Source organism: Furipterus horrens, unplaced genomic scaffold (assembly GCF_987537825.1).
Source record: "Furipterus horrens unplaced genomic scaffold, mFurHor1.1.pri manual_scaffold_5, whole genome shotgun sequence".
Lineage (NCBI taxonomy): Eukaryota > Metazoa > Chordata > Mammalia > Chiroptera > Furipteridae > Furipterus > Furipterus horrens.
Genome location: NW_028327175.1, coordinates 141,916,552 through 142,060,730, shown reverse-complemented (window position 1 = coordinate 142,060,730; position 144,179 = coordinate 141,916,552). Strand labels below are relative to the sequence as shown.

The following is a 144,179-nucleotide window of genomic DNA, read 5'->3' as shown; positions in this document are numbered from 1 at the left end:
ACATACAATTTCTCCCAGAAACAGATAGAGAAGCCAAGATGACAAAATGTATTTACTATGAGCTCTCTTGACTGTAGAAGAAGCTAAGCCTGGCGTGATGTAGAAGAGACCAGATTTGGGTTGAGTAACACACGGACTCTGAAAAGTTCCTTCCAGGTTCTGACTCTCAGATTCCTTAGGCCAGCAACTGGGTTATGTATGGGCTGTAGTCAGGACACTGAACATGGGGTAAAATATGCTTGTTTGAGTGACTGGCGATAATATATTTGCATCAAAGCACTGGTGATCAAGAGATCCAGGAAAACATTTAGACTGCTCTCTTGATGAACCTTCTCTCCTCCCAATCCATTCGTCTCTTGTTTCAAAAGCTCTTTTTGCATGTTACTGTTGGTGGAGGCTCATCATGACATGCAGGTCGTTTGAGGACTGAATGAGCCATCTCTTTTCAGTGGTACAGCATAGAGGGCAAGAGCACGTGCTCTGGACTCAGAGTTGAATCTACTTGTTATAAAACCTTAGGAAGTTACTTTCATTTATTAATTCAGTCAATAAATATATATTGAATATATATTATGTGCAAGGCACTATTTTAAATGTTCAAAATAAAGCAGCAGTTAAGACTAACAATGTCTCTGGCTTCATGACATTTATATACTATGTCTCTATTTTCTCACCTATAAAATGGATATTTTAATAATTCATAGCTTAGAGGATTTTTCTGAGGTTAAATAATACATTATGTATATAAATATCAGCACAGTACAAGAACTCAACAAATGTTAAGTCTTATTGATAATACTATTCAACCTAGTCTACTTAGAAATATACCAAAAGAACTTCTAATTTTTATGTTGCTTGTTTGATTTTATCTGAATATATTTTATAGTAGCCATTTCAATAGAAAATTATTAAACATGAAATTTAATGTTTTATATATTATGTTTAAAATATTAAATAGAAAAACATAAATAGCGAAACTTTCCATATTTATCTGTGGGTATTTTATGTCTCAAAGGAGAAGATAATAAAAAATGTTCTATTTTTCAATTACCATCATCTATATTTCAATGAGTGTCTCAGAAACTGTTAAAAAGAGAGGGAGAGAGAGAGAGAAAGAGAGAGGGGGGTTGAGAGAGAGAGAGAGAAATATGCAAAACAATTCCCTAAGGAGATTTATGATGTGACCACATTAGTGAGTTGAATTCCCCATAAGCTTTTAAATCTGGTTTGAACCTAATATTGACTCTTAGTTTATTATTCTGACTCTTAGGGGACCATACTCAGGAATTTTGGAAGTGACAGAGGAAGAAGCTAAGCATGGGAGAAAAAAAGAGCTATCTGACAAAGAAGGCAGTGACTTAGCTCGTGCTAAGAAATACGGCACTTTCTTAGGCATACATTCAGCCCACAAACTCAGTTGACTACACAAAGCAGTGTGATGATTCAACATGGAAGATTCTATACATCTTCATAGGACTGAGGTCCCTCAGAACTTAACCCCAGGGCAGGGAAGTAAAATTGCTATAGCCACTCTGAAAAATTGTTTGGAAGTTACTTACTAAAATTGTACCTATGATTATTTTATGAGCAAGAAATTCTACTCTTAGGTATAAACTGGACCAAAATATAAATACCACAGACAAACAAATGTTCAAGCAGCATTATTTGCAATAGATAGAAGTCAACCCACATTCCATCAACTGTAGAATGGATAAATTTGATACATTAATATAATGTAATACAATACAACAATAAAAATAAACAGACTATTATTACCTGCAAAAATATGGATAAATTGTGCAAACATAATGTTGTGCAAAGATGTCAGACACAAACAGGTATATACTCATGATTCCATTTTTATGAAGTTCAAAAGAGCAAACTCATATATTATACTTTATGATGGTAGAATCAGAGTAGTGCTTATTTCTGGAGAGCAGGAGGGGATAGTAATTAGGAATGAACTTGAGAGAGTTTCTGGGGTATCACAATGTTTTATTTCTTGGTATGGATTACAATTTCACAACTATATTCACTTTAGGATAGTTAACTGAGTTTATGATCTGCTCATGTTCCTCTATATATGCTAACCTTTAACATATATTCACCACACACACACACACACACTTACACACACACACACACATAAACACACAGGTCAAGGCTTCTCCAGGGTGAATGGACTTAAATCCCTAACAAATATGACTTTTTAGGAGCCCCTTTCCCAGAGTTGTTTCTTCACTCCCACCGTCTCGCCATCTTAGAGTCTTGCCCTTTTCATCGCTATTCTGGGTCATGGTAATTGAGTCCTATCTTTGATTATTGCAGGCCTTTGACACAAAGCACATGCCTCATCCCAGCCCTGAGTTATCTATAGCCCCATGGAAAACCACCTTATTTAAGAAATGTGATTTTTAATCATCTAGAATTTGGCAACATCTTCTTTTCCTGGAAGAATTCTGGTGTGCCTTGACTTTCCCTCCTATCAACAGACACACATAAGAAAACACACACACACACAAAACAATCCCAACTCATCCAATGAAGTTAGAAGAAAGCTGAAGTATAATTACCACTTAGAGTGCCATCTGCTGTATTACTTTGCCAACTGCCTCTAACATCTCGGCTAAGAGCCATAGAATTTAAAGCCTTTCCCTGAGGGTTATTATAGACCTCTCTCTTTGGTTCTAATCTTTGATAAAGTCCTAAGAATTCCTGTTATGTATCAATTTGAGAAATACAGAAAACTACTGGTGCAATGGACATTTGTCCATGTTTTTGCCCGTGGTCCTCAATAAATGTTTGGAGGCTTTCCCACTATAGATGCTGTGAAAAATCAAATATTGGATTTCCCAGACTTCTTTTCACCTCAAACAGGGGCACATGCCTGAGGGTCCACCAATTAGGAGCACCTGCCACCTGAGCTTAGAATTGGAGGTCCAGGAGAGAAAAAAGTCTGAGACTGCCAATTACATTCTAATGACTTGTGTCCAGTTTTTATGAACAACAGTGGGAACCATTTTAGCAGCTGAAGGTCTGAGATTTTTGCCCTACTTGCAAGCTAACAAGTTCACCTCCCACAGGTTCATGGATGCTGGTAGAAGACACTAAAACCTTGGGTCAAAGACAAAGAACTTTATTACTCACGGCACATCAAGTTGCATGACATCAGCATATGCACTAGTTCTCCTTGTTCCTAATACTCATGGGACAATGAAGATGAGCCCAGATAGCTGCCTAAACACACAGTGGTTGTGTTACAGGAGAGGAACTTTTCATGGCCTGTTGGTGGAAGGGTAAGTCAGGGCACACCAAAATTCTTCCAGGAAAAGAAAAGAGATATTGTTATATCCCGGTTTTTTTCTATCGTATTTGTCTGGATCTTTTATAGCGGGCAGTAAGCATATCTGTCTTTTGCTCTAGAGGGAAATACATGTCTACCTCCTAAGGCTTCTCTGCTCTGCAAATAATACTTGAAAGATAATCTGGAACAAAGCCAATCAGTGCTTCTGCTTTCAAGACACGCAGAAATGTAAGATATCAGTGGAGAATTATCTCCTAATACAGTGTCTAATGACCAGCATTGATGAAATTGGAGGCATTAGTTGCAGTGTCTCAATGAAACAATTTACCAGCCCAGTTCTGCAGTGTTATTTCCAGCATTGACTGTGGCTGCATTTTCTCCAAACATAATTCTTGGACTTCTCTGGAGTTACTCGCCCATATTTTCTGTTTGGTTTCTCTCACTCACACCTATTAATCCAGACTTCACTGGAAAATGTCTATAAATGCCCATTCCTTGTTCTTTATTATTGGTCTGTTTAGTCTTTTAGATGTTGGGTACATCATCTGCTTCCTCATCCGTCAAAGCCAGTTGTAAGATCTCTCCTGGGTTGTCTTAAAGAAAAAGAAATCATTTATTTATTTAAAATTTATTTTTAAAGTATATTTTATTGATTATGTTGCTACAGTAGTCCCAATTTTTTTCCACTTTGCTCCCCTCTTCCCTCCAGCAATCCCACCCCACCTTAGTTCATGTCCATGGGTCATGCATATAAGTTCTTTGGCTTCACCCTTTCCTATATTATTCTTAACATCCCCCTGTCTGTTTTGTACCAACTGATTATTCTTCTTAGTCCCTGCACCATTTCCCCGTTTCTCCCCCTCTCCCCTCCTAGCTGATAACTCTCCAAATGATCCCCATACCTATGATTCTGTTCCTATTCTGGTTTGCTTAGTTGGATTTTGTTTTTATTTTTTTAGATTCAGTTGTTGATAGTTATGAGTTTGTTGTCATTTTAGTGTTTATGGCTTTGATCTTCTTTTTCTTAAGTAAGTCCCTTTGACATTTCATATAATAATGGCTTGGTGATGATGAACTCCTTTAGCTTCACCTTGTCTGAGAAGCACTTCATCTGCCCTTCCATTCCAAATGATAGCTTTGCTGGATAGAGTAATCCTGGTTGCAGGTTGCCTTTCATCACATTGAATACTGCTTGCCTGTCCCTTCCTGCCTGCAAAGTGTCCTCTGAGAAATCAGCTGATGGTCCTATAGGCACCCCCCTGTAGGCAACTCTCTGCCTCTCTCTTGCTGCCCCCAGGACTCTGTCTTTAACTTTCACCTTTGACATCTCAGTCATGATGTGTTCTGGTGTGGTCCCCTCTGGGTCCAGCTCGCCCAGGACTCTCCATGCTTCCTGGACCTGTATGTCCATCTCCTTCACAAAATTTGGGAAGTTTTTCTCATTTTTTTCAATTCTTACTTCCTCATTCTGCGCTGATTGACTGTTTTTTCTTCCTTATGTTCCAAATCAGTGATTTGAACCCCAGTTTCCTTCCTTTCACCATTGGTTTTGTGTGGATATTCCTCCATTTCACTTAGCATAGCCTTCACTTCTTCTCTTATGTGTTTGCTGTACTCAAGCATATCTGTCAAGCCTATGAGCATCTTTATCACCAGTGTTTTGAATTCTGCATCTGTTAGATTGTCTATCTCCTCGTCACTTAGTTCTCCCACTGGAACCTTGATCTGTTCCCCCTTTTGGGCCATATTTCTCTGTCTCCTCATTCTGACAGGCTCCTCTGCTTGTTTGTCTCCCTGTCCCAGGTAGAGCTGTTGCACCTGTTATGTTGTAAGGGGTGGAGCCTTAGGGATTCATCAATACAGGGCAACCTGTTTCACCACGTTGTGGTGCTGTATGTGGGGGAGAGGTCCAAGAGGGAACAATGCCACTAGCCCAGCAGTCGCCTATTTTCCAGGCACCTCTCCCACTTCCACACCGGACTGGCGCCCCTCTAGTTGCTGCCCTGACTGTCATTCCCAGAGTGGATGTGTTTGTGGATGTTCTAGGACGGTGGGGCCCTTTAAACAAGTTGACTGTGCTGAGACCAGCAGTTTATGCCTCCACCCTAACCCCCACTGGTATGCATAGTCAGAAGCAATGAGGCTTGATTTTCCCCGGTGTTGGGACTGTGAACTGTGAGGTCCGGAGAGGAGCTGGGAACACTCCCCATGTGTCCCCCCTGACTTTTTGAAACATGTGACTGTGCTTTCCACTGGCCTGCTGCTGCTGCCACAGCTGCCACCACCACAGCATGTCCTCTCCACCCCAGCTCTGCCCCTCCTACCTGTCTGGATGAGTATTTCTTCTTTACATCTTTGTTTGCTGGACTTCCATGTAGTTCGATTTTCTGGAACTTCTGGTTGTTTCTAGTTCTGAGGTAGTTGTATTCCTTCTTAGTTGTGGAGGGAGACATAGCGTGTCTGTCTACACCTCCATCTTGGCCAGAAGTCTCTGAAAAAGGAATCTTATCAGAGGTAAAATCCTCAGATAATATAGTTTCTGATAGTGTTAAATTCTGAGCCTGCAAGTAGCTAGAGCCATGAAGATTTTGTCTTAATCAGAGATTTTTTTTTTTTAATATAGGTTCACAAAGACCATTGATGAGTGTAATCATTTGTTGATTGCTTACTCCAGAACCACACTTCCTATGGTAGGTTTTCACAGTTCTTGAATGATAGAATTTTTGTTCATTGCTTGTTGGATAATGACCTGAATTTTAATGTTTCTTGGTTAGCATACACTTTTATTGCTGAGAATTATTTTTTAAATGTTATGCTTCAAGGATTTCCTCTGAAAGAGTTCATAATTTAATATTGACTTTTTTATCCAAAAGTATTAATTATAGTTTTTGTATTTTCTGATAGTAAAACAAATTTCCAAGATGGATTTTATCTGCATTAACTTCTTTCTAAGATTAGTTACTTTGATTATATTTAAACTTTACATTTCAAGTCAATTAAATATGTTGTTCTTAATTTAAAGAACTGTAGACTGCCAGAGTGGAAAAGGGGACATGGAGGTCATCTTCTGGTTTAGTGCTCAATTTTAAGAGGAGTGAATCCATTATACATTCCAATACTCTTTCTGTTTCTTTTAAAAATCTACTGTTTGTTAGATTTTATTTGAAACAATGAAGTAATACTTGCTTATTTTTTAAATTTTATTTTTAATATAAAATTTTTATATTTAGAATTAGCCAGCTGGACTCAGTTTAGTGATCCCAATTTTGTTGGCAACATCCAAAACATCATAGCCTAGAGCCAGTCAGCATATGCCTTCCTCTCCATCAGGCCTGATCAGGGTGTTGACCTTGGCCACATCAATGTCATAGAGCTTCTTCACAGCCTATTTGATCTGGTGCTTTCTGGCCTTGACATCTACAATGAACACAAGTGTATTGTTTTCTTCTATCTTCTGCATGGCTAACTCGGTAGTCAGGGGGAACTTGATAATAGCATAGTGGTCAAGCTTGATTCTCCTGGGAGTGCTCTTCCGAGGTTATTTAAGCTGCTTTGGAGCCACAGTGTCTTAGGCCTCAGGAAGGTGGGACCATGTGGATCTTCTTTGTTTTGTGGCTGTGGACACCTTTTTAGCAATGCTTTCTTTGCCTTTGCTTTGCCTTCAGCTTTGGGAGAGGCAGAGTCTTCCTTCTTCTCTTTGGGTGCCTTCTTTGCTTTGGGTACCATCTTCATGAAAAGGGCACTTACTTATTTTTTAACTTGGAAAATAAGGGAACCTATTTTTAAAAAGTTATCCAGAGATAATTCACTATGGTGGGGGAGGAAGAAACTTTCCTCTACTCTCAATGTTCTTTTGGCTAGTGTAATAATCAAATAGACATGAGCAGATTAAGCAAGAGAAAATGATCAAGTCTAATTATATATATGGGAACCCCACATACATGAGAGGTTCAGAGACAGAGGAGGAAACTGAAGTCTATATTACATTCTGAGCTAAGGATGAGATAAGGTGCCTTAAGGCTTCAGAAGGTAATTGCAGGGAGAGCACATCTTCAGTAATTATTTGTTGCCCTGGCATATAAATAAGTACAAAGTCATTTCTGTTGATAACTCTTATCATGTACCTCTAGTTTAAATGATTCTAGATAGTTAAGGGGGGAGGCAGAAGTTTCTCTAGAGCCCGCAGTCTCGGTAGCCTTTAGCTCAAAATAATCAGCATACCACCGAAGCACATCTTAGGGTGGTTCATTCTGAACCCCCACACTGTCACTGTCTACGTGCATTTTCCTCAAGCACTTTATTTCTTGCTGTGTGTATATTTTCACCTACTTTAAATTAAAATGTATATTTCACTTACAACTTGGTTATTTTTCCACTTAGCTGCATATAATTTTTTTTCTTAAAGTGCCAGTGTTTCTAAAGATGTTCTTCCTTCTTCCCAGAATGGTGAGGAAAGTTAGCAGTTTTGTGAAGCAGTATTCCGACATTAAGTTGCTTTCAAATTTATTTCTCTTCTTTATATACATAGTCTATTGTTAAAATAATTCTTTTCCTAAAAGTCATTTTGAATTGAAGGGTATTCTTAGGTTTGGATGGGATGGTAGGGAGTTTTGGTTTCGTTTCGTTTCGGCAGCCGTCCGTCTCGAGAGACGATGGTGTAGCTTCTTAAGAGTCTATCTGCACCGCCGAGAATGGCTGTGCAGTCCGACTCGGGAGTGACACGGTATCTGTCTCCTCCCATGTTGAATCGACATCTTGCGATGACGCTGGAGTGTCCTCTCCAGTGAAGCTGAAGCTACAGAGCCTGGGCAGGGTGATATGGAGGGTCTGCTGTTGCCCATGCAGCAGACCCCCCCTCTCTTCGCAGCTGAAGGGTCCAAGGGAAAGACGGAGTCAATACAGCTTGGCTTCAGGTGCGCCGCAGGAGTTGCCGGTGTTGACTACAACGTCAAACCGCCTTAGGGACTCCGGCTCCAGATTTTCTGTCGGGGTTTACTCCCTTAGCCTTTCCCTGAAGAGGTATGCCGCAAGGCAGCGGAGGTTTTTTGGAATCAGAGTTTTCCTTCTCTGATGTGCCCTGACTGGAAGATCGAACCAGCGACTCTTAGCTCGCAGGCCGACGCTCAATCCACTGAGCCAAACCAGCCAGGGTATGGTAGGGAGTAGAGCTATGATAAAACGCAATGTTAAAGTTATGTGTCCTGATGGATGTAAGTGAAGACTGGGATGGTTCTTTCTAGACCAATGTGGTCACTAATATGCCCTGGAACAGTATGACCCCCGAGAAAAGAAAAGAATATGCAAATTCCTTCTGGAAAATTGGACAGCCATGCAAGATCAGGATGAGAGCTGTCATTGAAAATCATAATCAAGACAAGCTCAATAACATTAATAATAATAATAATAATGTTATATATTATTGGCTGAATGTTTTTCTATATGCCAGGAACCATACCTTAAATGTATTGTCTTATTTAATCACCACACAAACATTAAGGTAGATATTATTATCATTACTATGCTAGAGATCTGGAAATTGAGGTATAGAGAGGTTCAGTAAGTTGTTTACGGGCAAAGAGCTTGTAAGTGATGCCCCCAGGATTCTGTAGCATCTACATCAGTTTTAGGAATTTAGATGTCACCCAGTGTCAAGCTGTTGAGCTGACATAGTTAGAAGTAAAATTATATTGTAGAAATATGTTGAAAGATGTGGGAAAATATTTACTGTACAATAAAAAGAAATGGATGATTAAGAGCATGTATACTCTAAAACTGATTTGGTAAAATAAATATATAGTGATATATAAAGTGTGTTTGCGTGTGTGTTTGAATATATAGATGACTCTAAGAGCAAATATGCCAAGGCATTGGTTCTTCCTGTGTTTAAGATCACAGATGACTTTCATTTCCTTTTTGAGATCTTTATTTTAGGTACTCTGGTTTTATAATAATAAGCAAACAGTTGGCTGTTTGCCCCAAAATGTTGGTTGGGTAATTGGTTAAAGGGTGTATTTGAATTCTCCTAACAAACAAAACGAATAGGGTAGTATACACATATGCATATCGTCGGCAGCCGTCCATCTGGAGAGACGATGGTGTAGCTTCTTCAGAGTCTATCTGCACCGCCAAGAATGGCTGTGCAGTCCGACTCGGGAGTGACATGGTATCTGTCTCCTCCCGTGTTGAATTGACATCTTGCGATGACGCTGGAGTGTCCTCTCCAGTGAAGCTGAAGCTACAGAGCCTGGGCAGGGTAATATGGAGGGTCTGCTGTTGCCCATGCAGCAGACCCCCCCTCTCTTCGCAGCTGAAGGGTCCAAGGGAAAGACGGAGTCAATACAGCTTGGCTTCAGGTGCGCCGCAGGAGTTGCCGGTGTTGACTACAACGTCAAACCGCCTTAGGGACTCCGGCTCCGGATTTTCTGTCGGGGTTTACTCCCTTAGCCTTTCCCCTGAAGAGGTATGCCGCAAGGCAGCGGAGGTTTTTTGGAGTCAGAGTTTTCCTTCTCTGATGTACCCTGACTGGAAGATCGAACCAGCGACACTTAGCTCGCAGGCCGACGCTCAATCCACTGAGCTAAACCAGCCAGGGCACATATGCATATAGAGACATTTATTATGAGGGTTTGGCTCACATGAATATGGAGACTGAGAAGCCCCATGATCTGCCATCTGCAAGCTACAGTCCCAGGAAAGCTCAGGTGTAGTTCTAGTCTAAGCCCAAAGGCCGGAGAGCCAGCAGTGTCTATGTCTGAGAGCAGGAGAAGACGGACATCCCAGGTTAAGCAGAAAGCAAATTCTTCCTTCTTTCACCTTTTTCTTCTATTTAACTCTCAACAACATGGATAATGCCCACTTATAGTTGGGCATTGTGAGAGTGATTATCTCTATTTAGTCTAACAATTCAAATGCTAATCTCTTCCAGAACCATCCTCACAGGTATCCAGATGTAATGTTTTACTGTCTGTCCATCCCTAAACCCAGTCAACCTGACACATAAAATTAAGCATCATAAAATGTACCCTACAAAACCTGGGGTGAGAGGGTAAGAATGCTTGTATCGTCACAAAGGTGATGCGCAAAGGGGATGTGGACACCAACTGTTTCTAAGCCAAGCCTCAGGGTCTCATCCTCAATTTATCTTAGATTCTCTCCTCTGAAGACTTACTACAGGGCCTTAGCTTTTATAAAGCTCTCAGAACAATCAGGTCTGTCTCTTAAAACAAAGGCTTTAGCCCAGCACCTCCCATGCCCACCCTGAAGCATCAGATATTATCTCTACCCTTTATTGATAGATGGGTTTTTTTTTTCCCTTACAGTGAGCAGAAAGACCAAACACAAAAGCAAAAACAAACAAACAAACAAACCAAAAACAGCAACAAATTCCATTTTGGACATAAACCCAGACTTTCACCACTTTATATCCAGATGCTTGCCGCAGGTCCTCTCCTTTCCAAATCATCTTGAAAACAGTGGTCCAATTTCCCTTTCAAACTTGTGTGTTAGTAAGAGGTGAGATGTATTTATTTGATAACTTAAATTTTTTTATTATTATACAAGCAATATATGTGCTTTTCAGCGAAATTGGAAAAACAGATAAATGATACAATTACAAAAATTATTGGAGAAGAAGAAAATAAAGATCAGACCTAAATCCATCCCCCATCGTTCAAGAGCTACCAGAATTCAGATCATTCTGTAGGCACTGATAGAATGCTAGAGTAAGTTATTTCCATTGCAATAACTTCCTTAGGCCAAATCAATACAGATTTTCATCAAGCTAAATCAGATCTTAATGAAACATCTGCTGTCAAATGAATTTTGTCTCCTTAGTCTAGTCCGCATCGCAAATGTCTCTTTTTGACTCTAACATCAGGGCTAAAAGAGTAACCAAATGCTTACAAGTGGAGCAAATCATTTTCTAGGAAAATTAGCTTGGACCTTTGCATGCTAATAGTCTATAAGTATGTAGACAGACTCGGCTTCCACCCTCCCCCTCTGCAAACCCACTTCCCAACACACACAGAGCTTCTTATTACTGTGTAGATGATGAACTGGCAGGATAGCTCCGGAATCTCTCTCCATTTTACTGGCCCCATCTAACTGACTGGCTAACGGGAAATCACTTCACTACTAGGGGTAATGATGACTATTAAGGGCCTCCAGGGTGCCGATCATCATCATGCTAAGCACTTTAGTAGGCCAACTCAATAAATACTTACAAACTTCCTTTCAAGTATTATTATTCCTGTTCTATAAATGAGGAAACGAAAATTCAGAGACATTAATTTGCTGGCTCCAAAGTCCCACAGCTGCAAAGTGGCAGAACTAAGATTCAAACCCAGGTCTTGCTGACTCCAAAGCCTATTCTCTTAACCGTTGTATACTAAAGAGCCTCCTTTTCTGTGGACATGGCTCATGTTTATAGTTCTAATAATCCAAGTACAGAAGAAAATGTTGGACCAAGATATTGTACAGGATCATCCACTCATATCTTAACTCCCTAAAGATCCCACCCTGAGACCTAAAAGTCAATTCTCTGGGGCCACCATTCCTGCTTGGTTGAGTAAACATGTCTGTTAAATTTTTATATTTGGAAGACAGCTTTTATCTCCCAGAAGCACCTCTACCTGATAGGACTTTAAATAAGAAACTTCATTATGGGATGCATACCATATATTTTTGACTCTGTACTTTTCTTTTCATTCTTTCCTCCTGCCACAGATGATTATTGGTGATAAGAATACATGTTCATATATGTTCTCAGTCTTCTACTTTTTCTTTGAGCTTGGAGAGGTAGAAGGAGGCAGTGAGAGACTTCTTGCTTGCTAGGTTAATTCCTGGTCTCCCTTTTCTTGAAGAGAATCTGAAAATGTGAGAATAAGTCATTGGAAAGAGTCTAGGAAACTATTTAGACATACATAATAAAGAGAAAGGGCTTGGAGTAGAAGAGTAACATCTAAAGTCTGGATGCCTAGTGGGTATTTCTTTGGATGCAGAAGTGTGCTAAGAAAAAAAGAGTTAGAAAGTGGCAGAGCATGAAGCAAATTTGGTCCTTTTCCTTCTGAAAATGAATCTTCAGGCCTGCATCACTGAGCCCATCCTGCCTGTCTCCTTCTGCGTCTTACTCTCTTTGCTGTCCCTTCCCATATTCCACAGTCCTCCATCTCTTTCTTTCTACCAGGTCCCTTTCTCTGCCTCCTCCCTGGAGGAAGAAGCTCCTAGGCCCTGATGACACCCTAATAGCCAATCTGGTTCTTGCTTTCCTGTGGGAGAACTGACCTGTGGTCAGTGTTCCATTCCTTTCCCAACAGCCACTCGCTTCCCTATAACCTGGTTATGTGCCCACGCCATGACCAGTGACTGTACACGGTAAAGTCAATCTACCTCCTTTTAAGCTTTGTTCTTGCTGTCTCTGCAGCATGTGGCCCCATTCATCATCCCTTCCTTCTTGAGGTCCTCTCCTCTCCATGGTTCAGAGACCCAGCTCTTACCACAGTTGCATTGCTCCCTTTTCCCATAGCACCTACCTCATTGGATTGTGTGGACTAAGCGAGAAGATACAGGCAAATTACTCAGCACTGTTCCTGGAACAGGTGTGAGTCAATAAAGCTTACCAGTTTTATAATTAATATTATCCACACTCAGTCACACCTGGCTCACTACTAAGATCATTCTTTCCTGGTTTCTCTCCTTCTGCTGCCCCAATACACATTGACATTTGTTGAGGTTCAGTCTTTGGTTCCTAGACCTCTCCCATTCACTCTCTGTGAGACTTTCAACCATCCTCTGGGTTTTACTTACAACAGCTCCAAAGATGACCCCCAAATCTACACCTCAAGGTTAATTTCTCAGGATTACTGGCCATTCCCACTTTGCTATCCTATATTCATATCAAATACATTGCCATCTTACTATTGACTGTTATATATTGCTTCTTTTTTTTTTTTTTTAATTCCTAGAAAAAATAACACCTTTCTTTTTGTTGTCCAGGCTCAAAAACCTGCTTGCACCCTTTCCTGTCCTAGACATAGTGCTAGATGCTTTATAGATACAATTTCATTTAATCATCATAAGAGTTCTATTTTATTTACTCAAAAGAAACTGAGGCTTAGAGAAATTAATCAACTTGCTTTTGAAGTCCAATCTGTCCAACTAAGAGTACCTATATTTTGTTTTCAACTACCCTGTTACTAAATATCCAACTTTCACAAATTCACTTATCCATTTATGATATATAACAGAATAACAGAGGCTCGTTTGTTTCTAGGTTTCATTTGAGTTTCACTTTAATTGTGACCCTTGTTGTCATGTGTTTTGCAGATTTTCAGTCTTTCCCCTTCCATTCCTTTCTGTGTACCACTTCTAGAAACACAATCCTTCGTCCTTTAGCCTAAAATATGGTCTTCTTATTTCACAGGGTTGTTAAGAGAGCCAGCTGACAATGCCCAGGAATGTATTAAGGTAAAATCTAATAACAACAGGCACTGGCAAGCTAATCAGGTTTCCTGACTGTATTGGAACAGATATAAGACTTAACTATGGTATAGTTTTCAATGACCTTCACTACCACTTTCAAGATCTCAGTTTCTTCTTCTGAGAAGTAAGGAGGTTAGACTAAATAATATCAGTGGTAGATAATCTGCTTTTAAAGCTTGAATACTCTGATTGTTCAGAATGTATCCCATTTTCCACCTCAAGTTATGGTAAGGATTCCTCTGATTGAAAAAACTATTAAGTCAGAGAAAGGCAATATCAATAGCCTCTTAGAATATTTCCTTTCTCTGTTTGAAGTGGGGTGTCTTCTGTGTCTATTTGAGTCTCTGAAAACATAAGTAATGTATTAATGCAGAGTGATCTATGATGGCAAAACTTAATCAGAGAAACTGAATAAATCAATGTGTACAATGACAGATTTATGATTATTTTGTCCCTTGGAATACAAAGAATCTTTTATACTTAGAGACCTGTATGAAGTGATGGTCATTCAAGGTCTATTTTGTACTTACTTTCAAATGGCAAATAACTTGCTATGAATTGAATTGGCCCCCAACTCCCACTCCACAGATTCATATGTTGACCTCTAACACTCAATATGATTGTATGTGCAGACAGGATTTTTAGGGGTAACTGAGGTTAAATTATAACCTCTTCCTTATAAGAAAAGGAAGAGAGAGATATCTTTCTCCTTCCCTCTGTCCCATGTGAGTACACCATGAGAAGGTGGTTGTCTGCAACCAGAAGAGAGCTCTCAACAGGACTTGAATCAGCCAGAACCTTGATTGTGGACTTCCAGTTTCCAGAACTGTGAGAAAAAAAATTCTGTTGTTTAAGCCACCAGTTCGTGGTATTTGTTTTATGGCAGTCTGAGCAGATTAAGACATAAGCATTATCTACATTATGAGCTTCCAGCAGCAAATACCTAAATATATATTTAGCAATTTGCTATTTTTACTCTATGTCCTTGGAAAAGGTCATGTTTTTGCTTATACAGCCATAGATAAATTTAAGAGTTGTATTTTAAGATAGTATTATTCACTCCAGTAAAAACTTCAGTGGGCACATTTTCCATAAACAAACAATAGATTCTTTTTTCTGCTGACCAAACAAATTTTAAATTGCAATAACCGATATGATGTCATCTTGTATGTTTTGTACTTTCTCTTTTAAAAGAAAGCTGCTCAAATCTACTGAATAGCTATTAAATAATAGCCAAAGCCTACCGAGGAAGGATTTCTATTGCATTAAAGAAACCTCCGGGGAAATGCATCTGTCACAAGATCTGTTCTGACACTGAGGGTCCCTTGCTGTTCCTTCCACTAGCCCTCCACTTTTCTGTCCTTCAAAACACATCCTTTGTATCTGTAAATAAGCCAACAGAAAAAAAACTAACACCCCTAACGCTACAGGCGCACCTTGGAGATAGCGCACGTTTAGTTCCAGACCACTGCAATAAATTGACTATCACAATAAAGCGAGTTACACAAATATTTTGGGTTCCTAATTCATATAAAAGTTATATTTACACTATATTGTAGTCTATTAAGTGTGCACTAGTATTATGTCTATAAAAGCCATGTACATGCCTTAGTTAAAAATACTTTATTGAAAAAAACACGTTAGCCATCATCTGAGCCTTAAGTGAGTTGTTGCCTTGATGATGAAAATGCAGTGCCTGTGAAGCGCAGTAAAGTGAAGCGCAGTAGAACAAGAAATAGCTGTATAAATATTTGTTCCACACTCACCAATTAGCGTCTTATGTACCTAAATCCAAGAGATCAAATAATATCAGCTGAAGAGAGAATTTATGTTTTCATCAAATGTCTGCCTGAATATTGAAATGTTTAATAAGTAGTATATTCTGTATCTGCAAAGCACATTACAATTTTCAAAATGCTGTAATACTCATTAGCTTTATAAATACCTTAAAAATGATCTAGAGCTGTTATCCACATGTTTTCAGTGGAAAAACTAGGGTCAAGGGAAAGAGACCCAGGCCAGTTTCTAAATGATAGGAGAGGATGAGTTTCCAGGGATTCTGAAACTCAAGTGTTCTGGCTGTGGTAACAAAATGGACATGAAATTCTCCAGGCCTAAAGTAACTAACAGGAAGAGGGCACCAAAACAAATCACATGAGTGGAAAAAGTCAATGTGCCTGGAGTTTCCATTTTGAAGCGCTTGTTTCCTGCACTTAGTGACACAGGCCAGTTGCCATAGTTACGATGTAATTCCTCAGATAAGATATAGGTGATTCAGAGTTTATAATCTCCTTAGTAGCATAGACCAGTGGTTTTCAATCATTTTGACCTCAGGATTTCTTTACACTTTCAATAATGATCATAAACACAATTGAGGACTCTAGCATGCTTTTCGTTTATGTGGGGGTAGTATTTGTAAAGAAAACAGAACTTACAAATATTTTATGAATTTATTAAAAATAAACTAATTTACATTGTATCATGTTTTTATTACAATAAAATTGTATTTCCAAAACACAACACGAATTGGCATTGTTTTATATTTTTATAACTTTATTGCACCTGCCTTAATAAAGATGCCTGGATTTTCCCCTCTGTGTCTGTGTTCTAGCTGTGGTGATATCATACCTGTAGCTCTGGAAAACTCCATGAGAGAATGAGGGTAAAAAAATCAAATAATGGGTTTGTGTGTTTATGAAAATATTTTTGACCTTGCAGACTGTTCAAAAAGATTTCAAGGGTTGCTGAATGATAATTTGAGAAGCTTTGATATAAACAATAATGAAACCTAGAATTTTAAGAATATAATTTCTGAGGTACATGGGATTTTTTTTTAATTTTTATTTTTAGAGAGGGGGGAAGGGAGGGAGAAAGAGTGAGAGAAACATTGATGTGCAAGAGATACCTCAATCAGTTGCCTCTTGCATGCCCCCAACCGCAGACCTGGCATATAACCCAGGCAGGCACGTGTCCTGGGTGGTAATTGAACCAGCGACCTTGGGTGTGCAGGCCAGCACTCAATCCACTGAGCTACACCAGCCAGGACTGAGGTACATGTTTTTAAGTACATAATAATTTCTGAGATGAGCCTTTCTCCTAATAGAATCAATTGGGTATTTCAGTTCTTATCTTTCTCTTGACATTAAAAATGAGGCCAGAGCCAGGAAATTCTAAATCTGTGAAAAAAAGAACAAGGACTGCAGCTCAACTGGTCTCAGAAGGGACAACCAACAGCTTTAAGGGATACCCCACCAACAATCCAGGCCAAGAATCCACATCCAGCAAGAGAATGCTTTACTCTTCCCTCAGAAGGAATGGAGACCAGAAATCTGATGTTTATCACCAAGAAAGGCAGAATTTCATTCAGCACATCTCCCAGATTGTCAGGGTGCTGACTGAGGATGAATATGAGGCACCCCAAAATAGAAGATGTGATTGCCTGGCTCGAGGAGGTAGTGGAGTATAATGTCATTGCAGGTAAATACCAGCGTGGTATGACAGTGCTGATAACATTCCAGGATCTGGTAGAACCAAAAAAGCTGGATGCTGACATTCTCCAGCGGGCCATGACCATAACTGGTGTGTGCAACTGCGCCAAGCTTTTTTTGTGGTATCAGACAACATTATGGATCCATCCCTTACCCGACAAAGGGCGGATCTGCCGGTATCAGAAGTCAGGCATAGGTTTGGATACCATCAATGATGCTATGCTTCTGCAAGCCTGTATCTACCGACTGCTGAAACTCTACTGTCAGGAGCAGCCCTACTACCTGAACCTGACTGAGCTCTTCCTGCAGAGTTCTTATCAGACTGAGATTGGACAGGCCCTGGACCTCATCACAGCCCTGCAAGGCAATGTGTATCGTGGCAGATTCACTGAAAAGAGATACAAATCTATTGTCAAGTATAAGATGGCTTTCTTCTCCTACCTTCCTGTAGCTGCTGTCATGTGTATGGCGGGCATTGTCGGGGAGAAGGAACATGCTATTGACAAGAAGATCCTGCTGGAGATGCGAGAGCTCTTACAGATTCACGATGATTATCTTGACCTTTTTGGGGACTCCAGTGTGACAGGCAAGATTGGCACTGACATCCAGGACAACAAATGCAGATAGCTGGTGTTTCAGTGTCTGCAATGGGCCTCTTTGGAACAGCGACAGATCCTGCTGAATTCTGGATAGAAAGAGGCTGAGAAGGTGGCCTGGGTGAAGGTGCTTTGTGAGGAACTGAATCTGCAGGTATGTTTATGCAAGTATGAGGAAGACAGTTACAGCCACCACATGGGTCTCATCAAGCAGTGCTCATCACCCCAGTCCCCAGCCATCTTCTTGAGGCTAGCACACAAACATTTACGAGTGGAAAAAGTGACCTAGAGGGAGGAGATGCCCTCATTAACTACAGTAAATCCTCAAAACAAACAAACAAACAAACAAACACATATTAAAAAGAGAAGGGAATCTCAGTTAGGGTGGTCCTTGTAGCAACCACCACTTTATGTGCAAATGCCAAACCATTACAGGAGTACATGGATGTAATTTTGGTTTCCTGGTTAATGTGAATTCACTCTGCATACTTGCTCTTTGTACTGTCAGTTTCAACAAATGAGATTCAACTAGGACGTGGACAGATTGAGAAATTAGAGGCTATTTCTAACTCTAGGACTTCTGAGTGACTCAGAGAAAGTGGCAGTCCCCTCTTTGGTGTCCCATCAGAGTCAAGAAGGAATCCTTGTCTTGAACACCAACAACCCTGTGCTCTTCCACCTCCTCAGAACAGATCTATCTCTGATGTTGGGAGACAGAAACAAGTCTGAGTGCTGACTCCATGTTACTCACCCAGTGAGAAAAGTATTTATATTTTGCCACCAGTTACAGCTGGGAAATACTCAAATGTAGTATTACTTAATAAGTAATTTAGAATGTAATATCCTGTTTCCATATATATGGCATCAGCTAAGCAAATGAGATGGAGTCACAATCCCTTAACTCATCCGTCTAGTTTGTGAAATATTGTGACCTCTTTTTTTTTCCTTCCTCCCTCTTTCTTCCTACCTTTATTCTTTCCTCAAATATTTATTATGTACCTGTTATGAATGAGGTACTGTGATACATACAACTTCAAACTTTTTGGCTATCAGTTGTTTATTTTCAATTATTAAATATTCTTTTTCCTAAATAAGAGGCAACCATGCCTATTAAGGAAAATTTAAATTACAGTAAAATATAAAGAAGGCAATTATAATTCCCCATATTAATCTCTAGGGAATAATTTTTAATAAAGTCTCCTATATTTGTTTAACAGTGTATCATAAGCAGCTTTAATGTTATTTAAAACTCATCATAAACATAACTTTAATGTCCTAAATTGGTGATAAATATTTCAATGAAGAAACCTTATTTCTCATTACAGATTCCCATAAGAAAAATTGTTTCCTGGGAGTGGAATTATTTTATACTTGTGAAAAAAGAGTGTGTACATTTTACAGCTTCTGATAACATACTGACATTTTCTGTCCTGCAGTTTACCAAAATACCCACCCCATGAAGGGACTCATTTCACTGTGATGGGCAGCAGAACTTGCCACCCAAAAATATTTCTTTAGGAACATTGATTATTTTAGGCTGGTTATTTTTAAGAAACAAGAGGACTCAGAAGATATCTTTGACCCCACCCCCCACCCCCCGCCTAAAAACTTCAGATAGAAAATTTTGCTTCAGGAAGGGAACCTTAGCATACTCACCTAAGCATATACGAGTTAAGTGTGGTAGACAATGAGAAGCTAAGCAGAGTCTGTCTATTACATTCCCCTTTGTGTTCCATTGTTTCCGGGTGGCCTGACAAAACATTTTTCATCATGTTTGCTCTTTCTCACCTATCTATAAATTGCCTACTTTCTCTGTGAAGTCCCAGATCCCTGTCTCCATTTCCTTAGTCCAAAATGGCATATATACCTCAACTGCCCAGTGTGTCCTCAGATAACATATTCTTAGGGAACCTCTGTGTGGGCATACATAATAAATTAGCTCATTTTCTCCTGTTAATCTGTTGTATGTTAATTTGATTATTAATTCAGCCAGAAGAACTTAGACAGGTAGAAGAAAAATTATTTTTCCTCCTCCACAGCATCATCCTCCCCAATATTAAGGGCAATGCTTATTTATATGCAATCTTTGCTAATGTGATTGGTAAGGACAAAAAATTCTATCTTTAAGAAAATTGCATTTTGGGTAAATATCGAAATAGAATCTTGATAAGCACAAGTAAAATTATAGAACATTTAAAAATCTTTAGAAGTTGTATAAATATACTTGTGCCCGCTTTCCATTAATTCAGTGAATAAAATGGAGGCAGAGCTTGGACCATCCTAAAAGCTACTACATCAGATTTCTTGGTAACTGAAAACCTATTTTGGTTAACTTAACCAGAAGGAAAATGTCTTGCAAGGCCATCCGGTAGCATGCCAAAGAGACAGGAAGCCTGGATAATCAGGGTCATCAAACAGGCAAGGTAGCTTCTTAACTCGAATCAGAACAGGTCACACCACCCAGTCACTTAGGACACTTACCCAATGGCATTGCCATTGGATACTCCTACCTCTCACCTCTGGCATTGCTGTCTATGGACACAAAAGCCACTTCACAGATAATGGAATTATTCTTCTTCAATGAATCACAGACTCCAGATGCAAGACCTGGATTGGTTGAACTTAAGTCACATGACGGTTCCTAGCTGCTAGGGGTGGAGACTGTGAGTATTGGGCCATCTTGTGCAAATTAATCAGATTATAAATGAGGTTTTTGTAAAAACAAATGATAAAGATTTATTCAAAAGTCTTAGGTTTTGCAAACAGAAATACAACTAGGCAATACCCAAAGAAGAAAGGAAAGCTTAGGGTTCTTATAATAAAAAGCACATTTTACATTTATTTTTAACTTTAAATTTTTTTGTATTAGTTTTATGTATACAGCATAGTGGTCAGACAGTTATGCACTTCACAACTGTCTCCCACCCACCTCGATATTTTCAGTACCCACCTGGCACCATACCTAGTTATTATAATATTACTATGTTCTCTATGCTGTACTTCACATCCGCATGACTGCTCTGTAACTACCAATCTGTACTTCTTAGTCCCTTCACCTTTTTCATCCAGATCCCCAAACCCCCTTCCCTCTGGCAACCATCAGTCTGTTCTCTGTATCTATGAGTCTCTTTCAATTTTGCTTGTTTGTTTATTTTGTTCTTTAGATTCCACTTATGAGTGGTATCATATTGTATTTACCTTTCTCTGACTTATTCCACTTAGCATAATACGCTCTATGTCCATCCATGCTGTCACAAATGATGTGATTTCATTTTTTATGGTCAAGTAATATTCCATTATATATATATGTACCATTAATTTTTTTTTAATTACTTGTCTATTGGTGGTCACTTGGGTCGCTTCCATATCTTGTCTATTGTAAATAATACTGCAATGAACAGAGGGGTATATATATTCTGTTGAATTAGTGTTTTAGGTTTCTTCAAATGTATACCCAGAAGTGGAATTTCGGCGTCATAAGATGGTCCATTTTCAATTTTTTGAAGACCCTTAATACTGTTTTTCATAGAGGCTGCACCAATCTGAATTTCTATGACAAGTGCATGGGATTCCCCTTTCTCCACATCATCGCCAACATGTGTTTTTGATTTATTGATAATAGCCATTCTCACAGGTATGAAGTGATACTTCATTTTGGTATTAATTTGTGTTTCTCTGATAATTAGTGACATTGAACATATTTCTGTATGCCTATTGACCATCCTCTTCGGAGAAGCGTCTATTCAGGTCCTTTGCCCATTTTTAAAAAAGATTTTATGTATTTACTTTTAGAGGAGAAGGGAGGGAGAAAGAGAAGGAGAGACACATCAATGTGAGAGAGAAATATTGATCTGTTGCCTCTCATATACACCCTGACTGGGAGCCAAACTCACAACCCAGACATGTGCCCTAACCAGGAATCTAACCAGTGAACTTTCAGTTTGTAGAATGATGCTCAACCAACTGGACCAAATCAATAAGGGATCTTTGCCCATTTTTTAATCGGAATGTTTATTTTTTTGGTGTTGACTTGTCTGTGTTCTTTATAAATTTTGAATATTAACCCCTTATTAAATGTATCACTGCTGAATATCTTCTTCCATTAAGTAGGTCATCTTTTTGTTTTGTTGATGATTTCCTTTGCTGTGCAAAAACATTTTAGTTTGATGTAGTCTCATTTGTTTACTTATTCTTTTGTTTTCCTTGCCCAAGGAGATAGAAATATATATATATATATATATATATATATATATGCATATATATATATATATATATATATATGCATATATATACACTTATATAAAATAAAACCTCCAGACAATATACATATACATATATATAAATATATTATATATAATATAAATACACATTGATGCTGGACTGGAAAGTTCAAAACTTTAAATTCCCAGACTAGTTAAAACAGGAATAGAATTATTTCTTCACACATCAACTTACTTGATTTAGTAATTTAGCAGCTTGATTACAGTGACTCCATCTTATTTCTTTACTCTGTTTCTCAGATTTTAGGCAGCAAGACCATGATCAGTTACCACTATAAATACCTATGTGGAATTCCTTGTTTCATAATACTTTTTAGTAATCTGGGTAACCTTCTTAATTATCACTGAATTTAGATTGACTAGGTCATGCGATTATCTAGTTCAGAACTGCAAACACAAACGTTCACCATCTTCTCAAATGTCATTGGGGCGGGGCATAGAGCAGTGCTGGGGACTGTGGAAAACTGAAAATTATCTTCCCAGTCCAAAGGGGACACCTACTCCTTGGCTTCGGCTGATAGTTGCTAGAACCTACCATGGACCAAAGGTTGCTATTATTCTATCTTTTCAGAGCATGCCAAAAGTCAGAATTTTTGTGAAATTTTCTGACTTTAAAATTTAGAACTGAATTCAAAATTAGAAAAAACGATGACACCATTGCTCCTTAAAAACTAAAGCAGGAGACAAGGCCTGTAAAGTTGGAATGCCTGAGGCTAAACGGAGCAGTTGGTGGCAGAGCCAGGGCCCGAAGTTTGATCTTAAAGGGTAAATCAGATGAGGAAAAACTGATACACTGTACTCCCTGCCCTGTTCTGCAGTCACTTTTCTTACTTGCAGGTTACCTCCCAATGGAGTAAAGAAAAAAATGGTACAGATACATACAAACTCTGGAAAGGTGAAAAAGTGCCTGTTTCATCCAGCAGCAGCAATGTTTGTAAAATATTTCTAAATTAATAGAATCTTCCCAGCCAATAAGAGGAGCTTTTGGTGTCAAATCAGATTTTAAATCTTAACTTCTACTGTATCTTCGTCAGGGGTAAAATAAGAGTACCATGTATAAGGCTGTGGAGAGGATGAAATAAGGTTTCACGTTTTGAGTGTCTGGCACAGTACCAGGACCATACTAAAGACACTGTACATGATAATTATAATATAATAATATCCAGATGATATTATAATAGTTTGCATTACCCGTGGGGGATGAAGTGGGGATGGGGGGAAAGAGGATTAAAGAATTTTATGGTGGGGGTAGGTTATGGATAAATCTCAACATGGAGTTCCTAACAGGAGGTGTAAGTGGAATTTCCCCCCAATCCCCATTTTGCTCCGGCTCCAGTAGAGTTCATGGTCAAATCCATCTGCATCACAGGTGTGTACACTGCAGTCCTAAAAGGCACCCACTCCTGTCTACTTCGGCAAAACTGATGGTAGAGCAAAATGGGAGTCCGGGTGAATCGGGGCTGAGGAGGGGCGTGCCGGGTTTCAGACGAGAAAGTCGCACCCATTCATTTCACTCTTGCTCTAGGCCCACCGCAGAGACTTGCTTTTCTACCTGCGAGGTTTTTTCTGCACGATGCGAGAGGCCGCAGCAGCGGAAGAGGGGGCGGAGGCAGAGGCGGAGGCGGCACCCAGGGGCCGGGGCGGGGGAGGCCGGGACCATCGCAGTGACAATTCCTTTTCCTGCAGCGGCGGCAGCGGGATCACTGCACCAGGCTCAGGGTCGGCCGGCCTGCGCGTGGGTCTGCGAGGACGCTGATCGCCCCCGGCGCTGCGGAGCCACGGCAGCCAAGGGGACAAGAACCACGCACACAGCTGGAGCGAGTGGAGCTCGCAAAGCTCCCTCGGCCCACGGTGACAGGGAGGAGGTACGGCCGAGCCGAGGGAGCCGGCACCTCTGCGCTGGGTGCCGTAGCACCCGGCTGCAGTGCCTTCTAGCAAAAGCCAGAGCGGCCCCCGCTGCTGCGGCCAGACGGAAGCCAAGGCCACACGGCAGGCGTGGGGGCAGCCGGTGCGGCAGCCGTCCCACGCGGGGACCCGACACTGGGGCTTGCTGGTGAGTAGGCGCGCGCGCGCGTGTATGTGAGTGTGAGCGCGCCCTGGCACAGGCGAGTGTGCACGCCGGTCCGTGTACACTGTGGCCTGGCGCGCCGCCCGTCCCTCTTCCGCCGGCGGCGTCGGGTCTCGGGTTTGTTACGCGGGAATGGAATGCCCTTTGCAGGCTCACTTCCTCACTTCTAGTGCCCTGATCCGCCTCCTGCGATGCCTCTGAGCAGCCCCCGCCGGCCCCCAGCAGTCCATTTCACCTTGATGGGGAAGGCAGGAAGGTGTGGCTCTTGGTGTCGGGGCTGGACTCTAGAAGTGACCTACACGCGTGTTTCTGGTTCCAACTTAGAGATGGTGTCAGCATTGAAAGCGACCACCGCTCTGTCTTTGGAGGTGCGTGGTTTGGAGAAGGGAGGGACCAGGGTTATAAAAACGCAGCTTTACCTCTATAGGATAAGTGGCATGCCTCTCTAGAGGATGTTTACTTTTGTGCCGTTTATGAGCAACTCTTAAGACATTTTCCCTCACCTGAATAATTTAAGCCTTAACCAAATGTCTTTAATGGAATGCACGAAGTGTAATGTCACTAGAACAAAATTTTCCAGTACTGTCTAAAACGCACACTGCTGATATCCAAGAGCTTAAGATCGTATAATTACTGAAATTTTTAAATTACAAAACCTATTTAATTTTATAAACTGTTACCCCAATAAATTTAATTAAAAAAAAAACTTTAAAAATACTTACGTAATAATTCAAGAAACAGAACCTGATGTAGAGGATTGAGGGGAAAAAAAGAATCTTAAGTGTTTGAGTGGATGGGGCTTGGGTGGCTTTCTGGAAATCAGTGTTTGGTAATAAGTAAAATAGACACCTTTCAAATTAAGCTCCAGTGAGCACACTGCTTTCCAAACATGCTGCTAGTCACTGAGAAGAACATGAAGCCCTAGGTTTTAGGGAGTTTCCAAAGTTCTCATATCAGTAAGGTGCTGATTTGTGATTTCATGATTTAAAGCACTGTCAATATCAGATTTGTTCCAGCAGATAAATTACACCTGGATTTTTGACTTCCTGTGTGAAGTTTTCGGTGGTTGTTTTCTGTGATAATTTTATAGAGATTAAGCCACTGGGTTGTTTTTTTTTTTTTTTCCCCAGACCCTGTTGCAGTGGACAATCTTATGTTTGTGGGATGGATACTCAATGGAATTTTAAAAATGTACTCTATAGCTGCATTATAGTAGGCATTTTGTAGCTATAAATAGATTTTCTTTTTTAATTCAAGTTAATGTCTTTGAGAAATGGACTCCTCCTGTTTACCATTACTCCAGTACAGCTTCTTCATTCAAAGGCACGGAATGTTATTGGAATCTACCTGGAAAATTAACTGGCTGCTGCTTTTTTGTTCAAGTACATATCCAGCACATTGTTGGCCACTTGGGAATCTCAGTTGGAATTTATGTTACAGCTGATTCTTGGGAATTTTAAAAAGAAAGTTATTTTATTTTATTCTCTTGTAAAACAAACCCCATTGAAATGATCAGGCAGAGAATCCTAGTCATTTACCCATGTCGTGGTCTTCAGTGAGAGGCTTGGAGAGAGAAATTGAGGGGAGCCATGTCCCCGAGGTTGTCTTCAGCAGAGAGGTTTGCTCTGGAGAGGAGACTGTCTCTGGGATTGACTCCTGAGAAGCACAGATGAAAAATAGTAGAAGGGTGCTATGACTTCCATTTTTTTTTTTTTAAATATATTTTATTGATTATGCTGTTACAGTAGTTCCAATTTTTTCCCCTTTACTCCCCTCCACCCAGTATCTCCCTCCCCCAGCATCCCCCCCCAAGTCCATACGACTTCCATTTTTTGTTAATAATAGTTACCTCTATTTATTTTCATCACCTAGGATTTAACTATACCAGTCTGATCATATTCTTCCTTCAGTGACTCTTCCCAATCCTACTTACAGCATCAATCCAGAAAGTGAGGATGCTTTTCACAGAGAAGAAAAGTCTGGTAATTCTTGCTCAAAATATAAGGGGTAGAAGAAATACATAGTTGCTGCCTAGGAAATGCCAAGCGCCTTCCTGGAGGCTACATTTACAAATTAGACACATTGTAATCCACTAGATTTATGATTTTGTGTAAGGTCAGCATTTTTTTCTCAACCCTGTGAAAAATTTATAAGTAACTTGAAATGATACAAGAAATGACTCATAGTCATTCCTGAAAATATTAGAGTCAGCTTTCTGTCCCTTTGGGCTAATGGATCACAGATGCTCAATAAATACTTGTTAAATGAAAAACAATTCCAGAATGTCTTTACTTCCCAACTTAACTGCGTCACATCTAGTATTGATTATTCTTAGTCATAACTTTATATGAATCACCAAACCTTTCATCAGATTGAAGCCCACTGGTATATTCAGCTAAGTAAGATCAATTTCTTCCACGAAGAAACAATAAGTCCCTTTGAAATAAAACAAAAACAGACAAAAGTACTTTACTGGTATCTGTTGACTAGCTTATTCCAACTCTATGAACATATGAATTGTCCAGCAAGCTATGTGAGTGTCCATTCAGAAATCCTGAGTTGACATTAGAATATTCAACTCAGGAATAATCTGGATGTACCTTTTGTCAGAAATCATTTGCATTTCTAAGCAAATCAAATGAACTTCTAGTACAATCCAGCATCTCATGCTAAATGGAAAAACCAATTAAACCTTTCGCAAATGGCTAAGTCATCAAAACACGTGATGTTTGATTTTCTTTCTAAATTTTAAATTAAATTCATGTTATGTTTGTCCATCGATGTGGCTGGCTTAGAGATTAATTCAGACTGATGGTTACTTAGTAACTTGCATTTATTAAAAGCAGCACCTTTATATAAGCATCAGTAATTCATATGTTTTAATCATCTCTAGTTGGCGTTTCCAAGTCCTTTTGGAAATGGTTGCATTGTATGATCTTGAATATTAAGGGTGCTATGACTTCCATTTTTTGTTTTTTTGTTTTTTTAACAGTTCTGACTTTCCATACCCAGTCATAAAAAGTTTACTCTATGATTCAGAACTTAATTGAAGACTAAAGATTAGAAACCTGTCTTAAGTTTGCCTGGATATTAACATTATCATGCATATTAATAATGCAAATTTTCTTTTTGACATTCTGTTTATGTCCTCAAGTCAAGCTTGTTCTATTCTGAATAAAAATCAAATGAGATCTTTAAACATCTAAGGATTTTTTCTAATGGGCTATGTCCAAAATAAATGAAATAAAAAATGGCTTATCACTGTTTTAAAGTACTACAGACACTGATATCCTCTACATAATGAAACTTGATTAGTAGGTTCGTGAACAAGAGTTAAATGAGAGTACCTTTCATGTCCTGTTAAGGCCCTTGAAAGCCAGGGAGTGGAATTTTGATTCAATAAGATAGCTGATTTGAGGTAGGTTCCCTGAAAGGATTAAGTAATGAAAGCATCTTTTTGGAAGAACACTTTGGCAATTAAGTGAGGAGTGGATTAGTACAAGGAGGGAGTGGAGGTGGTAATCTGGAGTCAGATAATGATAGCCTGATTTTTAATCCAAATGCTGAAATGGAGAAGGGAAAACTTAAGACAGTCAGACATCAGAATTCTTTGTTTCATGTGGAATAGGGCACAAGTGTAATTATTCACATATTTTATATCCATGGAACATCACTCATTGATCACAACATTCTTTTCTGCTATGTCTTGGTGTAACCTCCATATCTTGCCAACATTTGACTGATATTTAGTAATAAGACTTAGTTATTGAACATGTGCCATATGCTAGGCACTGTACAGAGCCTTACCACATGTTGTGTCAAGGATGATGGCATAGTTAGGAACATGAATTCTTTTTGCCATTTACTAGTTGTGTGTCTTTGGGCAAGTCACTAACATCTCTGAGCCTCCATTTCCTTATCTTTCAACTGGGATAATAATTTCTATGATAAGGCTTGGGGGAGGGTTAAATGAATAAGTAAGTATAAGTGAGAAGCGATTAGAAGTGTCTGGCAAAAAGTTAAGTGCTATATGCATTTGTTGTCATTATTATTAATTTATAAAACAACTTTATGTAATAAACACCATTGTACGGATTGAAAAATTGAGGTACAGAGATGCTAGGTAAATTGCTCAGGGTCATATGCTGGCAGGTGATAGAGCTGGGAGTCAGACCCAGACAATCTGACTCCCAGGCCTGCTTTCCTAGCTCGTATCGTTATATATCCCTGTCTCCTGTACTGCATGCCAGGCGCTAGACTCTCGGCCTCATGCAGATGCAGGGGTCTCATCATTTCCCTTGTAGAATATGCCATCTCCAATGTAGAATTCTACCCCAGATTGTTGAGTAATAATTTTGCTATTTTTACTTGATGCTTTGGTATTTTTAAGTGGTATTTCTCATTAAGGAGTGTTCCAATTTCTGTTACTACATTTGCTTTAAAAATCAGTCATTTTTTGTTTTTGTCTAACAGTTGATACATATTCATTTATAACATCTCTCCTTATACCCAGTGGTTCTTTGCTGGAGGCAGGGAGGATATGTCTCCTTAATATAATGTATAATATATAGTTCATATTATATGTTATATAAATAATGTATAATGTAGCATGTAATTATATAATATATTATACATATTCTATATGGTGTAGATGTTATGTACATTATATTAGATATACACTATGTACTTCTGTATACATTATATTGTCATAGGTATACACTATATAATATACATATATAATATATACTATATAGTACATTATGTTAGGAAGACAGTTACATTATATGTAAATTATATATAAAGAATCACTGGGTGTAATGAGAGATGTTATAAATGAGTATGTGCACATTAAATTATCAGGCAGGTATCCACACTCCTAGAATCTTTTATATGACTGATGGTGGAGTTATGACATTTTATAACTTTTTATTTAGAATATTTTATAAAGTAACTGCAGAGTAAATTTTAGCTGTTCTTTGACTTGCTGAAGTAATTATATCTAATTGTAAGAGGTCAGATTTTAATTTTAAGTGGGAAGACTGCTACAGCAGCTGAAAATACAGAATTCTTAATTCCCCCAGAGCTTCTTTTTATTTTTTACTTTTTTGATTTTAGAAAGAGAGGAAGGTGGAGAGAGAGAGGAAAAGAAACACCAATTTGTTGTTCCACTTATTTATGTGTTCATTGGTTGATTCTTGTGTGTGCTCTGACCAGGATTAAACCTACCACCTTGGCATATTGGGATGATGGTCTAATCAATTGAGCTACCTGGCCAGGGCTCCTAGAGCTTCTTTAGGATAGAATATGCCATCACTGATTTTAATATTTTAACATTACATTAGTCTTTTTATAATTTCTTGTTCTCATTAATAACTTTCAGAAATCTGTAACTAGTATTTTTTTCCTAAGGAGGCAAAAACTTTTCTTAGTCTTATGTCAAGTTCATAGGTAAAGCATGACTATTTAGTTGAAAAATTTTTAAATATCATCTTTAAACCTATAGTGTGCATCCTTTAATTTACCCTTTTGTGTAAATTACACCTCATTATTTAACTAAGGTTCAATTCCTTTTAAAGGAAATGTTTTTTAATTTAGTGAGTTTAAAGTTGATTAAGGATGATAGAATTTGAGTTTTGATGAATTCGGTGTTCTGTTTTTTTACACTTTTGCTACACTTATGTTTCAGTGGCATTACAGTGACTGAACCACAGATTCAGTAAGGGTACATCTAAGAAATAACTGCCCCCAGGAACACATCATGAATTATTCATTTTGCTTGTTTGATTTGATGATGGTTTGGGTGAATTTGGAAACAGGAAGCCAATGAGGACTCGTTTTTTAACCCACCCTGGCTCCTGGTGAATACTACTTACCTATGTTACCTTTTCCTGTGTTCAGAGAAAAACTCCAGAGTGGGTCCCTTTGGAGAGTGTTTCATTTCAAACTTGAATGGCTGGAGCAATTGTGTACCTTTTAATTAAAGATGGTAGGAAGGCCACAATCAGGAATGATGATCTTGGTTAAATTCAGCTCAGCTATGGACCCTGTGTTTGTATTTATCTTGTTGCTGGAGCCCTATTTTTTAACTCTGGAAATATGCATTTCAACCACTGAGAAGAAATAGAGGGAGCCTTTGAGGCTTCTGCATTCATACTTCAGTCTTCTGGTGGATTGACTCAAGTTCTTCTCTCAATCTGTTTTGTCCTTGAAATGCTGGTTTGTAAACTGGTTCACGAGATAAGTTTTCTTTGAAAGGAGGGACAATGGACATTGTGGATGGAACACGATTAGAAAAGAGAGGGCTGGAGTAGGTCCTTCATATTTTTGTGGTTTTGTTCAGTGGGGCAGAAAAACTGTTTATGGAATGAATATAGTACTTTAAGAAAAATAAATAAAAAGATGAAAATCAGCTGGTATCATTAGTGGGTGTGGAACTTCGTTTTCCCAATTAATAAGTAATTCAGCAAATTAAAATGTAGGTTTTAAAGTGAATGTAAATGACCATCACATCCTTGTGACATAAAGGTTATTTTTCTTTGGCAAGTAAAATGTTATTTAAAAACTTGGAAAGGTAACTAGGGCAATGCGACTCAGACCGGTCTCCAGAAACCAAACATCTTCCATCCCACTGCCAGTGACTTTTATTCAATAAATTCGGGTGGGGCCTGGGAGCCTTCATTTTGACAGCCTTCTTGAGGGATTTTGATGCAGGTGGTCAATTAAACCACACTGAGAAAAACATACTTAAAAGCCGAATCTAATTTTATATTCAGATTTGTGTTTCTATGTTTATGTTTTCTGCATTTTTCCTCCTGATTTTCATAGACATTTTTATGTAATGACGTACACATCAAGGCCGCCTTGGAGTTTCTATAATGGCATTCTGTACTTGTTTCATTTTCTTACTAACACCTGCTTTTTTAAAAAAAAAAATTTATTTATTTATTGTTTTGTTTATTTATTTATTTATTTGTAGAGAGAGAGGAAAGGAGAAAGAGAGGGGGAGAAACATCACTGTGTGGTTGCCTCTCACTCGCGCCCCCAACTGGGGACCTGATGTGCAACCTAGCCATGTGTCCTGACTGGGAATCAACACCTGCTTTTTGATGGATGGATTCAGACAACCACAGGGCTGGCGGAAATTTTTAGAGAGAGTGTTGCACCCTTCTGAATGGCAGGTGCTGAGACAGGGCAGAGAGGGTCTGATCAGAAAAGGAAGTAGGGGAAGACGTGGGGAAGGCAGTGGGAAATGAAGTCTTAATAATGCACAAGAAGTGAAAAGGGATCAGATCTCTGGCTCTGAGGGGCTGGCGAAGGTGTTTAGACTTCTTCTGGTAGGCACTAGGTTATTAGTGTGCATATTTATTTTATTTTTTTATTTATTGACTTGAGAGAGAGAGAGAGAGAGAGAGAGAAACATCTATTTGTTGTTCCATTTATTTGTACGTTCATTGGTTGCGTCTTGTTATGTGCCCTGATAAGGGCTTGAAGACACAACTTTGGCATATCGGGTACCATTGTGCTTTTTTTTTTTTAATCCTCACCAGAAGATATGTTTTTTATTGATTTTAGGAGAGGAAGTGGGAGAGCAAGAGAGAGAAAAAAAAAAAAAAAAAACATTAATGTGAGAGAGAAGCATTGATGGGTTGCCTCTTGTATATTCCTGGACCCTGACCTGCAGTTGAACCACAACCTAGATACATGTGCATGCCCTTACTGGAAATCAAACCTGCAACCTTTCTGGTGTACAAGATGACGCTCCAACCAAGCCACTCCATCAGGGCACCAGTATGCATTTTGACTAACCTGATGCAAACAAGCGTTACATCTGAGCTAGGGACATACATTACCTGGTCTAGATCAGAGGATTAAGGAACAAGTGGGCAAAGCCAAACTGGTTTGTCACCATAAAGGCTGGAGGGAGCAAGGGTGAGCAGTCGGGGGCCTTGAATTTGGTAGGACTGACTTTGAAGGGTTTATGCAGCAGGGTTTATGCAGGGTTCTCTGGCTCTCTGTTCCAGGTCTGTAGTCACTAAATTTCTATTTCTAGTCACTGTGTGTATGGTGTGTGACACTAAGGCCACCCAGCTCAGGTATCAGGCCAGACCGGCCCCTCTGGGTTTAGAAACTCCTTGGATAACTACTACAACTATGACTACGTTAATAATATTGCAAAGCAAGGAGAACACAGTTATTCTCACTTTAGACTGGAGAAACTCAGTAATTTTATCAAAATTCACACATCTGGAAACTCAGATGTGACAGAGCTAGAATTCAAATCTGGAGCTACCTACTCAAAACTTAAAGGCTTGAAAAAAGCATAATTTGTCTGATTATGAAGGGATAGACACTTGTAACAAATTGTACAGAAATAAGTGAATTGATGTGAAATCTTTCATGATTCCATTCTGAAGAAAACAGCTGAGAAAAATTCAGTATATGTTGTTCAGACTATTTTCTTGCAAGTACCAACACACATTAAATACTTATGTATTATAGCATTACAGGGATGGAATCATGTTTTATGTTATTATTCTACAACTTGCTTTATTATTATTATTTTTTCTCTTAATGCTGTATCTTGAACTCTTTCCTGGTTCAGTGCATGTAGATCAAGTCCTTCCTCAAGGCTTCATCCACTATACAGATTCTTTATTGTAAATAATCTCCTTTTGATGACCTTTTAATTTTATTTCCAAAATGTTAATATTTTTCAACCATGCTGCAATGGAGTGGGGGCAGGGAGAGAGAGAGAATTATCTGGTCAGGACAGTCTATGTGGAAATCTTGGAATTTCTTGTTCAATAGCAATGCATATTAAAAACAACTGCCCACTTCTGGCCAAGATGGAGGTGTAGACAGACATGCTGCGTTTCCCTCCACAACTAGGAAGGAATACAACTACCTCAAAACTAGAGACAACCAGAAGTTCCAGAAAATCAATCTGCATAGAAGTCCAGCAAACAAAGATATAAAGAAGAAATACTCATCCGGACAGGTAGGAGGGGCGGAGCCAGGGCAGAGAAGACATGGTGTGGTGGTAGCAGCAGCGGCAACAGCAGCAGGCTGGTGGAAAGCACAATTACACATTTTTAAAAGTCAGAAGGGATACCTGGGGAGTGTTCCCACCTCCTCACCAGACCACACAGTTCACTGTCCCAGCACCAGCGAAAATCAAGCCTCATTGCTTTTGACTGTGCAAACCAGTGGGGGTTGGGATAGAGGCAGAAAACTGCCATCTCTCAGCAGAGTCTACTTGTTTAAAGGGCCCCCACGGACCTAGAACATCCGCAGACCCACTCACTCTGGGAACAACTGCCTGGGCAGCAGCTAGAGGGGTGCCAGTCCAGTGCAGAAGTGGGAAAAGTGTTTGGAAAAGGGACGAATGCTGGGTAAGAGGCATTGTTCCTTCTCAGACCCCTCCCCCACATACAGCGCCACAACGTGGTGAAACAGGTCGCCCCTTACAAGGTAGTAGGATTGACAGCTATCCCTGGGACATGGAAGCAAACAAACATAGGAGACTTTTGGCCAAGATGGAGGCCTAGACTGACACGCTCCATCTCCTTCCACAACTAAGAAGGAATACAATTACCACAAAACCAGAAATAACCAGAAGTTCCAGAAAATAAATGGAAGTCCAACGTATGAAGTTATAAAGAAGTGGTGCTCATCCGGACAGGTAGGAGGGGCGAATTCACAGAGGAGAGCTCAAGCGGTGCTGTCTGCGGCAGAAGCAGTGACAGAGGCAGGACAGCGGTAAGCACAGACACCCATATTTATGGGGAGGCAAGAAACACCTGGGGAGAACCCCCAGCTGAAGACCAGACCCGTCAGCTTGCAGTTCCAAAGCCGGGGAAGGCAGACCTCCATTGCCTTGGACTGTGAGGCCCAGAGGGGGTGGGGACAGAGGAGGAGGCTCCCAGTCTCTCATCAGAGAGTGAATGGCAGGAATCCATCTTGGACCCCCACCCCCTCAGAAAACGCCACAGCGTGGTGAGATGGGTCATCCAGTTGTGACGAGTGCACGGGGCTCTGCCCCCTATAGCGTAGGAGGTGTGGCAGCCCTGCCCAGGAAGCAAAGGTAAACACAAAACTGTCAGGATGGCACAGTTCATGATAGAGATTCCAGTGACGAAGCTGACCAGACAGCAAATATCTAATCTAATGAAGCAGCAGATAGGAAATCTTTCTGAAGCTCAGTTCAGAGCTTTGGTTATAAAAATGCTTACAGACCTAACAAGATCTTAAACAAGACAGGGAAGGAATGAAGGCTAGTCCTGCTGAAATGAACAAAAACACATACGAAACTAGTGGTGAGGGCAAGAAAACCAGGGATCAAATCAACAAATCGGAACATAGCAAAGGAACCAACAGTCAGCCAGTGCAGAAAGAGGAAACGAGAAGTGAGGAAAATGAGGAGAGGCTCAGAAACTTATCAGACAGCTATAAGCGGGCCAACATCCGAATCATAGGGCTGCCAGAAGATGAAGAAGAACTCAAAATTGAAAAATTATGTGAAAAAATAATGAAGCAGAACTTTCCTAACTTGGGGAAGGAAATAGACTTACAGGTCCAGGAAGCACAGATAGTTCCAAAAAAACTGAAGGGGGGGGGGTCACTGGGTGGAGGGGAGCAGAGGGAAAATAAATTGGGACAATTGTAACAGCATAATCCATCAAACATATTTAAAGAAAAAATAGAAAGTAAGAAAATAAATACTATTCAAAATGAAAATAAATAAATAAAAACAATTGCCCATTTTTCTTCCAATTCTCATTGACTAGTATAATCAATGATGTAAATTTTATCAAATATATAAGAATATCTTGTTCAAATTTATAGTTTCTTAAGTACTAGTGAAATTAAACATTTTTTACATGTTACTTAGCTATTTATATTTTCTCTTATGTCTTGTTATTTATTTTTTTGCCATTTTTATTCAGCTCTTTACTGTTCTACAAATATCCTCTGCAGTTTAGAGATAATAGATTAGCCATTGGAAGTGTTGCAAACATTTTTTCCCTCTCGTTGCCCTCTTACTTACTGAAAAGATTTTAAGTTACTAATTGAACATTTAAAAAATTATTTTAAAATAATTTCAGACTTCCAAAAGATGCAAAAATTGTACACAGGGTTTGTATATATACTTTACCAATTTTCCCCAAATTATTCACACCTGTGTAATCACAGTAGTTATCAAAATCAGGAAATTAATATTGTTATAGTACTGTTGTCTGATCTACAGATGTCACGCACATTTCATCAATGTCTTTCTTCTGGTTCAGCATCCCCTCCAGGATCACAGTTGCACTTAGTTGTCATGTCTCTTTGGTCTCTTTTAATCTGAAACAGTCAATCAGCTTTCCTGTTTTTGTTTTTTTTAGAGAGGGAGAAAGAGAGAAAAATATCAATGTGATAGAGAAATTGGGTGCCTTTTGCACAACCTGGCCTGCTACCCAGGCATGTGCCCTGACTGGATATTGAACCAGTGACCTTTTGGTTCACAGGCTGGCACTCAATCCACTGAGCTACACCAGCCAGGGCTCCTCTATCTTTCATCATCTGAACACTTTTTGAGACCATTGCCTGAGTGTTTAGTTGAAAATCTCTCAATGTGAGTGTGTGTGATGTTCCTAGATGAATATACAATTAAGAATGTAACCTGGTCTGGAGGTGGTCAAAAATGTCTTGCTTGAGGAAGAGATGCTTAAGCCGACACTGGAAAGATGCAGAGGGAGTAGTGTGAGATGAGGGTGCGGTCCATGTGCTTAGACTTTGCTTGATGCATCTCAGAAGTGCATGATGCCAGTGTGTGGAGGCTGATGAGTTGGCAGCTGGGTCAGACCCACCTTTTGAAGGACCTGTTAAGGGTATGTAATATTAACAGTGATGGAAAGCTATTAAAGGTTTTTAAGGAAAGCAGAACAATAGCTGAATGACATACCTGTTGTATGTAGAAATAATCAAAGGGGAGCATGCTGGAAAACAGACCATTTTGAAGGCTATTCAAGCAATGTAGACAGAAAAGGGTGGCAAAGAGAAAGCAGATGGCCACTTGCTGCAAGGAAAGATAATGAGCAAATGCAGAGTTGAGAGTCTGGAGGGCAAATCTGCTGATATAAGTAGTAGATTGGACCTGCAGTGGAGAGCAGATGCAGGGTGGGTTTTTTCAGGTCTTGCCAGGTTTTGTGTAACTGATCAGATATTGATACCATTCACTGCGATGGAGTTTTCTCTGTTGAAGTCAGAAGCATCATTATTTTCAATTACCTTAGATGACAACATTTACAACATCTTTGCCGGCTTTTGGTCCTAAATCAGTTTCCCACTTAATTTCCAAGTTCCATGTTGTTTTTACCTCAAAATCGCCCCCAATAACTATTTATTCACCGTTCTTGTTACCACTCTCAGTCTGGACTTGGGCTGCCTTATCCACAGCTGCACACTTGACTCCCCTCTGGATTGCCAATTCTTCTTCTTTCTGTGACTTTACCTGTCACTGCCAGACTATTTTTTCAGCTTTATAGGGACATAATTGAAAGAGACTGTTTCAATTTAATAAATATGTACCAGGTGCCTAGTTGGGACAGATCACTTTATTGGGCAGAATTGAGAATTAGATAAGAAACTGAACATAATTGAGAAGATTCTGGGCGATTTTGCCTGATGGTAAAAAGAAACCCTATAATTCTCTTACTCCTTACATACAAATAAGTTGCACAGATCAAATATCGTCGTCGTCGTCGGCAGCCGTCCGTCTCGAGAGACGATGGTGTAGCTTCTTAAGAGTCTATCTGCACCACCGAGAATGGCTGTGCAGTCCGACTCGGGAGTGACACGGTATCTGTCTCCTCCCGTGTTGAATCGACATCTTGCGATGACGCTGGAGTGTCCTCTCCAGTGAAGCTGAAGCTACAGAGCCTGGGCAGGGTGATATGGAGGGTCTGCTGTTGCCCATGCAGCAGACCCCCCCTCTCTTCGCAGCTGAAGGGTCCAAGGGAAAGACGGAGTCAATACAGCTTGGCTTCAGGTGCGCCGCAGGAGTTGCCGGTGTTGACTACAACGTCAAACCGCCTTAGGGACTCCGGCTCCGGATTTTCTGTCGGGGTTTACTCCCTTAGCCTTTCCCCTGAAGAGGTATGCCGCAAGGCCGCGGAGGTTTTTTGGAGTCAGAGTTTTCCTTCTCTGATGTGCCCTGACTGGAAGATCGAACCAGCGACACTTAGCTCGCAGGCCGACGCTCAATCCACTGAGCCAAACCAGCCAGGGTACAGATCAAATATATTTACCTAAAAATATATAATCATAACATTACTAGAAGATTGGAGGACATATTTAAAATTTTTTTTATCATCAGTAAGTTTGAAGGTCTTTTAAAGAGAAATGAAAAACCCAGAGATATAAAAGATCCATTTGACAGCCTAAATTTTTTAAATTTTGTACAAAAATTAAACAACCTTTCAATGAAATTTTCAACTAAACTAATAAGTGTAGAAAGAGTGATGGAAACAGAAAATTCCTGTTTTCAAATACTACAGTAATAATTGTTTCAGGATGCTAAAATTAGTGGGGAAAAGTATATTTGCATATTTTCAAAGTAACTCCCTATAAGAGAGTTTAGAATTATAAAGGACAAAATGGTAGATCTGCAGGAGAGACATGAACAAATGATAATATCACTGATAATGAGGCAAAGCAGTGTCTCCTGATGTACTGAGGACACACTTCTAGAGTATTTTTGCCAAAAAATGCTTAACTCTGTTTCCTGTATTTTGTCTTTGTTGCAGTTACCATGGTTTTAATGATATAATGGTACAGATAATTGTTTGATATCTTTGTACCTGTCTGCCCTGTCCCCTGCCCCTAGCAAAATAGACATGTAAGTTTTAAAAGATCAGATACTGTCTGTCTGTTTGTTCACCATTGTATCACTAGCTCCTAACACAAAGTAGACACTTAATAAAGAATTCTGGATAAAGACGTGAATGAGTGAATTTATTTGGTACTGGCAATATTTGTGGGAAATACATATTTAGGCTTGGGACATACTGAGTGAGAAATCACAGTTGGATGTCCTGGGGGAAATGGATGGAGCATATTTGAAGACAGTACTAAAGGTCAGATTAAGCTTTAGTTGAAAGCATGAAAAAAATGTGTCTTATGGAATAAAGGTGTGTTAAGAGGAAAGACAAAATATTAATAGTTGAGAAGCAGCATGAGTGAAATGGGAGGAAAAAGGAAATATGTGTTTCATTGAGGCCCAGGCAAGAGTTCGTTCTATAGTAGGAATATTCAGCTGATCAAGGCTAGGTAACTAACTCTCTTAGAGAAATTTTATCTGAAACAGTGAGTCAAGCTTTAATGCACTTAAAGGTCTTCTGGATTGCTTGATAAAAGTAGGCAGTCGTGGGGCACCATTCCCAGAAAGTCTGACTCGCTGGAGCCTAGAAATCTGTTTCTTGTAATAACCTGTCTCCTCTTCCACGAAGTATTTATGGTACAGGTGGTCTAGGACTACCACACTCAGAGGAAACTTGACATCAAAGTAGAAGGATGTCAGCTACAGGGAAGGAAGAAAGAAAAGGAGTGTGTGGTGAGCTAAGAGGAGCAAGAGATAGCCAATTGCTAACAGCTTTGGCAGTAAAGGGGCTGTTGAAGCATTAAAAAATGGGCTGCTGGGGAGGTTATGGATGGACAGAGACTGTTTTGCTTTTGTCCATTGTACTGAAGATATTGTCTAGGGCAAGACCAAACGTGAATGCAGCTGTCTACTGGAGTATGATAAACAGTTAGAATTCCTGTGGTCGGGGACAGTGGAGGAGCAGTAAATGGCAAGTATTTTAGGATGGTTTTTGCTTTTTCATAGTAGCGCTGGACTAAATTCATCTTGTTGAAGTACTGTTCTTAGAAAATTTATGAAAATTAAAGTTGATTAATAATACCCGAGAACTGACCTCATCTCTGACCTTCAGAAAATGATGTTATTTTGAACATTTACTTCTGACTCATTATGCTTCATTGAATGAGATAACTTCTGGATAATGTTTTCTTAAAAGCAAATTACAATAAAAAAGGGAAGTACGTACATTACAGTTTAGTGGCTTATCTTTAGAATGCATAATTTCCAGGACATTTTAGGATTTCAACAGCAGCAAAACAAAATTAACACGCTCCTGTGTATTTATAATGACAAAATAATTGTGTACAAATATGAATTTTTCCCTTACACCTTGAATTTATTTTCCAAATGTTTTATGATGCATATTAATGAAATCATTCCATTAAAAAAATAGAATGGCATCTTAAATTAGCACATTTATGAGTATAGGAAGTACCTTTTGAATACCACAGCTTAGAATTTAATATTAAAAGCCAGCAAATATTTCTAATTAAAGTGTGTCTTGGTAGAGTAATTATGCATTTGATATTTTTAACTGCATACTTCAGGTGGTCAGTCCACAGATAACAAACGAATCATTCTGCCTAAGAACCAAGTGAAGGGAATGATTGCCCTTTGATTTGTTTGAAAGGGAATGATTATGAATCAGATATTTGTAATTCTGAACTGAAATTTCATTTCTGCAGTAAATCTTATCATTCTTGTCCAAGGCCCAAGGATTTGACCTACCCCTGAGTTCACCATTAACTATTAAATGTTAGTTGCTAGTATCACTGAGTGGCTAAGGATGAACTCTGGAATCCTGTGTATCTGGTTTTGAGTCCTGCTTCACTATTTGCTCAAGTTACTTACTCTAGGCTCCAGTTTCCTCATCTGCAAAATAGAGATAACAGTAGCTGTCATTTGTCACCTTAACAACTCTTCCCTTAGTTGCAGTTTGGGAAGCTATGATTCTGCAGTTAGTGATTGGAGGCAGAATCTCTACCCAGGTGGTCTGATCCTGGAGGTTGCATGTCTAATCACTAGGCTCCACTAGCTCCTCTTTGAAGGCTCCTGTGAAAGCTGAGATCATGTGGGTTGATGCATTATTTTAGTTAACCAGGGAAGGAAAGTTGTCTGTTAGTAGTGCCTATGATGATTATGATAGCTCTTTTGCTTCAATAAAGGTGATACATAGTCCTATAATAATACCTCACCTACCAAGAACTCAGCTTGCTCCTAGTGGAGGGGAAAAAAAGGTAAGAAAAATGCTATTCGAGCAGTCAAATTAGAAAGCACATACACTGTAATCAGCATAGTTTACTCATAGGAGATCCCTTCAGATCCCTGTCCAATCTACCTTTTAATTTTACAAATACACTTAAGGTATTTTATCAGTGGTCTAAGATAGCCTAAAAGACTGAAGTCAGAGAAGTTTAGTAAAGATGTTGCTCTTTTTTCTTTTTGTCTAACAGCAGCAAAACAGCATTTATTGAAAGGATAATGAGCCACAGAATTACAAGGTTATACAACCAGCTCAGAAACAGGCAGAAAAAAAGGCAGCTCGGGGGTGGGGAGGGGAGGGCCGGGGCGGTGGGGGTTTAGAAAAGAAAACTGTAGCAATGGTCTAATAGCAGAACAATGTGGTCAGTGCCAGTAAGATAAAAAATAAAAAAACTTCAACCACTTCTTGCATCTGGTGTGTTCCAGAAGAAAGGATTGCAGTGGCCAAGCATAGGCCACAGCTCTGTCCCTAGCTATGAGGATAATCAGTCAGGATCAACCTCTCACATTTGAGGGAGACGGGGATCCACTGGAGTTGCTGTCCTAACCAGACCACATACTGTGGAGGATTCCCTGCAAGACAGCTGAGAGGCTTCTAAGGGGATGAATGGGAAGAGTCCCTGGGGGAGGTGAGCTCTCAATTGTGATGTGAAGATCAATGCCAGTCAGCCTAGCCAAGGAGACTGAGCAGCTGAGGAATGTTCTGGGCAGAGGGCACTGCCAATGGCTGGATGCTGTACAGCCTGGAGCACTTTTGGAAATGGTAAGGACCATGTCTCCCCATTTTACATGGTTCCTTATTTGTTTTTTCTTAATTAAAAAATATTTTTTTACTTTAAATATTTTAACTAAGGTGTAATTGACATACAACAAATGCATATTTTGAAAAGTTTTGATATATGTATACATATATGCACCTATCACCACAGTGAAGATAATGAACATATCTGTCACACTCAAAGGTTTCCTAGTGTTTCTTTGTAGTTACTCCCTTTTCTCCCTCCCTCCCAGCTATGGCGTCCCTGGGTAGGCGCCAGCTATGGTGTCCCTGGGTGGGTGCCAGACATGGCGGAGGTGCCTCACACACCCTAGGCTCAGTTGGAAGTTGCTCTGTCTAGCAGAGGCTTTGTGACCATGGCGGAAAAAACTTTTACCCAGGACATTTCATTATGTCTGGGGGAAGGAAGGCGACTGCCTCTCTCTAGTGGAGAACAGCGATTAGACCTTCTTCCCTCATGCCTTTTAGTGAGGAGGATACATACGAGAGATACAAGGTCAAGATTCATGAATCATCAATAGTTTGGAGGCATTAGGATTACAGTTGACAGTAACAGATTACATGTACTAGTACAGAGGGTACAGTGACCAGTCTGTGTTAGGGTCTATCAAACATCTTGACGCCACACTGGCAGTAGGTGCAAGGTTTCATACATTCCTTGCTAGAGATTGTTTATGTTACATTAATGATAAAGAAAACAGAGCAAGTTCTAAAGCATAATAAGCATTCTTTAAATCCAATTCCCACGGAAACCTTTTGAGTGGCTTTCAGTCATGTCTCACTCACAGCCTTATGTTGAGACTTAAAGACAAGCACAGCCGGAATGTCGGCAGCAGTCATGCTCAGGCTGAGGCTACAATTCCCTAAACCACGAGGAGTAGTTCCCTACACCCAGCCCCACCCCACCATTTCTAAACATATTGATCTGCATCTGTCACTAGAGATTAATTTACTTTTCCACACTTTCATAAAAAGGAAACCATATCATATGAACTTTTTTATAATATAGTGATTAGATATTTATATAACTTATGAAGTGATCACCCTGATAAACCTAACACCCATCTGATACCATACATAATTATCACAGTATTATTGACCATATTCCCCATACCGTACTTTATATGCCCATGACTATTTTGTAATTACCAATTTGCACATTTTAATTATTTCCCCTTTTTGGCCTATCTCCTCTAACTTCTCCCATCTGGCAATCATCAGAATGTTCTCTGTATCTATGAGTTTGTGTCTATTTTGTTAGTTTATTTTGTTATTCTTAGATTCTACATTTAAGTGAAAGTATATGGCATTTGTCTTTCTTTGTCTGACTAATTTGACTCAGTACAGTACCCTCTAGATCCATGAAGATAGTAAGATTTCATTCCCTTTTATGGCTGAGTCATATTCCATTGCATATATGAACCACCTGATGTACTCTTGGGTTGCTTCTGTATCTTGGCCATTGTAAACAATGCTGGAGTGAACATAACAATGCATATATTTTTTCAAATTAGTGTTTTGTGTTTCTTCAGGTAAATACACAGAAGTGGGACTGCTGGGTCCTTCTTTGTCTGTTGCTGCAGCCTTTGTTTTAAAGTCTATTTTTTCTGATACAAGTATTGGTACCCCAGCTTTTTTATTTTCATTTTTATTAAATATTTTATATTATCCCTTTACTTTCAGTCCCTGTGTGTCTTTTGTTCTGAAGGAATCTCTTGTAGACAGCATTTGTAAGGGTCTGTTTTCTTATCCATTCAGTCACATTTTACATTTTAAGTAATTTTTGATAGTTATGTAGTTATTGCCATTTTATTGTTCATATTGTCAATCTTTTCTTTCTTTTTGTTCTTAAAGAAGTCCCTTTAATATTTATTCTTTTTTTTCTTTTTTTTTTTTTAAGATTGTATGTATTTATTTTTAGAGAGAGGGGGAAGGGAAGGGAAAGAGAGAAACATCAATGTGTGGTTGCCTCTTGCATACCCCCAATTGAGGACCTGGCCTGCAACCCAGGCATGTGCTCTGACTGGGAATTGAACAATTGACCCTTTGGTTCACAGGTTGGCACTTAATCCACTGAGCCACACCAGCCAGGGCTAACATTTATTCTAATATTGGTTTGGTGATGATGAACTCCTTTAGTTTTTTCTTATCTGGGGAGCTCTTTATCTCTCCTTTTATTGTAAATGATAGCTCTGCTGAATAGAGTAATCTTGATTGTAGTCCTTGCTTTACATCACATTGAATATTTGTGCCAATCCCTTCTGACCTGCAAAGTTTCTGTTGAAAAACCAGCTAACAGTCTTATGGGAGCTCCCTTGTAGGTAACTAACTGCTTTTCTCTTTCTGCTTTTAAGATCCTCTCCTTATCTTTAATTTTTGGCATTTTAATTATGATGTGTCTTAGTGTAGGCCTATTTGGGTTCATCTTGTTTTCTTGTTTAGGATTTTCTGTGCTTCCTGGACTTGAGTGTCTATTTCCTTTGCCAGGTTAAGGAAGTTTTCTGTCATTATTACCTCAGAAAAATTTTCAATTCCTTGCTCTCTCCTGGTATCCTTAATGATGCGAATGTTGCTACACTTGATGTTGTCCCAGAGGCCCCTTAAACTATGCTCAATTTTTTGGATCCTTTTTTCTTTTTTGCTGTTCTGATTGAGTGTTTTCTGCTACCATATCTTCCAATTGCTGATTCAGTCCTCAGCTTCATCTATCTACTGTTGGTTCCCTCTAATGTATTCTGCATTTCAGTTATTATATTTTTCATTTCTGCATGGTTCTTTTTTTATGGTTTCTGTGTTCTTTTTTATGCTGTTGAAGTTTTTACTCAGTTTTGTGAGCATCCTTATAACCATTGTTTTGAACTTTGTAACAAGTAGATTGCTTACCTTCATTTCATTTCCTTCTTTTGGATATTTCTCCTTTTCTTTCTTTTGGGGTATGTTTCTTTGTCTCCCCATTTTGGCTGCTTCCCTGTGTAGGAAACAAGGAAATAGTGACTCCCAAACCAGTACAAAATCAGTAACAACAAAGGGCAAATGTAATTAAAGGGTCTCTGAGAAGGGAGTTGACAGCATTAGCATATTCACAAATCACAATAGGGACATTTAGATAATTGCATTAGATTCTAACTCCTGAGTAACCAGTAATGGAGAAATGGGGAAGAAGGAGAGGGGTGGGGAGAGCTAATTGCATTTGGGCAGGGAAGCTAATCACTTTCAGGGCAATTTCAGGGCGGGGAAGCTTTAGGGTGGGGAAGCTAAGACTATAAAACCAGCCATCTTTGTCTACTTGGCGCGCACATGCTCCTGGCTGAGGGTGCGCCTGGCTCTGCAGACTTGTGAATAAACGCCTCGCTTTACAGCTCAAGTCCTGTGTCCCAGTTTTTATTGTGAGCATTTCTCACAATTTGGGGGCTCATCCAGGATCCTCTGCCTGTGTGCGGGAAGGGGCTCTGAGCCGAGGTGGGAATACGCGTCCTACCCACTTTTGGGTAGCCCGCTTGACCCAGGGCCCACCCGCCTCAGTGTCCAGAAATGACCCGAGACTTTTTGTTGGGACAGCAGTGGATCGACACAGGGGGGAAATAAAAGCAAACACCATGGCAACCAGGCAACCTCGTGCACGGGCCAAGGTAAGAAAATTGGACTTAAGTACTGCCTTGGTGGTTGGGCATCTTCGGGAAGCTGATTGTGTGTGTGTGGCTGGTACGTGTCTCGAGACATGAAGCGAGTGTGGAGTGCCCCTCCGCTGGGTTCATTCTCCCACGAGGGAAACAGCTTGAGACGGACGAAGTATCTCAGGCTTGAGCACAAGTTTGTGAATGTTGCAGAAGGTCTGTGGAAAAGTTGTAATAATAAAAAAAAAGTTATGGAATTTTTAAACCTGGGAAAAGGAAACCTCAGCTGCTTGTGTTCTGATTTTATAAAAGTGTACCTTCGTCTGTTCTGCTGTGGAATTCTCTGTATCTGTTTTTGACCAATGAGACCTAGGAAAGGTTGTCTGTAAACCAGTTGGCAAAAATTCCTTTTGCCACCCAGGATCCAGGAAGGGTCATTCAGGGCTGCCGAGTGCTCCAGCCTGGGTAAGTGAACATGTCTCTGCCAAGGACATGTCTCTCTAGGAGACCAGAGGACATACTGGAGAGAGAGGGCCTAGTTATCTGTGTTTTGAATTATTGCTCTGTTTATGCTCTGAAAGGAAAAATTGAGGTTTCCCAGGGAAATTTAGAACTTCACATGAAAGAAAGGGAACCAGGGAAAGTGTAAGGCATGTAAATGAAAAGATTTTTTAGAAGTTTATAAAGGTTTTGAGAAGAAATTGTATGGTTTTAGTAATGAAAGGTATAATGCATGGAAATGCAGTTTTGAAGCACAAGGATTTTCCTTCAAACCTTTATATTTTTCTCCCTATCAGAACCTTCCAGTATTTGACATTCTAAAGAAGTAAGAAGTGACATAAGGTTCCTTTGCATAAAACTAATAAGACCAGTTGCTAATGATGGTTTTGTCAGCCGAGGCTTGACTGGAATGTCATGCCTGAAGGAGGCATGCCTAGGCTAATGAAAGCCCATGAGGGAAAGGCCTAGCACCTTGGTTGGTTGGGCGGTTCATGGCAGTCTTTCTAGGGGAGGAACAAAGGTTGCTTCCCTGATAAATGGCTAGGAGGAAACTTAGGGCACAATGGAAAACTTGAAGGACTTATAAAAAGCATGTGTTTTACAGGCAATGCCAGATGGCAGGTATGTGGCTCAGCTTCTGTGCCCAGAGGGCAGACTGAAGGTCAACCTGAAGGTTCTTTGTGTGAGTTCCAGCAAAGCAGACTTAAAAGATTTATGCGATCAATTGCTGCTCTTGTTGTGTTTATGCAAATGAACAGGCTAAATTAAAACTGGACTTAATGTAGTCCCTTTAATAACAAGGAGGGTAATCTTAAGGAGAAAAAAATCATGATTTGAGGAAAATCACAATGCTCAGTGGTAGACTATAAACTAGTGCAGCTAACTGTGTCTATAAAGTTAATTTTAATTAAAAGTTTGTTTTCATTCGAAAGTTAAACCAGGTCTGTGACATTATCAAAGAGGCTTAATTTACAGGCAAGAAGAATGTCAAATGCCTTGCAACTGGATGTCTTCCCAATAAGACAGTCTTGCAAATTTAGAGACTGGTTTGTGAATTGTGTTGTGTGAATTAACATGTGTGTTCTTTCTGTTTTTATAGGGCATAAGCCTATGATCTCATTACCTGAGTGATTATCTGTACATACAAGCCTCACTTAAGAAGCTCATCTGCATTGCCGCCTCCTGAGACTCAACAGTTTGGCTGAACTAAGTGGTTGGGTTGGTGAAGTATGGGTTGGTCAGTGGGCTTCACTTTAAAACTGGTCTCTCTTTTGCCTAAAATAACTTTAAGCAAAGGAGCTCCTCCCCCAAACTGCCAGCCTCTCTAGTGCAACCCTCTTCTAACACTTAACCAGCCTCAGGCCTTAAGTCAGGAACCCCATGTGGCTACCAGAGTTTATGGCCTAGGAGCTAATGTAGCTGGCACAAATCCAGTAGGGTGGTTAGGTCTTCAGTTAGTGACAATTCTTCCTTCTCTAGAAAATCTAACTTCCCCCAGTCAGACCTCAGAAACACCTCAGAAAAGACCCCAGAATGATCCAGCCAAGGTAAAAGTTTTTGAGGTATTAGATCTCAGACAAACCTTAGAGATAGAGACTGGGTATGGAGAGGCAAATGCTTGGGTAGAATGGGTCAAATTTAGCATTAAATCCCTGAATAAAAGCAACTGTTATGCTTGTACCACAGTGAGACCCCAGGCACAGGTCGTACCATTTCCACTAGGCTGGGACTCTGACCCCTCAGGGATGGCCTGTATGCTCGCTCTCTACCAGGATGAGAATGCATGGGGAAATGAGACTTGCAGAAGCTTGTCTCTCCTCTTCCCTCTATAAGGAGTAATGGGACTCAATCCCTCCCTTCATACTCAGTGGGGCCCACGAATTACTCTTCTTGCCTCTCCCTTTGGGAGAACTCCTAACATGCACTCATACAAGAAATGCGAGCCACCTTCACAGTGGGGCCAGCAACTATATTCCCCTCCAAATCCCCAGAGCAGATGTCTGGTGGTATTGTGGGCAGAGGAGTCTCTGGAAAATCCTACCTGACAGGTGGAGTGGAACCTGTGCCCTGGTTCAATTAGCTATCCCATTTACCCTAGCATTTCCAAAACCAATCCAGACTGCCCCTGTTAGGAAAAAGAGGTCAATGGCGCCTGGTGGATCCTTTGATCCTCATATCTATATTGACGCCATTGGGGTCCCCAGAGGAGTTCCAGATGAGTTTAAAACTAGAAATCAGATAGCAGCAGGGTTTGAGTCAGTGCTCTTCTAGTGGTCAACCATTAATAAAAATGTTGATTGGATAAACTATATTTATTATAACCAACAGAGGTTTATCAATTATAGTAGGAATGCTACAGAAGGAATTGCTCAACAATTAGATGCCACCAGTTGAGCGGCTTGGGAGAACAGGATGGCACTGGATATGATGTTGGCAGAAAAGGAAGGTGTATGTGTGATGCTCAGGGGACAGTGTTGCACCTTTATCTCTAATAATACGACCCCTGATGGATCTATTACTAAGGCTCTGCAGGAACTTAGCAAATGAGCTAGTGGAAAACTCAGGTATTGAGAATCCCATAACAGGATGGTTAGAAAATTGGTTTGGCAACTGGAAAGGAATGATCTCATCAGCTCTCGTATCCCTCGTAGTGGTAGCAGGTGACCTCACAGCCTTAGGATGTTGTATTATTCCATGCGTCAGAGGTCTGGTTCAGAGACTAATTGAGACTGCACTAACTAAACAAATGCCAGCAACTTTTCATAATCTCCTCCAACTAGTTGCCAAAGGGAATCCTAACTATGAGGAAGAAAGTTGAGAAATCCTCCTTAGATTTGAAGGGATAAATAGAGTGGTTTGAGTAGTCAATTTTCCAAAAGAGATAGGGGGAATTGTAGATAACAAGGAAATAGTGACTCCCAAACCAGTACAAAATCAGTAATAACAAAGAGCAAATGTAATTAAATGGTCTCTGAGAGGGGATTTGACAGCATTAGCATATTCACAAATCACAATAGGGACATTTAGATAATCGCATTAGATTGTAACTCTGGAATAACCAGTAATGGAGAAACGGGGAAGAAGGAGAGGGATGGGGAGAGCTAATTGCATTAGGGTGGGGAAGCTAATCACTTTCAGGGCAATTTCAGGGCGGGGAAGCTTTAGGGTGGGGAAGCTAAGACTATAAAACCAGCCATCTTTGTCTACTTGGCGCGCACTTTCTCCTGGCTGAGGGTGCGCCCAGCTCTGCAGACTCGTGAATAAACGCCTCGCTTTACTGCTCAAGTCCTGTGTCCCAGTTTTTACTGTGAGCATTTCTCACACCTGTGTTGGTTTTTATGTATTATGTAGAGCTGTTACATCTCCTGGTCTTGGTAGAGTGGCCTTACATAGTAGGTGTCCTGTGGGACCCATTGGTGCAGTCTCCCTGGTAACTTGAGCTGGGTGCTTTAGTTGTGTCCTTTATGTGGGTTGTGTGTACCCTCCTGTTGCAGTTGAGCCTTGGTTGCTGATATAAACTACAATGTGATCTGCAGATGGTTGCCACTTGTGCTGGACTTGGAGGTGCCTGGAAGAGGCTAGGCTGTAAACTGAGGCCAGCTGCCACTAGAACTGGAGTTAGGGGTTCTTAGCAAAAGATACGGGGCATGCCAAGGCCAGATGCTGCTTGTTTGGGGTTTGTGGCCTTTGAGAGATTATAAAAAAGGTCTACAGCATGAATCAAGACAGGCTGTTTGTACAGAAAAGCCACTGGAAGTTGCTTGGGTGGGTCCACAAGTTGGGTATTGTGAGATCTCAGAGAGTCATCAGGTCAGAGGGAACAATGTTAACCAGGTTGATGAAGATTTAGATATGGGCCCACCGGCACCTGAAATGGGGGGCTCAGAAAAAGAACAGTGGCTCTGCCGGCACTTCTGTCTGGAAGAAAGTCAGACAATTCAGTTGCTCCCCATAGTTCCCTTGTACCTTTTGAGCTGCTGCCCCAGCACTGGAGCTCAGAGTATGTGAATCTAGCAGTGAGGAAATATGGGCTTGAGCCCTTATAAAGGAATACTTGGGACTCCAGTGACCCTCCATCTCAGCCACAATCTCCACTGGTTTTTACAGCCAGAAGTTACAGGATTTCTCTTCCTGATGCTGCAACCCTAGAGGCCTATTATGGGGCTGTGACTCCTCACTCCTTAGTGGGCACCTCTGTAGCCAAGATATCCTTCCCCATTTTTACCCACCACTTGCTTGTGGGACCAGCTCATTCTGCAGCTCTATCCCTCCTACCAGTCTCCACTTGGCTTCCTCTGTATAGGACTTCTGTTCAGCTGGATTTCAGGCAGTTCTCACTGAGGGTTGTTCTGTAGTTTAGTTGTAGTTTTGAAATGGTCATGGGAGGAGGTGAGTACCACATTTACCTACTCCTACATCTTGACCGCGAGTCCAAGAAATTGCTTTTAAATTGATTTTCTAAACAAAAGCAAATCAAAAATGTCGGGAAGCATTGCTATTAGCAGCTACAGGTGTATCACCAGAGGACAAATACTATTTAAATATTTTAGTCAAAGAATGTAATTTAAAAAAAAAATATTTTATTTTATTTTATTTTTAGAAAGAGGGGAAGGGAGAGAGAAAGAGGGGTGAGAAACATTGATATGAGAGAAGCCTCTATTGGTTGCCTTTTGTATGCATCCCAGGGGACCAAATGTGCAACCCAGGTATGTGCCCTGACTTGGAATAGAACCAGCGACCTTTTGCCTTGCAGCACGATGCCCAACACTGGCCAGAGCCAAAGAATGTAATATCATCTTAGAAATATTTCCTTCAAAAATTGTTACATCTCACACAATTCTATTATTGATATTATTTTAGCTATTCAGAATCATCACTTTTGCTGTCAAATTCACATAGCCAAAGATTTTTTTCTTTGTATTGCTAGAGGAACCCTGTATCAATTAGGCAGCATATTACAGAATTCTGAGAGTGGCTTAAACAATTGTATTTACTATGTCTTACACAATAACAGTTTAGAAGAAAATGGTTGTAGGATAAGTTCAGCTACTCAGCAGTGTCAGCAAGGAGCCAGGCTCGCTCCACCACCTCTGCATGCCAGCTGCTTCTTAGCCTTGATTGACCCTTCTGGATTGCAAGATGGCCATGTGTTTACAGTCTTACATGAAGACACATGTCCAGCTGATGAAAAGGCCCATATTTTCCAGAATATCTCTTTTGTTAGAGATGAAGATCTTACCCAGAATCCTTCCAACAGGAATCTTCCTGCTGGTCCCGTTTCCAAGATTTGGCGACTTGCCAACTAGCCAAGCGCTGAGTGCAAGGGAGCCTTGGCAAAGTTGAGTATGTCTAGTGAGATTGGGCCCTGCTGGCAAAGAAGTGGGGGAAGGTGGACAGTAATTGGATAGATATCTAATTGCTGCCCTGGCTGGTGTGGCTCAGTGGATTGAGCGCCATCCTGAGAACCAGAGGGTCGCCAGTGCGATTCCCAGTCAAAGCACGTGCCTGGGTTGCGGGGCCAGGTCCCCAGTTGGGGACACACAAGAGGCAACCACACATTGATGTTTCTCTCTCTCTCTCTCTCTCTCTCTCTCTCTCTCTCTCTCTCTCTCTCTCCCTCTCTCTAAAAATAAATAAATAAATAATCATAAAAAATATTATTTTAAAAAACCTAAATAGTTAAACATCAGCCATCCCTGATATCTATAATTGAAATCAACATTTTAGGACAAAGGTAATTAACCTTACTCCTCTATCTATTTTGAAGATATATGTTATACATCTCATTGTAGTTCTCCTGGAAAGGTGTAGCCCCCCCCCCCCCCCATTTAATAGATGAAGATAAAACACACAAAAAGGTTAAATAAGACACCATAGCATTCCCAAGTCATAAGTGGTAGAGGCAGGAAGCTCCTGGTGTATCTGGCCCCAAAGCCTGAACTGTTGGTGCTCAGGAAGCCCAATCACTTCATCCTTGTGTCAGGATGAAAAATTGTGTTGTGCTATGAAAAATAATTATTGCTTAAACTGTGACTTGATTACCCCCAGGGTAGTGCAGAATTATCTCAAAGTAATTTAAACATGCATTGGGGGTGCCAATTTATTTAATAAACTTTCCTGTATCAACTGCATCCCTTAAAAATTTTTTTTTACTTTTGATTGTTGACACTATTACAGATGTCCCCAATTTCCTCCATCCTTTGCCCCTTCCACCCAGTCCCCGCCCCACTTTGTCATTTTGTTGTTTAAAAATTATCTATTTTGGTTGTCAAATATGGTAGGTATGCCATTGTTCTGTACTGGAATATCTGCATGCAAGGAGAAATAAGGAAAGCATTGAGTATAATCCAAAATTCCCCTTCCTCACTTCTGCCTTTCTAGAAACAATTTTGTTGTTTACTTGTTTACTCAAGAGGAATTATTTTTGCACCACAAACAATTCCAAGTATATTTCTCCTCCACATGTTTCTGTGTTTAGTAAGAACCTTGTTTATACTCTGGTGTGGTGTGCCACCAAAATTTGTATTTCTATAAAAAAAATTATCACCACAAAAATACTTACTTTATTGTTAAATTTCAAAACTGAATTTACAGTAGCTTTCTCAATAATGCAGATGTTTCACCTCCATCTGAATAAATTTCCATAAGCTTTCTTTTATTCCTTGAATTGGATTTTTTAAAAATTGAACCATTATTGGAGTTAACAAATGTGATGGTTAATTTTATGTCAACTTGGCTGGGCCATGGTGCCCAGCTATTTGATCAAACATTATCCTGGATGTTTGTATGAAGGTGTTGTTTTAATGAGATTAATATTTAAATCAGTGGACTCTGAGTAAAGCAGATTACCTGCCATAATGTGGGTGGGCCTCATCCATCATTGCAAATGCTGAGTACAACAAAGAACAAAGGGCTGACCTCCCCTGAAGAAGGAATTCTGCCAGAACACTGCCTTTGGACTCCAACTGCAACTCCCCAATTCTCCGGCCTGCCAGCCAACCCCATCATATTTAGACTTGCCAAGGCTCCGCAATTGAGTGAGCCAATTCCTCAAATAAATCAATTGCGTGCACTCTCTCTCTCCCCCTCCCGCTTTCTCTCCTCTCTCCCCCCCTCTTCACACACGAAAACACACCTGTTTTGTTTCTGTGCAACTGCCTCCTCCTTGATTGATCAGTAGATCAATCACAGTGTCATGGTATGTTTAACCTGGACTATTCCCCTAGGGATAAGATACAAGCACTTGACACCTAGTGGGTATTCACCTGAAGGACTTACAAAGTATAGAAAAAAAGTGCAATAAAAGCTATTTCTAATATTCTGATCATGTTTCATATTTCTCTTATCAATATTTTAGTACATATCTTCTGGGCTATAGCATATTTCTGATTTTCCATTATTACAGATGAGTATAAAAATCAAAGTAGTTGTTGGTTTAATGTCTGAATTTTTAAATCTTTGCAAATGAACAAGAAGGCTTTAGGCCTAGGTCATTTATTCCCCCTAAAGCAGGCCCCTATCTGTCATCGTGACTAAGGAGATCCTTCTTTCTGCCTGTGTCATTTAAGGCAGGGGAATGACCTTTTACCTCCCTTTATCTAAATCAGATTAGGTCACTGCAACCTACAGTCTAAGTTATGATATTTTAAAATTTATTTTCAGCTAAGTACATTGCATCAGGTTCTTCCTGGAAAACATGAACTCTGACCCAGTGGCTTAAAGAAAGGCTGCTGGTTGGCCAATTAGAAATGAGACTCCAGGAGGTGGCATGCCCTCTTTGGCCTCTCTCACCTGCTTATCCAGGTCACTGCAGCCCTGGGGTTGAGAGGAATGCCAGGGAGAAGATGGCGTGTGTGTGTGGTGGCGGCTCACAGGCTCTGCTCTGTGTGCTTAGTTAGTCTCTAAGGAGGTTGTTCACTGCCTGGAAGTACCTCCTCTGTATTAGGGAAATGTGGCTCTGGGTGTGAAAGTGGGTCAGGATTCTGAACTTAGCTACCAAAAATGTATTAGAAAAGGAAAAAAAGAGTTAAGGGAATTAAGGCTAGAAAGGTCACACAATAAACACTGGGCTAGGTCAGATATTTTTCTCTCTGTTCACTCCTGGCATTATTTGCTGCTGGCTTAAAGGGCTAGAACTGCACAGCTGCTTCCACATTTCCTAGGTGTTCAATTGATGTTTGTTGAATGAATATGAGATTGAACTAACGAATAGACCTGTATTGAGAGAATTAAGTGAGCTACTTGTAAGTTTTTAAAAGCTGCTGCATTGGTGGAACATATTTTAGCACAGATCTAGAGCCAAATATTTACTAAGCTTCTATTATATGCCTGGGAATGTGATGGGAAGTATACTATATATTTTTGGGACATGGAGATGTTAAATTGGGACCCCCAAATCAAAAGGATTCTGCTTACAGGGTTGTAAACTGTGAGGGCATAGGAAGACTAAACATTCATAAACTCAGAGCTGCGGAATGTTGCTTTAGAGAGGGTTCCAGGCTCTCCCAGGCCACTCATGGATGACACTCATTTCTGCCACATGCCCTCTGGGCCCTGTCAGAGCTGCTCAGTTGGTTCCAGGAGCTTCCTGTTAGCTGAACCCATGGGACCCAGAGGGGTTGTCCTCTGTGTGCTCGTTGTGAACATATGGTTTAGATTTCTGTGCCTGGTTCCCCAAGCTTCTGGATGTGAGGATTACAGGAAACAGTCACTCCCCTCCTCCTCTTTAAAAGGTTATTTAAAGAAGAAAATGGTTGTTTCTTTGGAGGCTACAGTGAGGAAAAGAGGCTAGAGGTAAAGGAAAGAAGACAGGAACTCTACAGGAACTCTCAGGAGGCATATGACAGGTTAAATGTGTCACCAGGCTGTAGTTCAGATGCTATCACATCACAGGAATGTGGGCTCTACTGGGAGGTGGAGAGTAGGGTGCAGGTCAAGGTTAAATTGGCTTTTCCTGATGAGTGTTTACAATTGGTTGTAAGCCACTCTGGAATGGTGAAGTGGGGCTGTGATGAGCCCAGGTGAGCGTGAGGAAAGAGCCTGGCAGATTCTAGTAAGGATGGCTGGCAAGTACGTGCTGGACCCATGGTTCACACCCAGGCTGAGGCCAAAGGCTGCCTTGTGCTCTGTGCCCAGAGCCCATCAAGCCTCCAAATTGCAGTATTTGTGCTTGATGTTGAGTGTTTTTCCTTCTGCCCTTGTTATTTTCTGGGTGTCTTGTTTCAGTATATTTCTGATCCTCCAAATTGCAATGTTTATCTTATCTTTAGCACTTGAAGTCATCTTCAGCTTGTCTTCCCCCCACAGCTGCTGAAGTGTGAGGAGCTAGAGGAGAGTCGGCCCTGCCAGTGTCCTGCCAGCCTCCTGTGCTGTTAGACTTACATGATTACTTCCTTCGCTGAAGTACCATTTGCTTATCATTGTGGCACTTAAGCCATTTGCCTTTCCTCCTGTTGGAAATCAAGAGCTTACATGAAAATGCCTTCAATTTCCTCAGCAAAGACTAAACATTCTACTCGCTTGATCCACTGCTATTGTTACTGGGGAGACCTGAATCAGGGGGCTCCCCCTCCTCAGTTCTTGCCTTGCTCGCAAGAGAATTCAAGCAAGAGACAACGCGTATAGTGGAAATGAGACAGCATATTTATGAAATACACTTGAGCACAAAGCTGCAAGCAGCCAGCTAATCTAAGTGGACCTGACTATCAGGAGTCCAAGAGTTACGTATATACTTCAGCCAGCTTCTAGGTCTCTTTCTGTCTCCCCTTCCAGACCTTGGGATTAATATACAGTTAAAAAGGCTTTCCTTCCCAGCTAGTAAAGGCATTCTTTCTTAGCTAGTGAAATTGCTACAAAGGCTTCCTTTCTCAGTATACAGAATTCCAAGGACTCTCCCTCCTCCTTTTTGCTTGTGGTGTTTGTAACACCTGGCAGTCTTATCAGACCAAGCTCAGAACTGCTGATTTAGTGGGTAAGACATGTGTCCCTCTTCTTCCCTGCCTTGGTTTGCTATCTATCCTACCTAACACTGTGGCCACCTCCCCAAACCTCCCAAGACACTGTCACCTCTCCCCAATGATATCCTGCTTCTTCCCTTACCCCACAGTCTATCCTCAATAGCACACCCACAGTTCTGTTTGTAAATTTTGATGCCATTGACATCATGCCTCTGTTAACACCCTAAATAGCTCCCCATTTTACTCCAAGTACAATGAAAGTCCATACGTGATCTGAAAGGCCTCCTCGCCTTCCTTGCCTCTCAGATTCTTTTCCCACAACTCTCCTCCCCACTCTTTCTTTTTTCAAGTGGACATATTACCTTCTAACTTACTATGCAATTTGTTTATTTAAAAGATTTACTTTTTAATCTCTCTCTCCTGACTACAACGTGTACTCCACAAGGGCAGAAATCTTGGCCAGTTTTATTCATGCTCCGCATACCTAGAACAATGCTTGGCACATCCTAGGTGTTCAATTGATGTTTGTTGAATGAATATGAGATTGAATTAACGAATAGACCTGTATTGAGAGAATTAAGTGAGCTACTTGTAAGTTTTTAAAAGCTGCTGCATTGGTGGGACATATTTTAGCACAGATCTAGAGCCAAATATTTACTAAGCTTCTATTATATGCCTGGGAATGTGATGAGAAGTATACTATACATTTTTTTAGATTGCTTCTTCTTTAATTCATTTAACAAATACATGTTGAGCACTTACTAACAGTAGCAGACACTGTTCCAAACTCAGGCTAGAAGGTAAATAATAACAATGAAATGTTCCAGGTACTGGACCTAGCGGTGCCACATCCTCTACTATTTTTTTTTTTAAGAGAAGCTGAAATCTAAATTTTTATATGAGTCTCCCAATTTTTAAATGTTGATAACTAACTTAAAATTTTAAAATTTATTGTAACAGCCAAGTAAAACATTTACAATGACCAAATGTTGCCTTTGGGCCTATAGCTTGTAATATCTGCTATGTTTGAGGGATTATGTATTACTGATTCCAAAGAAGTGTAAAACTTCTAGATGGGTAAGTGGGACCTCACAGGCTGGGCAGGATTCAGGTGAGCTTTGGGAGGAAAGGAGGAAATGAGGATATTGCTGCTTCTCCCTGTACCTGGGCCGAAGGCATGGAGGAGGCAGCACACAGGCAGTGACTGAAGCAGGTAGGCGGCACGACGCAAGATGTGTATTTCATTATCAGTGCTGGCAAGAGCTACGCTGAATCGTCCTTTCTAAGCTAAACTTGTTGCCTTTGTCAGGATACAGGCCCAGCTGCCTAAACAAAAACAAAGTATTAGGCAAGATGAAGATTGGTCTCTGTCGTAATGGTCTGAGTGTAAGCAAACTGGACTGCTCCTCTCTTCTAGCTTTGCCGGGGCTCCTTGTGACTGAAGGTGGCTCGCCGCAGTGGCAGCATTCCAGCTCGTGGATAGAGAAGGCCCTGTCCCTTCCTTTCAAGGGTAGAATCCAGACTCCGATCACAGGATTTCAACAGTTCATACTGCATTGGCCAGAACTCAGTGGCATGGCCATACCTAACCCCAAGAAAGGCTGGGAAATGTAGGTTTGACCTGGATGGCTTTGTATCAGCTAAAAATTATATTTTTATATTAGAAAAAGAAAATGGGTATTGCAGAATATGCAGCAGCCTGCTGCTTTTGCATGGTGGACATTGGGTTGTATGAGGGGAGCTATCTCTTACTGTGCCCCCAGTTTTCTAACTATTTCAGCAGACCCTAACAGCACAAATGGAAGGTGATTCCTGACATATTTTTTTTCTCTTTTATATTCTTCTGGACCACTATATTTCTGTTAGATTGACATAACATGCTGTGTTTTATATTGTTGTGTGTGTGTGTTTGACCTAGAGCAGCAATACTGGTGGTTGGACCTCTTTGCACTCTTAAAAATTACTAAGGACACTGAAAAGCTTTGTTTATGTGGGTTATATCTATTTATATTTACCACATTAAAAACTAAAACATACATTTATAGACATATTCAAGTAAGCACTGCATGAACTTGGACCTCAAGAAATCTCTGCTATCCAATTATGAGAGATTGATGGTAAAATTTTTCAAAAGCAATAATGTTTTAGTAATGTTATGAAAATAATACTGACATCACACACCCTCTAACAGGATCTTGGAGACCATTTCTACACTTTGACAGCTACTGATCAAGAGAACATAACTTGTTTATGTTGATTTTGGTAATTGTAATTATTACAACTGATAAATGCTAGGACTGGGGATTTTGAAAATAAAGGAATTAAGACAGGGCCACTGCCATGGAGTAGTTAATGGTAAAAAAAATAATAAATTGACCAAATAATCTGTAAACTTCTTTCATCTTAGATTTGAGGGGAGTTTGTTTCTGTCTATTTCTGAATTACAAATAAACATACGTGTGGGAGTGAACAGTGACTGGTTTCCATATATAGCAATTTAATAAATTTTGGTGTGTAAGATATATTGAATTAAATATTTCACACATTTAGAAGTTCATTACAGAGAAGTTTGTTTGGTTTTTGTGCACACCTACCGTTGTTTTTGGCCACCCAGCACTGAGTCTGCCTTTTCTCACTTGGCACATCCCACCACCTTCACAGAAGTGTGAAGAGCTACTTATTTGCATTTTCAGCCATCTTTGCAGCCAGGCCACAGGCTCTGCCAGGCAGATACCTCCCTCTCACACCTGCAAATGGAAATTAGTGACATGAAGAACCAGAGGCAGCTCCATGTGTTTCCTAGGGCAGCGGCAGGTGTCACCGGGGGAAGCTGCAGGCTCCCCAAGCCGCCAGACTGCTGCTGCTGTGTGGTTTGGGGTGATCTTCCTGGACAAGGAGCCTCTGAGCCTGATTTGTCTGGCCTTCCTGGAAAAGAATTTTTTAGAGAAGTTTTTATTTTTCTCTTACACTCAGCATACAATATTCTTCCTGGAAATTGGTGATCTTGCCATTATCCTCTGAATTCAAGAGTCACTGCCTTTGCTTGCACGTAAGAATCCTGCTTAATACATTCTCAAATGCAGTGTGCCTCTTGAAGTATTGTTTGGAAACCTTGTGCATCAGAATCACCTGGGCCACAGCCTAGCACTCACTGCCTATTGGTGGGCTTAAAATTGATGGATTCAGAGTCCTTGTGGGTGAGTCTCAGGAGTCTGCATTTTTAAAAAGTCCCAGGTTTCTGTAATTTTTACATAAAGTAAAATTTAAGAACTGCTGTTCTAATGTTCCCAGCGTTTTAAATTATTTGTTCTGTGTTTAAAGATCTGAATAACCCCAGAAGATTTTGCAAGACACTAATCAATAACTATGAGCCTCTTTGTCTTCCTTCTTTAATCTTGTAGTGTCTTTTGCCCTCCTGGTTTATTTCTTCCCAGTGAGTAGTGGCAATTCCCCAGATGGGATTGCCTATAGTCAGTGGTGCCAGAATTAATTTGGGTTTTAAACTCCATTGTGACTGTGACTCTCTCCAGGTTATTTATTTCTTGTGCACTTCTGCCACCCTCAAGCTTAGTTCTCCAGAGATCACTGGAGAGGATGCAGGGGAAACACTAGAACATGCCAGGTGACTTTCCTGGAAGGGTCTTTTCAGCCATGGACTCAGGTCAGAAAATAACATGGAAGGTTGAATGATCTACTTCTGAGATTTCTAGAATCACAGAATGTTACAATTGAGAGAATGCAGCTTAACCCCCACATTTTCTAAATGAGGACCTGAGGAGATATCTGTCCATCATCACATCAGTGATTAGTGGAGTATAAAGGCCAAAATAATTTTGGAAGAAGTGGTAAGTGATGATGCAAAGCTCGACCTAAACTAGCAGAAAGAAGAGAGAGACTAACATTTGAGCCACTGCTTGAACTTGGGTAAATTCACTTTTAACATCTCTTAGCCTTGGTTTCCTCAACTGCAAAATGAAGATTCTAGTAATAGCTAACAATCATATAATATTGACTGTATACTAAGAACTATTCTAAGGACTTTATATGGTAATTCATTTAATCCTCACAACTACATGACATAACTGTTATTTATCTCATTTTTCAAATAAACAGAAAAGGTAAATAACTTTCTTGCAGTCACACAATTAGTATATTTGTTTTCTATTGCTAATTTACAAATCACCACCAGCTTCATGGCTTAAGACAATGCATTTTTCATCTCACTGATTTGTGGGTCAGGAGTCTGGGCATAGATAGCTAGGTCCTCTGCTTGGGCAGCAATGGAGGTGTCGACCAGGGTAAGGATCTCATCTGAGGCTTGGGGTCCTCTTCCAAACTTACGTGGTTACAGGCAGAATTCATTTTCCTGCAGCTGTGGAACTCATGTTGGCTGATCTTTAAGACTAGCAGGAGAGTGTCTCCCTCTTTGCAAGATCTCACCTGATCGTGTCTGGTCTATCCAGGATAATCTCCCTTTTGTTTAACATAACATCAGATGATTAGGGGCCTTAATATAATACATCTGCAAAATCTATTCATCTTCCCATGTGATATAACATAATCATGAGAATAATATCCCATCACCTTTGCTATATTCTGTGGATTAGATCCAGTTACAGGTCTCGTCCACACATAGGGGAGGGGAGTACAAAAACCTGTGGGTACCAAGGGGCAGGAATCACCGAGGCATCTTTGAATTCTGCCTTCCAGGGATAGTAGGGCTTAATTTAAGCCCAGACTGACTCCAGGTCTTAGAGTCCACGGTCCCTGAGCCCATGCTCTTAATCACTGTGATCTTTCTCACTTTGAAGACAGTAAACCCACCAAATAACTTTGCATGGAGTTCTAAGTAAGATAACACCCAGCAGATTCATTCTGGATACTAGGCAATAATTAATTCTCTTCACATCTCCACTTTAAAAAAACCATAACCACCTGCAGTTTTGTATTTCCAGGAAGTTATTTCCAACGACCTCTCTAAAAACAAACAAATTGAAGTTATTAAAGTTATTTCAATTCGTTCTTATTCTCTTGAGGCAGAAATAACCTTTGGGCTTAAGACTTGAGACTGGATTTTTAAAAAAATAACCCAAGATCTGCTTCTTTTTTTTTTTTTTTTTTTTTTGTCTTTGAAACAGATGAAGTGATTGAGAAGAAACAGTGACCACCTTCATTCTGGACACGGGGCGCCATGGACCAGCCATTTACTGTGAATTCCCTGGTAGGTGGCACCAACTGATATTCTACATATGGTTGGAAAACCCAGAAAGGAGAACAGGAACTAACCAAGTGTGAAATGAATCACAATTGCTTCAAGAAGTTTAACACTTGTCATTTTTCATGCATCTGTGTGGTCTTCTCCTTTGAGGAAGTGACTAATAAAGCCGTCTTTGCTTGAATTAAAAAAAAATTTTTTTTTCCGAAAATGAAATGTTGACTTATCTTGCTAGTGTCCAGGAGTGTAGTCCCTTAGCAGAAAACCAGAGAAAAGAATTTCAGAGTTGACCTTGTAGCAGGTCTGTCTACCTCTTTGTGCCTCAGTTTCATTACAGGTGAAAATTGGAGGCTTACCTTGTGTGGTAATGACCAAGGAAAATTGTTTATATTTAACACCTGAATGTTGCTCTGGGGTCTTGTGTAAATGTCTGCATATTTGAATCTCTTGCTTTTCTCACCGTTCCCCTTTCAATCCAACATGGTTCCTATCATTTCTAGCTACATCTTAGAAGAAGCAACGTGCTGGAGAGGATGTTACAGGGGCCTTGGGATCACATGAGCTTATCTGTGTCCCAGATCAGTCTTTGAGTGTGAATATAGGCACATTATATAACCTCCATGGTCCTATTTTTGTACTCTGTGCCTTATGACAATTGGAAACAGTATTTTTAATGTTCCCAGCCTATGGTGGGGGCTTGATAAATGAAAGCTGTCATTACCACTACCCTGCTCCTGACGACCCTCCCAAACCTCCCACTGCAGCCCTCTGGGTAGCCCTGAGAGCAGCAGTGTGCTGCATACCCTCTACATGCAAAGCGTGGCACCTGAACAGAAAGAGGCGGGGAGCCTGGTGTTTGCTCTGAATTAGGTTAGAACCCAATGTGCTCTCTTTTCCAAGACTGTCCTCCACAGAAGCTCAGTTGCTCTGAGAGTATGTTTGAAGAGGAAAGGAGTCTAAGAACTTACTCACTTTCTTACCTCATGTTGTGGAATAATAAAGGCTGCCCCATTTCTACTTATGCAGAGGAAAGAATCATCCTTATGGAGTGGCTTTTGTGGTTTTATAGAACATATGTAGGAATAATTAAAATTTAGTGGCCAATGTAAAAATGAACACTAAAGCTTTTTCATCTGGATATTTTGTGTATTCATCCAAGGACCTCACATGCAAATGAAACATAGTTTGATGAAGCTTTTAGGCTATTTTCCATTTTAAATCAATTTTAAATTTGGGAATGATAGGACTATTCAATAAAGGAAAGATAAATCTTTTATCTTCCAGTAAAAGGATAATTATAATCATGTTGCCTCCTGTTCTCTTTTTCTCTTTTATTTGGTACATTTCTTAATTATCGTTTATGTTGTAAGAAATGTGCTACAACACAACAAAACAACAGGATGAATGGAAAAATGATTCCTTCAAGGAGTTCATAAGAAATTTAAAACACTTGTACACAAACAATTATCATCTAGTGTGGACTGTATAGTAATGAAAAATGGACAGATTATTCTTGTATATACAGGAGGCTGGAAGCCCCCTTTAAAAAATTCCCTAATTTCTATAGATTTTTTTCCCAGTCATTTTCTGATGTCATTTAAGCATTTATCTATAGCCAAATAAAAGTATTGAGTGCGTTGAGCTCTGCAGAAGAGTGTGATTGGGGAGACATGGAGGTGTTTGCTGTGGTGTCTGAAACCTCCCAGTTGGAACAGGTGATGTGTAGTTAGGCCTGAGCCTCGGAGTTCACAAGCTCTGATTCCTGCTCTGATGTGGAGAAGTCCTCTGACAACATCTCTGGAATTAGAAAATCCTACAGAGGATAGAAGAGTAGCATTGCAGGGTTTGGATAGAAGGAACTGCGTGTTAATTTATTAAGTCACTTATAAAACATCTGAGGATTGGTGTTGCTACCAGTCATACCTCCCTGATTTCAGAATTCTGCACCAAGTGCAAATAGCTTAGATGCCAGGAGCAGATCATAATCAAGTGCACCCGTTATTCCATGTTACTTGGACCCCAGGAACATGGGAGACTGACTGATAAGTCTTTTATCCCTTCTGCTCTAAGTTGAATTGACTTCCTCACCCAGTTCCCCAGGAGGGATAGCTGGAGACCTCTATGAGCTTCCTTGGGGAGAAAGAAGCGGGGAGGAGGAAACTCACCCACATTACTATAGGCCAGGTCAAAAAAAAAAGTGATAGAACGTACAGGAGGCATGGTCTGCTTTTAACTTCATGGGGCCTTGGGCAACATGGTTATGGCTCTCTGGTTATATATTAAACTGAAAGAGTCATCCCAAGTCTTTAGGGTTCCATCTGCTATAAAATTACCACCAAAGTAGACCAGTAGGCATTGGGAAAACTGCAGGTGTCTAATTCACCACACCCTGCCCCTGAAGGCTGGTTTAATAATTTATGGCCAGACTAAAACTATGTCTACCTTGATTTCTTGTTTAATTTTCTACTGACCTTAAGTGCTCCGCCCACACTGTAATCAGACTTGCAACCTTCCCTGAAAGCCTGAGGGACACTTGGGAAGCTATATTTGTTCTGGGCTTACTCCGTTCTTGGAGCATCAAAAGACAGTGCCTCTGGGAAAACCAGCTGAAACGTCAAGCCAGTAAGACTTTGAGTCTGTCAATCTGAGGTGGGGCCTGTTAGGAATTTGCCTTTTTGAGAAGCTCAGTTGATGCTGCTGCTGCTGCTCCAGGCACCACCTTTTGAGAAGCACTTGTCTAAAGCAGGGGTCAGCACACTGTGGTCTGAGGGCCAAAATCTGCTCATTCTTGTAAATGAAAATCACAGCCAGGATCATTTTGTTAAATATTGAAGCTGCTTTCACACCCTTAGAGCAGAATAACCGAGACAGAGACAATGTGGCTCACAAAGCCTAAAATATTTGCTGCATGGCCTTTAACAGAAAAAGAATAAAAACAAACAGACAAAAAAAACTTGTTGACTTTTTGCCTTTCTGAAGCAGTGATTCTTTAATTGAATAATTACCTGGAATGTATATGTTCTGTGCTTTTCCAAATATGTGCAGATGCTGTTTTTAATAATAAAATACAAGTCTATTAAGATCACTCGCTTTTTCTTAGTAATTATTATCATTATTTTTACAGTCAGGGATGAATTGGTGTAATTACTATTATGTGGAGGTCTAAGCATTTTTTAATGTTTAAAAAATTGGAAATGTCCATATACTTGGAAGGGCTTCTTCAGGACTTATTTGTGGAGTTTTGTTCACTTGGTGAAGATTCAGGGAAGCCCTGAAAGCTTCTTTAAAAAGAAAAAAAAGTTATTGATTGATTTTTAAAGAGAGAGAGAAAGAAAGAAACATCTATTTGTTGTTCCACTTATTTATGCATTCATTGGTTGATTCTTGTTATGTTCCCTAACCCGGGATCAAACCCTAAACCTTGGCATATCCGAACAATGCCCTGACCAACTGAGCTACCTGGCCAGGACTGAAAGCTTCTTATTAAACTAGATATATTCTGGAAGAGAGTTGAATTCTTATGATAACCTTGAATCCAAACTATCTCTTGGAGACCCTTCATAGTAGAACAATATGAGTCCTACCCTGGCAGGACTCCTTCTGTTGGTCTGCTTCATATGGCCCAGGATGGAAAAACATCCATGAGGAACAAGAGTCAATGATATTTTACTTAGAATGACCTAAAACATTTGCATACCAGAAACTGTCACATAATTGTACCCTAAAACCTGAAGGAGATCTGCCCTCAGTAAAACTGTATGTTTTTTTCTATATATTTGTGTTTAGATCATGTGCTGAAACAAAAAGACTTTGCTTTTATCATTTTATTAACTCTTAGGAAGAAGCTTTTCTTAAATATTGGTCTCAGGTATTTAGTACAGCAAATACATCCATAATTTTAGTCAGATTCATTTCTTCCTGTAATCAGAGATCCAAATTTTGCTTTGCAGAAAAAGTTAGCTGCTATGCCTGACCACACAGATGTTTCCCTCAGCCCAGAGGAGCGAGTCAGAGCCCTGAGCAAGCTTGGGTGTAATATCTCCATCAATGAAGATATCACTCCACGCCGCTACTTCAGATCTGGAGTAGAAATGGAGAGGATGGCATCTGTGTATATGGAAGAAGGAAACTTAGAAAATGCCTTTGTTCTTTATAATAAGTTTATAACGTAAGTCTTTGTAATGAGAAAATTGGAAAAAATATTGATGTGATATTTTAGTGAGAGTTTGCATGCCAGGAATGTTGAATGTTTTCATGTTCAGACCAGTTTTACAACCTCCATAAACATTCAGTGTGTCGGTTTTAAAATTACCAAGTAAAGGTACACAAAGGCATCCCATGCCATGTCTGAGGCTTAGGGATGGGAGGAATGTCAAAGATATGATGAGCACAGGGGTATGAGATTACCCTCTCAATAGGCCAAAGCCTTAAACACTCTTCGCAAATAAAATTTCTTCTTTTATGCCAGTCTCCCCCACAGGAATGTAAGCTTGATGAGAGCAGGAGCCATATTACAGCTCCATCCTCAGCATCTGAAACATGCCACTCACATTTTAAAAATAGTATGTGATGGGGTGGAACGGGGGATGAATTGACAGTCATAGGGAGGATCTGATTCAGGGATAGACTGTAGCTGTCAGTTTCATGTTGTAGTTAGTTGTTGTTGTTTTTTTAAGGGATTTATTTAGCTGTGTCATAATGCTGTGTATAAAGGAGCTTCCAAAATGTTGAGGGCAAGTGGCTACCTCAAAACAGCCATGGCAGAATAGCATACTTCCCATTAGAGAGATAGTTAGTTGCATATCCTAGTTTAAGACTTAACAGAAATGGGATTTGGATTCTCCTTATCAATTTGCCAGATTACTGGTTGGGAAGATCGCTAACCAATAATTATTTAATCTAAGCTGAAATTCTTATTTTGTTTTATTGAAAGTCACTACTGATTAATTTCATTAGTTCAGTTGGGAACGTAACCAGAGAACATTTGAAAAGTCAGTGGTTGGCAACATTCGGCCTACCTGGGAAAATCAATAGTTTCTAGAAAGTTAAACAATAAATATTAAGTTGAAGTTTATCAATTATCATTGATAGCACGTTTTCCAAAATTTTTAATTTCCTAAGTAGTATAAGTCAGAAGTTGGTAATATTTCTTTTTCACTTTCTGCTTGAATTTTACATGCACTCCCATGGAATTGTAAGTGATTACTGACTAATCAGAATATTTGAATTCTCTTCTGTCATTAACCATGTGATAATTTGTAATTCACTTATCCCCATGGGCTTCAATTCAAAATATTTGTGACTTTATTCTATTTTAAGAGACTTAGGCAACTAACAGTTTATGTAGCCTTTTTAAGCCTTAATTTTCTCATTTGAGAAATGAGAGCTATGATACCATTTCAGTATAGCCTATAGATGAAATAATGAATGCATGTGTACTTTGTAAACAACAGAACATTGGTAATTATAAGGTAGCACATAGTATTTGATAAAAAAAAATGGTATTTATTGCCCGTCATGTGAAGGGTTGTTCATTCATTTAACAAATATTTATTAAGCGGTTATTATGAGCTGGACACTATCCTATAGGCTGGGGATACATCAGTAAGAAAATCCAATAGAAACACTATCTTGTGGAAGCATTACTTTCACTTTACCTGGAAGTGACACACGCGGTTTGCTCTAAGGGTTTCCCTTGACTTCTGCTGGCCCTTGTTCCTTAAAAAGGCAATGAAAAATACTCCTAACTAGCACTTCATCCACTAGGGATTTCTGCTGTCATTTCTCTTCATTACAAATTTTCAGTTAAGATATATACACCACGGCACTACTGTTTCAGCAGAGGTCTTTTGAGTCTTTATCGGTTGTAAGAAGGAATTACATTTATCTTTCCAAACTCTTACATTTTTACGTGGTCCTCTGTGTTGCCAGCTACACATGTAAGTAAGATGGTGCTGTGGTGGAATTAAGTACCCAAGACCTGAAAAAGACCAAAGTGGCCTCATCTGTTTAGAGAGCATCCTGACCCTCTCAACCTCAGTGCTTAGTTTACTAGTTTAACTACCCTGTGATGCCAAAAATCATACTCAATGCTGGCACTGGATGGAAAGGCAGATGAAATGAATATAGGTTAAATAAGAACTTAATTAACATGTCTTTTTTGAAAAGGAGGCTTATTCTCATAGTAGAAAACATCATTGAGCTTTTTCTGTCATATCATGCTAAGGACATACTTTCTCCTCCCCTAGCTTGTTTGTAGAAAAGCTTCCCAGCCATCGAGATTACCAGCAATGTGCAGTACCCGAAAAGCAAGACATTATGAAGGTATCGTGAGATTGATTCTCCCCTGTGGGATCAAATGCCCCCCAAGTATCCATTAGTGGTTCACACCTTCTTTCTTTCCTCCTCTGTCTCATCCTCTTGTGTGTTTAAGCACAAAAATTTATTCCATTAGCCATGATGCTTTGATCTCTTCTTAGACCTTTAATCATCATTACTGAGCTAATGTGGGATATCTGATTGAAACTGGAGCAAGGGAAGGGGAAAAAAAGAAAGAGATCAAGAATGTGCTCAATCACTTTATGGAGTGAAGAAGAAATTATTTAGCCTTTTCTCCCAGAGACTGAGAGAATGGCTACTTATTTCCCCATGCTTGTTTAAGACAGTCATTTTGGCTGGTTTCAATTATTCCATGCAGTCCTGAATCCCAAAACTATTTGAAAATCACTGTTGATTATTAAGTTACTGGACTAATAGATAACATAGTATTTAGGAGGTGGCCTGAAATACTCTCAAGGAAAAGAAAGATTATTGAAATGTATTTATTCCGCATCAACGTTTGTAACATATGTAGTTTCAGATATCTTTAACTAGGATGTATCCTTTTAAATAATATTTTTAAAAAATTTTTTCATGTATTGGTCTTAAGTAGTTTGGGTTGGTCTTACATGAAGGAAGATAAACAATATGTACAAAGCCAATCACAGCATGAAATTTTAAATAACTCTTGAAAGGTATTTTATCCTATAAGGGAATAAAAGCTTTCTTACCAGTTATGTAGGGCCTGAAGCTGCCTGTAAACAAAACTCAAATTTTGTCATATGGTCATCTACATTTTTTAAAAAATGTCTATACACACTTATCTGAAGGGTCATTCATTTCCATGCCTTTGTGTAGCATTTTCCCTCAGATCTCTTGTTCATTCAACCTCAGAGAGTTCTGTATGGGGAACAAAGGTCCCAAGCTGCCAGTGTGACCCATTTACTCTAATTTAGGGTTATTCTTGTTTTCACATGTAGGAAAAATTCTCCAAGCACACATACATTTTCTTTGTTTAGTTTGTTGAATAAACACATGAATGGATGGATGGCAAAAGATTAAGAGAACAGAAGTTTTAGTAGAAGAGCCTGGCTAGAGTCAGATTTGTGTTCTAGTCATACTGGGCCCAGTAGGTAGTTGTGTGATACTGGACAAGCTTCTCACTTCTCTAGGCCTCTGTTTCCTCATCTCTAAAAAGGTGGGGTAGGGGTGGGGATTGTGCTTGGAGTATATCAGATTTCTCAGCCATCGAGAATCACTGGGAAGTTATTTGAGATCCAGATTCCCCAACCCCTTCCCTTCCAATAAAGATGTTGATTCAGTAAATCTGGGATTAGGCCTGGGGTCTTTTTTTTTTTTTTAAGTTTTAATTTATTTATTGTTTTTCTATTACAGTTGTCCCACTTATTTCCCCATTGCTCCTCCCACACCCAGTCCACCCTTTCTTCCACAGTCAATCCCTATCTTGTTGCACATATCCATGGGTTATTTATACTACTTCCTTTATATATATATATATAAAGTTTCTAAGTGCATTTTATAGTCTGTCAAACCTAGGAGTCCTTATCTACCATGTTCCTCAGTGTTCCTTATAACTGTAATGACATATCACTTACATACTGTGGAATGTGCAGTTACAAACCTACTACCTAAAAACAGGATGCCCTGGCTGGTTTGGCTCAGTGGATTGAGCGTCGGCCTGCGAGCTAAGTGTCGCTGGTTCGATCTTCCAGTCAGGGCACATCAGAGAAGGAAAACTCTGACTCCAAAAAACCTCCGCTGCCTTGCGGCATACCTCCTCAGGGGAAAGGCTAAGGGAGTAAACCCCGACAGAAAATCCGGAGCCGGAGTCCCTAAGGCGGTTTGACGTTGTAGTCAACACCGGCAACTCCTGCGGCGCACCTGAAACCAAGCTGTATGGACTCCGTCTTTCCCTTGGACCCTTCAGCTGCGAAGAGAGGGGGGGTCTGCTGCATGGGCAACAGCAGACCCTCCATATCACCCTGCCCAGGCTCTGTAGCTTCAGCTTCACTGGATAGGACACTCCAGCGTCATCACAAGATGTCGATTCAACACGGGAGGAGACAGATACCGTGTCACTCCCGAGTTGGACTGCACAGCCATTCTCGGCGGTGCAGATAGACTCTTAAGAAGCTACACCATCGTCTCTCGAGACGGACGGCTGCCGACGACCTAAAAACAGGGTACCTATAAACAAAATGCAGATAAGCATTACAAAGGGGAAAGTTTCTTCTTTTCCCATCTGAGAAGTTATATTTTGGAGTTCTAGAAAAGAGATTTCTTTTTCCACCATCATCTTTGGTTACTTGTATCTTGAGTTCTAATACACATTCCAGCTGTTTTTCTTTCTCAGTTGATGATATGAAAGGCTATACTGAAAATCCCACTAATCAATATGTATGTGTATTTTTAAAAGAAACTGAAGGAGATTGCATTTCCAAGGACAGATGAATTGAAAAAGGACCTTTTAAAGAAATATAACGTAGAATACCAAGAATATATGCAAAGCAAAGTAAGTTCAATTGGTACATTTATTTCTTGTCTTTTCTGTGCAAATATATTATTTAATTTCATTTTCATGTGAGTTTTTAAAATGTCATATGTATTTGTTGTTGTTTTTTTTTTCTGGCATATTATGCTCTATTATTTCAAGAAAGGTAAAAATGCAACTGAAACGCAAAAAAGATTTGTGCAGTGAATGCAGAAGGTGCTGTGACTGATAGAACATGTCAAAAGTGGTTTGTGAAGTTTCATGCTGGAGATATCTTACTGGATGATGCTCCATGGTTGGGTAGTCCAGTTGAAGTTGATAGCAATCAAATTGAGACATTAATTGAGAATAATCAGTGTTCTACCATGCTGGAGAGGGCTGACATACTTAAAATATCCAAATCAATAAAGTTATTGGTGAAAATGAAAATATGTCTTTTGTTTTATGGATGGAAAAAAGTAAACTAACTTTTTAAAAAATTGTGTTTTATTGATTGTGCTATTACAGGTGTCCTGATTTTTCCCCCCCTCTGCTCCCTTCCATCTAGTACCCCCCATTCTCTCCAGCAATTCCCACACCGTTGTTCATGTCCTTGGGTCATGCGTATAAGTTCTTTGGCTACTCCATTTCCTATACTGTACTTTACCTCCCCATGGCTATTCTGTAACTACCTATTTGTACTAATTAATCCCCTCACCTCTTCACCCATTCCCACACATGCCCCTCCATCTGGCAACCATGAAAACGCTCTCTGTATCTCAGATTCTGTCTCTGTTGTTTGCTTAGTTTGTTCTTTAGATTCAATTGTTGCTAGATACATATTTTTTGCCATTTTATTGTTCATAGTTTTGATCCTCTTCTTTTTCTTAAATAAGTTCCTTTAGCATTCCATATAATAATGGTTTGGTGATGATGAACTCCCTTTTTCTTGTCTGGGAAACTCTTTATTTGACCTTGAGTTATAAATGATAGATTTGCTGGGTAGAGCAATCTTGGCTATAGGTCCCTGCTTTTCATGACTTTGAATATTTCTTGCCGATCCCTTCTAGCCTGCAAAGTTTCTTTTCAGATATCAGTTGACAGTTTTATGGGCACTCCCCTGTAAGTAACTAACCTCTTTTCTCTTGCTGCTTTTAAGATCCTCTATATTTAACCTTTGACATTTTAATTATGATGTGTCTTGGAGTGGTCCTCTTTGCATCCATCTTGTTTGGGACTCTGTATTTCCTGGACTTGCATGTCTATTTTCTTCCCCAAATTAGGGAAGTTTTCTTTCATTATTTTTTTTCAGATAGATTTCCAATTTCTTGCTTTTTCTCTTCTTCTGGCACCCCTATGACATGAATGTTGGACTTGAAGTTGTCCCAGAGCCTGCTTATACTATCCTCAATTTTTTGGATTTTTTATTTTCTTGTTGTTCTGACTGGTTGATTTTTTGCTTCCTTATGTTCCAAATCATTGATTTGATTCTCTGCTTCATCCCCTCTACTGTTGTTTCCCTATAAATTGTTCTGTATTTTAATTAGTGTATCTTTCATTTCTGACTGAATCTTTTTTATGTTGTTGAGGTCCTCACTAAGTTTCTTGTAACCAGTGTTTTGAACTCTACATCTGGTAGATTGCTTATCTCCATTTCATTTAGCTCTTTTTCTGGTTTTACTCTATTCTTTCATTTGGGCCATATTTCTTTGTCTCCTCAATTTGGCAGCCTCCCTGTGTTTGTTTCTATGTATTAGGTAGAGCTGCTTTGACTTCGTGTCTTGGTACTGTGGCCTAATGTAGTATGTGTTCTGTAGGGTCCAGTGGCACAGCCTCCCCTATCACCCAAGCTGGGTACTCAAGGTGAGCCCTTCATGTGGACTGAGTACACCCTCCTCTTGTAGTTGAGCCTTGGTTGCTGTTGGCAGGTCAATGAAAGGGATTTGCCCAGGCCTGCCAGCTGCATGAATTGGCTGTGACCACTTACCACCAACTTCCACCCTCTGTAGAGGATCAGCTGAGCAGGGGTAGTGTGGTGGTGCTCCGACGTGGTCTGTAGCTCTCCACTGGATTTGTTGGCCCTGGGATTTCCCGGGCGGTGCAGGCCAAGGTCAGCCCTCACCTGTGTTTTTCCCAGGGCCACCCTGCCTGAGCTATAAAGCAGTTTGAGAAGGCTGCTACTTGTGCTGGGCTTGGAGATTCCCAGGCGAAGCCAAGGTGTGAATCTAGGCTGGCTGCTGCTAGTGCCACGTCTGGGGCTCACTGAGGCCAGCTGTTGCTCTTTTGAGAAGTTTAGGAAGTTGTGTAGCTTGAACCAAGACCAGCCAGTCATATGGAAGAGCAGCTTGGGTGGGTCCTAAGTTGGGTGAGGCAGAGTCTCTGGGGATCTCAAAGGCAGGTCAAACAGTGTTAGCCAGGTTGACGGAGTCTCGGATAAGGCACCACCCTGCCAGCTCTGTGGGGGGAGGGTTTTGAAAAGGGATAGTAGTCTCTGCTCACCTTGATGCCAGACACTTCAGTTCCTCCCCTTATGCCACTGCTGCCTTTCAAGCTGCTACCCCGGCACTGGAGCTCAAAGGGAGCAAGTCTGAGTAGGTGAGTGTGTGTGGGGGCTCTTTAAGAGGAACTACTTTGGGTTCCAGCAGTTTCTTCCACCAACTCAATCTCTGCTGGTTTTTGCAGCCAGAAGTTGTGGCGACTTATCTTCCTGGCACTGGAACCCTGGGCTGGGGGGCCTGGTGTGGGGCTGGGATTCCCTGCTCCTGAGCTATCCGTCTTGAATTTTTATCCACCACACAAGAGTGAGGGACCAGCCTGTTCCACCTCTATGCCCTTCCTACCAGTCTGGGTGGATGTGGTTTCTTTAATTCTGTAGTTGTCAGACTTCTATTCAACTCGATTTCTGGCTGTTCTGAGTGATGGTTGTTCTGTATTTTATTTGTAATTTTGATGTGGTTGTGCAAAGAGGCAAGCCATGTCTGTCTGTGCTACCATCTTGACCAGAGTCTCTAAAATGTCATATGCATTTAAGTTAAAAAGTAAAGATGCAGTGATAAAACACCAATTAAAAATTCATGTTGATGTCTAGATTAAGCATTTGCATCTAATATGTGGTATTTTTATTTCCCTACAACATCTAATACAGTGACACATTAGAAAATAGATTTTTTACAGTGATTTTAATAGAGCTTTTTGACCAATCTTGCCAGTGTAACCTTGAGCCAGGTGACTGTTCTTTGCTGATGAATGGAGGTAATAGGAGCTAGGGAGAACAGTATATGGTTTCTGATGTATCTAATTTGTGGACCTTGGAAATGTGAATTAAATTCTTAAATATTGTCAATATTTTATCAAGGTAGAATTATACTTGTGTGAGTGAAATATGACCATATCACCAAGGGGTGACGACTCTCAGGTTCTTATTAAATAAAAAGTGAAAATGATAATGATGTCTAAGAGACTGAAAGGTATTGAAAGAAGAAATTGGCCAATCAGTGTATAGATATTCAAGTTGAAAACATGAATTCTTAACGTTTTCAGCCTTATTGTAAGATTGTTTTGCTTTTTTTGTTGATGTGTTTATGTGCTCTGGAAGTTGTCACTTTTATTGACTCTTCACATAGTCGCAGAACTTTACTTCTTTGAGCATAGCCAGAGGTCAGGTTTGAGTGAAGTGTTTTGACCAAGTGACAGAGGAAATGTTGAAATTAGGAGATTCCCACAAGTATGGATATTGATGACTGGATATAACTATGAAAGAGAAAAATTATTCTGGGAGCTTAAACAAAGCAACAGCAAGGGAGAGAAAAGCCCAGTTAAGTCTCTCTTCCATATTCAGCAATGCATCCGGATGTCCCTTCAGGAGGATTTCCTTGGGAGAAACAGCCTCAGCAGCTGTTTGCTATGTGGTCTGCCTTTGGCGATACCAATTACTTCACAGTCCACAGTAGGAGGATCCCATATGTATGACATGTAGAAATCTCTAGGGAGATAGCGTGGCAGTCTTTATGCCTAAGAGATGAACAGACACATCAGTAAGCCCTTGCTACAGGCAACACACTATTACCTGGGCACTCGTTAGAAATGTAGAATTTGCCCTCCGATAAGACCCAGGATAATCGTGTGCATATACACGTGCAGCTGTAATCTTGCCCGCTCTACCCCCCGCCCGCCCCCAGCCCCCACTACCTTACAGTAGCTCCCAAAGTCTAGTTTTCATAAAATCATTGGGGAGCTTTTAAAAATGTGTTTTCTTACCTAATAATGCCTGGAAATAAGACAGGGCAGCTTGGGAATCTTCATTATTAACAAAAGTCTTGGTTTATTGTACTAGAGATGACTGGACCACATTTTGAGAAGTGTTGCTTAGTGATCCCCCTCCTCCATCCAGTTCTAGCAGTATGAGTTCTAGGGTCAAATGCAAGGGGTTCCAGGGCCGCACCATCCAACAGAACTTCCTGTGGTAATGGGAGTGCTCAGTGTGGCACTCCGATATGGGAGCCACTAGGCGCGTGGTACTTAAAATGGAGCTAGCAGGATTGAGGACCAGAATTTATATAATTTATTTAATTTTAATATATTTAATCTCTGGCTAGTGGCTACTATATTGGACAGTGCAGTCTAGGGTGAGATAACCATTTCTGAGGTATTTTGTTCCACATGATTTTGGTTGGTCAGGCTGAGCAGACCATCCTGCTTGAATTTTGAATATTTAAAAGCTCAGGGGAATGGAGCAAACTTGATTGTCATGGCCTGTCTCTGGTAAAATATGAGTGGATTTAGAATTGCTGCCCAAATCAGGTTAAGGGGCTTTTGCCTTGACGTTATAGTTTTTCCTCACTGTCACATGACTGTCCCTGTGGACAGATCACAGTATCTACTTGCATCTCTTGTCTGCTGGAAGATTGAATGTCTAATCCCAGTTTGAGGTTCTTACCTTGGAAACTAACCTTTTGTTTTGGCAACCTCATTTTTCAGAACAAATATAAAGCTGAATTTCTCAAAAAATTGGAACATCAGCGATTGATAGAGGCAGAAAGGAAACGAATCGCTCAGATGCGGCAGCAGCAGCTGGAAACGGAGCAGTTTCTGTTTTTTGAAGATCAACTGAAGAAGCAAGAATTAGCCCGAGGTCAGGTGCGAGGCCAGGAAGCCCCAGCACTGGCTGAGCAAATTGATGGCAGTGCTTTGTCTTGCTTCTCCCCGCACCAGAACAATTCCTTGCTGAATGTATTTGCTGATCAACCTAACAAAAGTGATGCAACCAATTACCCTAGCCACTCTCCTCCAGTCAACAGGGCCTTAAAGCCAGCTGCTACTCTAAGTGCTGTTCAAAGTAAGTGATAAACTGTGCCCCTGCAAGACATTGAATCTCTTCCAATGGAGCAGTATTTCTGGAACATCTGGGCCAGGGTGGGGGGTGGCACTCATTTCATTATTGATTGTGGTAGGGCCCCCTCCATGATATGTGCATGTAGACAGAGCTAATATTTCTGTACCATATGGCTTGTATTACATATAATCTGAAAATTATGGAGACATGATTTCATGATTTGCCTCTGGTAGAACAGAGACTCTAATAAATGGGACTGTATTTGGTCATGGTACAGAGAGATTTTAAAAGAGAAGACTTCCAAGTACTATTTTTTCTTTTATATATTTTAACCAAGAAACACATGAATCTTAAACACTTATACTGGAGATGAAAGACGGTGTTTAGAAACTTGTTTGTCTAGAACTTTGCTTGGAGATTTGAATTTAAATGGTCAGCATTTCTCTGGGCCTCGGAGATTTCCCGCACATTGGGTAGTTAACCTCCAGGTGGATTATGTTTCTGCCAACTATTAGTGCTGCTGGGTACTGCTACATCTGTGCCTGCAAGTTTTCAAAATTAAATGAGGAATTCTTTCTAGCAGACACTGTCAGACGGAATTCGTGTTTCCATTTATTTTTGGAAGTTATGATAGGCAACTATTTAATAAATTACTGCCAGTTATTTTTGAAAACATCATCTATTTACTTAATTATCACCAACTCTCATAAAGATATAAGTAACATATGGAATACAATAAAGAACATTCATGCTATGTCTGATAGGATATGAGATGTAGCCTATGCAGCCTTTGCACTTAACAGTATATTTGCTTTGTGTCAAAAAGAGTACTCATGCATACATGTAAATATTTGATCTAGGGCATGAAAATGTAAAAGTGCTTGTACTTTGCCACTTGTTTATGAAATAATTATATGCAGTGGGTAGTTTACCTTTCTTCTAGTCCGTGCTTACTTTCAAGAGTTTTAAACTAACACATGGTAGGTGGGGCATCTGATCATTTCATTTTTGATATTTATTTGCAGTCACTTGCCAAAAACAGTTTTGAAGAATGGGACGTAAGGTTTGTTTTTTTAGCTTCTTCTCCCTTTTCTGTTTCTTAGATTTAGTGGTTGAAGGACTGCGATGTGTAGTTTTATCAAGAGATCTTTGCCACAGATTTCTGCAGCTGGCAGAATCTAATACAGTGAGAGGAATAGAAACCTGTGGGATACTCTGTGGAAAACTGGTATGGTCTTTGTTTCATGTCTTTGCACAGGAAACTTTTAAAGGTACTGACATTTTTGTCATAAGCAGAGTATAATAAAAGCATCCAAAGAGTTGTAAATATTATGAAATTAATTTTATATAGGTTAATTTCTTACAACGACTGTCATTACTCATGAATTATCCTTCTAGCAGATGGATGATAAAATTTCAAGGATTAAAGATTTTTAGATTTTCAAAACCATCTAGTTTTCTAAGACAAATTTTTATTGCAATTGTTAGTTTCACATACATTTATATGATGAACTCTACCTGCTTTTCTCTGTGGGAGGTATCATCTTGCCACTCTTATTCAGATATATGTGGAATACAACTAGGGTTCTGTTGTTTTCTTTAAGGTAATCATTTCGGCAAACTGAAATCTTATGGAACAGCACATATTTAAGTATGGAAGATTTTATCAGAAATATTTGATGAAAGACAGTGTCAGAATATAAGAAAATAAAAAAGAGAAAATGCATTTAGTTTTCTACTCGCAAGAAAGATGAATACTATTTCTTTGGAAGTGTCCTGTCTTAGTCTCTTTGAGTCTAAGTTTATATTTCTGGGTCCAGGAACATTTTTCGTCCTAAATATTTTGCTTGGAAACTTTTTTAACTGAATACATAATATGTTTTATTCAACACATATTCTTATGCTATATTCCAATGTTGCATCATGCCTTTTCCTCCAGAAGAGAGGAAGCACTGATGACCAGCATTTCCTCCACAGGCACCGTGTTTGCCCTCCAGGGGGCAGTGTGCTCTGCATGCTTCCTCCCCAGGGCTGTATATTGTACTTAATTTAATTCCTCCCTCCCTCCCTCCCGTCCTTCTGGGACCAATGTTTACTGAGTACCTGTGCTGGGTGTTGGCATTCACTAGTCCACAACAGCCACAACCTTTGCCACATGATGCTTTACATGATGCTCATAAAGAACCAGACAGATGATTAATTATAAATGGGGCCAGGTGCTCTCAGTGGAAGTGCAGGATCATGGGAATGTGTAACTAGAAAACTAACCTTGTCTGGGAGGGTCTAGAAGCATTTCCCCAAGAAGTGATATTTACACTTAACCTGAAGAATACATAAAGTTAGCCATGAACAAGGGGCTGGGATGGAGGGAATAGTGGTAATGAAGGCTGAAGGAAGAGTGCCCAGTTTGCAGGAAAGCCCTCTTTGGCTTCTAATCCCAAAGAGGGAGCTCTGTGGAGTGTCGGACAGCTATGCACAGCACAAACATCAAACAGCATGATACCCTTACTCTGGGAAGGATCCAAGTACATTTGACCTTTGGTTCTCCATTTGGGGTGTGTGTGTGTGTGTGTGTGGTGCTATTTTTCTCCTTGAGGAAATTCAGCTTAATTTAAATAGTTCATTTTTCAAATTTTTCAAGTGTAATAAATGTCATCACATTAAAGCATTTTTTTTTCAGTGTAAAGCCATGTTATCAGAGGTTCCTACACCGCTTCACAGCCCCCTTTCTTTCAGCTCTTTTACTTGAAGGGGGTAATTTATTTAAACTTTCTCCTGATCTAATTGCAAATCCAAAAGATTACCTTACATATGGAAAATCCTAGGAAGTACCCCATTAGTAGAATACAGTCTAAGTCTTGAAGTGAAATAGAATATAATTAAAATAAAAACAAGGCCATCAACCTCCAAAAACCTTAGCAATGCCCCCCGGCAACACCACAGAATTATTGAACTAGCATCCCCCTCCAAATAAACCTGTTATTTTGTCCTGATTTTTTCATTACAGATGTAATATATCAAAACACTATTTATTGACTAAACTGCCATGGATCAGCCTGGGATGCTAATTCCTACTGATGGTACATTTTCAATTGTGAAAAATGGGTTTCATGTGGAAAACTGCTGACTCAGATTTTTGGCAAATAATCTATTTTCTAGTTCAGTATTTTGTTTTTGAATTGTAATATGGGTGGGAAGATGATGTTGTAAGTAGTGTGCAAAATATTCAAGAATATGTATATTTTTTTCTGCCAGATGCTTCCTGCCCCCATCATTAGATTATTCTTTTTGCTAATTGTTTTTCAGACACATAATGAATTTACTGTTACCCATGTAATTGTGCCAAAGCAGTCTGCAGGACCAGATTATTGTGACGTGGAGAATGTAGAAGAATTATTTCGTGTTCAGGATCAGCATGATCTTCTCACTCTGGGATGGATCCATGTACGTTTGACCTTTGGGTCTCGGTGTATTGTGTGTGTGTGTGTACGTGCAGGCGCACGCGTGTGCTATTTTCCTCCTTGAGGAAATTCAGCTTAATTTAAATAGTTCCTTATTTTTCAATCTTTTCAAGTATGATAAATGTCATCACATTAAAGCATTTTTTTTTCAACGTTAGGCCATGTCTAAATCTGTCAAATCCAAATTTGACAAGGGTTCTATTATGCTTTTTTTCTACCATGTTAAAGTAGGGCAAAACATTTGGAAATTAGTTACTTGTTTTGATGATTTTTACATAGTGTATTGGAGGCCTAGTGAAATTTCTAACTAATTTGTCTAAACAATTATTAATACCCTCTTTCCTTTTGCCATGGGTCTAAAGTAGATTAAGAAGATTTTGGAAAACATTTCTTTTAAACAGGTGTTTGTACATATTAAATAGCAACCGTATATATGCTCCACCATACCTCCCCTACCGGCCAATGATGTATAAACAGCCATGGAGTAGGGCTAAAAGGATGGGGCCAAAACTAGTGGGTTCTGCCATCCACCAGGCCATCGTAGGAACAAGAAAGGACTTAGGAATTAAAAGACATGAGTTTAAATCTCAGCTCTGCTAACAATTTGTTATAGAAATGTTAGGAGGGTAGAGGAGACTTTAGTCCCAGCTCCACCTGTAAATTACCATGTGCCCTCAGTCAGGGCTCCTAATCTCCTTGTTTCCAGGTTTCTTCATTGACCAAGTGGGGCTAACGCAAATTTTCTCTCCCTCACCTGTAAGCAAGATACCACGTTTGAAAGCCTTGTAAAAAGTGTAAACTGCCTCTCAAATATAAGAAATTATTTATAATGAAGAATTTGCAAAACACTCCATATGTCTATTTGTTTTACTTAACAGTAAGTAATGTGCCTTACTGTTTGCTTAGAAATTGCTGAATTTTAAAGGCATTATTTAGTTCAACGTGATTTTCTATAGCAAGAGTGTATTTTAAAGCAACGAAAATTGTAGCAAAGAAATTGTAACAAACTAGGAAGAATGATAGTCCATTACATTTACTTATATTGAAAAGTCAATGTTAGTTTATCTTACAAAACGTTTCCCAAATTAAAAATAAAAGTTTTTCCCTTATGTGCTGTGTATATAAAGTATGCAATAATGAAGTTAGGTTATTTACATAATGGGTTTGGCATAATTCTAGAATTCTGGGATTTTGCTTTTTTGTCTATTTCACCATACTAAATTGTTGTGATTCAATGAAACACTGAAATGTCCTATGTCTGAACTTCAACGGTTGTAATGACTTTTTGTGATGATTTTTATTGGCATAACAGCAACAAATTCCACAGCTAATTTTTTTCAGATACAAATCAGTCACAGGAAAGAAGAGCTAAATCAGAATCAGACTGATGTGGAATTGAGTTTAGACTTCTCAGCTTAACTAATTCTATGACCTCCAGCAGGTTATTAAAAAACCTTTCTGCTCAGCTCCGTTTCCTCATCTGTAAAATGGGGATAATAACAGCACTCATCTCATCTTGTTGTTGTAAGAATTAAATGAGATAACTCATGGGGAGTGATTAGTTCAATTGCAATAAATGGCATCTGCTGCTATTGTTATCATCTTTATCATCCTTTTTATTTCCATAGAGGTGGGGAGGGGAGCACCATTCTCCTGCAGGACAGGTGTCCTCACAGAGTGGAAGCGATTCCTCCTGGCAGCAGCAAAGGGCGCAGAATGTCTGTGGTGTGCATTCAGACTGGAAAGAAAGTGACAGGTGGCGTGACATGTCTACTTGACAGTGTGCTTGCTGCCTCCAGAGCGCTAGAGTTCCTATGACTGTGTCTTACTTTCTCACCAAGGCATAGAAGACTCTCTGTACTAAGAGAGAAGGTTTTCACTGAAACAGATTACAGGCATTGAACCCCTCCCACTCATGCCTTCGATAAAGATTTGGGTTTTAAAAATTAGATAATTTCCATTCCTCAGTTGATCTAGGTCTTTGCAGACCAAGTTATTCTTCTCTTGCAGAACATGTATCTTTCTATAAGTAGATATTAGTGGATTTTTATCTTCATTCTAGTCAATAAAGTAGAAAGGAGTTTTAAAATCATATATTTCTTGAATGATCCATAGTTATGCATAATGGCATGATACTATTTCTATGAGCCCATGCCCATTAGTTATGACAATATTCAAATAACAGCAATAATAACAGAAAATGGTTTTGATTTCTTTCTATGTGCTAGGCACTGTTGTAAGCATTTTACATGGATTGTCTCATTTACTTTTCATAGTCCCATGAAGAAAATGATTATCCCTATTTTACAGTTGATGGAAATGGCATGAGAAGGTTAAGGAATCTTCAATGTTACACAGTTAGTGAGTGATGGCAGCAGGACCCAGACAGTGCATGCCAAGGACCTTGGTTTCATGATTTAAGTGGTCACATTCCTTTGGCAAGAGTAATTAGGTTGACTGTAAATTTTAAAGTAATTATGGGTACACATATTTTTCATATCCCAGTATGAACCTCTGACTTGTTTCTCATAACACAGGTGTGTGTATTGCCCAAAACCTGAAAGATAATTCTTTTAATTTATAATCTCTTCCTTCTTGTCATGTGTGTATTCACTGGCTGTGCATGAGTCCCAAACACCTTCCAACAACCTGGAGAGGTCCGTTCTCCCATTTGTAGGGAAGGGTGATCCACAAGTGGATACACAGCACCTTGTGGTAAATTTAATGAAAGCTTTCCTTTTGTGTCCCTGGTTTTGTATAAAGTAGCTCTGGGTTTCCAGTCACAGCTCTGCTCCTGACCAGCTGTGTGACCACAGGCAAGTTACTGAAAGAAACCTCAAGATCCTTGTATGTAAAATTGAGATAATAATACAGGTATCTCCTAGATGAATGATGATAATAAAGTGAGAATCTATTCAGAACCTCTGGCAAATTAATTTCCAGCTCTGTCTTTCCCAGTAACCAGAAAGGACATGACCACTCCCAAGAACCTCTTCTCAAAGCCATAGTTATTCTAAAGATGCAAAAAGGGAAGGTACATATCAGCAAGACATGTTTAAAATTTTTGATTAATGATGGTAAAAAAGAAAAAGCAAATAACTAGTTTTCTTTTAACTTTGGCTAAGACTCAGCTACCTCAATATAATTATCCTTTTTTCTTTTTATAGACACACCCAACCCAAACTGCTTTCTTATCCAGCGTTGATCTTCATACTCACTGTTCCTATCAGCTCATGTTGCCAGAGGCGATTGCCATTGTGTGTTCACCGAAGCATAAAGAGTAAGTGCCACTGTCGAGGGACTCACGGAAGGCCTTGTCTGGGGCTGCTGGGTTCCACTGTGTGTGCGCACCAGGTTGTGGCCCTTGAATAGGCCGGCACAGCATGCCCTTGGGAAAAAAAGATTGGTGACAGCCCGCTCCCATGTACCTGTAGCTCTACAGTCTTGGTTTTCAAGGTCCTTTTAGTGGTAGAATTACTGGTTCTCTTTCTTCAGTTAACATGACCTTGAAGTGAATAAACTGGATGTTATTATTCCAGTTTGCCACTTGAGATTTTAGTTCTCCTGTTGTAGGAAAATTTCCAGCCTTAGTTTAATTACCTCCAAAACCTTTCTAGGTTTGGGAGACAGTGATTATTGTAGTGTGATTATAATCGGAGGACTCATATAAACTTACATAGGAACCCCGTCTCCACCCTCAAGTGGTGTGTTTAGCAGGACACCTGAGCGCCATGAGGCTCAGCCTCTTCATCCCTGATACCTGCCCATCACGGATTGATGTAAGGATGAAACTATAGATGATAGTCTATGTAAAGGGCTTAGCATAGTGCCTGGCACTGCAACCAGCACTCCCTAAGTATTTGCTGTTGCTGTCAATGCTGTCACCATTATTAGAGCATGAGAAATATCTGCCACTTGTAATTTCCTCCATGGGGCCTCACTTTTCCTCTGTGGTCTCACACAGCTGTTCAGCTGCCTCTTGCAGGTGCTTGGAGAGTTAACGCTGGCCCCTCCAGTGTTTCTCTCCTCTAGACCAGTCATTGTAAGATTGGTTCAAAAAATCACTATGGCATTCCTAGTTTGTGGTGTCTTCCTCCATCCAGTTGAGGAATATCTATGCTAATGCCATTCAAAGAAAGCATCTGGAAAGCCCAAATGATCCTTAATTTCTGTACCTTTATTTCTCCCTGAAACTTAGCACTGGCATCTTCAGGCTCACCAATGCCGGCATGCTTGAGGTCTCCACTTGTAAAAAGAAGGGCTTTCATCCACACACCAAGGAACCAAGGCTATTCAGTGTGAGTAGACACTGTTAGTTATTTTTTTCAGCTATTTATTTTTTTACTTCCTCTTTTTTAAGCAGTATAATATAGGATAAAACACTATACTACTTACTGTAAAGTTTTCTTATCCAGAAATCAACCTTTGTAATTTCTTCTGACTGTTGTTTTATTTACAAGAGAACGCCAACATTTTTACAGGAGAGTTAAGTCACCTTTCCATTTAGGTTCTGTGTGACCCTTAAATAGTTTTCTTTAGACTCCAAGTAAGTAAGCAATTATTAAATAAAATGATATTAAGTGTCTTATAAATTATTTCTGCTTAATGTGGCCATGAAAATGATGACACAAAAATCGTACTTCTTGATTAGCATCACCCCCCAATCCCCTCCCAAAAAAACATGATTTGACCACAGCTTTTCTTTCTAACTGATTCTTTGGTGGTCCTCTGGCTGTAACATCTGAGACACATTATTTTGAAGTTAGTATTTATTTAAACTGAAAATTACTTGGCAACCTCTGTAAATATTTTTTTTATTATGGAAAATGAATAAACATGATTGCATTTGTTCTGATCGAAATTTTTTTTAATATTAGGAAGATTTTTAAATTAGGAAATTCCTATGCTTTCCCTAAAGATAATTCTGTTAAACATTATGATCTAATTCTAAGGCTAATTTTTTTTTCTTTCCTAGATATGCAAGCATGTGTTGGTAAAAGACATAAAAATAATCGTTCTGGATCTCAGGTGATATGTTCTGAAGATTAGTACTGTCAACACCAGACAACTGCCCGTGGATGTTGGTTGCTGGATTTTCTTAAGATGTTTCAAGAAATGACTGATATTTTATATTTATACATTTTAGACCAGAAAGTTTGATATTTATTGCTTTTGCACATTTTGAAGTTTTCTTTTTGGGTTGCTCTGTCTCAAGAGTGGTGACAGTGATGTTAAATCAATACCTATTAAAGTACCCCAAATCTATGACCAGATTATAAATTGTACTGCAAACAATAATATGACCAGTATTTATAAAGGTCTCTGCATACATTTTGAAAGCGTAAATGTTTTGCTGTATTTTCCCTCATTCCTATAAAATGTAATTCCAGACAAGAAATTCTGAGTACCAGGTGGTCTCCAAGACAAGCCATCTGTTTCTGCAGCCTTACCCTGTGGTAGAAGATGAGCCATTTCCATGTGTGAGAAGAAACATGGCTGCGTACAGTAGAGCCCACCCTGTGTTTTCTATGTCATCAAGTCCCAGGCTCAGAAGTGTGTCTGCAGTGAATCTTAGTGTAAGGTACCAGAACAGTGAGCTTCTACTCAGGGATCTGAGGTCAGAGGATTTGGGGTCACAGACAATTCATTAACTTGACATGGAGGACTCGAGATGCTTAAGAAAGGAATAAAGAAAGACTCAAATAAAAAATGGAAAGCCTCTTACTGAGAAGGTCAACAGGGGTGACAGGGAGAAGCAATGAGGTATAGGAAATTACTGGTAATTCTCAGCCAAAGAGAATTTAAAAAATAATTTGGAAAGAACACTTATAATTTAAATTCTCCTTGTATAAATCATTGAACAGGGAATAGGAAGAAACATATGTTTAAACTGAAAAGGGCAATGTAAATACAATGCTATGGCATTACTAAAGCTGTCCTTCCCTTGATCAACAGTCTTCTGATCACCTCTGTCTCTCTACTCATCCTTGAGGCTTTTACCTTACTTGAACTCACCTTTCTTCTCTCCTTTCTTTCCAATATTTGCATTTCCTTCTCCAGCCATTCCACCACCCCAACCACTCATATCTCCAGTCTTTTCCTTGACAAGGTCAAGCAAACCCAATCTAATCTCTCTTCCTGAGGTTTTGTATGCCAACCATAGCTTTCCAAGACCGTGCTTTCCAGTTTTATACCCAAGTTTCCTAAATGATGTTTGCATGTATTAGCATCCACCAAAAAGTTCAATGATTTCTGTTTTGTAAAGAGAGGTATTCCTTGTACTCCATGCACAGACAAGATAGCATTCCTCCCCCAATGGTTTATTCCCTGATACTGGTATTGTGCCACCCAGATTCTGCTCCAGTTCTCATACATGCAGAGCTTACCATGGGTAGCTCAGTGGCTTATTTCTGCCTTATGATAACTGTAGGCTTGGAGAGTTCAGATCCTAGACTAGAAAAGTAGAGCTTGGTTTGCCCTGTGTGCGGGAGCTTGAGTCTCCATCCCCAGCAGCTAAGGACACATTAACTCTGCAAGTCTGGCTCCACAGACAGTCCACTCTTCCCTGAGAGTTGCTGTCCTCAGCTTCTTAGAATCTGAAGACACCATGATACTCTGACACACCTGATCAAAGCAAAACGTATAATTTAATCAAGTAAAAATGACTGTTGGGACTAGGGATAATTGAGAAGTGAGTGACACTCTCAGCATAGAAATCAAAGGTGCAGTAGTAGACCAAGAAAATGTAAAATGAAAGGTATCTGATGAAAAAACTATGGGCTTAATTAAAAGCCAAGAGCATAGTATCTTAGATTTGTGCAAAGAATAGTAAGAGTGGCTGTGAGTGTGCAAAGCCAATTATACCCCTCCCTTCTGAGTATCAGAAGATATCCCATTGCTAAATATATATAGCATCCACTAAAGAAGTGCCAGTTGGGGAGCATTCTTGGCATTTTCATTTTTTTGCAAGGAGTAGCAAAGCCTCAGGCATGAATTGAAATTTGAAAACTTGTTCATGAAGGGGATGCAGTTTTCTTATTGCCTAGTACAAACCCAATTAATCAGACTTCCCAGAAGGACCTTGTCACAGGGTTAAAGGACTCTTGGAGGCAGCAAACCAGTGACATGCTCTCACCTGGCAGAATGAGTGCCTGAGGCTCTGTCTGAAAGAAGAAACATCAGAAATGCAACCAGAACATTGAGGGATGAGCTGGCCACGGAGCAGAGCCCTGTTAGCCACCCGGGAGGCCCATGTGAGTGTGAGTGTGTGCATGCATGTGTGGGTGAGTGTGCATGCGTGCATGGTGAGTTCAGGGCCAGCAATGTTCCCTGGATGAGCTTCCTCTGGAAGGTCTCGCTCACAGGACACTGGGCAGTTCCCTCTTTTGAATATGAATCAATTCCAGAGTCTCATTTGCAACTCTCTTACCTCCTAAAGCAAAGATAGTTCATTCTCATCAGATTCGTGTTTCTGTAGAAGATGAACCCATTGAGCCTGAGAGCCCTTTGGTTTTTGATGCTAGTCTGTATTTAGCGCCTGACACTTACCATGCACTTGCTATGGGCTGAATCGTGTCTCCCCCCAAAAAATTCATGTGGAAATCCTAACCTCCATTATCTCAGAATGTGACTGTATTTGGAGAGGGAACTTTTAAAGAAATAATTAGGTTAAAATGAGGCCACTAGAGTGGGCCCTAATCTGATATGACTGGTATCTTTCTAAGAAGAAGGGATTAGGACACAGAGAGAAGGTCATGTGAAGACACAGGGAGAAGACAGCCCTCTATAAGGAGAAACGAAACCTGCTAACACATTGATCTTGAACTTCTAATCTCCAGAACTGGGAGACAATACATTTCTGATGTTTAAGCCATGCAGTCTGGTACTTTGTTATGACAGTCTGAGAGCAAACTAATATAATACTTAATAAGGATTTACTGAAGTTGTTGCTTGTTTTCTTTTTTCTCAGAGGCTGAACAGAAATGAAATTTCTTTGTTGTCATGCAGGAATCATTCTCTTCTCCATAGATTTTGTGAATTATAGAATTCAAAGCAGGCTATCTTTGGGTTATTCTCAGCTACTGAAATTGTTTCTGAAGGCCACAACCTAGAATTGGGCCAGTACTTCCCCCCCCTCACCCCCGAGTCCATGCCATGCTGCAGTCACATGGGTCGTGCCGGAGACTTCGTTATTACAGTGGTTTGGACTTAGATCTATGTTTTTGCCACAAAATCAGTGCCAGTGGTTCCCAGATGTGGAAAGCAGATGTTTCCCTTCTGGCATGTCTTGCAGAGTCATCTAGCAAGAGAATGTCTTCTTGTGAAAAGAATGCTTGAGAAATGTCATGTATGTAGTAATGAAGAGGGAAGAAGGGTAAACTTACAGCTCCTTGATCATCTTAGAATTTATCTTTTTATTTATTGTGAAGAAAACAGATATGCAGAGAATTCATCTCTTTCATTAGGAATCTTTTTCCTTTCCTAATATCTTGGTTCTTCATGAGGCAAGAATGTATTTTATTTGGGGACAGCTGACAAGAACATTATTTAGTGACTCTTAGAGATTCATCATACTAATGTCAAAAAAGACCTTTTTTAATTATCAAAAAACATATCTTAGTTTGGGCTGTTATGACAAATATGCTATAAACTGAGTGGCTTAAATAACAAATATTTCTGTCTCAGTTCTGGAGGCTGGAAGTTCACATCAGAGTCCCAGCAGGGTTGGGTTCTGGATAAGGGTTCTTATCCTGGTTTGCAGACAGCCATGTTCTTGCTGTCCTCACCTGGCGGAGAATGATCATCTCTCTCCTGTCTCTCCCTATGAGGGCACTAATCCCATCATGAGAGCTTCACCCACATGACCTCATCACCTTCCAAAGGCCCTCACCTCCAAATACCATGAGATTAGGGATCAGGCTTCAACATAAGAATTGAGGGGTAGAGTACACAAATATTCAGCCCATAGTAAGGCAAGGGCCAAAAAACTTGTATTGCTCATGTGTAATGCTTTATGGAAGCTCTGCTGTACCTCTGAGATCCCATAGTTATTATATCAAAAATTGCCATTCATATGATATGTGACCATTATTATATTCCCTCTGATCTGGTGTTAAAATGCCTTTGAATAGATTTAAGGAATTACTCATTAAGAAAATAGTGTTCAGAAAGAATAGCCAATTGATTAAATCACACTAGGCATTAGATTCCAACTTTGGAAGTTCAAATTTCTTGAAGAGAAAAAGTTTTTTGTAATTAAAGCAATATATTTTCTATTAATAATGTCCTGTAGTTATGCTTTTAATTTCATAATTTTTTAAATTAAAGGAATTGAATAAAATCCATATTGATCTATAATAATCAAAGAAGAGCTAGAGAAATGGAAAAAATGAAGGAAACCAGGGGACAGGATACTATTTAGAAGGGAAACTAAGATCTTAAAACTCTTATAATCTGTCAGTGTGGTTTCCCGGAATTCAGGGTGTGGTGGGGAGATGCAGAGGATAAAGGAGAGAAAACAGAAGCAGGAGGGTAGAATGACAGTACCACAGAATAGCTCTGACTTGTTTGTTTGAAGTAAATGTCTTCGGCCTTCTCAGACCAAAAGACTTTCTAAAATCAAATGGAGTTTCTTTTTTTTTTTCTTTTTGCCTCAAGATTAATGATATATCTGCATCTGCTAAACAAGGGTTGACAGTGAAAAACTAAAATTGTTTACTCAAATTAATCATTGTCCCAGTGGGTTCTGGATGTAACAATGGAATGAGTAGTGAATCTGTCCTTGAGTCTAAAGAGAATGTTTAAAATTCCTCTCCACGCCCTTTGCAGAAGAAAACGCATTACAGGTTGTTCAAGAAATAAGCTTCATTATATTTCCTCCTAATATAAAGGCTGATGAACAAGAAAAAGAAAACAAGCAACTACATGATATTTGTTCTATATTTACAGAAATGAGGTAAGTTATTAAAAAATAACTTATTGAAGTGAAATTCACATAGCATAAAATTAAGTATTTTGAAGTGTGACATTCAGTGATATTTAGTACATTCACAATGTGCTGTGACCAGCCCTTCTTGCAGCCACTGGTAACCAATCTGCATTCTGTCTACAGATTTCTCTATTCTGGCTGTTTCATGTAATTGGAATCATACAACATCTAAAGCTTTAAGTCTGGCTTCTTTTACCAAACATAACTTCTTTTGAAGGCTCATCCACATTGTACCATTTACCATCCATGCTTTGTTCCTTTTATGGCTCACTAATACTACGCTGTATGTACACAATTTGTTTATCCATTCATCCAGTGATGGAGGTTTGGATGGATTTCACCTTTTGGCTATTGTGAATAATGCTGCTATGAACATGTGTGTAATGCACTTGTTTGAGTATCTGTTTTCACTTCTTTTTGGTATATATTTTGGTATAGAATTGCAGAGTCATATGTAATTCTATGTTAAGTTTTTGAAGGACTGCCAAATTATTTTCCACAGCACCTGAACCATTTTACATAACAATATATAAGGGTTCCAGTTTCTTCATATCCCCAGCACATTATTTTTAAAAAATTGTAACTATCCTAGTGGGTGTGAAGTGGTATCTCATTGTGATTTAGACAGAGCAATACATTTTGAAGTCAATTCTTTTAAGGTCAAATTTTGACAATAAAACCAGAGTTGATGAGGATGGCTGAGGCTTCTAGAACCTGCTCTCACCTAGGCCTTTATCAAGTTCATTGGAACCGTGTGTAGAAGCACAATTTTACTTTATCAGGAATGGTCAATTCTTGTGACTGGGTGGGATTAGAATGACCACCAAGAGCCACTAGTAACAGCACTCTGAAACACTACTTTGCTTTCCACTGAACTCAAAGTTTTATGCATTTGTAAAGGAGATGACTGACTACTTTAGAACATATATCTGAAATCACAAACTTTTTCTTTTTTTAAGAACAAGTAGTTCTAAATTTGTAGGCTAGGACTCACCTGCTTAACATATTTTGGCCTGAGTAGATGATTCCATTTTGTAAAGAAAGACTAAAGTTAAGTGATTTTAGGCCATTTTTTAAGGAGTTTCAGGTTGTAGTATATGCAGAGAGGTCTAAAAAGGCGAGCAAATAACTGATCCAATGAAAGGACAGAGGAATAAGTTTCAAAACTAAATATGGAGGGGAAGAAATAGAAAGCAGGATCTAAGAATATGAAAACATCTTTTGATTTGGTGTGTCTACAGTGTCATGTATTTTTCTCCAAGGACAGGAAATCTGCTGAAGGACACCTGAGCTTCAGGTCTCTAAAAACTATGTCATTAACTACACTGTGTAGGAGCTTGTTTTATCACCGGTTGTCTTTGAAGACAGCATATGTTTACAAACCCAATCAGGCAAATTGTACTCATTTATATTCTTTTCAGTCTTTAAGGAGCGTGAAGTTACTATACAAAGAACATTCTGGAATAGCTGTAGACATCAGAAATAAATTAGAGTGAGAGGTGGTAGGTAGTGTTTGGGTAGTGTTTGAAATGAAGACTAACCTGCCAAAACGAAACACTTGGGAATGGCAAATGAATCAGACAAAGCACACTTCTCACTTAAAATTTCCCTAATTGCTTATAACTGGTGTCTGATTTCAGGACAGGCATTTCATAGAGAAAATGTAGGAAAATTATAGTTACATCATAGAGCCACTTTTAAAGTCTATGTGTAATCCAATTCTTTGGGGTTCTCTTTTCCATTCCATGTCTGCAGCACACTCTCCCAGCTCTGGGCTTCTGTCCTGAACACAATCTTTGTACCCCCTACATCCTCTACCCCAATCTCAACCCTATTGCTTCCCTCCTTTTTTTCCTCGTTAATTCTTACTACTTTAGAAAAATAACGAATTTTAATATATTTTACAGTCAATATTATTCTGTATTAGTTTTGAGTATACAGCATAGTGGTTAGATAACTATGTACTTTACAGAGTGATTGCCCCCGTATTTGAAGTACCTGCCTGACCCCATGCATAGTTATCACAATATTATTTACTATGTTCTCTATGCTAAATCTACATCTCCATGACTACTATACAACTACCAGTTTGCACTTCTCAATCCCTTCACCGTTTTCAGCTGCCCCCTCAACTTCTCTCCCCTTTTTCAATAGTCAGCTTGTTCTCTGTATCTATGAGTCTGTTTCTATTTTGTTTGCTTATTTTGTTCTTTATATTTCACATATAAGTGAACTCATATGGTATTTGTCTTTCCCTGTCTGACTTACTTCACGTAGCCTAATGCCTTCTAGGTCCATCCATGCTGTTGCAAATAAGATTAATTTTTTTTAATGACCGAGTAAGTACTCCATTGTGTAAATGTACCACAGCTTTTTAATCCACTCATCTATTGATGGGCACTTGAGTTGCTTCCATATCGTGGCTGCTGTAAATAATGCTGCGATGAACATAGGGGTACATATAAATCCTACTAAAGAGACTCACACTCAGTATGACTGTACAAATGATGCTGCATTGAAAACCGAGAATTAGTCACTTAATAGAAAATAAGGAATGCTTTCTCCCAACAAATGCTGCGTGATGTGGGTTAATTTTACTATAAACCCATGTCATACTGGGCAGGGGTTGCATGCGCGTGTTGGGGAAAATTGGAGGTCATAGAAGAAGGCTGTGTTACAGTCTGATTTGCTATTGTTAAGAGGAGAGAAAAGGATTCAGGAGGCAGTCACACCTACATACTACTGGTTTTATCTCCTCTGGAGATTCACCTGAGGCTCGTCAATGGAACATGGCCACTTGTTCAGCCCTTCAAGTTTCTGGACATCTCATGTCAAGGGGAGTTATTGACTTATGACTGGGAGAAAGTGCGTAGGTACTGCAGCTGGGTGCTCACAAGGAAAGAACCTTTCAGTAAGGCACATTCAGTGCACAGTTCTGGTTTTCCTGATTTTTGCGTCTGGCCATGCCTGTTGTGGATTCTTTGAGACTGTGCCAAGCACCCTTCCTTTACCAGACAGCTTGCGCCCTCTAGTGGTAAACATCGAGTACAACAGTACACAGACGTATTGCTTTATTTATTTATTTTATTGTTGTTCTATTATAGTTGTCCCAATTTTCCCTCGTTGCTCTCCACTGCCCCGCCTGACCCCCTGCTCCCATAGTCAGTTCCCACCCTGTTGTCCGTGTCCATGGGTCATTTATACCTGTTCCTTGACTAGACCCTTCCCCTTCTTTCCTCTCTTCTCCTCCCTCTGCATGCCCCCTCCCCCCCCAATCTATCTGGTCACTGTCAGTCTGTTCCTTGTTTCCATGACTCTGGTTTTACTTTGCTCATTTGTTTTTTTGTTCATTAGGTTCCTCTTTTGGGTGAGATTATATGGTATTTGTCTTTCACTGCCTGGCTTATTTCACTAAGCATAATACTCTCCAGTTCCATCTATGCTGTCGCGAAACATAGGAGTTCCTTCTTTCTTTCGGCTGCATAGGATTCCATTGTGTAAATATACCACAGTTTTTTGACCCACTCATCCATTGATGGGCACTTGGGTTGTTTCCTGTATTTGGCTATTGTAAATAATGCTGCTGTGAACATAGAGGTGCATAGGAAACCCTGTAGTGATGACAGAAATCTTTGGTATTTTTTGCTTAAGTTATGAAACTGATCTGTTGCAAGTATCTATAAACTAATCCTTCAGTTTAAGTATAGCAGGTATAAAGTTTCCTTGCACAATAAACATACATTTACAACTGGAATTTTTCTCTCAATTATAGCATGTAACAGTGGTTTTCAAATTTTTATGTGCAAAAGAATCAGCAAAGAAATCTGATTAAAACTCAGGTCCTTAGCCTCAGCTCCAGAGGTTCAGTTCAGCAGGCTTTGCATATGGCCCAGGAATCTGCCCATTTAAAACAAGTCCCTGATGAGGTTGACCTATGTGGCCTGTCCTTTGAGAAATGCTAGCCTAATGGTTGGATGTGGGTCAGGAAGCAAGTTCAGGTATGGCATTAGGTGTATTCCTGAACCACTACCACTCATAGCCTCAGTTGTTCTATCTGTAAAAAGGCAGTAAGAATACCCACTCTATAGGGCTGCTTAGGATAAAAGGAGTTCCTAATATAAAGGACTTGGTGCAGGCTCTGATCATGACTGGTAGCCAGCATATGCCAGCTCTTATTATTTATAGTATTAATCCTAATTTGCTTAAACTACAGAGCCAGAGAAGACCAGGGGATCCTTGGCTTGTCTAGACCAAATAGACATTAAATATGGGGCCCCAAGATCTCTACAGTGAGCTGCTGCCACAAACAGAGACCCTGCAGCCCCATGGACAACCAGTGGCAGCTGACCCCACTCAGTCACTTACAGCAGCGGTGAGCTGCCCAGGTTGCTGAACTGCCTGGGTAGAAAAGTGCTTTGAGACGAAGACCCTTAAGCACAGGGAAGCTGTACCTCTCAAGTCAGATGGATAAGAGAAGTTGAACTTGACAGCTCCCCTATGTAATGATATTAAGGGAACAACTTCTCTTTCTTCATCTATAAAATGAGCATGATAATATTTTCGCCACGTAATTGTGAAGAACAAATGAGTGAAGTTATATGTAAAACCCTCAGTATGACGATTGACACCAGTAGTCCTTAGAAAATATTATCTATCCCATCCTTTATGGTATCTTTAGTATCCTTTTCAGAGACAAATGTTGATCAGGAGAAGAGAAACAGGTGATCCAGATATGTAATGAGATTTCAGAACAGTGCTTCTTAATGATTTTTTAAAATCTGTTTCCTCTGATAAACTTCAAAGTCATACTGTCTCTTAAAATATATTTATTAAGTTTAATGTCTTATAGGTATTAAAAGTCATATATGTGTGTATGTATAATATGTATGAATGTATGTAAACACATACACACTCATTAGGCTACCTGAGGTTTTAAGAGAGCAAAGTAATATAATGACTCAGCTAGTTGTGAATTCAGTGTGGATTATCCTATTGGTAGACTTTAATCTATGTTTATATTAATCTCCTGTGTATTTTCAAATTTTTTTCTACTAACAGCATTTACTTGGAACTTACCATATTATGAATGTGATTCTACCCTTTCCTGGGAAACTTAAATATATATCCTAGTCATGTCATGTATCCGGCTTTACCACTAGAGGGAGCCACGCTATAACGGGTGCATGACAGCTGCTGATGATTAGAGACCAAGGCTACAGGTTAAAGGTAACATATTTCAGATTTATTAAAAAACACATAGGCAACAAGTCAGAGCTTTGGCTAGGAATGATATGGAGAAGAATTGAAGGCATTATTCCACAAAACATTCACAGTTGTGTGCCGGAAACAAAGAGAGCAGGGAAGTATTTTAGAAGCATTTGCGGTGGACAATGGATGGCCCGGCTTCGTCATACTCCTGTTTGCTGATCCACATCTGCTGGAAAGTGGACAGAGAGGCCAGGATGGAGCCGCCAATCCAGACAGAGTATTTGCGCTCTGGAGGAGCAATGATCTGTTGGTCAGGGTGAGAAAGAAGGGCTGTTAGTACACCAGGGCAGGCCTGGGCTTCTACAAGAGTCCAGATTTGGTGGGTCTGGCTGAGGTTTTGGGGGCATGGGGGACAGTCTGGGCTGGCAGATGCGTAACCTAAACACTAACCTAAGGGGGTGTTAATAGCTTTCAGATGCAGAGATTCTCCAGTGAGCACATTTGTTTTTCTGGTTTCCTTTACACAATCTGTTTCAAAGCATTTCTTACACCTCTACCACATCCAGTCTGCTGTTGTGCAAATTGAAAGTTGGCCCCAAATCCTGCAAGGCCTCCACTGAAGAGCCCTGATGATGTCTTTGATTTTCAAAAGCTGTACCTCAGAACTCAGCACGACATACTTTGTACAGAAACAGCCACCAGTGTTTTCAGTGAGAAATACAGGGTTTTTCCTACCCGATTAAGTCCACTGAGATGCACTGTTTATCAATGAGGGGCTCAGGGTTCCCTGTTGGGATGACCATTTACCTGGGATAGGTCCCGGTTACACTGCCATACCTCGCCTTACCCACGGCACAGGCCTGACACGGAAGGGCATGCTAAAAGTTCTTAAATAATTGAGTGATTTAGGCAGAGAGAGCAGTGAATCAGGCCAGAGTTCTTGTCTACCTACAGTAACCCCCAAAATAGTCACAGTTGAGCAATTTTAAATTCCACTCCAGACTTCGATATTTGGGTAGAAATGAATATGGACATTTCAGCCAAACAGACAAGGTGTTTCTGAAACCATGATAAAAGATTTAACTCCTGTTTATCCCTCAAGCTCTGGTTGAACATTTATTTTTAATATGAGTAGTTACTATTTACTGAGCACTTATTATGTGCCAGGCACTATGCTAAGCATTTGTCCTAACATGTATTATCTCATTTTCATAACCACTTCTAAGAGTATTAAATTACCCCCATAGTACAGATGAGGAAACAGAGACAAAGATGTTTAAGTAACTGGCCTAGCTCATACTGGTTGTGTGTATGTCAAACCCAGTATTCAAACCCAGACCTCTCCCAGGTTTTTGGTCTTGTTTTTTGTTTTGTTTTGGTTTGGTTTGGTTATATTTTAGAAGTAACCTTTTTATTTGGGATAATTTTAGGTTTACAGGAAGGTTGTAAAGAATGTGTACAGAATTCCTGTAGATCCCTCATCCAGTTTCAGTTTCCCCTAATGCCAAGATCTTGCTGTCCTAGATTTCTTATGGTTTTCTCTTACCACACTGGAGCCCAAAGTTCCATGTTCATTTCTATTGAAGAAGCCAAGTTTGGAGAACTAGCAACTTTCAGCTCAAGCTACAGCCTCTCTCTGTAACACATCCCCAACCTAGGTCGGCTTTGTCAGTGAGCCCAGTAGCTGGCTTCATCCACCTTCCTCAGTGTGGGAGGGAAAGGGGGTCAGAGCAGATCAGAGGGGTACCCAAGGAGCACCAGTCCTCAGAAAAGAGTCCCTTCTCTCATCCTGCAGTCTTGTAGAGCTGATACTGCAGAGAGATAGTGCTCTTTTATGTGACCTGCATAGTCTTTCCAAAAAAAAAAAAAAAAGAGAGAGAAGGTAGTGCAAGTAACAGAACTTGTTAAAATACTTCCTATCTGTGTGAACTACATCTGGGCTGCCCCTTCTCCTGCTCTGTGTGACAGGAGTCAAAGGGCCCCAGCATGGCCTTCTGATTTCACAGAGTGATAACGGCTTCTGCGAAGTCACCAGTCACATGCAAGTATGCCTCCAAAAAATGATCTCTGTTTAATCTTTGGGTTCCCTTGATTGAGACTCAAAACTCATACAATACAGGGATCCTGGGTGGCTCTGGGACTGAGCTTGGTCATCCTGGAGTCATTCTGTGCTTTTGAGCCCCCGTATCAAAAGGTGTGCAGAGAGACAAAGATCAAATTCTTCCTGGCCACTGAGATGTGATCATGTTCAATAGTGGAAGAAGAGTATATGCTATTGAGTCTACAGGGCTTAAACCTCTTCAGAAATATATCTGGCTCCTCTGTAATTTTTAAAAATATTATACACATGAGATGCCCTATTTTGTGATGAGGAAACACAACAAAATATGTATTCTAAAGAGCATGGGCACATGGGCAGCTCTGTTGACCTCTATCACAGCTGCTAAAGTAGCTAATAGACAAAGATAATGATAGATTAAATTTTGTACAAGATAATTTGACTTCTTTTATGAACTGGATTGACTTATAGCCTATAAAGTATGGAACTTATGGACTTGGACCCACTGCCTGGCCCTAAAATCTTTGAGCACATGTAACCAAGATATGGCCCCTGAAAAGTCCTTCACATCTGGTAATAGGGTTGGCACCACCAGCAGCATATCCATGGGGTCTGTCACTGAACTGTACCTTGATCTTCATGGTGCTGGGTGCTAGGGCCGTGATCTCTTTCTGCATGCGGTCAGCAATGCCAGGGTACATGGTGGTGCCCCCAGAGAGGACGTTGTTAGCATAGAGGTCCTTCCTGATGTCAATATCGCACTTCATGATGCTATTGTAGGTGGTCTCATGGATGCCAGCGGACTCCATCCCTGGAACAGAGACACAGGCCATAGTCCTTGGTTGGAGGGTAAAACCCAGATCAGACATGGAAGATCTTACACTCATTGAAGCTAAGCAGACATAATAATCTAGGGACCACGCATCTCAGAGACCAAAAGGTCCTTGTAATGCTCACATCCTCTACCTCTTCTCCAGTGAGGAGGCCCTGCTGCAGCACCTCTAGGGAATGGGGGCTACAACATCATGCTTTTTAATAGACTTACTGCTACTTATGGTTTAAATCAGGGGCAAAGCCTTGAGACTCCCTGTGGAAGGTTCCACACTGAGCCAGGGTCACAGCCATTGTTCAGAATTTTCCCAAGTCTCTTTTTGGCTGCCACCTTGTTTTCACCCCTCAGAGCAAAATGGTACAGAATCCTCAGAAAAGGGCTTCATCCTATTTGGACAAAGACTCATTTTTCTCTCCAATCTTGATAATATTCTCTTTAATTTAAACTTTCTGTTAATTCCTGATGTGTGTCTTTTGAAAAGAGCCTCTAGATGGCCCTTGACCTTTTGCAGTGTTGTGATAAATAATAATAAAAATAGTAGTAGCAATAGTAATAAAAATACCTAACTATTAATAACTGGCAGTATCTAGTAATTATTGCATGCTCGTTTTGGTCAGCCACTAGGCTAAGTGCTCCACACATATCTCATGTAATTCCCACAGCCACCCTGTGACAGAGACACTGTTACAATCCTCGTTTTATAGATGAGGACTCCGAGGCTTAGGGAAGTTAAGTGATTTTTCCCAAGGACATGAACGCGGAGCTAGCACTCAAACCCAGGCTCACCCCTCCTGGGGCCTGCCCTCTGTAAACAGCTATGCTAACCTTTCTCTCAAGGTCAATGCTAATGTAGGAACAGGTGCTTTCATTTTCCTCTCCCTCTGCCATTCCAAACTTTCAGCATTCAGCACACCCTTCCCATCTGTCCAGTGGCTCCACTGTGTCCTAAGCACAAATAATATTTACCTTCACCCTATACCACACACCAAGAATGCTTCTAGCTTAATCACAACATGGTGTTTTCTTGGAAAGGAAACTCCTTTCCTGGCCTTCTTACGTGTTCTCACTTGAAAAATGTCACACTCTTAGCCTCGTCCTGGTTTAGAAATGTGTTTGGTCTTGTGGCCCCAGCACATGTGCCCACATGCGGAAGAGTACTCATTGCCCAAAGCTGGCTGCGTAGGGGAGGATAGGGTGATCTCGCTTTCCCAGGACAGGGCGTTGTTGCCTACCAATGAAGGACGGCTGGAACAGGGTCTCTGGGCAGCGGAAGCGCTCATTCCCAATAGTGATCACTTGCCCATCAGGCAGCTCGTAGCTCTTCTCAAGGGAAGAGGAGGACGCAGCAGTGGCCATCTCATTTTCAAAGTCCAGAGCTACATAGCATAGTTTCTCCTTGATGTCTCGGACAATCTCACGCTCAGCTGTTGAGATACAGACGTTAGGGTTTCTACAGGTAGAAAAAAATCCACCTGTCCTGTCTCCCACAATATGGGTTCCTTCAGAACAGTGGCTAAGTTTGATATTCTGCAACCCCAAATCCCTGATGGTACTTAAATTATAGGTCCACTTCTGTTCCTAGCAGAGTGCTTCACACATGGTAGACTCAGCAAATAATGTCTGGCATATGTGTGACCAGAATGAAATGAGCTAGCTAGAGAAAGGCCCAGAGCAGGAAATCTTTTTGTACATTGTGTCTTTGTAGGATTAACTGATCACTCTCTGTTATAATTTTTTTAATAACAATTAGTTATTTTGGATTTTTGGTTGATCTGGAAGTGATGCTGAAGCAGTCCCTTTGGTGCCCCCACAGTTTTCAAAAAGCTCTGGCAATCCATGTCACCTGGTCCAGGTAGATTCCAGTCCAAACCTTTGGCATATTTGTTGCCTTCTAGAGAGGCGGGCCCTTGCTCAGGACCGGAGCTTCCAAGAGTCTCCAGTGGTGCATATAGAAGGAGAGATGGCAGAGTTGGCAAGCAGATAACCTTTCCCACTCCTGCATGCTAAGGCTTTAAGCTATTGGTTCCATTTGGGAACATTTTGGAGGTATCTTGGGGGTTGTTTGTGGGGAGCAGAGTCAGGCATAAAATTAATTTAACTCTCCTGAAGGAGACTGCAACATTTTCAGGGCTCAAACTTGGAGTCTAGAACAAGCCACAGGCATGTTCAGAAACCGAAACATTTAGACAACACCAAAGTGGTGAGGGCAGGGCAGGCAGCTAGGGCCAAGGGCACTGAGGACGTCCCAATGTCTCTATAACATCTGCCTCTGCCTCTGTCTCTGCCTCTGCCTCTTGTGGGTGGAGACCAGGTAGCACCAGGTCAGAGTCCAAAGATATGCATACCACTGCCTACTGGGTTGGCCTTCACACCAGCTAATAACTACTGCCTGCTTATTCTGTGCTGGGTATTCCACATGCAGCATCTCATGTAATACTCCCAACAGTCATGTCAGAGTTGGTCCATGATCACCTCCATTTTACAGATGAAGAGACTAGACTTAGTGAGACTGTGAGACTTGTACAAGGTCACATAGCAAGTGAGTGGCAGAATTGGCCCCCAAAATCAGTCTAGATGTTTCCAAAGATTGCCAATCACCACGGCACACTATCTTCAGTCTCCTCACTCTCTCCTTTCTATTTGTGAATGGAGGGGATTTTAAAATGTTCAGAAAATACAACTTTGACTAGTTCATCATATTCATCATATTAGATGGTTATTACTGTTCTTGTCAAAGGAACAGTCTATAATCATTTTGCAATTTTACCCAGTTTTTTTTAATTTTTACAGGCACGCTTGGCTCTGGGCATTGCAGTCAGGCCATGCCGCCCACAGGGCTCGCTTTCATTATTTCCTTGGCTAGCCACTGTGGATCTGTATGTTGCTAAGAGCCTCTACCCTCTCCCTTCTATCCCCATAGGCCTCACCTGTAGTCACAAAGGAATAGCCACGTTCTGTCAGGATCTTCATGAGGTAGTCTGTGAGATCTCGGCCAGCCAGGTCCAGACGCATGATGGCGTGGGGCAGGGCATAGCCCTCGTAGATGGGCACATTGTGGGTGACACCATCTCCAGAGTCCAGCACAATGCCTGGGGGACAATTGGGCACAATAAAAGTCACCACGGCAGCTGGCATGTGGTCATTTGCTGGTTTAGTAGAGGGGGAATTTCTATGCTTCTAATTTGAAAGAAAGAAAAGAAAGCATTTTGTGGGTAGGAGACGGAGACAGACTTGGGGAAGAGAAAGGGTAGGAAGAGAAAAACAATAGAAGTCCTGCCTGAAATACAAACTCAAGGGCTAATTTTTACAGGTGATAAAAAGATCTGTGAGGGTTGGGATTAGCCGTGTCAATTCTGAGTAATCCTCAGTCATCACAACCCACATATTTATAGCCATCAAATCCCGTAGCTGATGGTGTATTCAATGGAGGTTCCCATTCCTCCCAGACACACCTACCAGTTGTACGTCCGGAGGCATACAGGGACAGCACTGCCTGAATAGCCACATACATGGCTGGGACGTTGAAAGTCTCAAACATAATCTGCAAAGCAATCCAAAGACCTAAGTTAGTGATGCTGCCAGTCTTACCAAGCACATTCAAGAAAGTGCCTTCTTGTTGATGAATGCAGATCTTGACTTCTCTGGTACAAGGAAGGAAGCCTTTTACACCTGAAGTTCAAATTGGTTGTGATCAACCTAGTTCTGTGGCTTGTCTGAGGTTCCACTTTTTCATGTCGTGGCTGGCTCAGTGCCAGCCCGAGAATCCGCGGCCGCTCTGGATACAGGGTGAGAAGCCCTGTTTGCTGGCAGATGAGAATTACTTGCCAGCAACAGAGGAGCACACATGAATGCCAACACTCAGCTCATGCAGTCAGGCACAAGATTAGAACCAGAGACCCTCTAAGTCACCCATGACGAGTGTGTGCACACTCTGAGATGCCAGGCCCCCATTTCTCCATCTGCAAAACCCTCCCAGCTCCAACTGTTTGCTAGAATATCTGACATCATTTACTAGAGAGCCATAATTCTCAACTATTTTTCTGTCTTCACACCATTCACAGGAACAATAATGCCCATCAGAAACAACATGCCTTGCTACATGGAGTGGTTCCCAGCACACAGACATTTCCCTAGAGAATAACCCTGGTGTTGGTGTCAGCACGGGGAGCTCCTCCCAGGAGAAGGCCTTGGAGTCTTTAGGGTCAATTCCAGGCTCTGTCATTTCTAGCTGTGTGACCTTAGAACATTCACCTAGTGTATTTTGAGCCTCGGATTTCTTCATTTACATAATTTGGTAATAATAGGTCCTGCTTCACACATTGTTAAGATTTAAAGAGACAATGCATGTAAAATACTTAGCTCAGTGCCTAACCACAGTGAGCATGAAATTGACAGTAGGTGTTGTTCTTGCATAGCTCATCCAAACCGGAAACTTTGTCTGGCTGGTGGAACAAATGGTTTTCTGTTGTGAAGTCTTTGAGCTTCAAACAAGTCACAATACAGACAATAATAACTATTACTTGTTGAATGTTTAGTATATCAAACCCCATGGTATACACTTACCATTTGCCTAACTAATCTTCACATCAATCTTCTGAAAAATAATAATACTAATATTTCCAACTTTTAAAGGACAAAACTGAGGATCTGAGAAATTAAACAGATGGTTTAAAGTCACATGGCTAATAAGTGCTAGATCCAGTTTTCAAACCTAGAACTCCAGAACCAAAATTCCCCACTGAGCATCATCCTCCATTTTGAAATGACTTTTCCTTACTCATTTTTAACCTGAACATGTCACTTTTTTAAATGAAATCTTTTAAATGTCTTATTGTTCTTGGAAGTGAAAGGGGTGTAGTTCCTGCAGTAACAATGTGAGCCCCATTAGGATGTCCCCGTCCTCTGGAGTCCCTAAATTCCTGGAAAGCTGCCAGTCTGCTGCCTTGTACAGTCCCCTCTGAACCCAGTGTGCTGGGTCCTGGCATGGGTATTTACCTGGGTCATCTTCTCCCGGTTGGCCTTGGGGTTCAGGGGTGCCTCGGTGAGCAGGGTTGGATGCTCTTCAGGGGCAACACGAAGCTCATTGTAGAAAGAGTGGTGCCAGATCTAGGCGGGGCAACAGGGGAGAAGCACAATGACGTGATGCTGTGGGGGCACTGCAGGTGCCCAGAAGGGACCAGAATGAGCTAAATGGAACCAGGACCAAGAGCTCATTATGTGTCCACATTTTCACTAGTGCAGAGACTGAAGCTCCAGACGCTGAGGAACTTACCCCAGGATTTATGCTGGTAGATGAATGAACAGAAACCCAAACCCAGGCCTGCGAAGCAGGATGGTATAGTGGTTAAGAATGCAGGCTTTGGCCTCAAACCTGGGTTTAAATCCCAGCTCGATCACTTCTTGATTGTGTGAGCTCAGGCAAACTTTAACCCTTTTCAGCTCCAGTCTCACCGTGGTTAATATGAAAATCATTAGTATGTCTTGTGAGAACTAAATAAGGAAAGCCTAGAGTTACTATTTAACCCAGTGCCTGGCCCAGAGTAAATGCTAGTATTATTCAGCTGTGTCTTCTTTACCCCCTACTTCTATTTTAGTTAGTGTTCATGGGGAAATTATTTAGTTTAGTCAAGGAAAAGGGCAACTGAATGAAAACATAAATGGATGGATGAAGCTGACTTGAAGACCTAGTTGCCATTTTTAATACTTTTGGGAAATTTCCCCCTGCAGTGTATGCTAAGAGAAGACAGGGTACCCTGCTTCCAATCTCCATCCCCTGCACCCCTCTAGCTGCTCTCCAGGCTTGGGAGAAGCCTGCCTCAGCTGGGACACTCTGGACATTGCGTTCATGGGCACACCTTTGACCTTCAGGTGTTTCCAAAGCCAACGACTACTTATAGTGCATCTGTGTGAAGGTACTTTGGACATAAGAGCACTTTTGCTTTCTCTTCAAGCCCTGCATGCCATGAAGAAACCAGAGTGCAAAGGGATAAGTTAATTATTTTTAGAAGCATGAAAATTCTCCTCTAGCACCAGGAATATCAGATTTATCCAGATTAAGACAAAACAAGAACTTGCTGGTGAAAGATTACAAACTAACCAAAGCCAGATCAACTTTATACACTCTTTATCTTGTTCCAGTTTCTTAGGTTTTGAATTTGTGGTTTCTGGAAAGGAAACGAGAGACTTCTGAAAGTTCTTTGATGGAGTAAAAAGTACTAGAGTACTTAAGAAATCATGCCAGTCATATTACTGTGGTTACTCTAAATCACTTTAAAAGTAATCAATCAATCGCCTCTCTCTCCCTCTCTCTCTCCACTTTGAATTTAACTTTTAGAAATTATGAAATGATTTATTCAATCTAAAGAACTTTCTCAAGGGGCATACATTCTTTTTTTCTTTTTATCTTCACCCAAGGATACAAGGATTATTTATTGTTTTAGAGAGAGAGGAAGGGAGGGGGAGAGAGAGAGACAATGAGTTGAGAGAGAAGCATTGATCAGTTGCCTCCTGTACCCGCCCTGCCCTGGACTGAACCCAAAACCTAGGTACATGCCCTGACCTTTTGGCGTACAGGACGACACTCCAACCAACTAAGCAACACAGCCAGGGTTGGGGGTGGGGAGGTGGTATACATTTTGAAATGCTGGCAGCTCCATGGAGAAAATCCAAAAAAATATTTTTTCATTGTTATTAATATCTTCTCCTCAGTGCAAATCACCGTGTTAACCAAATCCAGGACCTTAGACCAAGCAAACCTAACAAAATGCAATTTTTGTGGCGAAACCAAAGTTCCAACATTATTACTGATAAATTCTAGCAACACTATTTTTCTTTTAAGTGTGTGTGTGTGTGTGTGTGTGTGTGTGTGTGTGTACAGGGCTGATAAATAAGAGTCCAGATGTTGTGGTTCTAATATATTTTGCTGCACTAAAAAAACTTTTTGTCACTTTCTCATTATTTTTTCTGTTTTTCCTCTGACCTTTTGTGTTTCTATGATGCCTAATAAAACATCAAAATCCTAGGATTTAACTTGTCTTCTCATTAGCTCTTTTACATGGGCCTGGAAAAAAAAAGACTTTACTTAAATGCAACACAGATGCTTTTTAAAATATTTCTTTAAAATCTTTGTCCGTTGTGCTTCAACATGTTGAGGGACAAACAGGAAGGTGCCAGATCTACAATGTCACAGCCCTCTTTTCTATAGTGAAACAAAAACTTTTTTAAAAAAGCAGTGTGAGTTAATGAAAAGCTTTCAAGAATGCATGGGGTTAGGCTACTCCCAGCTCCTTAGCTGCTCTGCAGCTGCACCGCACTGAGAGGCAGAGCCCCATAGCCTCTGACGGAAGAAGGACCACCTCTTGGCTGCTGCTTAGACCAAGCAGGGCCCAGGAGGTAACCCACTCAACTGAGCAGTTGACTATCAATTTCCACTGCTGGCAAAGGAGGCCTGTTCTCACCAACTGAACTGTATTTCTCTAATTCATTTATAAACCCTCTTAGGCAAAGAATTTGTTGTTGTTGTTTTTTTAAGAAGCACCTCCGGATTTTTTTCTCAGTTAGTGATCCTCTAGAATAAACATTAACAAGTAAAAGCACAATTGCTCAACTGTAGCAGGATGTTTTGAATCAGGGCCCACAGGCATTGTGCAGCCTGAGGGCTCAACCCACAGGGAGGTTCCAGTACCTTTTCCATGTCGTCCCAGTTAGTGATGATGCCGTGTTCTATCGGGTACTTCAAGGTCAGGATGCCTCTTTTGCTCTGTGCTTCATCACCCACGTAGCTGTCTTTCTGTCCCATTCCCACCATCACTCCCTAAGAAGATTCAGTGCATTATAAGTCAGCCTCCCCCAGAATTTATGAATCAGTGACAATCACAAAGGGTTAAGTTATTGCAAGATAAAGTTCCCATTTGGTACCAACAATAAGCTGAGTCTTATGGTCACTATTTTCTTAAGTAACATCCTTCAGTCGATTGGAAATAGATCTGAATCGGCCTCCAGATGGCAGAGGACCCCATGGGTAACATGACTTTACATGTGTGTTGTACCTTCTGTGTTCCTTGATGAGCTAGCTCTACTGGGGCAGAGATTGTATCTGCCTGGTTTGCCACTATAAATGATCGCTTGGCATATATTTATCATGCAATAATGATTTGTTTAATGAACGTGTGAAATTTTACATACAAGTTAAATGGCATTCTGCCTCTAATAAAGAGGCAACTTTTAAAGTTGTCACTTACTCAAGAGTATATGAATATTATTCTCTAACCATTATGAACAAAAGTATTATATCTACAAATGACCATTTGGTGCTTGATTTCTGATGGATTAATTCATACTGCTCAACATTAAGACAACTGTCAGATTTTTTTAATCATTAGATGATACTTTAAAAAAGAAGAAAAGAAGGAATTCTCCTGCTCTATAATTGCAAAAATGGTCACAGCTACTATAGATCCACAAAAATATCTCTACTGTATGTTCAACAAAGAAACAGAATTCATTCATTAAGCAAGGCTTCTACTACTTGTTGTGAATATGCACCAAACAGAAAGCCATAAATATCAATCAGAAAGGCTCGGTGTGCAAAATACATTTCTGATGTGAAGGAGTATTTTTTAGATGAAATTCTCAGTTTTTATCATGTGGCTGCCACCACCATTTTGTTAATATATAACATTATATAAAAAATTACCATGTGGCTGTCTAGACATATTTTATTGACAGCTAACCATACATAAAATTACAATTGGTAACAAATTTTACATTTGTCTAACATCAAGCTCTTTGAGAATGAATGGCCGGAGCTTTTAGTGTAGTTTCCCTCCAAAGAGTAGGTATGGTATACATCAAGTAACTCGTAACTATTTTTGATGATGATGATGACGATGATAATGACGATGATTATATTTAAACAAAAAACTTAGGAAAAAGGGATGGACTTATATCTGATAGACATTCACCAGATAATTTATGTTCCATATAAAATGGCACTTATTCTTTGACATTAATCATCAGAAGTATATTTTTAGCAAGGTTACATAATTTCTGGGCAGCAAGCCATCGACAATCTGTGGATACTCATAGACCTACAGACATAGAGGGACCTAATCTATAGCCCTGTTTCTCTCTGTTCCAAATAGAATTTTTCTCACCTGATGTCTGGGACGTCCCACAATGGATGGGAAAACAGCCCTGGGAGCATCGTCCCCAGCAAAGCCAGCCTTACAGAGCCCAGAGCCATTGTCACACACCAGGGCGGTGCTGTCCTCTTCTTCACACATCTTGGCTGAAGCTACTTCACAAGGTCCTGCAGGGGACAGGGTGGGAAGCTGCCCCAGCTGTAACCCAGCAGCTGTGACACTTACCTGACCGCTCCCACCTTCCAAGCTGGGTTTGGGGCCCCTGCTTTATACCCCTAGAGCACTCTTGGCTGGCCCTTATCTAACATAGCATTTATCTCAAAGTACTTTAATTAAACTGCTAGCTTTTTATAAGTCAAAATTCAGACTTTCGTGTTCATACAACTGGCCTCTAGCACAGTGACCGGCATGTCTCATGTGCTCATAAGCCCATTAAACATCGACTACATGAGCAAATGAATGAACAGCTATAGAGCACAGATGGGAATCTCAGACTGTGAGACCAGATCTCCACAGGGACAAGTCACTTGTCATTATGTTAAAGAAGTATTTGAAAGTTGTTGTCAGTATCTACCTCAATTCACATTTTTAAAGATATAACTTTAAGAAAAAATTTAAATGTAAATTTTGAAGAATGGGCAGCATGTACAAATTTGGAAATGTTGAAAGGCTGAAATGTTTAATGTAAAATGTTTAGAAGAAAAATCTCTTTTAAATCCCGACAACTTTCATTTTATCCTTGGAGAAACACTAGAACCGATAAAAAAAACTTTCTAATAAGAAGGTGCTTTAAATTTTAAGGGCCAAAGTTATTCTCCATTAATAAAAATCATGGCTAACTTAAAAGTCCAACAAGTGAGGGAGAATCCAGTAAATTATACACCATGAAGTAGAATACTTTGCTGTCATCAAGAGAGATCAATAAACAGACAAGCTACAAGTGTATTCCAGTGTAAGAGTAATACGTTAGAGAAAGTAACATTGAATGACCCCAGTGAAATATATTTTTATACATTACAGAGAGATTGATTAATCATATTTACTAAGATACTGATGAAGGTTATTTTGAAGTAGTAGGTTTTGTAGGTGTTTTTAAATCTATTCCCTGGGGTCTTTATATTTTCTAAATTGAATGTATATTCTTTAAGTAATAAAATAATATTTTAAATATCCTACTCTTAAGCTTGGATCCTATGACAAAATTGGGAAGGCGAGGACAAAAATAACAACTTACAGATTTGGGATATTGAAGGTCTGTTAGAGAAGATTTTTATCAATGCCCTTATTTTTACAAATGAGAAAACCCAGGGGAAGTGATTTGCTCAAGGACACACACAGTGTTAGAGGCAGAGTTGAACCAGAGCTACTACCCCTCGGCTTTCGATCCAGATTCCCTTCCACTTTTTCCAAGTGGAATGAGGTGGAAACATCCTGTAAAGACAGAGACATCTGGAATTCTCTGCCTGACTTTTGAGATCTTAGAATTTCAAGATAAGGAAGATTCTTCTAAGTTGGTGAGCTCACTGCACCCCCGACCTACATATAAAAGACAACTCTTTTAAGAAAATTTTTATGAAGTAAGAAAAGACTAAAAGCATGAAATCAATGCTGCGTCTTTCCAAATGCTGAGAACTTTCACAGGAGGGCCTCATGTCACATGACCCTTTCCAAAGGACATGAACCCCTACTGAGATGCTATGGTTAAAAATGCAGGGAATGCACTATTACCTTCAACTGACAAGCAAGGAAACCAGGAGTCAAGGAGTTAAATGATTTGTCCGAGGTCCCCAGACTGGAAAAGTTAGGGCAGTGGCGATTACAGAGCACAGTTATGACAAGCTTAGACTCTGGAGTCTGACTGCCTGGTTTGGGATCCAGGTTTCACCAGTTAGAAGCTCTGTGGCTTAGTAAACGATTTAATATAGCTAAATAACAGAGTTTTTTTTTAAGTCTTTAAAACAGCAATAATATCAGTACGTACCACATAGCATTCTTATGGGGATTACATCTTTTAAAAGCATTTTAAATAATTTATGGTGTCATATACATCATGAGTTCTCAATACATATTTGTTTTTAAATGATTAGTATAAATATCATTATATGATTATGATCATTATCCAGATCTTTTTGCTGCTAGTCTTTGCTTTCTTTCTACACTGCCTCAAGGCTTAGGATGGAAGCCCTCAACAAAAACAGGCCTTGTAAAAGGCTTGCCTTTCTTCTCTCGTCCTCCCCTTCCCTCTCTAAACACGGCATTCATGTGATCTGGCTTTTTTCCTAGCGGGGTAAGAAGCTGGGAGAGAGGTGAAGAAAGAATATAAGGCAGACACGTCAGAAAAGCAGTTAAGAGTCCAAGGCATTTACTTGCCAGAGGCTCCGGCCCCAGGGTCACAGGCTGTCTTTGGATGTGCTAAGCAGACTTCCCGAACCAAAGGTAAGAGCTAAAAACAGGATGAAATACTTTCAACGGGACACTTTAAAAATACGAGGGGATGTTCAGCATAAATACACATTCTTAACAACCCTTTTGCTTGGTCAGGGAGGATTTGGGGGAGTGTTTGAACATACTGCTGAAAGAGCAGGCTGACCCTCAGCATCAGCTAGCATGCAGGAAAAAAAGCTCAAAATTCATTAAATGCTCTTTTATTTGGCAAAAACTGTCCCGGAAGGATTTTATCGTCTCTAAACGGAGCGCTGTTATTACAGAAGAGGTCTCTGTGTCCCCGGAAAGGAGTCGCTCAGTGGTTTACAACTCTAATCTAACCTGCCTGAGCAAAACGGTTTGCAGCACAGCATTTCCTAATTAGGTAAAACGCACTCGAACGTCTGCTTTTGGAACTGCACCCGGGTCAGGGGGTTTGCTCCAGCCCAGCGCATCTCGTGCCAAAAATGAGTAGCTAGTGGGAGGGGTGGGGGGGAGAAGAATGTTGCAGTTCCCAGCTCGTTGGTCTTGAAAAGCAAACCATATTTAGTCATGAGTCACAAAATAGAAGGAAAAATCTCAGCGTGAAAACTCCCAATTTCAGGCTGAAGCTGCCAAGCCCTGATTTGCAGCGAAGTTCAGCCTGCGGTGCCAGGGGAGGCTCCGCAGTCCCGCCCGCGTCAGGAGCTGGACAGAAATGCGAACCAGACATCCAGCAGGCTGAGGCAGGAACAGCTGTCAGATGCTCTTGCTCTGCTCCCTCCCTCTTTATTTGCAGAAAAAGATTCAGTTGGTTTCCTGCTACGCTCCGCTGCAAACGACCCAGCTACCCGGCTACCGTGATGTACATCCTAACCGGTAAGCTCACAGATGCACACACGAGACAAACCTTTCCCACAGAGACACTACCAATTAGAGCCAGAGGAAACCAGAAGCAAATACAAACAGCCAATACCAAAGAGCGGGCAACTAAAACCCACTTCCAGGTACTGTTGCTGCACCAAAAATCCAGTCCAATGAAGACGCTCCTCACCAAAACTGAATCTCAAATACTGGAGTTTCCAGTGCCTAAATATAAATAAATGTATAACTTATGCAAATTACAAAAATGCAAACAGCTAAATTTTGTCCCTGAAATGTGTAACAAGATCTGGGCTGTCGGTTTAGTATAAATAGGTTTTACAGGTGCCAGAGATTTCATTTCATCTTCCTCTCCCTTTCCTTCTCACCAAACTGCTTCTCAGCCTTTCTTTTAATGTGAGGTAATTAGAGCTAAAAGATATAATCATTTTAGTAGTACAGTCTTCATTCAAACATTTCAGAGTGCATGAGCCCAGCCAAGTCCCTTTGGATGAGGTCTGATGATACTGGGTAACATCAGACCTGCTGGCATCTGTAAGTCACACCCCTGAGCTGTGCCACTTACCCTGACAGTGCTGGCTGGGCTGATCGGCTCTGGGTGATGGTCAGGGAAGCTGCACGCGTAAGGGTTTTATAGCCCCTTGGCCTGCTCTCCTCCCACTTGCTTCCCAAACAAGGAACAAAGACAAACTTGAGCCGGTTGTTCAGTCGAACACAGCCATATAGGGACCTCAGCACAAAACTCTCTCATCTGGGTGGCCAGAGGCCTGGGTCTCTTCCACGGCATTCCTCTGCTCTGCTCGTGAAATGGGAGGCAGCTCAGCTGCCTGTGGGAGATAAACACCCTCAGCCTTCAGAGCAACTGCTGAGCCTTCCAGAGACACTGAGCTGGTGTAAGGGGGCAGGCGGATGCAGGCACGGATTGCACGTTCCTCAGAAGGTGCCAGCCTGCTGTCCCGCTGGCATTTTCTAATGAGCTGAGAACGGAAAGAAGTGGCTGGCCTTTTAAGAACTCTCAGACAAAGGTGGCCAGCAGTAAAAAAAGGGTATTGCTTCCATTGTACATAAATAGATCTAGGGAGTAGTGATTTTGTGGTAGTCAAAGTTGTATTTAGAATCAAGTCCATGAACAGAGTTAATGGGATAGGAATTGAAGTAAAGACCGGGCTCAAGGGCTGTGTTTCACAGCGGAACTTGGCAGTCTGCATTACCATAATTACTTTAATCCTTTGATACATTAGATATGTCTGCTAATTTGAGCAATTCAGCAGCATGATTAGGGGACATCCTTTGAGTAGAACATTCATGCAGCATTCTGTCACAGAAGCAGTTTGAGGGAGAAAGGAGCATGTTTAAGGGAAGTCTCTCTGGTCCTCCTTTCTCCCCACTGACCATCTGACAGGTGATAAAGAGAGCAGGTGACCCAGGGATTTTTCAAGGATAGGTACTGAATGAAGGTAATCTGCCCTTAAACTCTCATTCCCAAGTGTCAACGATCAGCTTCAATGATTTTACATTGGTCTGCTCTCCTCCAGCAACTAAGATCTAACTCAGTTCATAATAAAAATACATTTGATGGATACCTTGAGTATTTCTAGATTGCTGACATATGACCTGTGAAAAAAAGTCCCAGAGTGAATGGCTTTATTTTACAGCTGTGGCCATCTATTCACTCATGCTCCTGTGTCTGATCTTTTTATTTATGGCGCAAGAAATGGCACTGTTGATTATTTACAATTTTCAAGCAGTTTAAGATTAAACGACAACAGATTTCTTTGTGTTTTTCAGAAGTTTGTCAATTGCATCTAGTTTTTATCAACCCCAAAACACAGTTATCCAAATGTTCAAATATGGTGATGTAGTGCAACGTAAAGTTGTACATTTGGGATTAAGCCAATCGTTTTTCTAACAGGGATCATGTGTAGTAAAAATTCTATATTTTCCTGATTAAGGGACAATTTGAGTAGAGGTGGGATCCCCTTCCCCTCACTTCTGTCTCCAATAGCATCTTTGTAGTCTTTGGTAACTGTATGAACTGAATGTTCCTTTAAACAGCAAAGACAAGAGTTGGGTACTTACCTTTATGGTTCTTATTAATTTTCTTCCTTGATTATAGTGCACATCTACAGCCCTGACAGTAATCAGACTACAATGACATAAACATACAAGAAGATGCCTCAAGGCTTAGTTTTTCTTACAAGCTTTTATCCTTTTTCTTCCCTCCCTCCTTTCTCTCTCCTTCCCTCTTTTCTTCCTTCCTTCATTTCTTTCTTTCTTTTTCTTTCTTTCTTTCTTTCTTTCTTTCTTTCTTTCTTTCTTTCTTTCTTTCTTTCTTTCTTTCTTTCTTTCTTTCTTTCCTTCCTTCCTTCCTTCCTTCCTTCCTTCCTTCCTTCCTTCCTTCCTCCCTCCCTCCCTCCCTTCTCTCTTCCACCACCCCTCTCTGAAAAGAAATTCCTGAGCAGGTGATTAAATGGTCTCATTGTCTGGGTTTGAGATTTATACTTTTATACCCCATCCAACTGTCTTCAGTGAAAGAAAGCAGCTCAGCTCTGGATGAGTATGTGTATGTTCAAAAAAAAAAACCTGTCTAGTGGCCGGATATACTCTGGAGCTCTCAGCCATGTATATAAAGAGCAGTTAGAAAAACAGTCGTGTCTGATGACTTGGTTGAGTTCAGAAAAACTATAAAATAAATTCTAAACTATAAGCACATAGTCAAGAATCATCTCTAGATGTGTTGCTTTTCAAACATCACACACCATCTTGGTAACATTATTCAGCGATGATTTATTGTAAATTCCTTGAGGTCTGGGACAATTTTAAACCTTTTTGGGGCCTAATCCAGAACTGAATAAGCAGTGAGTATTTAACAACTGCCTGACAATTTCTTACTTAATCTTATCCTCAGTGCCTTACAGGTTTAAATTAGGCCATGCCAATACTGGCAAACATCTCTATAGCATATTCCCTCACTTATCACATATATTACATTCTAGACCCCCCCGCAATAGGTGAAAATCCGCAAAGTAGGAACCTTACATTTATTTTAGTATTTATATATATTTTAAGGCTTTATAAACCCTTCCCACACAGTTATAAATCATTCCCATTCCCTTATTAACCATTCCCACTCCCTTACTAACCTTTTCCACACTTTTATAAACATTACTTATGTTCTTAAACATATTCTACACTCTTAAACCTACTAACTTTAACAACATACATATATAGTACCACAAAATCCTGCAATATAGCAAAAAATTCCACAATAAATAATTAAATATAATATTTTTAAAAATCCCGCAAGAGAGTGAGGCCGCAATAAGTGAACCGCGATATAGATAGGGACTACTGTAATATAGATGTCTAGTAAGGAAAATGATTTTCTGCTGTTGTTAAAATTTGGGCTGTAGGTGTTGTTTTCTGTAGACTGGTCACACTCATTAAATAGTTTGCTCAGTTTATAAAATTCATTTTGTCTGAGAAGACACAGTGAAAGCCAGGCATCCTTTCTATTTCCCATTCTTCAGATTCTCCAGGTTCTGGAATTCTCAGAACCAAAGGCTGAGTCCTCCTAAGGGAGTCCACACAGACAAACTTATCAAACCCATGTTGGCACAATGACTATGCTAGCCACCTCTGCAGGGATTTGCCAGGCTCTGTTCTGCTCTCCACTGGAGCATAACCAAGTTTCTTCATGGCAAATTTGATTTGATGCCTCCTTTGGGGAGGTAAGGACTGGTATTTGGGGAATATGCTATTTCTTAGTAGATGGTGTTTATTTTCATAATGTTCTTGCACATTTCAAAATCTGAGAAAGTCGAAAGGAGCCCCATAAGAGAAGACACTTGGCATACTAAATGTGAGAGAAACATGCAAGGGAAAGATGAAATGCAGCCAGTGGCCATTGGCTCTTGGATCTTATCTTTGTATAAAGGCAAACACTTTTAGATCAGTACACAAAGCATTTTGATCCAGAAGTCAAATTCTAGATGTACCACTTACTAGCTCTGTGCCCTCTCTCTGTCTTAGCTTTCTAGGAGAAATAGGGTTAATAATTATACCTTATTCACAGTGGTAATGAGATGTGAAGAGTTAATAAATAGGAAGTACCTAGATCACTGCCTAGTCCATGCGGAGCACTATGAAGTTATTACCTATTATTATCGAGTGTTCTGTGGCAGGCAGATAGATCTAGGCATGAGAGAAACACTTTCTCAAACAACAAAAGTGAAGAGGTAAACATTTAACCAGAGCACGTGACACCCTGTGCTAGCTTCCTGTTTCTGCTTTAACAAATTACAACAAACTTACTGGTTTCAAACAACAAAAAATTATTATGTTACAGTTCTTATGGTCAGAAATCCAGGTTTCTCTGGGCTAAAATCAATTTGGAAGCTCTGTATTCTTGGGCTCCAGGTTCCTTCCTCCATCTTCAAAGCCAGCAATGTGGCATCTTCAAATCTCTCTTTCTGACTCTGACCATCCTGCCTCCCTCTTAGAAGACCCTTGTGACTACATTGGATCCTGCTGAACAATCATGATAATATTTTCATTTTAAGATCATTAACTTAACCATGCCTGCAAGTTCCTTTTTTAAAAAAAAATTCTCTTTCAGATACCACATTCACAGGCTTTGGGGAGGCCATTATTCGGACACCACATACACCCATCCCATCACTAATGTATTTCCTGTTGCATGTCAAAGCATTTATAACAGTTTCTCAGTTAAAAATTTTTTCACCAGTGGCATTGACATTAGATATAATTACTAACATTTAATAGGCACTTAAGAAATAACATACAAGTCTTATCTAAGGAAAGGGATCAGAAAATTAAAACCGTCTGTCCACGGTCTCACAAAGGACAAATAGGAAATTAGAGTAAGCCTGTTCACTCCTTTAATCTTTCAGAGTGTCTAGAATATGTAATGTATTTCAAGATGAAAGGGGCATCTTCAAGTGCCTTATTTTATTTTATTTTTTTATTTATTTGAACAAGAACAAAATGCATGTTGGGTTGCAGAATAGCACTTTGTTAGATTTTGGAGCCAGAACAACTTTTAACATTCTTGTTGTAACCAATAGATAACTTGGGAAATTAGATTTAACCATGAAGAACAGAGAGCTTTAAAAACTGAGTGAAATTCCTGGAGAGTAAGGGCACTATTTATTGACCCTTACGTTTTGCCTGCTTTTTTCATTTATCTACCTTCACACAGAAATATTATGCTCCAACATTTCTCCAAAAATACTGAACAGTGGACTTTTCCACTAACTAATCAGATTAACTCAGTTTAGGACCTTTGCACATGCTGTTCCTCTGCCTAGAAACACCTTTCCCAATCACCTCTCTAACTGCACCCCTCACACAAGTTTTCTGGCATGTTCTACTCATTCTTAACTCAGGTCGGTGTCACCATCCCCCAGAAAGCCTTCCCTGCCACCTGTTTGCCTGTACCACACTATGTTCATCTCTCTCATAGGACTTATACATTGTTCTATAATAATACTTCTAACTTCCAGTCTAGACTATAATGTGTTTGAGGGAAAAGATTAAACTGATTTCATCTTTGCATTCCTAGAGCCTAGAACATGCAGTAGATGTTTCTTGAACTGAACTGCATCAAATACAGATGTTTAACAAATGGTTTTTAAATAATGAAGGTCAAAGGTATCCTGAGGCGAAGGTAAATAATAATAATATTAATTAATATTTATCAGATAGTACTATGAGTTATTTTCTCTACATGCATGAGTTCATTTGACCTTCACAGCACCCATAAGGGAAAATAGTATTCCTTTTTTTATGGGTGAGGAAATAGAGGCTCAGATAAGCTAATGTCTTGCAAAATACTTTATATCTAGTAAGTGCTATATCTAGCAGGAATTCAGACCCCAAAATGCCTGAGTCCTACCAGAGACTGAGTTTGATCACATACACAGAGGTGTTGGGTAGCAGCCTGGGTGTCAGCATTCACCAAGCTAGCAGGAAGCAAGAGCTTAAACCATCATGCAAAGGCAGGTGACTTCAATACCCCCACTTCATGAAATTCTGGGCACACAAGACAATACTGGCACCAGCTGGCTTAAGTTAGAGAAAACATCCCCAGGCATTAGCTCCTCCCTTCTATGCTGACTAGACTCAAACCTCCCAGCTTCCTACTGGTTGAAGCTCTCCTTCACAAAGACCCTGGATCTCTAAAGTGACTGTCATGGTGTGTCCATCACTGAGGTGTATCCTGGGACATGATATTTTCGGTGATTGAGTAAGTTCCGGGCAAACCAGGACAAGTTGGTTATTCCTCACCAATGATAAGAACAGCCCGTTCTATGGATTATTTGTAGGGAATGTTTAGGGACTCTTCCCCTTGGAAAAAACCCCAAATATCTCCTCTACACCAATGGTATAGACTAGCTTTGTCCAACAGAACTTTCTGCAATGATGAAAATGTTCAGTATCTACACTGTCTAATACAGTAGCCACTAGCCACACATGAATACAGATCACTGCAATGTGGGTAGGAACTGAACTTTTTACTTAATTTAATTTTAATTACATTTATATAGCCACATGTCACTAGTGGCTGCCATATTGGACAAAAGAGATATGGAAAATAATTATTAAACTTGACTTCAACTCAAATCACCTAAGGAATTTAAAAAATTCTAATGCCCAAGCCACACTCTAGATCAATTAAATTAGAGCACCTGGGATGAGGCAGAGGCATCAAAGTGCATTCAACTATGAGGACCTTCAGAGTAGACCTGGGTCCTCAAAGCATGCTCTGTTGATTGCCCTGGAACCAACAAGAGAGTGTACTAATAATGCAGAAACCTGAACCCCTTCCCCCCAAACACACCTCCTAAATCAAAATACCTGGAGAAGATCCCCAGTTAAATTTTTTTAAGTAAGCTTTTCATTTTAGAACAGATTTGGATTTACAGAAAAGTTGTAAAGATAGTACAGTTTCTATATACCCCACACCCAGCTTCCTTTATTATTAACATCTCCCATTAGTGTGGTACATTTGCCACAATTAATAAACTGATAGTGATACCTTGTTATTCACTAAAGTTTATACTTTATTCAGATTTCCTTAGTTTATTTTTGTTCCAGGATCCCACCCAGTACACCACATCACATTTAGTTGTCACGTCTCTTTAGGATCATCTTGGCTGCGACAGCTTCTTAGACTTTCCTCGTTTTTAATGACCTTTACGGTTTTGAGAAGTACCGGTCAGGTATCTTGTAAAATGGTACTCGATTGGGAATTACCTAATATTTTTCACATGTTAAGGCTGAGGTCATATTGTTTAGGGAGGTAAAGTGCCATTCTCATCACTTCACTTCAAGTGTACATGCTATCTAGATAAATTATCACTACTCATTTGGCTAAGGTTTGCCAGGTTTCTCTGCTATAGTTACTCTTCACTCAACCCCTTCCATACTATCCTCTTTGGAAGGAAGTCACTATGCACTGTCCAAAATTTAAAATGGGGAGTTATACTACATCTCCTTGGGGACAGATAATCTACATAAATGATACAGAATGAACTCTATTTCTGATAGGATCCACAATGATTCTTATCCATACTGAAATTTGGGAATCACTGGGCCAACGGAGCAGAATCACACGATGTCCTGGTTTTCTTTCCAGCTCTGATTCTGAGTGTGGATGACATGATGAATGGTTGGATTTGCTGGGTTTCTGTAGAGACTAACTGATAGTTACTTATTTAGTCTACAAACCAAGCTGCAGATCTTCTAGACACAGATCAGAGAATAAATATAAATTGTTGATATTACCACCATGAAGTGTTTTGTAATTGGAACCCAGCACATCGGAGGAGAAAAAAAGCCATGCCAAGGAGGATATATATATAATGCTTTGGACCAGAGTCCTGGACACAGACGAGAAGTCAGCTAAAGAAGAGGAAGTATCTGCCATATTAACTAGAGAAATGGTGTCGTGGTGGAGCAAAGGATCCTGGGATATAGAAGGCCGTGTGAAGAGGGTCACATAGCCATGAGCAAGCAGTACAGGGTACTTCAGAGCTACAATAGCATTATTAGCAATAAGAAACATTTATTTATCTGTAAGTGTGTATTAGGCATCAATTTTACTGTTAATATATTTATTCTTTAAATTAGAAAACTGAAGGTGAGTTTAACTTACCCAAGGTCACATCATTACTGACTAAAGAGTTTAGGATTCAAACTCAGGTCTGTATGACTTTGAACCTGATGTTAAGGCAAAGGATTAACCAGCTATATTCTTAGAGGGAGAGGGCATTCCCAAAGGTATCCAAAGGATGTGCTGCACATACAGTTGAGAAGCAACCATGTTCCCACTCAGGAAGGGGGAACAATGAAGTATCTTTATTAAAGTCACTGACTTCAGAGAAATGATATAGGAAAGGCAAGCTGAAGATGAAACCATCCGCAAGTTTTGGCACATGAACTGTGGAGAGAGTTTGTAGCATACAAGGTAATTCAGAAACTTATTTATCACTAATGGAAGCTTTGAACTAGTAACAAAGCTCCAAGAGGACAATGTTTTATTATTGCCATTTATAAACCAGAGACAGTCTGGATCCCTGATTGACTTTAGCAAAGCTGCAGTTAGAGACTTGACCTCTTGGTTTCTTAAGGCATTGATCAGCCAAGTGTTGCATTTTAAATAATCAAGAAATGGTCACTGCTGTGTGGTGAGAATTGTGAGAGGCACAGAAGCCTGGCCACTCCCAGGAACAGCTCAGAGTAACTGAGAAGGTTCAGTCAGAAGCAAGGACCCTGGGGGAGACGTGAGGGCCACCTGACACTGAAGTGAGGAGTGGCAGCAAAGTGAAAGGATAACAAGCACCCCGGGTTACATCTGCATGGAAACAGATTTCCTTCACCTTCACCTAGAAACCTAGGGGAAAGTTTCTAACAGCCCAATAACAGAGGGCAAATTGCTTTATGGGCTAGAGGGTGCCTTGTCCATTGAATTAATTTATGGAAAGCAACATGGTTTCAGGGCTATGACAGAATGGCTTCCTGTACTATGTGGGGAATTTGAAGACCTTTGAGTACCATTTAAGTGTTTGGCTCTCCAGCCTTTTCATACTGTATGAATGACACTGTACTGTGCCTTGGATGAGTGTTTTGTCCATCTCTGTTCCTTAAAATAAGGAGAAAGGTCAATATTTGCTGTTAAAAATCTGCAATATGCAGCTATAACAGTGTGATACCTTTCCCAATCTGGCTGATTCATACACATCAGAGGAAAACTTAATATAGGCAAACAGAAAACCACCACACTGTCAAAGAAAGACCTGTGGTGTGGAACTGCAGTCCTGACTCCGCCACCAAAAAGCTATTGTGACTTGCACAAGATCTTTACATCTTTGGATTTCTAATTTATTTCTAAAGTGAAAGTCTGAGCTATTTTGCTCTCAGTTTACTCCTAGTTCTGATAATCTGTGTGATCTTCCCTTGGCCCTTATCTTACAAATAGTGTTTGCTAAATCTCACTGAGAAAGTACTGAGGGGTTTGGAGACTGAGTGAAAATGGTGAAGGGATTGAGAAGTACAGGTCGGTAGTTACAGAATAGTCATGGGGATGTGAAGTACAGCACAGGACATATAGGCAATAATACTGTAATACCTACACATGTGTCAGGTGGGCACTGGGAATATCACAGGTATACTTTATAAAGTATATGGTTGTCTAACCACTATACTGTACACTTGAAACTAACACAAAATAATATTGAAAGTAAACAGTAATTGAAAAAAGAATTTAAATAAAAGAAAGTACCAGTCCTTACCATTTAGTGAAAACCACAGTTCTTCTTGCTCCAGAAAAGATAAATAGCAGAATCACTAATACTGAATTCATTGACTATTCTACTTCAAAATTTCTTTCGATGTGCTTAGCCTACATATAACATTTTTGCCATATGTCAGTCATCTGTATCCCAAAATCTAGGGCAAGTTTAGTGGTAGAAATTACTGAAAAGGCCACATGATACCTCTGATGAGTAGGGACCCAGGTATCCCACAAAGGGGTCAGCCAGCACTCAGCTCCTGACTCTCGTTGATAGGCTAGTTCAGAATTGTTCCATATTCCACTTTTTAAGAGAAGGCAGAAACTGCAATTTTTATGTGCAATCCCCTCATTTTTAAATGGCAGTAATTAGCACATTAACAGAAACCTAAAGAAGCTAAATCAATTCTTTGCGGTGGGCTTTCAGTTTGTACATTCTGATGTACACGTGATAGTAATGACCAGTTCCATCACAGCTCCAGAGGTTCTGGGTTCTTCACCCTACAGCCGTCCAATGGATCATTCATTATAAAGCAGGCGAAGCAGAAGTATCAGTGTCATCAAAGGTTAGTTTTTAAAAATGCTTTCCATGGAGTAGGGGCTAAAAGGGCAACAAATTCAGTGAAGGGGCAGTCTCAACTAAGAATATTTCACTAATACAAAACAATGTTGGAAAAACAGGAGGCAATTCCCACAAGCCCTTCTGGGCAACAAGGAGTCTCCACCCCTCCCCCTTCCCTTTTCCTGCTCCTTTCACCCTTCCCCCTTCCCCTGCTCCTTTCCCCCTTCCCCCTTCCCCTGCTCCGACAGCGTCCCTTGAGGTGGACAGGGAGCTTCCCTCTTACCTCTAACCCCTTTCCCTCCCTTCTCTCCCTTCTCTCGAACAAACAAACAAAAACAAAAAACAAAAAAACAATGTTGAAAGTGAACACTAATTTTAAAAAATTTTTTAAATATTTCAAATATGCCTCCTCCTGTGTGCTTTGCTGTCAGCTTTTTATTTTTTATTACTATTTATTTTAATTTACTGATTTTAGAGAGAGAGAGGAAGGGGAGAGAGAGAGACAGACATCGATTTGTTGTTCCACTTATTTTATGCATTCATTGGTTGATTCCTGTATGCACCCTGATCAAGGATCAAACCTGCGACCTTGGTGTATCGAGACAATGCTCTAACCAACTAAGCTACCAATCCAGGGGTTTTTATGAGTCTTTTAAATGTGATTCTGCAACTTTCATTTAAGAAAGAAGTAGTAACAAAAACTCTTACATCAGTGTCTTTGATGATAATATCGTAGATTGTGTATATCCTGAGTGTGTGAACATAAAAGTATCACATATTGTTTCAATGGGTAAAAGAAGTTAAACAGAAAGTGAAATAAATTTCATAAAAAAAATCTGGGGAAATATCCAGGAGGTCAATCCTTTAGGCAGTTTTTGAAGCTCATAGGATTTAAAGCAAATGCTCAATAATGTTTCAGGTGGTCTGAATTTAATTCCAAAGATTCACAGGGGTACAGAACTTACATTTAGAGCCTGTCTTGTCCCCTAGCATCACACTTATTACACAGATAAAAAGATGCAAAAAACAGTTTCTTACATTTCAGAATTAAGGGATTAAACTGCAAGTCTGACTTACAAAGAGAGATGTAATTAAAATATAATGAGAACTTTATTTTTTTAACACTCATCTGAGTTTATACAAGCAAGCAATTTTCACCCCTCTCCTAGAAGTCACTCTTGGTAGTTATGTTATTTCAACAGTGCCCACCATTGCTCAGATCTTCCAAACCTATGAACCAAACCAAAAGAAATTCTTTTGCATCACCATAGCATTGACAAATCTCTGTCCATTAAGGGTGAATTTGTTATTTGTCTGCAACTAAGTGTAATTCTCATCATAAAATGATAAAGAAGGTGAATAAGCAACCTGTTACCATTTTTGGTCAAAATGGAGATACGGGGGGCGGGGGGGGGCAGCCAAAAAAATGTAACTTATTTATTAAAAAGTGTGCACTTATTCTTACATCTTTAAACTTCACTCACCTTCAAAGCACTCTTCACTTGATGTAATACACGTCAAATCATTTTTTTCCACTGCTCAAAACAGTTTTCGACTCGTGGATTTTGATGCCTTTTAGTGCTTTTATTGTTTTTTGTTTTGCCTCTTCCACATTGGCAAAATGTTTCCCTTTGAGGACTTTTTTTATCCAGGGAAACAAAACAACAACAAAAAGTTGCTCAGGGTGAGTAAGGAGGGTGGGCACGGGGGTCTTGCTATTTTGGGCCAAAAACTGCTGAACACTCAGCTCAGTGTGGGCAGGTGTGCTCATAAATCATCCATCATGAAATGGGCAAATGCATTGAAAGAGACTTTAAAAAAATTTTACTGAAGCTGAACAGAGCCTCTCACAACAATGACAGCTAGTCCACTGATACAGATGGGTTCCTAGAACACTCACCTGGTGAGGGAAGCTTGCAATACAAGGGGCCTACCCCCCAGAAGATAATCCCGGGTATTTTTGGCCCCCCCTCTTAGGTTCTGGAATGATCAGACAGATATCCTTGTGTGACTTGTAAAGAACCAGGTGCAATATACATTTATCTACACATTTTTGCAGGTTTTCTTAAAAGCTTCCTCTTTCTGCATGTTCATACCTTATTAAAATGCTGTAGACTCTAATTACCTTCTAGCTACACTTAAAGTTTCTTTCTTACTCTGCCATCTCACTTCTGATAACTCCCCAGCAGGCCCTCTCTGAATCTAGACTACACATCCAGCTATTTTGCATATAATACTTATATATCTTATGCCAGCTGGCCTCTTTCCCTCTGTGTAGCTAGAAGAATTCAACTATTAGGAGAGCAAGAGCATTCAAAGGAAGCTCTCTTCCATGCCTCTCATTTGCTGCCCCCTTGCAATTTCACTCCAAGCTTTACAAACGTTTTTAATGTCATAACTGTTTCTTTCTCCACAGCACACAAGCCCTCATGCCTCCCATTTCCAGAGCCTGAGATACCTCTCCACTTCTAATTCTGCTAAGTCATGTTCCTGTCTTACCTCAAAAGCCTGCTCAAATAAGCCTTCTTAGGTTGATTTTTCACGTGGAGAATGCTCCATCACTCCAGTGATTTTAATCACATTTCCTTGTTGTAAAGCCTTGTCTTTTTTTTACATGTGCAGACTTTGGAAGACAGCTGGTGTGATGGCATTTCCTTAGGGCACACCGCCACCCTTCCCCATAGAGTGGGAACTCAGGAATGCTATTAGTTAAGCAACTTCTTATTTCCCCCAAACCTTAAAAGACATTGTTATTTTCAGAAAGTTTTCCTAGCTTATCGTTAAAAAAAAAAAAAAACAAAACAGATAAAATACACAAGATAAGAAAGCAGTCTGGCTCTAGGCTTTCTTTAGCACATTTCAGTATTATAATACAATATGACAGCTTTGCCTTCTTTTCCTTAATCAGAGTGTGGCCCTCTAGTATCCTGGCCTCAGGAGGTCAGTAGGTCTATCAATAGGCATCTACTACCAAAAGCCAATGCACAGAACAGAGCCTTTGGCCCGCAGCCTAGACCAGGTTGGGAGATTAAGTGATTAGGCAAAGCAGCTAGAGTGGCCATCACGCCTCCCTTGGCACTTCCACAGAGGGAAGATTTTCCGAGCAATTTCTTTCTTTTTGAGTTTACATGTTTATTTATTTATTTATTTTTATTGAATTTATTGGAGTGATGTTGATTTGCAAAAACATACAAGATTCAGGTGTACAACTCAATAAAACATCACCAGCACACTGCATAATGCGCCCATTGCCCCCAAAGAAGTCTCTTTCCATCCCCCCTATTATCTTCCCTTTCCCTGTCTTCATCTATCCCCCTTCCCTCCCATCCCTCTGGCCATCACCACATTGTTGTCTGTGTCTATGCATTATGTATATATGTTTTCTGGGTAATCCCTTCACCTTCTTCCATCCAGTCCCCGAACCTCCTCCCTTCTGACAGCTATCAGTCTGTTCCATGTATCCGTGCCTCTGTTTCTATTTTGTTCATCAGTTTATTTTATTAAATTCCACATATTAGTGAGATCATATTGTATTTGTCTTTCTCTGACTGGCTTCTTTCCCTTTCTGAGTGAAGAGGCCACGTACTAAAGGAACGGCAGACTCATTGACGAGTCTCTCTCTAATGCTGCTGTTCGGGCTAACTTTCTGCTAATTTTATGTCCGGTCGCTGGGCTTACAATAACTTAATTGTTCCTTAAATGTAATTAACCAATGTTTTCCTCACCCCCATCCTTGAAAATAGTGAGTTAGAGCAGAGTTTCTTAAAACTCTGGTGACCTAAATTTATAGGACCATAGTCATTGGATCATGACCGCAGTTGTCAAATGTGCATTCCTGGGGCTCGCCTGAGCCAGATTCTCTGGTGTGGGGCCTGGAGATATGCGTGTAAACAAAAACCACCCAGAAACACTAGAAAAGAGGGTGAGAGAATAATCTGACCCAGAACCCTCAAACGTACAGAAAAAGACAGAGGGCTGGTTCATCATTATTATCATTATCTTCTTTTGTTAGATTATGGGTCCAAAGCATATGTCCTCAGAGACCTGAGTGGATAGCAGATATGCAGGCAGGGGAGGGCAATTGAACAAGAACAGAGGTCTTTGTTCTACTTTAGGCTCTGCCACTAATCATCTGTATGACTTTGAACTGTCCAGTCACTCCTGTGGCCTTGGTTTTGTCATCGTAACTATCCGTGTGTGGGCCTATAGAGTTAATGCCCTTTTTACCTCTATCTATCTCTGATTAAAATACTACATTTGAACATATAAGCTCTCCTGATGGCATCTATAAGTCATGAGGCCAAAGAGGCTAATAGTTTTCACAAAAGAAAGTGAGACTCACAAACAGTGGTTGAAATTCTGCCCCAGGAGTCAGTCCCTAATCATACGCTGGCTCTGTGTGTGACTTGCACCTCACCTTCCTCATTTGCAAAATGACACTGACACCTGCTCAACCACTTCCCAGGGTTCCTGAGCTTATGGAATTTATAGAAAGGCATAAACCTCTCAAGTGTCTTGTAAACTATAAAGTGCCAATCCGAGGGGCATACTTTCAGTTGTCGTCTGAATGAGGATCAATGCTTAAAAGCTTCTGCCGAGAGTGATGTGGGGAGCACTGGTGATTCAGTTCCCACTAGAAGATCCCGAGGCTTGAGTGAGAGATGCCATAAAGAGCAAAGTGGCCTGCACAGAACCGAGGGAGGGCAGGCCCCGTGCCAAGGTCAGCCCGGGGGTGTACACAACACTCTTTTTAGCGTCAGACATACTTTAGGCGCTAGAAAGGAAGGGCCCCATGAGATATCTTTGGATGCTTCAAGAATTCTCAAAGCTGCAACTTGGAATTTGAGGCATTCACTTCCTTTCCCAACAAAATTGAGACCCTATAGGGTAATTTCCTACCGAGGAGGTCTCTCTTCTTTAAAGCCTGATTGGAATTTGAGAGAGTTGGTACAGGCCAAGACTCTTATTCTCTATGATGACAGGCATTGTCAAGTAGGAGCAAGAGTGTCAGCTTTGGAATCAGGTTGGACTCAACTGCCAGTTTTTCAACAACCGATTTTAAGTCATCAGGTTAATCATCCAGCATCTCAGCTCCTCAATTTTCTCATCTGTAAAACGGGAATGGGGTGACATTTTCATCATCAGGTTGTGAGGACTGATGAGACCACACAGTGGAATACCTAATTCTGGTTACTTCCAATATCATGTTCCTCAGCATGGCTTCGTTCTCACATGCATTTTATCATAACACATATTGCCTAAACCCAAACTGCTAAGCGCAGCACATCCTAGTAACCTTCAAACAAACAAAAATGAGCATAAGAACCTTTTTTTTCTTAAACTTTCAAAGAAGAAAGCTAAACATATAAAGGAGAACATTATTTCATAATTTTCTTACTACAAGCTATGTCTTAAGGCCAATGAAAAAACAAAAACAGTCTGAATCTCTGGAAATCAACTTCAGTCCAGAAGCAATGAAGTTTCATACACCTACACCCATTTTAATCATCACTAAATTAAAAATAAGAAGATGGTTGGCAAAGGTTTCTCTCCCACACCCCCACACCTTGGGACACAACTTGGAATAAACATAAATTTGAGTTTTTTAAATGAATGATATCTCAGGCTTTTGTTGGCATGATCATCTTATCATCACACTACAAGCTTATGTTTTATCCAGAATTTAAACAATGATAGGGTCCATATAACAGTTGCTTTTCTGCTGTAACATGTAATAATAATGGAGATTTTCCAGCTGTGACCTTCAGGTATGTCATGGTCCTAACATTTTCTTAGAAGTACAGCATTCAATTCAGTAGTGTTTTATGTATATAATTATTTGTCTTTAACTTGTATGCTGTATATTAAATCTGTATTTAAGTCTTTGAAAACTTCTAACTCAGGTATGTTAGATTTAACAACTCTCTTTTATGCAGAATATCTGACTAACCATAATATTTATGTTTTTGTGTGGTCATATCTATGCATTTTATGAACTTCCTTATTTTATAGCAATTTTCTTATATGTAATATAGGTGATCCTTTCAGGTACAGAAATTCAGCAAAGCCATATTTAGAGTCTTTGGTCACCTTGGGTTTAAAACTCATAAGAGAACAATTGAAAACATGTTTATTTTCCTGAAACCATGACAACGAGAACTCTGTCTAAAAACCAGCTATCGATGCTGGTAGCCCGGGCACACCACAGACCTGAAAGAATGCAGGCAAGGTCTGCACTTCGCACACATATTTGTCCATAGAGGTCTGGAGGACTTTTTTTGGTAGAGAAGAACAGGAAATTCTGGCTTCTTAAGAGAACTAGATGCAGGCAATTCCTCCTCTAAAAGTAGTCAAAATACCACTCCAGAGAACCTTGACTTTATAAGGGAAGGCAGCTTCTGAGTCACAGAAAGTTTGTTCCTGCTTAATTCTCACTGGCTACCCTGGAATGAGGTTCTGCTAAAAATGTTTCAGGCAAATGTTGATTTAGGAATTTCTGTCTTCTAGTAACAGAATGTGTACATGTTGTGGAGATGCTGCAGGTCCCTACATCTCAGTCAACCCTTTTAAAGTCTTTGTGGAAAGGGCATGTGGATGGAAGAATTCACAGACTTTGAGAAGGAAAAGTTTCAGTCTGTCATAATTTTGTATAGGTTTGGTATTTTCGGTAAAACATTACATTATTTTCTTTTTTCTCAAACTACATACAGATGGATTCTGAGTAGTTTCTGAATCAAGAGAAATATCCCAGAAAACATAAAGTGTTAAGGTTTTGGAAAGCTATTATCTTTGTTGTATTAGGACTTTACTATTTTTCCCCCAAACTGAATAGTACTCAAGACAATTTTGTGGGTACGATCTTGATTGTTGAACTAAAATGTATAATCCTAAGTGGTGGGAGTGGTGAATATTGGAACACATTGTTTTCATAAGATTGAAATAATCTTTTCTAGTGTTCTGCTCACCCTGCTCCTTCCCTCATCTCCTCTCCCCCCTGCCCCACCAGAATTATTGACTTGAGTGTCAATATTCCATTTTTAAAAAACTGCTTTGGAAGAAATGCATACTTCCACATTCTGGTATGTTTGTAGCATCAGCTGTGCCTGAACCCATGTTGGGATCTGAGAAGTCACTGCCTCAGTGTGCCTTGGATGTCTCTATTTGAAAGGTAAAAACATGCCCAGAATGCTATACTGTCTGTCATGTAAAGGAGGCTTTCAGAGTTTAGGCTTCATCAGTTATAATGGTTTTTTGGCTGGTTTACTCCTCTCAGATTTTTCAAATCAAGGAAGACTTCCCTGACCATTGCATGCCTTCTGAGCTAGATCTTGTTATCAGTTTAATGGCACTCAACTTTCCCCTTGTAGTACTCATCAGTGTTTCTAATAGTTTGTTTACATGTGATTATTTCATTCCTATCTGCCTTCTCACGAGGAGGCTAGGGCAGTAATCTGGCTGCTCACCATTGCACCTCTAGTGTCTAGCACAATGCCTAAGACATAACAGGTGCTCAGGAAATGTCTCTCACTTGGATGTTGGTAAGTTATAAACTCTACTTTATGAGGAATAAATGCCTCTAGGTGTTCAGGAAACAGGCACTTTTCGAAAAATATGCTAACAAATTCTCCTCCACTCATAGGCAAAGTCACTACTCCATTCAAGCAGGTCTATTTCTTCAAAAAGCATCCCTCCGGTTTCTGCCTCCCATTCCACTCTCTAGAAACACCCCGAAAGTTGTCTTGTTGATCTGCTTGTTCTCTCTTTGAGTTCCCTTTGACTTTCATCACTATTTTTATCCCAAGGTTTCCTGGGAGCTCAGACCCCTGCTCATCAGAGGGGGCACTCAGTTAGCAATGCTGGGACCATCTGAATAAATCTAGCTCTAGTTAAGTACAACTTAGACCAGTAGTGATTTTGGGATGCGGGTGAGGGGTACATAATACTGGAAACATTAAAATTGCATGTGGATAGTTTAAAAATTAGTCCAAACAGCTCCAGAGGTCTTCATTTGATATTAATGAATCCAATGAATCCAAAATCTGACAAAGAGATATGTCTGAGTTTGTGTCTGTCATTAGGATTTCACCACCAAAGACAAAACGTAAAGACAAACTTTGTCTTCCTTTGGCCTTATCCTTCAAGAGACCTTTCTGAGTGATGGAGTCTGATTTTCAAGCAATCTCAGACAGTTGCAAATTTGGGCAGGAAAGAGTTTTCCAGGACACCAAAACTGGAGAAAGCAGACTTTTTTTTTTTTACTTTCATTTTTCCTAAAGTTGAAAACTTCAACTGCTTAAAGGGGTATTTCACTTCCAAGTGTATAAGATAATAGATTTTATATATATATATATATTGTACCCTCAAATTAACTCATTGAAATAAGTCTAGCTAAGTACAAATGAAAACACAAAATGAGCCAACCCCATGCAGGATACATTGTAAAGGTGACAATGGGATAAAACCATGTAATTCTGAGTGTTTGGATCTGAGTGTCTGGTAAAAAGAATAAACTAAGAATGAGTGGGAGACATATTTCCTTAAATCCCACCTACTAGAAGTTTAGATGCAAATCTTGTTATTTGACTAACTCCTTCCTCTCTAGACCATTTGAGTTTGAGTTTTTTTTTGATACGTTTGCCAGTAGCAGAAGGAACAATGCTAACCACTTGAAGAGTCTCTGTTTGTTTTTACTAATAAGACATTGTAAAGGCAGGACTATAAGAGATAGAAGCCACAGCATGTAGCATCTTCAGCAGTTTTTGCAATCTCTCTCTTCCTGTCCCCTAGAAAACAGCCAAGAATGCGTGTTCAGAGGGTGGCACTCACAGGGTGAGCTGATCTGTAGCTTCTCCAACAGTTTATTGAAGGCAGACCTAAAATTTCTGGAGAGCTCGAAAGTTCCTGTCAACAGAACCACTTATTAATTATCTACTTCTAATGAAATGAAGCAAAGTTGATTTTTGCAAACACTTACCAGGAGTTTAAATTCAGCTATCGGTTGGTCTTCAGGCAGCAGGAAAATAAGGAATTGGCTTCTGTTATTTTTAACACTGACTGATGTCTCTATTATTGCTGTGAGGATTACAGTATACAGCCTCAAACTTTCAGTCAACTTACATTTACTATTGTACCATTTCATGGAAAATGTAGAAACCTGGCAAGTGTATATTTACCCCCTCTTTGTTTTTTTCAATGTACATTGTAAATCCAACACAGTGGTTAATTTCTGCTTTAGTGTTCTCTGTGTTATTCCTATTTTAGTATATGTGCTATCAAAATGAGCATCCCATTATCTTTTGATCTATTTCTGATCTGATTCTCAATAACTATTTGAACTGAGAATCCTAAAAGCAATTTTGTAGCATTCTAGGCATTTTGGATGGCAGATAAGAAGATGTGTACTGAGCTATTGAAGAGAGTCACTGCAGAATACTAAAGCAGATTGAACCCATATGGATTTTGTGGTTGTTTTATTTTAAAAGCTAATTTTGTATGTCTCTAGTATTTCCAAAAATAAATTGTAACTTCTAAGTTTCATTTTTCTATTTTCATTTTGCCTGGACCTTCCCTTCCATTCCCCTCCTCCTTTACTCTGCATGACCCATAGAGTCAGAAACTCCTTAGTACTAGCCTATTCTAAAGCTGCTTTGAAATAGAGCCCATGGAGACTGCCCCTGGGGATTCCTGCCTGCACCTTGTGGGCTACCACTCTCAGGGACCCCCAGGTCATCATCATCACCTCAACAGCTTTAAGGGACACAGGAAGTGGAATGTCCAAATGGGGAGAGGAATAGGGCAGTCCCAGAGACAGACAAGGGGGAAATTAAGAAATCTTTTTTATAGAGTTCACAGTGTTCTCCTTACTTTTAAACTCTTAGAAATTGTGTCTTCCTCCCTGATTCATCACTTTATCAAGTACTCATGGGTATAAGGCAATGAACCCTGTACACTCTGTTTGGGATGCAATGCTGTGCTTATCCCTCATTCCCTTGTCCATCCCCTCCCCTAACAAAGCGTCCTTAAAACGGGCCAGTCTTTCCTCAGGAACGAAGTGTTTAACTGAACAAATCTCAATCCTTATTAATTTACAGACATTTGAATAAAATATATATTCATTTTGCAGCTGAACCAAAGTCACCTGGCAAACTAGTTTGTGTCAGGCCAAATATAAACAAGTATACATACACATGCATACATAATCACCTGTTTATTTTTCATATTTACATTATCATACTTTCAGAGCTCTGTGTTTTTGTTACATTTTAAAACTAGGACTAAACCAGGCATTGAGATGAACTGTGAATATAGCCTTAAGTGATTTTCCATTTGGCTCGAAACTTTACTAAAGAAACCAGGCTCTTAAGACCCTATTTAGGAAACCAACAGTAAATAGAAAAATGTTCTTGGCATTTTTTCCAAAAATTAGGTGGCCAAAGAATTTGCACTTCAGATTGGTTTCTTTATGTATTAAAAGTGAGACTGAAGCTAAAGTCCTAACCAATTAATTTGGATATTTGAGAAAAGCAATTGCCATAGCATATAATTTTTTAAGTGTTGGTGATCCTTTTCAAAACTAATTCCTCTGGTAGTCAGATAGTTCTTAAGTTAATAAAAAATGTTTTTGTTAATCCCATCTGACTATTGACCTTTGCATAGCTCACTTAAGACTCTGTTTGATAAAATAAATTTTTCTTTCTTTCTATTTAGGAAGCATTTTAGGGAATTTGACTAATGATCTATTGTTGTAGGTCAAAAATATGTGGAATGTAGCCCCTCTTTTAAATAATATTCTCAGTGATTGGCAGGAGCAAGGCAACTTTCTGGGACAAAGAACAGAGGGCTATAATGGTCTAGAGGAGCAACTTTCAACTGGTGTGCTCCAGAATTTTTATATTTATTTATTTATTTTCAGAGAGAGAGAGGAAGGGTGAAGGAGAGGGAGAAAGAAACATCTGTGTGTGAGAGATACATCAGTTGGTTGCCTCCTGCACACCCCCAGCTGGGGACCTGGCCTGCAACACAGGCATGTGCCCTAACTGGAATTGAATCAGTGACCTTTTGGTTCATAGGCCGGCACTCAATCCACTGAGCCACACCAGCCAGGGCAGGTGTGGCACAGAATTTTTAAAACATGCAATAGCTGACTATTTACTTAGGGGCACTGACGTCTTTTCCCTTAGATCATCAAATTAAACAAATGACAACAGCCAACACAATAATCATTGTCCAATATGAATGAATCAAAATTATAGTTATTTTTTTTTGTCAGGTAGGCAATAAATGTATTTGTTGGTGTGCTGCAGAATTTTAATAATTATTTTATGTGTGCCATGTGATAAGAAAGATTAAATATCACTGGTCTCGGAGTTAGCTGAGCTGGTTGCAAACCCCAGATCAGTGTCGTACCTGCTGGCTTTGTAGCCCCGGGCAATTTACTTCACCTCTCAAAATTACATCTTTAACGTGGGGGAAATGATAAGATTATTTTGGCAATGAAATGAGATAATGCAAATTGTTTAGTGCAATGTCTACCATGTAATTAGTGCGCATGTATTTAACTGTTATTACAGATTGTGTTAGTGTCCCATTAAGTTACCAAATGAAGTCCAAGTGAAACAGTGTTTTAAGTCACCAATTTAAAAAAAAGACAACTCAAGCAAAAGCAATGACATTGCCTCTGCATTTTCTAAATCTTTGAACATTTAGGTATTTTAAGGTTTAGGAAGAAGACTGTTAAATTTATAAAAAGGAAGGAGATAAACCAGAGGCAGAATAAGACTCCTGTAGATCAGCACCTGTGCCTCAGTGAGGCACTGGCTCTATGAAGAGAAATCAGTTTAGAAGGACAAAACTTCTGTGATTTTTTTAAAAAGGAAATTGATAATACCACAAGTGTTTGTTTTTTGCTTGTTACAAATGGTACATAACAAAAATTTCCTGTCGTTCTTAGAGTTTCCCAGAACTCTGATACAGTTACAGGGGGACCTGGCCAGATCATTGGGTAGAGGGAAGGGGCCCCGGGGCAGGTCAGGAACCGCAGCTGGCATGTGATAGATTTCCATACCCTCAGATGAGGGTAAACACACTAAGGTGGCTCATGGCACAGCAGGAAGTAGCTTGCACAGGGTATGCACGGCCAGAAATGTCACAACACATGTGTATGGTGGAAGTTATCATGGCAGCAGATAGAGGGGCAGAAACATTGTGCAGGCTGATGAGCATGATGGACACTAGCCTGGATTGGCTGGGAATTTGGACTTAGGTTGCTCATTGGATTTTGGGCCTGGACTTCTAAAAGGAGGGCGCTCAGAGACTCACTCTCTTTTTTCCTTTCCCTCACTAGCCAGGACAGCATGCCACAGCACTTGCAGGACCTGGCAGGCACTGGGCCCTGCTCCTGCTCTACTCCTTCTGCCGCCCCTCATGCCAAAGGCAAGCCCTGTGTGCTGCACCCCAGGGACAGGTGCCTCACCAGTGGTGACTGTGAGACACTGTGGCTTCATGCCACACAGGTCCTGGACTGCACCCCTTTGTTTGCTCTGAGATCATTTCTGAGATCAACACATCGATGCATGGGCGGAGTGCTTGCGGGCCTGGGGGTGCGAGCAGCCTCAGGTGCTGGGGGTCTCCACATGGAGCCCCCTTGCGTGACCGGCTGCAGTTGGTCTGGCAGTGGCTCCAGGTCCCAGGAGAGGAAAGAAGCTGTGGCAAGACAATAGTGATGTGGGCGCCACAAGTGTGCACTCCCAGTAGGGAGAGCCCGAAGCCAGAGATCCATTTGCGTAACAGCCTTGGGCCACAGGACAGATAAGAATGGAGCAGAGTGTCTGGACACTGACTCTGACTCTGTGTTCTTTCTGTGTTTTGTGGAAGAGATTGGCTTGGAGCCAGAGAGTCCCCAGCTGCCCCAAATTAGGCAAACTTTTAATAAAGATCTTTTTCCTTCCCCATCAGTCTTTGTGTAATGCCTGTGTTCTATGGCAGGTGGCCAAATCCCACTTTGTTTGGTAACAATACATCAAGCATCTCCAATGGAAAGGCAGGGAGAATATAGGAAACAGCATGGAAAGGGAGAGAACAGAGCCATAGAAAATAAATGTGTGGGTTCTGGACTCTGTAAAACATGGTCCAAGCCTGATTTTCCCCTGCATTGTAAGCTTCATAAAGGTAGGATTTTTTTTTTTCATTCCTGCATCTCCAGGACATAAAACAGTGCCTGGCGCACAATGGGCTCTTAATACATATTCTAGGATAAAAGCAAGGATATAAACTGAGAGATACTAAACTGTGTGGGTAGTAAGAGCCTGTCTTCTCCCTTTAGATTTGGATAATGTTTAGTGTAGTATTAGTATATACTACTAATACTGTAGTCCTGTTACAGAATGGGGGTGTCCAAAAATCCCCAGAGCCTGCGGGTTGGGGGATGGGGGAAAGGAAGCAGCTTTTAAGATGCCTTCACATGCCTGTGGCTAGTGGATAGTGTCTTTGTTACGCAAATGGCTTTGGTTCATTCAAGGCCCTGGGAAGATGGGAGGGGTTTTTGGACCATGGGATGGTACAGAAAGAGCACACAGCCTGTGCAAGGCTCTATGAAGGGTCAGAACTGGTTACCATGCCCACTGAGTCACAGGACGCAGTCAGGGCTTTAAAAATAAGTGGCAGATATTTTAACGAAGTTCACCATGCAGTTTTGAGAAGGGAGAATACCACGCGGCTTTGAAAGGGCAGAGAGAACCATGTGTGATCCAGTGCAGCACGGCACATGTTTTCCCGGACTGTTATACGGAGGCTGATGACATCGTACCCCAGATCCTGAAGGAGACAGCTGACAGATGAGGGATAGGGAAATTCTGGTCTTGTTTTTGGCTTCTAGCCTTTTGGGGAGCAAGGGAACTGCTGGGTCCTGTGGGAGAACAGGGCTCTGAGCTGAAGTGCTCACTGCCCTCCCCAGGTTGGAATATTGTAAATAAAGACCTGTTTTCCTCAACACTGGTTGTTGGGTTTTACACCAATGCACCACGTAAAAGAACCCCCCTTTCGCTCTGTAACAGTCCTATTACTACAGTGTTACAACACAGTATTATCCAGCTATAATTCAATGAGTTTAATTTAGAATCAATATTTGTTACAGAGGCCTCATCTAGCTCCTTTTCATTCGATTCTCTAATTAATTGTTGCCAAAATCTGTAGTCCCGCTCAAGCATGAAGCTGAGGCTAAATGACCCAGTCAGCGAACCTTATGTCCTTCCTAGATTAGAACTCTATCACAGATTACTATTATAATTTTTATTAATAAATAATTAAATTAATTATATAATGTGCAAATGATAACATGTAATTAATATATTAATAGATAATACAATAATATTATCAAAAATGCCAGAGCAAAGATGGGAGGGTAGTATTTAGTCTCAAACAAAGAGGTTGATAAGGTTGAGGTCAATATATTGGCTCATTTCGAGAGTCATGAGAAATGGAGGAACAATTAATCATATTTAAATATTGTTTCCATTGTACTTATCTAATTCAATTTTCCTTGACTCTCAATTATTTTTGTAATTCTTTAGTAAAAGGCAAAAGATTTATTCCCTCTGAAGAAAAACCGGAGTATATCAACAGGAAGTAAAATCCACTTCCTGTTCAGTGGTTTGAAAATGGCTAACATGTGTAAAGAATCCTAAATATAATGAGAAACAATTCAGTGATATTATATTGTATTACCTAAAAATATATGTCAATATACTATTGACATTTCAAATTGTGATTCTATAATTTAAAAGACTATGATAGTAAAAAGTGTTGACCAGAGTTTCTTAAAAGTATTTTATTAAATAAAGCAAAATATAAATGTCTAGCCACTTGGATAAAGTTGAAGTTTAAAAATTGAATAATTCTTTCTCTTTTTAAACATTATTAGGCCTTATTATACCAGTGTTTATAGGGGATGTTTACATTGTCTCAGGTGCTTAACTCTGGTTTAAAGATTGTTATCTTAAGTCCCCAGATCCCTTTGTATAAACAGCAAAATGTGTCCCTATGGATCCCACAGGAGAAGCTTCATCCTTGCATACCTGACATCTAATGAATTCATATTTTTATGGACTGGATTACTTTTAAATCTTTTTTAAAAGTCCCTTCCACGTAAATAGGTGAAGCTGAGAAAACTTAACTGTAAATACATTTGCCATAACTCTACAAACCTTGCATGATCCTGTTTCCTTGGCCACTGGGAGAGCTTCCGTTATGCCTGCTCCAACCCATCAGTGAGTGGTGGAAGAGAGACCAGATTCTGTTCTATTGGAACCCAAGCACGAAGCAAAGACAATGATAATCAGTCAGTCTCATGATGAGAGCTGGGTCTAGTCACCAGCCGTGCTCAGTCTGTGTACTGGCATGCCAGCTCACCCTACTGCCAGGGAACCTAAGGGAGGACCACCCCAAGAGGGAGAATTTATTAAAGTGTGTCTTGCCCTGGCTAGTGTGGCTCAGTGGATTGAACACCAGCCTGGGAACCAAAGGGTCACCAGTTCAATTCCCGTCAGGGCACATACCCGGGTTGTGGGCTATGTCCCCAGTTGGAGATGTACGAGAAGCAGCTGATCAATGTTTCTCTAGCACATTGATGTTTCTCTCCCTCTCTCTCTCCCTCTGTTCCCCTCTCTCTAAAAGTAAATAAATAAAATTTTTTTAATGAGTCTTCTCCCCAATAATGCATGCTAAATTGTTCCACCTCTAGAGACAGCTCCTCCATAAAGCCATCTGTGATGCCTGAAGCTTGAAGTTACCCTTCATACTTTTGTCTCTCTTAATAATTTTGCCTCTCCTATATTAGTAATAACACTAACAGGATCTAATATTCACTAAGAAATTACTGTGTCAAATACTATGCAACACCCTTGCCATGAATTGCAGATACCCTACTAACAAGCATATAAAGTACATTCTATTGTTATCACCTTCTTTATACAGATCAGAAAACTAAAATGTCAGAAAAACTAAGTAACTGCCCCATGCCCACATAACTAATGTGTATGGAGCCAGTATTTGATTTCCAGAGTCCATGCTATTAGCCCATAGATTATAGAAAGGCCTTCCTATGATCTTCTAGGGGACAGGACCCTTATCCTAATCACCTCTGTATCCTAAATCTTCCTTTTCTTCTGTCAGTGCAAAAATTCATTAAGTAGCTTTGGAGGTAAAACCCAGAAGTGAGTTGCTCTTCAGACTCACTTCTGGGCCAGGACAGACTGGCTTGTCGTTGCTTTATTATTGAGGGATATAAAAGTAGGATATAGCAATGTGAGCTATTTGGGTGCAGAACTGAGAATGAAAAAGTTGTCTCCATATACCATATACTTTCAGAGTTACAAACCAAGTGAAAGCCAAACCATGGTAACCTAGAATGTTCCTCTTTTCCCTCATCTTGTTTAATAAGCCAATCTGCTTTTACTTTCCCACTCTACTGTATATATCCAGAATCCTACCCTCTTCCATAACAAGGTAACTGTAGAGAAAGGTGTTTTAATTCAAGCGAGCCTTTGAAGGCACAGAAAGGAACTGTGGCTCCTAAAGACAGAACATTCAGTCCTTAGAGGCTGCCAGCCCCTGACAATCTCCCAGAGAGACTTGTGCACACAGTCCTGATCTACACTCACACCAAACAAGTCCCTTTGTCTTTTCTGCTCATTGGAGGAAAAAGTAGGATGACCAGAGGTGGGAGAACAAAGAAATAAAGAATAAGTGTGCATAAAAATGGGCATTGGTCAGAAAAAAATCAATGCCATGTTGTTTTATGTTTAAGAACATGGTCCACTGTTATTAAGCTGGTTCTAATGGGCTATAGTGGTGTGTGTGTGTAGCAGAGGAAGGGAGGTGAGAGTGGAGATAAAGAAAAGAGAAAAATGAGGTCAGCAGGTTTCCAAGCTCTGCAGAAGGGTGCTTTGGCAGCCTTGGCTCCTAAGGAAGCCAGGCCTTGTGATTCATGACAGCCCAGATTCTTGCTGACTTCAAAGAGAGATCTTCATAAGAAGAAGATGCCAACATTCAGGAGGGATGAGAGTCTGGCCAAATAATTGTCAGAAATCCTTAAAATGTGGGCTACTCGACTTGGGAGGATAGTAAACTCTGGTGCTGCAATAATCCTTAAAAGCAGAGAGGAAAGAACATCATGGTCACAAGCTAAGACTGACTCATTTCCTCTCTCTCTCTCTCCCCCACCTCTCTCCCTCCCTCTTTCTCCTCCCCCACTTCACCTTTCTGTTATGGAAGATGACGTTTTTATTGTTATTCTTAGCATGTCTGCAAACCTTGAGAGTTGGAAAGGGCAGCATACATGTAATGGTTTTGATCTTATAATCACAAATCAGGACAGAATTCAAACCTCATTCAATCAGAAAAGTGAAAAGTGCTTGACCTTGTCATTTGCCAGCCATCTAGTCCTGACTTCACAGTCAAATGCCAGGTAAGTCCATACAGAAAGAGCAAAGGCCATTTCCAGAGTCTATGTCCTCATCACACACAGATGTAGAAAGTGCCTGTATGCCTTTAAGACTCTGGCAATCTGGAATAGTAGCAAATGCACTTCTCACTGTTAAGGAGCTTCCAATCTAATTAATGAGGCTGACAGACACAATAGCAGCAAAGCACATGGCAAAGTCTGTGGGGTCAGAAGAGGGCCAGATGGGCCCAAAGACCAAAGTGGACTTCTTCCCACTTAAAATTTAATTTTATCTTTTATTTTGTTCTCTGCTTCCAATGTTCTCACCCTTCTGGTCTGGATGGAAATTAAAGAGCTCAGTTTTAGATGCCTAAAAGTAGGAGGTGATAAGTGAAAAATAAAAAGAAATTAAAAATAGTGCACTGGAAATGGAAACCTAAGTCAGGTCATGAGGTCAAGATTTGAAAGTTATCTGGGAAGAGGTGATGCTCACAGCTTTAGGCATCTTTAAAGAAGTAAGGGGAACAGAGGACTGAAGAGTGCACATAAGTAAGGATGCTGAGCATAATCAGTGTGGAGACCGGAACAGCAGTGTCTTGTGGACCAAAGAAGAGAAGCATTTCTCGAGGCAAGGAGAGGCCAGGGCTGACTATTGTAATTCCTTTAATATTTTGTCCCCACTGGGGACAAGGGACCATGCTTGTCCTCATGCTATCCTCAGGGCCTGTTAGAGCCCATGCCACAAAGTAGGTACTCATAAATATTTATTTAATTAAGGAAGAATATTGGGATACAGACTTAAGCTTAGAGCCTCTGAAGACAGTGGGAAATAATGTCTTCCTCTCAAGCAACTTACTTTCTGATTAGAAACGTGTCTCCTGCCACCTAAAGTCAAGTACAGTTACAGGGCAAAGAGAAGTCAGAGTGGGGTAGTTCAATTCCAAGTTGATATGGGTTTATCTGAAGTGTAAATTTTTTTTTAATCCTCACCCAAGGACATTTTTTTCATCGCTTTTCTTAGAGAGACAGGAAGGGAGTGAGAGAAACATTGATGTGAGAGAGAAACATGGATTGGTTGCCTTCCACACACACCCAGACCAGGGACTGAATCCACAACCCAAGCATGTGCCCCAACTGGGAATCAAACTCGCAACCCTTTGGTTACAGGACAATGCTCCAACAACTGAGCTGCACTGGCCAGGGCTGAAGTGTAAATTTTTAAAGAGGGAGATAATTTTCACAGGCTCTGAATTCAGAATTAGTCTCACTTCTCCAAAGTGCTGAGAATGTTCTAAGTTTGGAATGGTCGCATTGAGGTGAGGCAAGTCAGGGAAGGCTCTGAGTTTTCAATTTTGCTCTATCTGAAAAGGGGGCTTGGGATCATCAAAGTGGAGGTGAGGGTCCTTGCAGAGAGGAAGCTTGGATGACAATGTGGGGACAGGGTATATGGAGGCTGACTACAGGAAGGCAGCTTAAGAAAGGGCACAGACACACCATGAGAGAGGGAGTAGGGTCAGCTGGCACAGGGGTGAATTAGGAGCCACGAGACCTGTCTTCTACCCCAGCTCTGCCACGTGCTGGCGTGTGGTCTCAGACAAGTTACTTATGTTCACCAAACATAAGGTTCTTAATCTATAAGATGAGGATAATAGGAAATACAAAGATAATGTGCAGGTCAAATGAGATTGTATGCATAAAGCACTTGTCCAGTGTAGCTACAGCTACACTCTTGATACATGCTAGCAATGTGTTCAGCATTGGGCTGCCAGATGAATGGCTTTCTTTGAAGGAACAGGCCACTGCTTTATCTTTTATCATCATGCTTTATGGATTTTTGCTATATTTAAAATATGGAAAAAGGAAAATTCTATTTTGGGTGCTGCCAGATTAGTATGCAAGGGAAGAAAAGCAAAATGAAGAGATGTGATCTTAGGGCACTGGAAGACTCCCAGGGAAGGCAAGAGAGGGGCAGTTCCAACTCCATCCAATGTCTACTGTGTTACTAGAGCCACAGAGAGGTAGACAGGCAGGGGTGGAAGACCAGCTGTCATCATAGGGAGAGGGAACTGGAGAAAGGTGGGAAAGGCGAGGTGGGGATAAGGGTGGCAGACGGTGAGGCAAGGTGTTTTAGACTTTTCCAGAAAGTGTCGCCATCTTAGTCTATATGTGTTCTAGGCCGTGTTCAGGTATGTGTGCAAAGAGTTCAGATTGACCTTCTATTAAAAAAAAAAAAAAAAGAAAGCACCAGGAACACTGTTTCATTCACCTAAAAAAGCAGGAGATAAGATATTGCACACAAACAAAAAAAACAGTCTTTAGAATCAGACAGACCTGGCTTCCTTAACTTGCCTCAGGTACTTGATCAAGGTACCTGTTTACATGAATACGAAAAGTTATTCTTTCCTCATAGATGTGGGCATTATAATTAAATGGGATAACATGTAAAAGAGTCTAACATATAGTGAATGTTTAATTAGCTAGTACATGCTGAGTCAGGAAGAGGGTAGCACATTGTTAAAGGAAAGAAGCAATTGTTTGGTTCAGATCCCAGCTCTGTAACTCACTTGTCGTAGGACTAAGGCAAGACTGTTAATTGCTTAAAGCCTCAGTTCTTGCATCTAGGTAATGGGTATAAAAACACCTACCTCACAGGATTTTTATGAGCATTAAAGGAAATCCTATTTATAAAGCCTTTAAAATAATACATGGCTCATATTAAGTGCTCTAAATGTGTTTGATATTATTAAAAGATAATCAAAGGCTGCATGTATACTAAATTAGCAGCTTTTAACATAGAAGACAAGCGATTCTTAGAGTGATCCCATTGAGCTTCTTTTTCTTCTTTTTTTTTTCCAGAAGAGAAAAAATTAGACATAAAAGGCAGAGTATGTGGCACAGAACTGTAAGATACATGGCCCCGTGACAGAAATAAAAGAAGGCAGAAATTCACTGAGGGGGGAATTCATGGACATTTATGGTCACATTATTCTGATTGGCTGAGAGAATAAGCAGGCTTCTAGCCAGTTTTCTTTCTGTTCATGGAAATAAAAGTTCAGTGTGCTTGAAAATGAACTAAGTTTCTTTTTTTTTTCTTTATAGGAAGAATTTATTTATGTAGTCAAGGCAGACTGGTTTCTTCTAAGTGAAAATTGGGCCTAAGCAATAAAATAATAAGCTAAATGGACACTGGATAAAAATGTGTTTGTTATGACATGATTTAATTCAATTTTTCTACATTTCCAAACTGCTATCACAAAAGAGCTACTAGAATAATAATACAACTGGCCAAACTGTTACAAGTAGAGTCAGCTAGCTAGTTTTTACCTGTATGAGATCAGACTAAACTGATGGACGGTCTACCTGAGCTGGCTAGACCCTTGCTAACACATTTCCTTTCCAGGTGGCACTATCAACATCACGTGGGAGCTGCTGAGAAATATAGGATCTCATGCTCTTCTTCAGGCCCTACTGAAACAGAACATGAGTTTTAATAATACCACCCAGTGATATTTCTGCATATAAAGGTTTAGGAAGCGCTGAGTTAGAGAGTGGAGTTGTGACCACACAATTTTAATTATTGCCACCTTTATCTCAGTCCAATTTGCATAGGCAAGATTGTTAGAAGGGAGACTGAAAAAAAACAACAAAATTTCTTGCTGAATAGAATTACTCAGTGCAATAAAGAGTTCCCTTAGCTCACAAAGTTGCAATCTTAGTAAATAAAGCCTGACATTAAGAGAAAGGATAAAAGTATGATTTTCATCAATAATAGGAAAGCGTGTATTCAATGGAACAACAAAACAATTAGGTTTTGTACTTCCTTAGGGAGTTTACGACTTGATCATAAGGCCACTGATGCAACTTTTTTGAAGAGGAAGTGAATTCAGCTCAGGCTTCAGAAATTCACTTTCTGCCACCTAGTAACCACATGACTTTGGGCAAGTCACTACATGTTTCTCATGTGACAAATGAGATGGGAACAGGACCTGCTTCATGAGGTAAGTGAGAGATCTAGATGAGTTAACAGGCAGGCAAAGGACTCACAAATTTCCCTAGCACTATAGAAGTCTTAGATATTATTATTAATTATAGTTAATTTTTGTTTGACTTGACAATTCTATCTCCTTAAATGATTCCTCCCAACATAGTTTCACGGTTTAAGTAAAAATAAATTTGAAGAAAATTTTAAAAGAATTTTGATAAACTCTTGGATAATTTGGAAATCCCAAGGGGATTTTAAAGCCAGAGGGCGTGGGGAATACCTGCTTCACGTCTTTCCTTGGTGTGGAGGGTGCGAGAAAAGTCTCCAGTCCCCCTAGATTACTATGGTTAGGGAGTCAGGCTGAATCATTACCCTTGTTGCCTGGATAAAAAAAACTCTTCAGACACAGGTTTGCGAAGGACTATGGGGAGGTTTCAGATGGCAAAAATGCGTCTTCCAACCTGGGGCTGAGGGGAGATTTACTACTTTTGCCTGTTTTCCTTGGGGCTCTTCCAGTTCTGTTTATAAGTAGGATTCTTTGCACAGTGGATATTGGACAAACACTTACCAAACTACAGGAAGAAATGACAGCAGGGAGAATATCTAACCACTGGCAAGTGTTCTGAAATGGAACAAACCGTCTGGGGAGGAAGTGGCAGCCAGAGCTGGACGGATTCAAGCTAAGGCTGGTGCTTGGCTCCTGGGGCTCACAGAGCAGAGTCTGGTTTAAAGTGGGAGGTGTTGAGCTGGTGGTCCCAAAGCTGTCTCCCACCCAAAGATTATGCAGCTGTAGGTCAGAGGCTATGAGGCCTGGATCAGAATGGCTCAGGTCTCCCATCCCTAAAGGACCTTACATATAAATTCTTGGCACTAGACCCACATAAGAGTCTGCATTGAAATCTTAAGTGTTAAAGGCATCAATTTGCTAAGTGAAAACACTTAAGATCCCACAGTTTTTGTCAACCCATTTTGGTATTTGTGTTGATTTTTTTTTTTTTTTTTAGCCTTATTTAATGCACTAGAAGAACTTCAAAAGCCAGATCTTGCCCAAGTTCTCTGAGCCAGGCCTCTCCTGAGCAAAGCGTATATAAATCTCTGGGGCCTGCTGTCTCCTTACTCCGTGTTTCTCTTGGGTCCCTTCACCCTTCCACAAGAAATCCAGTCCAATCAAGCATCTTGTGATTGTCCACAGAGAGAAGACCCTTCAAACATGGCATAACAAAGAGCATTTCTTTCAGAAAAAACTCCATCACACAGGTCTTCCTCCAAGTCATTCCTCCTGATCCCACACTGACACCACGTCTCTGCCTCCTGCCTCAACCCACCACCCTTACCCCATCCACAGATTACACTCCCACTCTAAGTCCCCCACCCCCCCTTTCTGACATAAGTCATTCTGTTCAGTCCCAGCCACCCCATACCCACTGTGACACTGAGGAGAATCTTCTAGAGAGAACTATCCTTCCTAGAAAGCTGTGTGTATATGAAGGAGGGGTGCTTAGAAACGTAAAACAATTTTAGAAGTTGCATATCTATGCCACCCTCCTTTTGGGGGACATTTCTCATTATGCTTTTGAACAATGCAGTTTGCATTTTGTTAGTCATAAAATCATCGGGCCTGTCTAAATTGCCAAGTCATGTATGGAAAGAGAGAGAGAGATCTTCTTACCTTCAGATCACATGTGATCAGAGGCAACAATGGATAATCATGGGAATAAAGAGCCTGATCTAATGATTTCTTTTTAGTTCTTTTCCAGAAATATTTTAAAATCCTGTTTCTTTGGGGAGACACCAAGACGGCGGAGCGCAGGCTGTGTTGCTGTGCTTTTACCCAGCGAGAGAGGAAAGCAGCACAAGTAAATAAAAGGCACTGCTGTTGGTGATCATGGGTAGGGCCTGCCTGAACTGTCACTTATAATAGATGTTGGTGGCCCATGTGGCCTTAAGAGGGCCATTTGCAAATTTCAAAAATAAGATAAAATAAAATTATAAAATGTAACACCAGCTCCCAGGCAAGTCATTATTGGCGAAAAGGCTAATATTTACCGCGTAAGAAAATTGAGTCTGAGGGAGGTTAAATATTATGCAAAGCTTCTCCCAGCTAGTGAAGTAACTGAACTAGGATTAAAATCCACGTGTCTATCCTTCTCACTGTTCTGTATTAGTTGACTAAGGTCAACTTCTACAGAAAACCATCTACTTCTCCCTTCTGTCCAAGTACTCTGTTACCTAAATTAGCTTCCAGCTTCCCTGTCTTCCTTCTTCCAACACCCCACTCCCCATTCTCCTCCTAGCTCTACAGGAACACTCTCCTCATCTCAATCCATCATCTCCCTTACGCTTTCACTCAGCCTGTTTTAATAGGAAAAGGCTGGTGTCCTGGTAGAGCCCCTCCTCCCCCCAACCTCATTCTTCCAGCACTACCTGGGCGTCAGAGACAATGACTGCTCTAACAACCTCTCTTGCTCTTACACATCACCTCCCTTCCAGTCTCCTGGGGAGGGTCTGAGGCCCAGCTTGTTGGTCTTTTCTCTGGTGGTCATCACGTCAGGGAAGAAGGTGAAAACAGAGAACAGACTACTATGCCTTAAGTCAACCTGCCTGAAAGTATAGTGCCCTTACCACTGGTGGTTTGGGAAATAATTTTTAGAAGTATGCAGGCAAATACTTTGTTTCAAAGGTTGTGTATTAATTTTTATGGGTACTTTCTATCTTGGGTAAGGAATGCCTATCTTCTGTTTACAGTTAAAATATAATATTTTATCTTAAATATAACATTGGTTAGAAACAAAGTAAGCTGAATATATATATATATATATATATATATATATATATATAATATGCAAACTTCTTTTGCCACTTCGAAAGTACGAGTGGACCACAGAAATGGTAAAAGGTGGACTGAGGTTTAAGAAACATTGCCTTAGTCACAAAGGGCCGCTGGTTTGATTCCCAGTCAGGGCACACACCTGGGTTGCAGACCATGTCCCCAGTTGGGAGTGCGTGAGAGGCAACCACACATTGATGTTTCTCTCCTTTTCTTTCTCCCTCCCTTCCCCTCTCTCTAAAAATAAGTAAATAAAATCTTTAAAAAAACAAACAAACATTGCCTTAAGCAAAGGTTTAAATCTCATTTGCCTCAAATCAGCACTTCTTGAAAAGTGGTCCCTATCTTTTCATGTGTTGGTTTTAAACACCTGTGGGTGGGTGCACCTTTTATGTGTGGATTCACAGGCTATTTGTGCTCTTGGGGCACTTAGGGGAGGAGTGCTTAATTGGATTACAAAACCGTGGCCTGTGCTTATAGAAGAACAATTCTACCCAAATGCTCGCTGCTCAGAATGCTCTCTGCATTCTCGCTGCTCCAGTCTAAAAGCTCTTTAAGCTATCATCTTCTTCAGGCTCCTGCTCAAGAGGGAGGCTGGTATACCAGTTTTGATAGTAGGAGGAATTGAGGGGTTGAATAACTTGCTCCACACCTTGGTGACCAACTTTGGCAGCCCTGGTCCACAAGGCTCCAAGTTCTTCCCATGGGCAGTGCCGTTGGGCCCGGGAACACATTCATACAGAAAGCAGGACAGGAAAGGGCTACTTAACTTGTCTTTCTTTCCATCTGGGTTGTAACCCCAAATTAACAACCTGTCCTGCGAAGGCACCTCATTTAGGATGAGCAATGCAAAAGTAGTAGCTAGTATTTGAGTGTGGTAGGTGCTTTCTATACATCATTTCTTTAACCCTGTTAGAAATATGTTTTCAGGGAGAAGAAAATGTCTCTGTGATCAGGGTAACAGATTATCTGTCTAAATCAAAGCTCTTTCTCCTT

The 144,179-nt window shown here is 40.2% G+C and overlaps 2 protein-coding genes and 1 pseudogene across 3 annotated transcripts; 2 read left to right on the top strand and 1 right to left on the bottom strand.

Annotated features, from left to right (window-relative positions):
• The first annotated feature begins 16,931 nt into the window (after positions 1-16,931).
• LOC150010022 (farnesyl pyrophosphate synthase pseudogene) lies at positions 16,932-18,156 on the top strand (annotated as a pseudogene).
• A 5,651-nt stretch (positions 18,157-23,807) lies between these two features.
• STAMBPL1 (STAM binding protein like 1) lies at positions 23,808-83,814 on the top strand. Its single transcript, XM_090279261.1, has 11 exons — positions 23,808-24,200; positions 60,368-60,450; positions 64,395-64,612; positions 66,693-66,768; positions 69,200-69,295; positions 74,231-74,588; positions 75,689-75,813; positions 77,892-78,029; positions 81,214-81,326; positions 82,245-82,344; positions 83,022-83,814. Exons 2-11 carry the CDS (start codon positions 60,421-60,423, stop codon positions 83,076-83,078), a joined length of 1,311 nt encoding a protein of 436 aa, XP_090135387.1. The 5' UTR covers positions 23,808-24,200; positions 60,368-60,420; the 3' UTR covers positions 83,079-83,814.
• Positions 83,815-93,254: 9,440 nt separating this feature from the next.
• On the bottom strand, positions 93,255-109,206 carry ACTA2 (actin alpha 2, smooth muscle). Of its 2 annotated transcripts, none has more exons than XM_090278001.1 (9): positions 109,127-109,206; positions 105,289-105,443; positions 103,818-103,946; positions 101,129-101,239; positions 99,590-99,674; positions 99,061-99,222; positions 97,366-97,557; positions 95,931-96,112; positions 93,255-93,546 (listed from the first exon to the last, which is right to left on the bottom strand). In XM_090278001.1, the coding sequence occupies exons 2-9, from the start codon at positions 105,415-105,417 to the stop codon at positions 93,403-93,405; spliced, it is 1,134 nt and encodes a 377-aa protein (XP_090134127.1). In that variant the 5' UTR covers positions 105,418-105,443; positions 109,127-109,206; the 3' UTR covers positions 93,255-93,402. The 2 variants fall into 2 exon arrangements, with proteins under 2 accessions (XP_090134127.1, XP_090134129.1); XM_090278003.1 differs by lacking the exon at positions 109,127-109,206 and adding an exon at positions 107,643-107,685.
• Positions 109,207-144,179: the final 34,973 nt, after the last annotated feature.

Excerpts from the sequence above, each read along its gene's own strand:
- STAMBPL1 (XM_090279261.1), top strand. The coding sequence starts at position 60,421 with ATGGACCAGCCATTTACTGTGAATTCCCTG. Across the intron at positions 64,613-66,692 it reads CTTTATAATAAGTTTATAAC|CTTGTTTGTAGAAAAGCTTC; the intron begins GTAAGTCTTTGT and ends CTCCTCCCCTAG. Across the intron at positions 74,589-75,688 it reads TACTCTAAGTGCTGTTCAAA|ATTTAGTGGTTGAAGGACTG; the intron begins GTAAGTGATAAA and ends TCTGTTTCTTAG.
- ACTA2 (XM_090278001.1), bottom strand. The coding sequence starts at position 105,417 with ATGTGTGAAGAAGAGGACAGCACCGCCCTGGTGTGTGACAATGGCTCT. Across the intron at positions 103,947-105,288 it reads TGGGACGTCCCAGACATCAG|GGAGTGATGGTGGGAATGGG; the intron begins GTGAGAAAAATT and ends GAATCTTCTTAG. Across the intron at positions 99,223-99,589 it reads TGCCTCCGGACGTACAACTG|GCATTGTGCTGGACTCTGGA; the intron begins GTAGGTGTGTCT and ends ATTGTCCCCCAG.